The sequence below is a fragment of the Notamacropus eugenii genome, chromosome 6 (assembly GCF_028372415.1).
Source record: "Notamacropus eugenii isolate mMacEug1 chromosome 6, mMacEug1.pri_v2, whole genome shotgun sequence".
In the NCBI taxonomy this organism is placed as follows: Eukaryota; Metazoa; Chordata; class Mammalia; order Diprotodontia; family Macropodidae; genus Notamacropus; species Notamacropus eugenii.
In genome coordinates this window covers 131675543-131819721 of record NC_092877.1, presented here as the reverse complement: position 1 = coordinate 131819721, position 144179 = coordinate 131675543, and the positions used below count along the sequence as shown (strand labels likewise).

Below are 144179 nucleotides of genomic sequence, written 5' to 3'. Positions count from 1 at the left end.
ATAGAACAAAAATTTGTCAGTTTTTTATTACTGGCTAGCTGAGACAGTACTCTGGAATCTAATGACTGATACCAGTTCCTTAGATAGAAATATACTTAGACCTGAGAGTGACAATTTCTCAAGTTGCAATAAATGGAAGCTTCTACTCCTTAAGATTGCCCATTTTTTCATTTCATTTGTTATTTGTTTATCATGCAACATTTTGATCTAGAGTTTGATCTTCTGAAGCAATATCAATGCAAAATTGTGATATTTCTCACCAGTACTGATTTTCCTGCCAGACAGATCTCCATTTTTTAAATCAATGAATGAAAATGCTATATGTCCCTCTATTAATTTGAGTTTGGCTAATGAATTAGTATCCCTAAAATTGGTCAGGTTGAGCTGAATTGATACACAGAGGTCTTAAAAATTCAAAACTGTGGACCAAGTCCTGAACTGGTCTTAAGGTAAATCTTTCAATGCCCAATCTAAGCAGGGATCCAGATGGTTAGACAGTATATATACATACATACATACATACATATATATACATACATGTATATATATATGTATGTATGTATATTCCTTCTCTAGATATCATCTTTTGTGAACTAAATCTACAGTGATTGTTTAAAATGAATTGACAAAATGCAGTATTTTCAAAAGGTGACTTATTTTTGCTTCTTAAAACATTCTTTTCTCCTGTTCAGTTATCTCTTTAAAGAGAAGATTGTGAGTGTAAGTTATTAAGGTAAGTTAGGTAGTATAGTAGTGACAGCTTTCAGATTTTCATTTCAAATCATTCTCCATGATAAAAAAGTGTGTTGTTTTGTGTTTTTTTTTTCATTTTTATCCCCCTGGGATGGTCATGCTTGATGACTACTGTCCCATTCACTTTTTCCAGGTGCCTAATTGACAGTCTTCTAACTTAGATATCTCATGTCAGGGAATTTCCTGTTCATTACTGCAGGGTTTTCTTGCTACAATGACTCCCCTTATATAAAGCTGTGTCACATTTGGTATTAGACATTCCCATGACAAGGTTCAGAGAGGCTTTTTTATTAAGCAAAATACAAAGTCAAAATTCCCCTAAAGATTAGAGAATGCCTCCCTCAGTAAGACATAAGAAAAATGTCCTTTCTTCCCTTAATTTTTTTTTTTTACTCTCCACTCCCTCTTAAGCACTGACAGAGTATGGTTTTCCTCAGCAGAATATATATGAAATAGTAAGATGCACGCACACAGAGATAGTTCTATTTGTTCCATTCACTGAATGCATTCAAAAGATAGATTTTAAGTGAATCATTCAGTGTCACACATATGGAGGTGGAAAAAAAAATACTTTTGTAAGTTTTACTTCTATTTTATTGATTTTGCTTCTCTTTAGTCCTTAAAATGCTTCTGTTCTCAAATGCACACCCTCCCTACCTAATTTGCTAACATTGAGATTTATTATAGTTTTAATATAAAACATTTAGGATGTACTGTGCTTGAAAGGATAGAGCACAGCTTCAATGAACATCTTTTAACAAATTCCTCCATTTGCCAATGTAGTTCTTTGCTCTCTTGATTTTCTCCATGCTTCCACAAATGATGTTTTACATTTTAAACATGACTCTTTTCTTTGTTTCCATATCCCAGTCTTATCTGTGTTTACTGCACATTTCCTGGTGTTTGTATATGAGGGTATTCTCTGGATCGACTCCTCTCTCTTTCCCTCCTCTCACTTCCTTTCCTCTTTGTCTTCTTCTTCTGCATCTCTTAGTAGACATTTAAAACTATTTTTGTTCATTTAAAAAATTAAAGATTGACTTAAATCACAGCTGGTGGCATCTAGAATAATGTAATTTTTTCCCCTGAGAAATTTAATTCACTGAACATTTAAATGCCAGCTATTTCAAAGTCATTGTTCTAAGTACTTAAATATGTTTATGAAGTTTCAACAAACAAAAAACGGTCCTTGCCACCCAGAAGTTTAAATTCCACCTGGTAGAGGTAGGGACAAATGTGGCCTCTATGTTAAGCTGAAAGAGCCTAGGACTAGCTCCTTGTCAATGCTTCAAATGCCTTTGTGACATTATCAAACTGTTCACACTCTTTTTAACCAGAGATACTGCTGTTGGATTATATACTCCAAAAAAGAAATCAGGGGAAGTTTTTCTATACGTTTAAAAAAATCTTAATTTAACTGGTAACAAAGAACTGGAAGGAAAATCAGTGCCCATTAAGAACAGAACGGCTAAATTTTATATATACATATATATATATAATAGTATTATATTGTGATATAAGAAACACCAAACATTATTAATTAAGACAAAAATGAGAAGGCATTTCCAAATTGATGCATAGTGAAGTTAACAGATCCAAGGCCATAATAAGACATATGAAAAGAACACTAAAAGATTTTCTGTCATAATGACCAATCTTGACTCTGGAAATAAGAAGGGAAAATATGCCCTCTCCCATTCTGTCCTTGGAGAAGTGAAGGAGGCAATGAAGATGAAGAATACTACATATCCTGTCATGAGTGGTTACCCTGTTTTTTTAACTATTCTTTATTGAAAAGAAAGATTCACTTGGTGTTTCAGGGAGGAGAGTGTTGTTGTTTTTTCTCTTTTGTTTTGTTTTTTTGTAAATGCTTGTGATATACCAAAAAAAAGATATTAATAAAATTTGAATTAAAAGGTCTTCTTGTAAAAGTTTATAAAAATTATTTTTGATTACCTGTTTCTTCATTTTAAACTTTTTTCATTATTTTATCCTCTCTGAAAACTTTGCAATGTTTCAATTCAATATTTCAATTAGTACTTTGATTTTCATATACTATCTGATTCACTAAAGCATAATAAGTCAATATTTTAATTAGGTATTAGTATAAATGCTGGCATCTACCTTCAGTAATCATTCTATCCATATAATCCAATTTTCTTGTTTGAGGGAATATATAAATAATAAAAATAGATGATTTCATATTTTGTGTCTTTACAGCCACCACAGAAACTTTGTTCGTAATTAGTTACCATCTGTATGATGCTCAATAACTTTTTTGACTGCTTTGTCTGAGTATCCTCAGCGTTTCAGTTTATAGAAGTAAAGTTAGTGTTCTTCAATGAACTAAGCACAAAGAGATTTCATCCTCCCTTCACCAAGGGACCACATTCTCTTTGATCAAAAAAGAACAAGCTTGAAGAACAATGAGGTGATTTACTCTTTCTGCATAAAATATGAATCCTTTTAATTCTTTGAAGCTCTGCTGAGTTATTCCCACAATTTACAGTTTATCTATAGTAAAATATTGTTAGGACTGCAATATTAAAATCAATTCTATTCCATTAATATTTTCCACCATAAAAACAAATTTCCTATCCAAATAAATTCTAAGGCCAAAATAAAGCACAGGATTCACTTGTCAGAAAGACATTCATTCCTAAGGGGGGAGGAGGAGGGAAGTGGGGGAAACTGCTGAATTTTCAATGTGCCTGATTGTTCTATTTTCAGATCACACATTGTCAGGCTTTTTGCCCTGAAGATGGTGTGGTCATGCCTGTTTAAAATTCATTGTTGCTTACCTCCTCACCAAGATAAAGAGTTCAGCACTAAACAGTTTATGGAGGATTTTTTTGGATGTTGTTACTGTTGTTATTGTTTTTAAAACTTAAATGATCCTGACATTCTTCTCAGCATGCAACTTCTGAAATGTTGACGATGAGATTTCTGCCTGGTGGCATTACTTTGCCATGGACCAAGGCACATCATTTAATATGGGATTTCAGCACCACGCTCTGCTTTCAAATGTAAGCATTCTCTTTCCCCTGAAGTCATTTGTCAATATATACATTTGACCTGAAGAGAGTCCTTTAGTTAAAACAGTCCCAAAAGATTTGGGAAACTAGTATGATTTAGAGTTGTGTAAATAGGAGAAAAATAATTGCTTGAGTTTCTCTTAGAGCATATTGCTGTGGAAATATTTGGAATTAGATGACCTGGGTTTGAATCTAACCTTTGCCACTTACTTCTTCTGTGACCTTGACCATATCTCTTGGTCTCAGTTTTCTTATCTGTTCAATAAAAGATTTGTACTACATTGTCTCTAAAGTTCATTCTAAAAAAGCATGAGTTTTCCTAGGCCTTGGTTTTCTCAAGCATAAAGATGGGGGTTTGAAAGAGTTAACCTTTATGGATCTTTCTAGCTTTAGATCTACAGCAATATGTAGAGACATTTATGATTTATAAAGCACTTTTCTCACATCAATCTTGTGAGTTAAGTAGTAAAGTAGTACTATCCTCATCTTATAAATGAGGGAAACTGTATGTCTTCAGGACATTAATGACATGGCTTTGGTTACAGTTAGTTGAATGTAAAATTTGAACCAAGGACCCTTTACTTCAAATTTAGGTTCCTTTCCACTCTGCAATCCAGCAGCTGCTATATTGATGTTGTTGACTGCCTACAACATTGATTACTTACATGTCAAAGGAGTGGAAAATAGGCTAAATGTAGTCATGGAAGGCGTCTTGTGGAATCTCTTCAAGCACCAACCTGTTATTGACTAAGCCTTCCTTTACTATCTGCATTGACCAAGAAATGTTCTCACATTGAACAATTCCCATCACATTTGAGATGACCAGGATGACAAATCCCTTGTGTTCCCATAGGTTTTAATTACTTCAAATTTATCTTTTGATAACTTTTCAATCCACGTATTTTAGGAAAAGTATGTAGCTGGAGATGATAAGTACACAGAATAGAAAAATAAAACCAACATGAAAAAATCCACAAAAATGCTAAAAATGTTGCTTTATAACACAGAGATGGACAATTCAGTTTAAGGAATTTTTTACCCCACAGCCATTCCATGTAGAACACTGTTGATTGCATTGCATAAACATAAAATTTAGATTACTCTCCTTTTCTTGAATCTTTCAATTCAGAATGAGCTATAAGAAATGCACTATTAACTAATAATATCACATCAGACATGGTAAGAGTAGAAAATCTGTAACTGTCACAGACAAAACACCTGGAGGTTACCATGGCTTTTCAAGGCCTATGCAGTTGGAATGAAAGCTCTAGCAGACTCTATCAAGGGTGTTAAGTGAAAAAATAAATAGATACTTCAGATTAGGACTAGCCTAGTTAAGGACAGAAGTGCTTATAACCACATTGTTTGTGTGTATGTTACCAGAAGGACCCATGGAAGAGACATAACTATAAATCATCTCACAAGCAGGTATGTCTTCCTTCCATTTTAAAAATATTGGTTGGAGAGTTACATAAACAGGGGCAGAGGACACCTGTATTTATTTTTTTGATGCATATTGTTTTAAATGAGGCACTTTAAGGTGTTGTCTTTGTCCAATGACCAATGCATTTACATATTTCTTGTGTAACTGAACCACATCTACATTGATTTTCTCAAAATAAATTAAACCAGAAAACATAAAGCAAATCCACTTACATGGAATGATGGTTTACAGCTTCTCGTTCAAGTAATGAATAAACATTTTGCTGGAGTTGTGCTCAAAGGCACTAACATCATTTCATGAGGAACTCAAATTCAATCAACAAAACTACTCAGATTATAAGACCTTGGTGCAGTGCTAAACTGTAGATACTGAGACAAAACAAAATAACCTCTTTCCTCAAGGCAGTTTCATGCTACCGGGATGATGCATGTATAGAGATCAAACATTATATAGATTGGTAGATAGATAGACTGATAAACATATACTTCTATCTCTAAATGTATACATGTATGTATACATATGTATGCATATCCTTGTATACACATGTATGTATATTTATATAAATTGCATGGAGAAAGGAGCTCTGAAAATTGTGGGGATGATAGAAAACTTCATGGAGGAGGAAGCAGTTAATACTTTGAAAGAAAGTGAGGATTCAAAGCATAGACTTGAAGAAGAAACCTATTTCAAGGAGAGAAAATTGATTAAGTGAATAGATGGCAGTAGGTGGGAAATTGAATCTGAAGAATAATTAGTAGTGCAATTTGGCTGAAACATAAGGTACATAGAAAGGAGTAATAGGAAAAAAACCCTAGAAAGTTAGATTGGATTCAGATTGTAGAGGACTCTCTATGCCAGGCTGAAGAGTATGCATTTTATTATAGAAGAAATAGTTATTGAGAAATAGAGCTTGGTCAGAATCACTTTTAATGTCATATACCATCAATAGAAAAATGTTAGTGTGAAAAAATATGAGAAATTTGTCAAATGGGGTAGGTTGCAATCCCTTAAATTCATATCAAAATCAATTCCAGAGGTAGATGACATTAGCACTACAAAGATTCTACAGAAGTTTCTCTAGATTAAATCAACAACAATCTTATCACTTATTGATAGTACAAAGGTTTCCATAATAAAGAATTAGACAAAATATGGCATAGAATTTTGAAACCACAGTGCCCAAACATGAATAGAATGAGAATTGGCTTTGTAGTCAGATGATAACTAGGTTCTAAGCTCAAATATAATCATAGCTTTGGAACCACTTTCAAATTCCTCATCCTCTGAAACTCAGTTTCTTTATTATGACGCTAGAGATAAGAATGTCTATAACTCATAGAATTGTTGTGAACATCAAATGAAATAATTATGAAATGTTTTGAAATCTGTAAAGTGTTTTTTTTTAATGTCAGCTGCTGCTTTCATAGTTATCTTTTTTGTTGATCAGATAAAAACATATGTAGAGGTTATATCCTATTATTTTTCTACATTTAATGTTCACTATACTATTGTATTCATTCATTTTTGTCACAACTACTTTGTGTAATTTGATCAGATAATTGAGATATGTAGTATTTCTTTTAATATCACAGATATAGCCTTTTAGATAACTCCAGTAGAAGAAATGAGAACAAGGATTATGTGTTCCGTGTATTCTGTTGTCATGTGGCTTTAATTTCTTTTGCTAGGTCTTTGTATTCTGAAATGATGTTAGCTGATAATATTTGGAGACATTCAGTGTGGCAACATGCACTATGAGGTTGTTTATGAATCAGTGGAACCTATAGGCGCTTTTGTTTAACAACTCTGTGTAGTGATCCTCTGGTTTCAATACAGTTCTTTATATTATCAAGGAAATTTGGCTTTTGTATTCATGGGATGAGACTTGGTTAGTTTATAAAAGATAGTGAGCTTCTGCACTGACATTTTACTGTCTTTTTGGAGTAGCTGGTAGCTGCTAAATTTTTGTCACTTGCCTGATAAGCTTCCTGCTGTTTTGTACCACACCTTTGCACAATCCACATAAAACAAGTCTGGGCTCCTTAAAGATTAATTCCCTGTAATTTCTGAGGATGTTGGCCTTATCCAGAATTTCTCTTCTCCTAAAAGCAAACATGCATGGCTCAGTCATTTGTTCAGTGTTCTTTTATCCATGTATTGTTTGCTGAGTTCATGTAGAAGTTGCACATGGAGTTGATTTCTTCTAGATGTTAGCAGTATCAGGAGCTCTGTCTAGGCCAAGTGGTTTCACCTAAGCTGCTTTTAACTACATTTAATAAATCTAGTAACACATACTCATTATTCCCTTTACAGTAGCTTGAGCTCCCAAATCAGAGGATAGGAAGATTGGTTATTCCTCTCTGCATCATGGTAGCTAATTGTAGGGTGTGGCTCTAACACAACCAGCATTCTCCCTACTGCCATTGTGCAAGATACCAACATTTCTCTTTCTGTACTGGGTATTGGCACCAAGAAAAACGTTATACCTTAATTTCTACTTGGGCATCCACAATAGTAGCAAAAGATGGCCTATTGGGGAAATCACTATATCCCTCGCACAGTTAGGTCTTCTACCTACTGATTATACCTATTACTGCTTAGAAGGCAGGTGATATGCTCTAGGGAACTGATTTGTGAGAGTGTTTCTCTACTCTTTGTATTTTGGGTAAGACAGAGAGGTCATACAGGATGAGTAGACATGGATATCATCTACATTATCTTTCTCTTTGAATTCAGCATTCTCCATAAATTCCCTATTTCTCTTCAGGTCACATTAGTCTTTCCAGGCATCAATGTTCCCATTCCCACAGTTATCCTCTGTTTCTCATTTAACTTACCCCAAATGTCCAGGAAATTGCCAGATCTTGTTATTTCGATCACCTTAATATCTTTTACATTATATCCCCTTTTCTTCATTCACGTAAGCATCACCCTAGTTCAGGACTACACCGTAGGGCCTGGCAAGAAGTAAGTGTTTAATATATGCCTATTAACTGAGTCTCATCTGAACTATCACAGTGTACCCTGTTTTATTTCCTTGCCTAGAGTCTCTCACCAATCTGTTTTCTATATCCCTGCCAAAGTGATTTTCCTAAAAGAGAACTATGGCCATGGTATCCCCTTATTCAAGGAATTTCCTTACTCTAGTATCCCCTTATTATCTTGAGAATCAAACATAAACCTTTATAACATATAATTGTATACATTAGCATATATACACATATGTATGTATATATAAATATGGCATATATATGTATGGACATATACATACATATGCATATATACATACATGTAAAAAATCAACTCTGGCAAACATTTCAATATTGCCCCCAGCCTCCATCTCTAGACCTAATCTGCGTGCTGAAATCTAACCGAACATGTCTCCTTGATGTTCTCCATACTCGTTCAAAAGGGGCACAATGTTTCTACTGTGCAGCACCCTGGCTGGTATTCTCCTATTTGTCTCTTGCCTTTCTCTCACATTATCTGCATCCTCATCCTCATCCTTATCATCACTCAAAACTTATTTTTCCATATACATTTGAAATACTTTGCTTAAAAAAGAGTCAGAAGATACTGGATTTTTGTTACAGAAAATGTGTTTTTTTCTTCCTCTGCTAAAATAATGATATCAATATCTGATCATAGGAGCAATCATTTTATACTCTGTCACTAAAATGTTTTCCTTTGAAGGTGCATAATACCTTGCTATTTCCTGTCACATTTAATTTTGCATTTTCCCACATATATCTGTAAAGCATTTTTCTTTTCTGCTGATTTTCGATAAAGATTCTGTTTAGGAGAACTCATCGTATCACTATGATCTGAATAAAATATTTGCCAGGAGAATTTCTGTTTCAGTTTGTGGTTATTAACGTGAAAGAACTGCTTAAACTGTTATGATTTAGGAAGGATCTTAAGCACAGTTGTGAATTATGGAGTTTTTTTCACTTCCCCTTTCTGTGCCCCCATTATCTTATTTGCTGTCTTTCTATATGCTCTCATTTCCTGAGACTGCTTCTAAAAATACCCCATTTTGGACAGGTCTTGGGTAGTGGCCAGACCCTACACTTCTTTCTGCCTCCTACCTTCAGTCCCTTCAAAACTCACTGGCCCTCTTCAATCTTGGTATTGCTGGCTATCTGATTAGCTAATATAGCAAATTAATTCAACCTGATGGTTTTCAAGTCAACCTCTTTTAATACATTTCTTTTAATTCAGTCCGTTGTAGTTAGTAAAGTGGAATTGTCAGGAACATCAGTCAGACCAGTGTGGAAGACATTTCAGAAAAGTTCTATATTTTCTGGCATAACTAAAAAAAAAATCTCATCTTATATACGGGTCTTTTGTCTAGATATAAAGCAAGCTTTTTTTTTCTCTCTTTCTTCTAAGCACACTCATTATCATTAAAGGAGGAAGGGAATCATTTGAATGTTAGCCCAGAAATTTAATTTAAATTGTTATCTATTAAGCAGATCTGGTATCTAATTACATGCCTAATGCTGTGCTAAAGAGAATTCCTCATGTTTCAAATATCAGTACACTTAACTGTCCTTAGACAGAAGGCTGAGTAAAGTTGTTTTGTTCTTCCTTCTCCCTAACTCATTTTTCTCCACTGGATACTGAATTCCAAGTATTTTAGTTGATACTTATGCACGCCACTTAACTGAAAGTTAAAGTACTTCATACTTCTTTTATTTTATATATTTCTCTTTATATATACACATATATACAATATGTATATATATATACATATACAATATACAGTTGATACAATATACAGTCTATAAAAATACTAAGTCTAGTTTAATCTTCATATCTGCTCAATTACTTAGCATAATTCTCTCACACAATGGGAGAAATTTAAAGGTGAAATTGAGGTTCTGAGATTGATATAATGTCCTTCATAGACTACTTAGTTATCTTTTATCTTTAATGTAGACAGTCTGAGACTCTGAGATTCTCAGTACTCAAGGTGCTTCCATTGCTTGGTATCTCTTTGAGATAGTTATATGATCAACTGTGAGTAATGAATTGAAGTGATATCTAATACTGCCATATATGGCTCTGACAGATGTTACAGGTAGACAATGAAGGATTGCCTAAAAGGTAATAAGAATTTGGGTATGTTGTATAGGATGATAGATGCACGGAAGGTTGTAATGGTCATTTAAATGGGAAGATCTTTCACATTCATTAATAGGCCCACATGATCTGCTTAAGTCACATGGAAGCCTGAGTCCCATGAGTTTAAGTCACATGAAACAGGAAGGGGTGGAGCAGGAAGGGTGGAAGAGGAAGAGGCAGAGCTAGAATAGAGCTGAGAGGAAGTTAGAGAGCAATCACAGTTGGGAAAGGCAGCTGGCTAGCATGAGTGATAGAGCTTGTTTGTGATTTGTTTTAAGGGAGCTGGTTTGTGGGAAATGTAACAGAGGGAAGGCTTGGGGATGCATTGTTATTGTGTACAGATTTCTGTGTTACTACGATGGATGTGGCTTTCTGGTATCTGAATAAGTGTTTGGGTCTGTCTTCCATATGGAGAGTCTGTTGTATTTCGAGAATGAGAATTGCACTGGCACATTCATGGCTGTCAGGCACTGTGAATGGCGTGTTAGTGCTACAAATATACACAGAGAATTTCTGCCTGCTTTTTATTAATCAAATATTCCTGATACAGTGCACAGATTCCCTGGTTCTTTGAGATGATTAGGCCAGTTACTTATTAGCTGATTACTATTATAGGAAGTTTTCATGACTCATGTGATTTAAAAGGGAATGCTCAATGCTCTGTCTCCTTCTGGCTGTGGATCATGTCATAGTAATTCTGAGTTACTTTCTAGGAAGGGTGAATGGGTGGTAGCTTGATTTATCTTCTATCAAGAGTGCCATATTGTCTTGAGAACATGTCACATAAAGTACATGACTTGCCTAGACAAACTGAAAACTGGGTTTGGACTGCCTCTCTTTTGTATGTTTCCTGCCCACCCCCAAAAAATCTTAGTTGATGAACATCCAACCCAAGATGAACATGTCTAAGTTTGGTGGTGATCTGATGAGCTTGAAGGATTTAGAGGTCTTGTGTATTTTCAGTCTAATTTGGGAGTTAAGGCAAAGGAATGCTGTCACCTGCTCCATCAGTCTTAGAACACATGATTACTTAAAAAGATGAAACCACTTCTTTCCTTGGCTTGTCAAAAGATAAGGACTTTTAGGAAGAAAGTACAATGTCTTTGAGAATTTAAAAGTAGCTATGAAATATAATTACTTAATCCTTGAGTTTTAATAGAAGAAATTTGGATTTCTCAGGCTTTCCTTTCAGCATAGGAAATAAATACCTGCCCCATACTTGATTCATGTTGTATTCCAAACACATTTTCACTCTCTAATTTCAGGAGACATTAGGCATTATTCACAAGGGTAATGCATTAATATGATGTATCTATCAGTTGTTAGGTCATTATGGAGGTGAGTGACTGAGCGATACAGTGTAAGGAAAAAGAACTTACTCATTCTCTATAAAGGTCAGACTATACCAAGGTAGAACTCCCTTTCTGTGATGTGCATGGGTCTAGAGCAGAGACACTAGGCAGAGGCAATGAGTGCCTCAGATCCTTGGTTCCAGTCCTATTCTTTAATGTTGAATACACAATTTCCAAAAGTTTTTAATATAGTCAGGTTGGGGAAGCATTAGAGAATGCCTTAACGAAATACTATTAATTTAGTCTACTTTTAAAAACCTCACTTTCTAGTGGCTCTAATATGAAAAGTGTTTCACATTTTAAAATGTAACCGAAGCTCTAGCTCCTTCAGATGCTTAACTCAATGTTTTAATGATTTGAAAACTAGGGATTAGGGATGGTTCCCTGAAGGCAATGCCTGGGGACAGTCAGCTGTCAAATTTTATCTAGAGACTTCAGATGAAAATGTGAAATATAAGCAGTGATAATGAATAAAAAAGAAATGTACTGAATGCTATATTGTTAGTTAGAAGCAACCTTGGAATCTTTGTAAATACAATATTGTAGTCTCAGTAAATATCTTATTCAATGTAAGAAATTTCTGGACATCCCCAAGAGCTAGAGTGATGTTATAGGTCATTCATTCATTTCCAACAGTCACTTTCCTTTTTTCCTAAATAGTTGTAGAATGAAGTTTCATCTTATGTTCCAATACTCCAATGATCATTCTGAGAATCTCATTGATGTAGATTTTCCTTCAAAAAATGCAAAACTCATGTCATTCATGCCTACTTATTCTATGTGACTTTTATCTGTATGTTCCTACAAATTCTTCACAGACTTTTCTCCTACTACATAAAGCCATTTCTCATTCTCTTTCTGAGAAGACATGGGGTTTTAAAAAAATATTCTTAAAAAAGGGGTGATTTAAAAAAAAAGTCGTTATGTACTTCCTCCAAAATGATAGACCCAAACCATACATCTTTGAAAATGTAGAGTTATACAAAGGCAGATTTTAGTCCAAGGTTATTTTTGACTATAATGTCAAATAATTTTCTGGAATTCTATTTTCAGTTAAAGCCTCATCATCGTTAAGATACTTTTAATGTGTTTTCAGCTACAAGTAATAGAATCTAATTTAAACCTGGTTGAAAATGATCAGTGCTTAATAAAATGAAAAGGATGACTAATAATTCAGAAATTTAAATAAAAATGAGAAAACAACAGAAGGAAAAATATTAATTTGTGGAGGTCAACCTGATATTTAACAATCAGAAACAGAGTAGCTCATTTTGATTAAGGTGACATCTTTTAAAAAGAGGCTACCTGGTAGAGACATAGAGAAATATAAAACTGGAAAGAATGTGATTAAGACAGGATGGACTAAGGCTGTGCAAAGAATTTTAGGCCATACATTAAATTCTGAAGGAAACACTAGTGTATATGGATAGGAAGACAAGACTAATCTTTAGAAATATTGAACCATGTCTCTCATTAATATAAACATGATAGCAATAGCAAATATTACAATAGTGTCTCTGTACACTGGTTGATCAGATGATATCTAGAATATTGTTTCTAATTCTTGGTGACTATATTAAAAGATATATTGAAAAAAAGTAATATACTGAAAGAAATAGAATGCAAGTCCTACCAATTGAAAGACCCTCCATCCTGCTCTTTTTATCTTGGCATTTAGTAGGCAGTAGCAATTAATTAATTGATTAATTGACTTACTACATATACTTCATACATACAAAAGAGGCTGGTTTAATGTTGACTGAAAATTGAGTTAAAAGGAGTGTCCAAAATGGTGAAGGTTCTATAAACAGTTTTAAAAGAGGACTGTTTGAAGGAACTGGACTGCTTTACTTGAAAAAAAGACAAGATATAAGTGACTAGTTATAGATTCTTTCAAATGAGTAGAAGGATAACTTGAGGAACATTGCTTTAGTTTATTATATATAGTCCCAAATTGTGGAACTGTCATTGACTTTCAAGTGCAGGCTTCTTTATTCATCAGAGACAGAAGCAATCTATTTCTAATAGTGCCTTAAATTAATAGCATGCTCTATTATGAAAATTTTTCATGTGTTTCCAAAGCCAGTTATTTTGTGAAGAAAGACACATGGAATGTGAATAACTAAGAAATTACATTAAACGTTTTGATGGGTCAAAAAGTTATGCACAGTCAAAATATTAAAAATGTCACTTTTTGAGGGTTAGCAAAGAAATTCAAACAAAGTAGATGCTTTTTTTTAAACTGAGGGATGATTAGACAAGTTGTGGTATGTGAATGCAACAGAATATTATTGCTCCCCAATAATCATGAATATAAATAACATAGAGAAAACTGGGAAGTTTGATTATCTGATTCAGAATAAAGTAAGCTGAACCAAAGAAGCAATATAATCAATTAACTCCTTAGCTGCCACCAGCTGTTATTTAGCACCTTTTAGGTGCCAAGCAGTGTGCCAGACAAAGGGAGAAAGACTGAAACAGTTCTTTCTCTCAAGGAGTTTGTTTTCCTTATATTCAGTGACTGCAGCAATATAAATGAGAACAGCAGTACCAGGAATGACAACCATGCCAAAACCAACAGAAATGAAAGGAGATGCTCTATAGCTATTTTTATTAATATACTGGCCAAAGTCAAAAGTGGAAAAATAAACCTTTCATCTTTATTTATAGACTACTGATGTGGCACAGTCTATATGCCTACAGACTCAGTTCATGTGTTGGTCAGTTTTGCAAAGTTTATTTTTTTTTCTATTTTCTTAAATAATCAGTCAATTATTTACTTGTTTGCTTGGTCACCTATTTTTCATTCGTGTTACAAAGAATGGCTTACCAGTTATGGGAAAGGAATATATATATATTTATATATATATATTTAAATATATATATATTTAAAAAGGAAATGAAGTAAAAACCAAAGATATAAATAATTTTTCAAATAGTGGTATACATACATACATACATATATATATACATATATATATATGGTAGCATGACTCAGATTGCAAATCACTGATACATTACTAGTGTCATTAATTGGTACAAATTTCAAGAAAATAATTTGGAATTATGTGACAAAAATAACCAAACTCTTAACTTTTAGTGTAAGAGCCCCACTGTGGGCAAATACCTCAATAATACCAAGAAGAAGAAATAAGGAAAGAAACAGAAAGAAGCAAAAAAAAAAAAAAAAGGAGAAAGGAAAGAAAGAAGGAAATAAGGAAGGAAGGAGGGAATAAAAAGGAGGGAAGGAAGGAGGCAAAGGAGGATAGGAAAGAAGGATGGAAAGAAGGAAGGAAAAGAAATAGATATAGATGCAAGACAGCTAGACTTTACAATGGACAGAGTCCTGGGACTGGTCTCAGAAAAGCCTGTGTTAAAATCCATCCTCATACAAGTACTGTCTGTGACTTTGGGTCACACAGACTCAGAAGTCACTTATCTTCCATTTAGCTTTGTTTCCTCAGTTCTAAAATGGGCCAGTAATAGCATCTGCCTTTGAGGGTTGTTGTAAAGAGCAAATGAAATTTGGTAATTGCGATGCATTTAGCATAATGCCTGGAATATAGTAAGTACTATATAAATGTTAGCTAATATTCACTATTATTATAGATATAGAGGCAAAGACACACACATACACATACACACTTCATAATAGGTTATATATTACTGATAGATTAATAGTTCAATATTTTGTGGTAGGAAAATATTTAGAAAAAATTGGTGATACAGAATGGTTAAAGAAACTAATTTATAACTATAATTAACTTATATGAAAGAAAAAATAATATTAGCAACACAAACAAGGATGGAAAGACTTGTGTGAATGAATGTAAAATGAGTTAGGTACAACTGATGTGTGAAACAATCTGCACAATGACCATAGTAATATAGATCCAAACTTCCTAAAAGGCTGCTAACCTCTGATGACTCATGTTTACCTACCTTCATCTCAGAGCAAAGACTGCAAAAACAAATGCCATTTACTCCTCTATGGAGAAAAAGGCTGGGTTGGAGACAGATATTTATAATACTGAATATGTTGACAGATAATAGACACCGCTGGTTATCCTTAATTATTTTTTTTCCAATACTGCAAATGTAATTGTTAGGTGGCACCATTTGACAGGGAATCAAAGTTTAAGTTGGGAGGAAAAATCGAAAGTAAGGGATGTTTCTTCTTTCCTCTGTTTCCCACCTTTGTAACGTGGGCATGGCTACTCATTCCTTAACATAGTCTGGTCCTCCCACAAGGTGAATTTATCTTCCCTTTAGACGCTACTCTCATTCTACCATGTACCATCTAAGAAGAAATAATAGAGATGCTAATATGACTTACCTTCTCCCATCCTCTTTCATCAGACCACTAAAATGTCATTTTGCACTTAGGTTCAAAGACAGTAAAATCCGTATCCTTGGTAGAAAGATTTTAAACAAATCAAAAAATCAAAACCACAAGCTTTTCTCAGAATTTTAGCTCATAAACCACCACTCAAGATGAAAAAATAGATTTATTTCTTCCTTAACAGCTACGCAGAGAATGTCTATATATTGTCTTTACCTCTATGTACCATAAGGTATCTGTTTCTTTTCTTTCCTACAGTCTTCTGCCTGAGCTTCACAGTGTAGCAAGACTACTGCACGTTGAACTCAGACACCATAGGTCTCCTGCCCCCTGCCTAAAGGCTCTCTTCTGGACCCTTCTGGCTTAAGAGTGATTGTCAATAGTAACTGTTGCTGTTTCCTTACAAGCCTGGTGTCTTTCTTTTTCTTTGTCACATTAAAGAGGCCAAGCCCTGGCTACTTCTTAAACAGGTCTATTCAATAAATGGACATTGCTTCACCCTAAGTGAGTCCCTGCAAAGACCTTGGACTACAGGGCCCAAGGTTTCCCATTGCACCCTGTCTCATTTCTACTCATCCTGAGGAATATCAGGTCTCTGGATTCAGATGTCTCTGGAGGAGAAGTGAGGCTGGTGACCTGCACAGCCCTCCCTCACTCAAAACAAAGTCAAGTGCAAGTCATGGCATCATTTCTCTGATGGCATGGTCTTCTTCAGGAAGGAAGGACAAACGAAGCGACAACAACAACACTCTCTTTATTATCAATGAAGAAACCCAAGCATGATAAAGGTGTTATGGCAGCTTATAATTTTGATATCAAAACTCAGATACTTTATGTTACTACAAAATACCAGGAATTGTTATTTATCTTAAAGAATAAAAAAAAATATTGAATTGCCTGCCATTTTCAGGTAATGGAAGTGGACTTAATATCCTTGACTTGTTTTCCATAGCTTTCAACCATCATCTACTCTTGCAAAATTGACTCTTAGGGACTGGATTAGGGGAAGAAAGAGAATAAAAATGTTTCAAGCCTGCTTAAAACCTCAGTCTTAATTCCTATAAAAAATACCCGCTTCAAAGTCTCTTTCCTATGGTCAATCAGACTGCCATATCTAAAGCAAAAAAAAAAACAAAGAAAGAAAGAAACTCATATCTTGTCATTGGTCATCTCTAATGTCAGGGAACTTGTCAATAGTTTTCTATGTAAGATTCAATTCACTATGAATTAAAATGCTTTAAGAAAATATGGAAGAGAGAGTGATTTCAGGAAGGGAAGTTTTCATGGACAGCGTAGCATCAAGTTGAGTCATGAAGAAAAAAAATCAATAAGAAAATATCAGGAAGGTCTGAATTCCAGATATGGACATGACCATAAGAATGTTGACTAGGACATATAAAACATAAAGAGGAGTACCATGCACTAACATGGGCAGAGTAGATGGAAAGAAGAATGCATATAACCTCATTGTTAGTCAGGAGAGTTTTATATTTTATTCCAGAACTAAAATCCTAGGGATACAATAAAAATATAGAAGCTGGTGATACAGTTATCCACAGCAAGAAAAGAAAATGTATAAATAAGAACACTTAGGCCTTTATAAAATAGCACAGTTATGAAGATTTGAATATGAAAAATTTATCCCCTGAGGCCTTTAGCTGCCTCCATGTTGTACATACTTGGCATACATTATCCCTAAGAAAAATTATTATTAAAATACATAAAATGCAAATTGGTCAAAATAAGAAAGATTTCAATAAATAAAAACTTCAACACATAATCAAGTATGTAAAAGGTGAAATCATTAAACATTCTCATTATTTTAATTTAAAAATTTATTATTCTATTTTACACATTTAAAATTATAATTCTACATTATAAGAACACTTATGAACGTTATGGAAACAAATTATGCACATAAGTATTTTATCATATACAAATAATTTAAAATGACATTTTAATTTAACATTAATTTATAATTTGAATTTTATTTTAAATATCAGTCAAATAACTAATTTACAAATGTAACTAAATTAGCATTTTCATACTGAAATATGCAAGTTTACTTATGCATGGATTCTTAATGGTCATGTCAGCATTTCATGGCCTATTTCAGTAGTATGAGAACTCTTTCCACTTCAGGCAGATTGAAATTCTTCTATAATTATTGTGTCACAAAGTTATATATTATTCAGAGATATGAGGTGCCTTGGTCATAGTGTCACAACTCATTAAGTATAAGAGTCAGAAGTTGACCCGTGACTGCCTGCCCAAAAGTTTGACTTTCCATTCATTAGGTTATTCTATCTCTCACTCATGACAACTTTCACCAAATCTAAAAGGAATATCTTTGTGAAGTAGACAGAATAATGCTACATAAAATATAAAATAGACAAAATGAACACCTATCATATTCCAAAGAGTAATAGAAAGCACCTTTTCCTTGCATTTGATTATCATTAACACAAAAGTTAGCACTTTTAAATTTTTTAAATTAAACTATTTTAATTGTTTTCAGTGTTCTACAATCACTTCCATATATCTTAGATTTTTCCCCCTCCTTCCCCCTCCTTCTCCACTCTCTCCCTGAGACAGCATACAATATCATATAGGTTCTACACATATATTCCTATTAAATACATTTTCATGTATTTAACATTAGTCATGTTGCATAGAAGAATTAAAATGAATGGGAAAAATCATAAAACAAAACAAAACATAATACAAAATAAAATGGTCTGCTTCATTCTGTGATCAAATTCCATATTTCTTTCTCAGCATGTGGAAGGCATTTTGCCTCAAAAGCCCATTGGGAATTTTTTAAGTCCTTACATTACAAAGAAGTACTAAATCTACCAGAAAAGTTCCTCACACACTGTGGTTGTTGCTGTGCACAAAATTCTCCTGGTTCTATTCCTTTCGCTCAGCAACAGTTCATATCTGAAGTCTTCCTGTTCATTTCTTATAGCACAATAGTATTTCATTGCATTCATATACAGCAATTTATTCAGCAATTGATGGGCATCCTCTTGATTTTCATTTTTTGGCCACCACAAAGAGAGCTGCTATAAATATTTTTGTACATGGGGGAATCTTTTCCATTTTTATGATGTCTTGGGGATACAGTCCTGGAAGAAGTATTGCTGGGTCAAAGGGTATATACATTTTTGTAGCTCTTTGGGCATAGTTCCAAATTGCTCTCCAGAATGGTTGGATCAGCTCACAGCTCCACCAACAATGAATTAGTGTACCAACTCTCCCGTATCTTCTCCAACATTTATCATCTTCTTGTTTTGGCATGTTAGGTGTGATGTGATAACTCAGAGTTGTTTTGATTTGCATCTCTCTAATCAACAGTGATTTAGAGCATGTTTTAATATGGCTATAGATAGCGTTAATTTCTTTCTCTGAAAACTCCCCATTCATATCCTTCGACTGTTTATCAATTGGGAATGACTTGTATTCTTGTATATTTGACTCAGTTCTCTAAAAATTTAGAAATGAGGCCTTTATCACAGATACTAGTTACAAAAATTCTTTCCCAGTTTTCTTCTTCCTTCTTAATATTGGTTGCATTAGGTTTGTTTGTTCAAAAACTTTTCAATTTAATGTAAGCAAAATTATCCATTTTGCACTTCTTAATGTTTTCTTTCTCTTGTTTAGTCAAGAATTTCTCCATTCTCCATAAATCTGATAAATACACTATGACTTGCTCCACTAATTTGTTTGTAATATCAGTCTTTATACCTAGATCATGTACCCACTTGGACTTTATTCTTGTGTACAGTGTCAGGCATTAGTCTACGCCCAGCTTCCACCACACTGTTATCCAGTTTTCCCAGCAAAAAGTTAACACCCTTGAAGTGTTGCATTGTGTTGGGATGTGACAGAAAAGGGAACTGTTTTGCAGAAGACATGGGATAAATCTGAATGTGACATCTTATAAACATTACAATTTTTATATCTGAATTCTCCAACTAAAGTTTGTTTTCATTTTTTGAGTAATCCTGATACAAAAGCAATCAACTCAAAATTAAAGTAATTTTTCATAAGCGATAAAAACAAAATACTTCTTAATTTTTAAATTTAGTATTCATTTTAACATTCTTTTGAAAATTTTTAAATTCCAAATTCTTTCCCTATCTCCATTGTCTCCCTTACTTTTTGATGAGGCAGGCAATATAATATCAATCATGCATGTGAAATTATGCTAAACCTATTTCTTTATTAACCATCATGTTAAAAATAAATTTAAAAAAACCTTCAATTTTTACTCAGTTCATTAGTTCTCTCTGTGGGTGGATAGCATGTTTAATCATGAGTCCTTTGGAACGGTCTTTGATCATTGCATTGATCAGAGTAGCTTGGTCTTTCAAAACTGATGGTCCTTACAACACTGTTGTACCACATGCAATGACCTCTTTCTGCTCACTTCAGTCTGTATCAGTTCATATAGTTCTTTCCAGGCTTTTCTGAAACCATCCCTTTGTCATTTATTATAACACAATTGTATTCCATCACAATTATATATTACAACTTGTCCAGCCAAATAATTAGCATCCCCCTTTTCCAAATTTTTGCCACCAAAAAAATAGTTGCAATACATACATACATACATACATACATACATACATACATACACACACACACACACATATATATATACATATATATATATATATATATGCATAGTGTACAAATAGGTCCTTTTCCCATTTCCTTAATATATTTGGGATAGAGACCTAATAGTGGTATCAGTAGTCAAAGGTTACACAGAGTTTTATAGTCCTTTTGAAGTAGATAAAAATCATTCTCCATAATGGCTGGACAATTTCACAAGTCCACCAAGAGTACATTAGTGTCTCTATTTTTCCACAATCCCTACAGCATTTGTCATTTTCCTTTTTTGTCATATTAGCCAATCTAATAGTCATGAGTTGATGTCTATGAGACTTCTCTAATTAATAGTTACATGGAGCATTTTTTTTTATTATGATGAGAGGTGGTTTTGATTTTTTTTCTGAAAAATGCTCATTTATACCCTATGACTAGTTATGAATTGGAAAATGGTTATTAAAAATAAATTTCACTTAGTTTCCTATATACTTCTGAAATGACGTCTTTAACAGAGAAATTGGCTATGATTTTTAATACTACTTCATTTTCTGTGTGTCTCTCTTTCTTGCCCATTCGCTTTTTGAAATGATCGCAATGTAATTGACTCACACCTGTCCTCTCTGTCATACTAATTATCATAATAAGGAGATTCTTAGAAGATATCAGCTTACTTTATAGGAATACAAACAGATGAACCTTATTGAGTGCATTGTGATTTCTCTTTAATGTGTATCATTTTAAGTTTCTCTGAAGCCTTCTGTTTGTATGTCGAATTTTCTATTCAACTTTGGTCTTTTCATCAAGAATGCTTGAAAGTCTTCTATTTCATTAATTGTTCATTTTTCCCCCTAGAGGATTATACTTGGTTTTGCTGTGGAGGTTATTTTTGACAGTTATCCTAGCTCCTTTGCTTTCTGGAATATCATATTCCATGCTCTCCACTTCTTTAATGTGAGTGCTGCTAAATATTTTGTGATCCTTACTGTGGATCTGATATATTGATTTTTTTTTGACTTTTCTACTTGATCTAGCAGCTCTGGAATTTGGCTATAACTGTTTTTGGAATGTTCATTTTGGGATCGCTTTCATTAGATAATGGGTAGGTGCACTCAATTTTTATTTTACCTCTGAATCATAGATGCTTACATATATTTAGAGACAGAAATTTTGATAAGTATATAAGTAGATTTGGAGAAAAAAAGATTAACCTTGTGTCTATTAGCAGAAGAAAAAAAAATAAACTGGCCAACCTGCCACTTAGGGGTTCAGAATGTTGTAGATAATTATAGAAATTTAATTAAAGTTGTTTGTGTACATTTATGTATACACAAAAATATAATTTTAATCATTTTAATTCAATTTATATATACATATATTTATGTAAACACTTAATTTTAATTTTTTGCAAGTATTATAGACATGCTGTCACATCTATAAATATACCACAATCCAACTCAATTCTAAAACAAAGGTTTACCAGGTAAGAATAATTCATAAATGAGAGAGAAAAATAGAAGATAATCTTGAAGAAAAGCCTTGAATTTTTATTTCTGATTCAGATAATATTGCAATAAGGGAACAAAAAGATCTCAGAAATTGATTAAAGTGAAATAGATAGGTATCAAAGACTATTTGGTGGTAAGAGACAGTCTTAGAGTGTGGATCTAGCCTCATTTTCAAAATAACAGGCAATTTTCACTTCATTCATCTTTGGCCCCTGGTTCTCATATTGCCTCTTATATTTAACTCTCCTTAATTCTCCCAGTTCAAAGTTAAATGCTTCCCTCTCTAAACTTTCATAACACTTACATGCTTCCTAATGACAACAAACACATTCTACCATATGCTGTTCAGTTGTGAAGGAATCTCTTTTCCCGTATTAGACAGCAAACATATTTTAAGACCAGTTGATGTATTCTATTCTATCTGTTATCATTGCCAATGTTTGAAATAGTATGTACTCATTTACCTATATTGATTTAAAGTACTAATGAATCAATCCTTGGCAATTTGTTCAAATACAATTAATATGACTTTGAATTCCTTGTATAGATAGCATGCCTAAGGAATAACTTATGACTCAGAGAATAACAAAGTGTAAGCTTTCCAAAGAAATCCATACATATTTTAATGCTAGTCCAAAACTCAATGAAAATTCAGGGCAACACAAAAATTTAATTAATTCAAATTGATGATGTGTTGAGATGGAGTGGAAATTAGATGTTATCCAGTCCAACTAACTAATTTTACAGACAAAGAAAATATGTTCCAGAAAGATCAAATGATTTTCTCAATGCAAAGTGAGGAAATAAATCAATCAATCATGCAAATAAAAGTATTATGAGTATGTGGTAGGTACCTTGCTAGGTCTTAGAGTTACAAAAATTATTATGAAGTAGTCCTTGTCCTCAACAAACTTAGTATCTAATAAGAGTAATGATGTGTTCCTCTATAGGGTATTTTTAAGATATTCCTATAATCTATATTTATTCTTGTCAGAATTTTGCCAAGGTGTAAATAAAGAAAAAACTAAAAAAATACATATAGGATAGATAGCAACTATCTGAATCCCAAACAAATTTGTTTTTCCCACTTCTTTGCATCCAGTTATTTTATCTTAATGCACTGAAAGCAAACTTACCTCAAATGAATCTCTTCCTTGCACACACAATCCCTGCTTGTACCTCCTCGTTTGCTAACATTTCCCCTAGTTGCGGAGTTTTGCTGAATTAATTAGTTCTTTCTTTTTCCCCTTTATTTTTATCTAGTTATCTAATTCTTTCCCTTTTTCTTCCATCTCAATTTATTCCTTCTTTAGTCTCTGCATTTTTTCTTTGTTAAACGTTCTAAGTGAGAAATTTTGGATTTCCTTTTCTAAACATTTCCCAAGTTATTGCCACATAGATCTTATTATTCTTCTCTATGTTTCTTTTGTGCCACATTCTTAGAAACTCAAATACCTACATGTGATACAGATGATAAAAATTTTGACTCCTGGTAGAAATGTTTGTGTTTATCCCTGTTTCTGCAGTTCATTACTACCCTTTACCTCCCACAGTTTAATCCCTCTCGTATTCCCCATCATATCCCCTCTTTAGGTCCAGGTTCTTGTAATATCAGTCATGGTCACACACCTGAGAATTGCTGCTGTGAATAATTTTAAGTGTTTAATCGCATAATATAATGAACTCTCTATTTCATAATAAACTAAACATTGTTCAATAAAATAAAGCATAACATTCATAGCAACATCCATAAGCAAAACATATCATCTAAAACACATATGTGTCTCATAGCACTCAGTATGCCATATGAGGCATAGCATAAAATCATTGCATCTCCAACGTCAGGGAATCCCAGGCTAAGGTCTTCCCTAGCACAATGCATCCTTAAAGGTAACAGAAAATACAACACTATCCACCTCTAGGTCACTGAAAGAATAATCTCCTTAATCAATATACAGTGTCCAAGTAACGCCTTCTCTCATCTTGACCCAAGGCTGACTTCCAAACCCCACTGCTCCTCCTCCATGGGCAGATCATTCCCAGCTCTTGCCTGGGCTCACACAAGGGCAGCTGTCTGCTCCTACTCCTTGTCTCAACTCACAGGGACTGTTCCATTCCAAACTATTCCTGAAGGCAGCCTTTGTTTCTAGGAAAGCAAACTTAACAAGACTATAACAATATTTTTGCATATTACTAGCAGCAGCATCTTAATTCACTCAATTCACAGATAGCACTTCTGACTAGGAAATTAACACAGACTAACAGACAGGGCTTCTATCTGAGAAATTAACACAAAACAGAGGGAGTGCTAACATCACTAACATTTTTTTCTGTCAGGCCTCCCCACAAGCAAGTTCCCCTAGCCCCCTCACCCTCTTTTCTCTCTCTCAGCTCTGCTTCTCTCTCTACCCTTTCTTCTCCCTTCAAGCAATATGATATATAGATATTGATACTGATGTAGATAGATAGTAGGTAGGTATAGATATAAATATATAGAGAGATATAGATATGCACACATACATACATATATACATATACACATATATACACTCATACACTCACATACATGTATACACGTAAATATATGTGTATCTTTATCTTCTGTTTCCAATCAAAGACTCTTGATTCAATCAAAGACAAGACTCAGTCAAAGGCACTTGATTTACTAAAACTCAGTCTAGAAAAAACAACAACAAAAATTCTCCTTTGTTTGCCATTACAGACCTCCCACTTTCGGGGTAACATTGTCCCTGAGATTTCTGATGTCACTTCTTTTGAGGTAGGATGAATTGTTTTTCTAAGCACCAAATCCCTGAAAATTATACTCATTATGTGATCCTTTACTCCTGAAAGAATTCCCTTCCATCAAGGAAATAAGTTTTTTGCCTTTCATTACTTGTTTCCATCTCATTTTTTTCCATCTCATCCATTCTTCTCCTATAGGCCCATGTCTTCTTTAGATAACACAGACTTTATTTTCCCTTCCTTCTTAACCTTTGACTTGATATGGCTATATCATATATTTCTCTCAGTTGTTTTTCTTCAGTCCGGTTCTTTTAATGTGCTCTTCCACTCTGCAATTTAGCCCCTCTCTCTAAAAGAATACTAACAGAAGATCATGAACAAAAACAACAAATACACCTATTCACCTTTATGCACTTTGGTTTTTCAGTTGTTTTAATCATGTCCATCTATTGCCTACCCTATTTGGGATATAGGAGTGTTTTAACATTTCCTTCTCCAGCTCATTTTACAGATGAGGAAATTGAGGGGAACAAAATTAAGTGACTTGCCCAGCTTCACATAGCTAGTAAGTGTCTGAATCAAGATTTGAACTCCTGAAGATGATTTTTGCTGACTAGGCCCAGCAATATATTCACTGTACTGCTGCCTTTTGAAGTTCAGTCCATGAAATTTTGAACCCATTTCTCTGCCATCACTTTAATTGACTTCTGCTTTCAGTCTTGTCACCTTGGGTACTTTTAAGAAGACATCTTTTGAAGGTGTCTCTGTTGAACTTTTGCTGTTGTCCTTTGTTGATGTATTTATTTTATGCATATTTATTTTGTCTAGGGCTTTGAAAAGCAAATAGCTTGTTCATATGTGTAATTTCTTTTAGGAATTATTTCAGTGAATCTTCATCTTTTTTTCATGAATGGTTAGGATCAAATATACAGTATCACCATGGGTTCATCTTAAGCTGTCCTCTTCAGAACACATTATCTCAGAATGCATATTTCAGGTTCACCTCCTGAAGTTTCTAGTAGGTTCTGAAATTTTGGGGCAATTTGAAATTATTTTTTCCTAATATTTGAAGGACTTTTCTTTGGCCACTTGCATAATTTGTTTTTTGCAATTGTAATTTATCAATTTAACCATTTTGCATCTAGGTGTTTGAAGCCGAAGTGTCCATTATGTTCTTATCCAGGTTCACACAGCTACTAATATCTGAGACCATATTTGAACTCAAATATTCCTGACTTCAAGGCTGGTGCTCTACCCACTGGGCCACCTAGCTTCCCTTCATTTATTTTGAACGTTATTGTTTTTGTCTTCTATTCAGCCAGAGTGACCTCCACTTCCATGTTGTTTTTTTTCACTCAATCAGTTCTTTTTCTTATCTATTTTGCCAATTATTTTTGTTGTGCACAACATACATTTCATCTTCAAAATTCTTATTGTTCTTTTAATTAATTCAATGGCATTTTATTTACTCTTGAGAATCCACAGGGACCTCTGCCTCATCAAGTATTGATTCTTTTCCCTTTGCTTTGAAGTATTTATTTATAAGAATCTGGGCACTTTTAGCTCATTAGGAGGCAATATTCCCTTTCATTATTACCTTCTCTGTTAATTTACCTGTTTTAAGGTCTCTAGCTGAGTTTTCATTCTTACAAAATATTTGTGAGTTTCAGGCTTATCCTCCCTTACAATCCCTGATCACTCCCTTTTAAAACAATTCTTTCTCCTTTGATCCCAGTTTTTCTGAGAGGGTACACTTCAAATCTCTTTCAGCTTCTTCCCTAGGTGGGGATTTAATTTTTCACCGGCCTTCTACTGCCCCAGGTGACTTCTAGGAAGACAGGACTCTCCATAGCTAGATGACAGTCTCCTTTCCCTCAGGTCTTGTGGACACACACACACACACACACATACACACACACTCACACACATGCACTTTCTTCCTGCCCTGGTTGCTTCTGTTTCTTAGTTCTCTGGCTATTGCAATAGATACTATTCCCAAATAATCAGTTAAAGCCAAAAGAAATTCCTGTCTTTAAGTTTGAGCCCTGAAGGATGGAAAGGAAAAAAATATAAGCTGAATTTTATCACAGACCAGTGAGTTAGCTTTTGCAATCCTACAAGTGTGTGGTGATTGGTTGGAGAAGGGATGCTGAGTAAGTATTTAAGGGGTTTGGGATTAGTCTCCTCTAATCTTAGTTCATCAATTTGATATGTTCCTATTGCTCCTAGGGTTTCAGACTTTGGAAGCACCTGACTTGGTTTTACTTCTTCTGCATAAGTCAGTTTCAGAGAGTTTGGAGAGGTCATGATCATCAGAGAAAGTGTCCTGTCCTCCATTTTGTTGGTAATATGACTCCAATGGTTTGAGAAACATTAACTATCCGACAAATAATATTCTTTTTTTCCCCTAAATGTATTAGGGGATGACATGAGTTTGTTCTTTTTTTGCATGTATGGAGGAAATATGAACAGAAGTATTCATTAAGAGAATGAAAATGAAAAACTTTGGCAGCTATGTAGGAGATTGATTGTTGTGGCAAGATTAAAGGAAGGGACACCAGTTAGGCAATTAAGAGGATATTTTAAAAATTCCAAAACCAGAGTTTGAATATAGATCCTATGACCTCAGATTAATCGCTTTTCCCACTGTCCCATGAAGCATTGCAAGCTTTATGTCTTTCTTATGCTTTCAACTACCATTGTCAATTACGTAAAAATCAACATGTGAATTTAATGAATAAACCCACTACAAATATAATAAATAGCCTACTTTTCCATCTACTCACTGTCTCTTAAAATATTTAACTCCATGTAAAGCTGAAATCAAACGCCACCCAAAGCTCATGGTCTTTCCTGATCCTCCTACTTATTGCAGTGACCCAACTTCCATCCAAAAATTACTCTTGATTTACTTTGTACTCATTTTATATTCATTTATCTGTGTATATGCTATTTTTTCTTAAGTAGCATATAGTCAAACTGGCAGACACTGTTGCATATTTACACTTGAAGATCTTTGTTTAACAAAATGCCTGGTACATGATAAGGGGACAATAAATGCTTAAATTAAATTGAACACTTTAAACAAAATATGTGAAACATTTTCCATCATACATTCAATTATTCTGTATGTAATCCGAAAGATTACATTTTGCAAAGATTACTTTATAGACTTTAAAATTTTCCAATCGAGTCAAGTCAAGAAACATTTGTTAAGTGCCTACTATATGTCAGATGGGCAACTAGATGGCACGGAGAGAATATTGGGACTAAAGTAAAGACAATTCCTCTTCCTGAGGTCAAAGCTGGCCTCAGACACTTATTAGCTATGTGACCTTGGACAAGTCACTTCACCTTGTTTGCCTCAGTTTCCTCAACCGGGGAAGGAAATGTCAAACCACTCCAGTGTCTTTGCCAAGAAAATCCCAAAAGGGGTCATAAAAATCTGAGTGTGACTGAAAAAGAATTCAGCAAAAGGTTTTACTGTGTTAAAGTCTAGTAGTTTTTTATGCTAACATTAAATTAACATCAAAGTATTCAATGCAACAATAGTACAAACAACAACAGCAAAAACCTTACAATGACAATGATAGTTAATGTTTATGAAGAGTTTTATACATGTGTATATTGTGTATGTGTGTATACATGAACATATATGCACATACATGTGTATGTGCATCCATATGTACACATGCAATATTTTGTCCTCACAATAACCCTATCTGGTAAGTTCTCTTGTTTTTTTCTCCTTTTAGAAACGTGGAAACTGAAGATGAGAAGTATTAAATGACTCTTCCAGAGCTACATTGCTAGTTAATATCTGAGGCAAGATTGGAACTCAAGTCTGGCTGATTCCAAGTCTGGCACTCTATCTTCTAACTCTATATGGAAAAAGTGTCATTGGAAAACTACCTGGCCTGATAAGAGTGTACAAGACCCTTTGCAAACATCAAGTTCCTAAATGTTTGTGGCAAAATGAGATATTTCTACCTCTAGATAGTAGATACACTTTGAACATATCGTAAATCAAACATCCAAAACTTTCTGCCAGTGAACACTGCCATCGCTGAAGCTGTTGGAATAGCGATATTGCTGCCAAAGATCTTTCCAATAATGCATTCTTAATTTTCATAAAGCCTGCTTGTTTACATGCTTATTAAATTATTTGTTATTTCAACATTTTCCTGGCAATCGACACTGGCAGGAAATAAATGTCAACAACTCACTATCATCTTAAAAAGCTGGAAATAGGCTGCATTTATTGTTATTTAATTTGGCAATATATCATAGTGTTTATATTAGCATTAATAATGCCAAGTTGCTTCCCTGAGACAGATACATTAGCATACAGTTGACGATGATCTTTTAACAGCATAGTTTATATTAATGGCTGTAATGTATAGTCCAAACAGGAAGGAAGGACATTTAATTAAATCCAAGATACCAGGTGTATGACATTGTACAGAAATGTTTATAAATTTCTTGTAGTTGTTTTTAAATCTCATTAAAAACAACCCTCCACACATCAGTGTTTAATTTAAAAATAGTAATCTGAAAAGGATTTCATGCTGTCAGATTGGACAACTCATTGAGGTATGGGAATTCCCTCTATCTGGACAAGTCATCCTGTAAGGTAAGATCTCACCAGCCTTACTACTCTGCCTCCTCACTATCCTCTGCCATTCCAAGTTGTGACTGGGTCATAATCTCCAGACCTTCATTTAAGGAAAGACCTCAGCTCAGAAGTGTCATTTCTCACACAGCTACATTATGTTGGAACATATCTGATTGACTTTTCCACCATGATCCCTGTCACATACCTTCTCCTCCACGCTACAATCCTCCTCTGTTCAGCTCCTTTTTGTGGTTTGAATATCCTTATTAGACTATAAGCTTCTTGAAGGAACTTAGTTCTTCAGCCTTCAGATCTCCATTGTTTACTTAGCACAGTGCCTGGTGCATAGTAGAAACGTAATTAAAGTTTATTGACTTTATTATTGACTATCACAAGCAGCACATAACTTAATAAGCAAATATTTGAGGTGCAGTGAGTACTGTAGAGTACTTTGAGTTACTTGCTAGGATTTTATAGCTAATAAGTGGCTGAAGCTAAGGTGGCTCTCTATTGACTGCAGTATTGAATTAAAAATCCCGTTTAACTTTTTAAAGCCCTTGGCAAGCTTAATCACTTAAAATTTTTCTAGTTTTCTTTCATTTTATCCCCCTCTACATATTCCACGATGTGGTGTGACCACTAGCCTTGTTGTTTTATGCTTTTTCATTGATTCTTCCCCATGTCTGGAATTCTTTCCTTCATCACCTATAGCTCTTGAATCCTCTGGCTTTCCTCAAAATTCAGCTCAAATATCACTTGAGCAAGAGGAATTCCTCATCCCTCACTCATCCTACCACTGTCTTGCTCCTTGGGCAATTTTTTTTTGTTGGCAGTTATATGTGTTGGCAATTTTATGCATATGGAGTGTGTTGGGATTGAAATCAAGAAGATCCGAATTCAGATTCTCCCTTGGATATTTACTAGCTATTTGACCTTGGGTAAGTATAAGATGGTCAATAATTGTAGCACCTATTTTGCAAAACTGTTCTGAGAATTAAAAAGCAAACAAACACAGTATATAATTGTTTTTGTTTAGTTGTCTCAATTGTGTCCAACTCTGCATGACCCCATTTGAGTTTTCCTTGGCAAAGATACTGGAGTGGTCTTCTATTTCCTTTACCCGTTCATTCTAAAGATGCAGTGGTTAAAGGGAGCAGGGTGAAGTGACTTTCCCACAGTCACAAAGCTTGTTAGTATCTGAAGCCAGAACTGAACTCAAGAAGTTGGAGTCTTTCTAACTCCAGGTCAGGCGCAGTATCCACTGTGCCACCAAGTTGTTCTGAAAAGCATATGAAGTGCTTTGTAAAGCTAAACGTGCTATATGAATAGTGGGTTTGACTATTATTGCTACATCCCATTTGTACTGTATGTATCTTGTATGTATAAAGTTGTTGAAATGTGGCATACCCTCCTTAGAAGTTTCTTAAAAACAGAGGCCTCAGTTTTCTTGTTGTTGTTTTTTCCTTTCTTGGTATCTGCAAGGACTTAGGACAGGTCCTGGAACACAGTAAATGCTAAATAGATGTTTACAGACTGCCTGGCTGGTCACAGATTACTCCTCTTCATGTACTCTAACTGCCAAGCAAATTGGCTTGTTTGCAACCCTTCAGACCCAACATTTCATTCCTTGCATACTGCCGTTTCACTTGTTAACTCCTCTCGTAGGAGTGTTTCCCCCTTTTTTACCTTTTAAGGCTCACCTTAAATGCTGGCTCCTTCAAGTGACATGCAATGTTTTCCAGGATTAATAGTGACCCCCCCCCTTATAGTATATATAAATATGTATGTATAAGTATATACATGTGTGCATATATATATATGTGTAGTATGTGTGTATATATATGTGGATATGTATGTATGTATATCTATATACATACACACATATAAACATACACATTATAGATACATACATATCTATCTATCTACCTATCTGTCTGTCTGCCTGCCTGCCTGTCCATCCGTCCAACCATCCGTCCGTCCGTCCATCTACCTATCTATCTATCTGTCTGTCTATCTATCTATCTATCTATCTATCTATCTATCTATCTATCTATCTATCTATCTATCTATCTGTCTGTCTGTCTGTCTGTCTGTCTGTCTGTCTGTCTGTCTGTCTGTCTGTCTATCTATCTATCTATCTATCTATCTATCTATCAGATATACAGAATTCTCTAGTAAAATAAAAGCTCTTGGATGGTAGAGACTATATCACATTTATGTTTATATCCATAACACCTACTTCATAGTAGGTACTTAGTGACTCTTTTTGATTGATTAATACACTGAAGACAGCTAGGAGGAGGAAAAGGAGGAGGACAGCAATTAATTGATTCTTATTGATGAATAGATTGAAGACAACTAGGAGAAGGAGGAAGAAAGCACTTAAACTGAAATACTTAGAAAAAGAAATTCTATTAAATCTCAAACTTTTTTTTTAATTAAAAAGAATAGTTTCTCCTTGTTATAGATTAATCCGCCTAATGAGTTACTATTCTCTTGCTTCAAGATAAAAATTTGAAAGTGCAGATAGAGTGACATCAATTCCAAATTCTATTTAGTGGCTTGAGGTTCTTTTTGTCTTGCTATTCTGTCTCCCACTTCCACGCAATTATATGTCATTCCTTAGTGGACTCTTTTCTATTTTTGATACTTCAAGACTTTTGCAAAGCTGTCATAATTTTTTCTTCCAAGGACATTTCTCTCATTTATCTAAGGGTTAGGAATCTTTTCCCTCCGCACTTCTGATTTTTCTAAGTGTATTTGTGTCCCTTTACAGTAGAATAATTCTTTTAGGGCAGGGAGTTTTTCCTTGTTATAGCAGAAATCTCTTTCTCTTTGTCCTCTCATCTCTCCTTCTCTCTCTGTCTGTTCATATATGTATATGTGGATATCTGTCTATCTCTCTATTTATCTATCCATCTGTAGGATAAACATTATTCTAAACTATTGACAAAGGAAATTTGGAATCTAATGCTCAGGAGTATTTGAACAGTAAAATAAATTGATAGATTAATAATGAACCATACAGCATCCAAGTTGGAAGAGATTTGATAATGTCATTTCGCTTTGGAAAATGTGTATCAACCTACTGAATTATAATTTATAGAGAATCGTCATCTATTCTGGGACACTTTTAGGATTCCATAATATAGTACAGCTCTAAAAACATGCTTCAGGATCATAAAGCTAGAAAGGGCAGGAGGTGTGGCCCCAATTATTTATATGATAATTAGCAGAACTTCAGTGATAATATTGTGGGGATTGCAAAATCATTAATGAAAAACATCAACAGTTTAGAGTATCTAAATAGGTTGTTCAGTGGTCAGTGTTGTCAACATTTATTTTATAGGTAGGAAGTGAATACTTACTTTTCTTTAGACCATAATACATTTCCATTTCTGGTTATTCACCCATAAAAACAAGTTTGAAATAGCATTAAAAGAAAAGCAAACACAACCAAAAACACATTCTCATTTCCCATTGCCTGCCTGAAACAGATGCTATTTATTTCAGAGGATTTTATTTAATATTCTCAGAGGAACAAAAACGGGATCTAAAACAATTTTGTAAAAATGTGATCTTACTAACTTGAAATAACAGAATGCTTTAATAAAATTCATCCACACATACTACTTGATATATATTTGTTTTCTAGTTAATTCTGAATATTTTCAAAATAGAATGAACTGTCAGAATTCTAATTTTTCAATTATTTTTCTAATCACATTTGATGTTTCTCAAGAATTTTTGCAAGTCATACAGTAACTAGATTTTTTTTTAAACAATGTATTGAGACTCAGAGAAATTAAATGACTTGGCAAGGGTCACCCTGCTATTAATTGCAGAGCTATGACCTGAATACATCTCTTAACCCTAGGGTCTTTCTTCCATAGTGTATTTTCTATACTGTTTTTAATAAACATTGATATATTCTATTTTTTATAATAATCATGCCTGAATATATTGCTCTTTCTCTGCCCATGAAGTCATCCCTTGTAAGAAATATTTTTTAAAGTAATTTAGATAATCTACTATTTGATCTGCTATATGCCATATTTTACACTCATATCCTTCCAATAGCATGACCCCTCTTCAAAACAAAAAGGGTAAAGTTTCATATTCTCATCTCTTTTAGGAACTAGATGGATTATTATAATGATACAGCATTCAACTTCATTTTTCAAATATTCTTTCAATTGTGATAGAGACTGCTGTGTTTTCTTCTTAAAGCTGTGAATATCCATAAACAAAGACATAATACTCATTTTTATTGGAATAATTATTCCTATAATATTTCATCCACTAATTTGTATCGCTCTACTTCTTTTGGATTGCTTTTCTATATTTTCACTAATGTTTATGACTCAGGGAAAGATTTTTCAAAAACAGAACACAAGCAAAAAAACCCATCAAAATGTATTTATGTATTATAAATGTATTTAGAACCACTATCTGGACATCTAAACTCAACCTTTGTCCAATAGATATCTATGAGTTTAATATTTTAAAAATTAAGGTTTATATTGTTGTAATTCCCTCTAAAAATGCTCCCTTAGAAGTTAGCAATGAATATTAACCACTCCTTTCTCAGTGAGAAAGCTCAGGTTTTGACATTCCTCCTTTTTCCCACTGCTAACCTTATAAGTATTTTCTTTGCTGTTTTGTAAATAATACTCAATTCACACCAAGGGGCCAATGAATTATGAATTAATTCTGTATGATTTAAAATGCTGCCAGCATCTTTGTACTTCCAAATTCTACCTTTAAATAACTTCTATCCATTTATATGTCTGCTATGGTCGAGAGAATTTCCCATGGATCATAAAATGCCTTTCAACTGTAGAGGCATCTCCTGATGAAAGTATAATGTTGAAAATAATGCAGAAGAATGGAAGGACTTGAGAGAAGTTTGGGTTCCCCTCCCTCTCCATATTAGAACTGCTACTGAATTTTAAACCTATGCTTCTATAACCCACAAAGTTACTTTTCTCTTCTATAATGGATGAAAGTTTCAAAATAACTTGGTCAGAGAAATTCATTAAAATATCTTGCCACAAAAATGTAAATAGTAGAATATTAACTGTTAGGGGCAAAAATAGATGCAACTTTAAAAATCTCTCAGATTTTGTGATAAAAATCTCTTTTTCTTTTAGTTCTTATGATATTGATCTATTAAAAAAAGATTTTTAAATATTCCTAAACCTAATGAATTAGAAGCACATTTATCACTACCTAAAATCTCCCTTGTCCTCGAGAAGTAAGAGGAGGAGGAAGAGCATCTATTTCCTTTTTGTCACTACTTTCATCAGGACAAATATTTAAAGAATAATTTTTGGCATTATCCAACACTTTTCCTTTTGATAGAAGAACTGAGAGTTTGGAAATATATAACATATTTGTTTCTGTTTTGCTTGTATATCTTTTCTACACGAGATATAATATTTTCCAGATTGAAGAAAAGTAAAACATGCAGACTGCTAGTCATCCCCTATGAGAGATATAAAAATAATCATGTTATTTTCCTGAATATGTCCCAAATTAAGTAATATGTTATCTTTAAGAGGCAGGATAGCACAGTACACAAAGAACTTGCTTCAAGGTAGTAAGGTTTGAGGTCAAGTCTCACCTCTGACACATACTACGTTCTATCTTGGGAAAGTCACTTATTCCTTTGCTGTTCTAAGATATTTTTAAGAAGTTTCAAAGAAGATACTTACCTGCTTTGATGCAAGTTTTCTTATTTGAGAATTCCCTATAATAATAATAGATCCTGCCCTATCCCAGTTGGTATTCAGCAATGTTGTGTGCATACATAAATAATCACTAAAATTACTTTCAACTTCTTTCTTAATGACCTCTGAGGTCTCTTCCAGTTCTCATTCTCCGTTCTCATTTCTAAAACTCCTTGGCAGAAAGACGGTAACACTTCACTCTAACACAACTCAGGAGGATGCAGAAATAAGTCAAGTACTCTTGAATAGCCATATATGGGACTTCAGTTACTGAAATGTAAAAAACAACTTGCTATAACTGTCCCATTTATTTCACAGTAATGCTGCATGAATTCTAAAGATGGCATAATAATGACATCTATTATCTTTACTCTATAAGGCCACTCCTCCTCCAAATGTCTCTCCTTCTATCAAGGCCTTCATTATCCTTTTAGTCGTTCATTTTAACAAACTCGGAATCAAACTTAACCCTTCTGTCTTCATCACTATGTCCTTCTGCCCCATCTAGGCAGATGCCAACTCTTGTGAATTTTTCCTCCACTATATGTCTCATAACTATTCTTTTCTATTTTTATGTTGATCATCCGTGAGCAGTATTCTATTAACTCTTGGCTGTACTATTTTAATCATCTTCTGATTGGATTCAGAAATTCCAGGTTACCTTCTTGCCAATTAATCCTTGTAACAGCAAGCACCTCAACATACAGAGGGGTATCACAGGTTCTTAGATCTGCATTCATGAAAGGAAAGGTAACTTTTGAGGGGTTAACAATCATTTTAATCAAGCACATGTATCATTCACCTAATTCAGAGGAGTCCACACACTGAACTTCAAAGAAAATACAGAGAAATTAAAGATCAACAGACATGGCTTCCTATGGCTGAATTCAGCAGACAGTTGGACCCCAATGTCTGACCGTAGTTACCAGAGAGGGAAATACTGACATATGAGTTTTCAAAACTGAGGGGCTCCTTAAAGCAGCTTCCCAGAGCCTTCCTCTGGTACTCAAACCTTCTTACAAAAACTAAGCCCCAAAGTAAAACTTCACTCTCAGAGTATTTATACACATTTTAGAGCCAGAGGGCATAACCCTCTGACTCAGTGCCTCAGTGGAAAAAACAAAAGGTATTTTTAACCCTCCTACAAAACAGCTGCCTTATTCAAGTTTCCCACAATAAGCAGGCCCATCAGTGGGTGGAAAGATCTTCTTTAATCACGTTATTCAATCAGAGGCACTTTTAGTAAAACAAAAACAGCAAAAGATCTTAATTTGATTGCCATCACAATCCTCTACGCAGTTACCAACATATTCTTTTTAAAAAAAAAAAAAAAACATATGTTATGTATTTTATTAGGTTTAACACATAATGGTCTTATACCTGTCCAGTTTTGCGCTTGAATGTTAGATTTTGTATTCAATTAAGATCTTTTCTTTAGGAAAGCCTGGAAGTCTTATGTTTCATTCAATGTCCATTCTTTCTCATATTATAATATTCAGTTTTTCTTGGTAGGTTATCTTGGATGAAATCCTTTGCCTTCTAGAATACCATGTATCAAACCTTCTGTTCTTATATTCTAGCAGTTCCTAAACCCTGTGTGATTCTGACTGTGATCTCACAGTATTTGAATGTTTTGTTTTGTTTCTTTCTTGGCTGTTCACAATATTTTGTCCTTGATTTGGAAGTTCTGAAATTTGGTTATAATATTTCTTTGCATTTTTATTTTGGGATCTCTTTTATCGGGTGATCAGTACATTCTTTCAATTTCTATTTCACTCTCTGGATCTAAGATATCTAGGGAGTTTTTGTTGTTAATTTCCTGAAATATGATGTCTAGGTTCTTTCTTTAATCATGGCTTTGTTCAATAATTCTTAAGATATCTCTCTTCAAACTATTTTCAGTATGTTTTTTTTTTCCCTATGAGAGAGCTAACATTTTCTTCTACTTTTTGTTCTTTTGACTTTACTTTATTATTTCTTGCAGTCTTTATGGAATCATTAGCTTCCATTTAATCAATTCTGCCTTTTAAGTAATTATTTTCTTCAATTTTTTGTGCCTCTTTTATTAAGCTGTTAATTATCTTTATATATCTCACGATCCTCTCATTTCACCAATTTTTTTCCTCAACTACTGTTCTGTAATTTTTAAAATCATTTTACCTTATTTTCTCACTTTGTTTGGTTCTTCTAGGAATTATTGTTGGGCTACGTATTTCTTTGTTGCTTTGCTTGTTGATTTTTCACATCATTCTCTTCTCCTGAGTTTGTGTCACTCTAGTAGCTTTTTATTATCAGATTCTTTTGTTTTCTCATTTAAGCTTATTTCTTAAATTTATCCTTTGCCTTAAAGTTGTGCTCTGCTCACTTGGGTGGAAGGGGTCACTGTCCATAACTGCAGGATTTTTTGTTTGTTTTTGTTTTTGTTTTGTTTTGCTTTGCTAGTTCTGGGAGTCTGTAAATTTTCTATGCTTCCAAGGTAGTATGATCTACTGAGAGTTGTGGTCACTGTTTTCCTGGTCTGCGTTCTGGTTCTTACCCAGGAAGGAACCCTGCTCCTTTCTGATTGCCAGTGCTACCATTTATATTTGGAATTGCAACCAGGAACTAGAATTCCTGTAGTCTTTCTCCTCTCTGACCAGGAACTGAAGCCCACTATTGAGAAATGCGCAATTGATTTTCCAATTGGAGCTGGACCCTACACCCAGAACCCTTAAAATGGCCCTCAGTAATTTCTTTCTGACCAGGTATCTAACTCTTTTACCATATCCGTCTTTGATTTTGTTGTTAATTCTGTTGCTGATGCACTTTTAAGGTCCACAACTGGTGTTATCTTTCATTACATTGGGCAGGCCCCTATCCTAGTCCCAGTGACCTCTCCTTCTGTTCTATTTGCCAGTCTATCCTACTAATCATTTCCTATATACTGTATTCCATACAGTATTATTCAAACATGGGGTACACTCCATTCTCATCTCTACCTCATAGAAGTGTTAACTTCTTTCAAGGCCTCTTTCAAGATTATGTCCTAACTTTAATGGTAATGATGTCCTGAGGTCCTTCACTGTTAATGCTCTCACTCATTAGATTGCTTTGTATGTGTTTTCAAGGAATGTTAGTTCCTTGATGACAGAGAATTTTTCCATTTTGATATTGTCATTACAGAACATGGACTCTTATACTTAGCAGCCCCTCAATATATACTTGTGAATTGATGATGCTTTATTCTTAAATATACTTCATATCATAGTAACCTTATTTATCCAGTATCATTGATGAATCCAGTATTCTGAAAGAGTGAATTTTCCAGATGCCTGAGACATGTCCACTAAAGCCCTAAAAATGAGATTCTATAAAAATGCCTATTTTCTAAGTACATAAAACAGACCAAAATTAATTAAAATTTTTTGACACTCAGATTTAGTATGAAGATGCTACCTCAGAAGATTGGTATGAGAAATGAAATGATTAATAAAGCCTTCCATTTTGAAGACAAAGTACCTGAAGGAACAAGGCGGATGAGTCCACAAGTTTTCCTTTCTTCACAACCCCTTATGTTACCATATTTTCCTCCCTTCAAAATATAATTGCTGCACCTCTCTTCCAGAAGATCCAACTTTTCTAACTCATGTATGCAAAATTAATCTTTATTAACAATGTAATTATAAAAACATCGTTTGTGGAGTTATATTTACATTTTCACAGTTTTTTTTTTCAGTTTACATACATACATACATACATATATATATATATATATTTACATCATCTGATATGAGGCTCATAGCTACTTAGTGAGATATGCATTTTCCTTCTAAGGAGACTGAAGCTCAGATAAGTAAAGTGATTTTCTCAGAGTCACACAGGTACTGTTTGAGATAGAACTGAGCAAAGACTTCCTGACTCCTGGTGCAGTTCTCTATTCACAGTGCCATGTTATCTTAGCTTTGAAAGGAGCACACTTTCTCTATCTGGAAGATAAGTGGTTGGGTAGATCATCTCTAGGGATCTTGCCCAATTTTAAAATCCATGATGTGGAAAATTCTAACATCTTACATTTCAAGCCTAGGACCAGACTTAGTGACTAATTCATGTATACCGACATTCAAGATTTAAAGTCTTACTTAAACTAACCATGCTTATCCTTTGTAATAAACAGACGTCTGATTACTTCATTTTCTAATTATTTTTTCTTACTGAATAGCCTATGAGAAGGAAAAATAGAGCCTACACCTTCTACTTTTGAATTATCTACATAAATGACCAAGGAAATTTCATCATTCCTTCTGAGCTTGGCACTGAGACTGGCAAAAATAAATCTATATTCATAATACTACATGCATTAATTTATTTGCAAATTAAAATTGCCTCAGTAAAATAAAACAAAAAATATGTTTATACTTAAGATCATTGGCCTATTCAGAAATCTACATATAGATAGTTTAATACTTTCAAGTAGTGTTTTGCATAAAAATATTTGAAAAATAGCAGAACATGGCTGCAGTTGAATAACTCAGGCCTGTGGGTCTCAGTTTTTACTTCTGAAAAGTGAAAACATATTTAATGTTAATTCATATATTGCTATAGGCAGCTATTATGTGTTTATTGGTTCTCTTTCTCTTCATTTTGTCCCAGAGTATCCATTAGATAATAATTTCAAAGATAGAGTTACAAACAGAAAAAAAAAGACAATAAGAACAATGGAAAGGTTTTGTTTATATTTTCATCAAATGCAATGACTGTTTTTCACTGCTTTCAGGTTTAATTAACTTTGATCTCCTATGAAACTAAATTAGGATTATTATTCTACATGGTATTGAAGAAAGTTGTTTTTTGCATATATTTTACATATTGAATATGAATATTAAGGAATATGTTATAGTTAAATCATTCTCAAACATTTTCAGTGTTATAGCTGGGAATTTTACCAGTGAAAGGGGCATTCAGGTTAATGAAAAAATCTTTCACTTGGTCAAATGTCACATTCGAGCACAGACAGGAGCAAAAATTATGAAAATGGTTTACTAAGAGAGTTTAGCTGGGGATGCTATCAGACTGATGAAGGATGATCAGAATAAACCTTCAGGCATAAACACTAAATTACCTGAGAAGCTTTTGTCCACCATTATTTTCGATTCAAGGCAGAATCTTGTCAGTGATGACTCATAACCCTATCATCCAATCTTCTCTTGGTTCATAATAACCTCAGGGGGAAAATGAAATTACTGTAGCAAAGTCAGAGCAGAGACAAATATATTCTCTATGCATTCTATGTAAACCAGGTACAGTTTCCAACTATACTATTTCTAGCTTTGATTCTCAGAGTCACTGGAACAAATTTCCTACTAACAAAGGTCTGATGCAATTTTCTCACTCATGATTACATTTCATATTCTCTCAGATTAAAACTTTCTTTTATTCTTGTAGGTAGTAAAAGCTACATTTAAGTCATTATGCCCTTCTCTTTAAAACTAGCATGATTTTGTATAAGATGTCGTCTCCAATATTATTGTATCATATTAATAAATTTAAAGGATAGGAACATCAGAAAAATGGTTTTCAAGTAAAGATTATCTTTATAAAATCATTATAGCATGGTTGAAAATATCAGTTACAGGGATTTTTGGAAATTTATTCAAAATTTTGAGAAGAATCAATCACATTTCTAAGTTTCCTATTTAACAAGCAAAATAATGATTACACATTATGTCATCATCTAGCCTTTCTAAGTCTGCTCATGAGAATTGATTTATGATGAGCTGTATTTTGTACTGGTAGATTGAGGCTGTCTTCCAGAATCTTATTATTCCTAATCCTGATTTGCAATAATTAATAGAATTCATCATTAGTACTGACAAGAATTCTACAGGTTTTGAGCATAGTTTAATGTGCAAGGATCACATACATGTGACTAAACAACATCGCTTCTTCATATATTTTTATTTTATTTCAACTTGATTCTTTGTTGTTGTTGTTGAGTGGTTTTTCAGTCATGTCCAACACTTCGTGGCCCCTTTTGGGGTTTTTTTGTCAAAGATACTGAAGTGGTTTCCTATTTTCTTCTCTAGTTCATTTTTCAGATGAGGAAACTGAAGCAAACAGCGTCAAGCAACTTGCCCAGGGTCACAAAGCTAGTGAGTGTCTGAGGCCAGATTTAAACTCAAGGAGATACCTCTTCTTGACTTCTGGCCCAGCACTCTATCCACTGTACCACCCAGCTGCCCCTACCTTTTATCTACCATCCTGCCAAAAGTGAATTCATTGATTGTACCAGAAAAACAAAACAGAACAAAACCCCAAACAAGCCATTTTATCTTTTCATCAGTCATCTCAAAATATATCTCTGTATATGAAGATAATGATGAGGATTGTATGCGACGTGTATTAAGCGCTTTAGGTTTGCCAAGCACTTTCCATAAACATACTTTATTCTAATTAGAACACACCGAGACACTGTCATGTTGAGTTTGGGATATCATATCACAGGAAAATAAAATATTGAGTAATCAATCAATTACTATGCATCTACTATGTGTCTAGCCCTGTGCTAACCAATGGGTATACAAAAAGAAGCAAAAGACAGTTTCTGACCTAAAGGAATTTACAATCTAATGTTGGAATCAATATGAAAACAAATACACATATATGTATATACATATATGTATATATATTTATATGCATAATCAATATAAAATACTTAGCAGAGGGAAGGCACTAGTACTAAGAAGGGTCAGAGAAGACTTTCTGTAGGAGATTAAATTTTAGTGTACTTAAAGGGAAGTCAGTCATTAGAGCAGAGGAAACAGGGCATTCTAGACACGGGGGACAACCAGAGAAAATGCCCAGATTCGCTGATTAGCTGAATGGTTACCTCATGAAAGCAACCAAAATGATGAAAGGTCTCAAGATCATTCCTCAAGAGAGGGAGATGAAGGAACTTTGAATTTTGAGCTTGCATTAGTGGAGATTGGGGAACATAGAACATGACAAGCACTTTTTAGGTTTTTGACAGTTTGCAAACTGGACAAGAAATTTAGATTGTTTCAGAATGGTCCAATTCAGATACAAGTAAGATGAGTGTATAGAAATACCAAAAAGTAAATTCAGCCCTCTGTTAAGAAATAACTGCCTAACAATTTGAGCCATCTAAAAGTAGAAGAGGCTACCTTGAATGGTAGTGGGTTCTCCTGCTTTAAGGCTTTCAAGCAGAGGCCTAATGACTAAGTGTCATGTCTGATTTAGAAGGGGTGATTAATCATGTAGGAAAAATTACTTCATGGCCTCTTTCAACTCTGAATTCCACTTCCTATAATTTTATTTTGAAAAAGTAGATTAATATTTATATCACATGTTTTTACATGCCCTATATTTCCTTATGATTTTGACTATTCTCTTTTTACCAGGGAATCATTGTTTTTAACAAAAAAAAAAAAATCAGCAAAACCAACCACCATATAAAAATGTCTAAAATTCCATATTTCATCCCCATAGTTCACTACCTGTACAATTAAGCAAGCTGTGGTGACTTCTAATATTTCTTTTTTGATCCAAAACTTACATGTCCTCAGTTGTTTTAATGTTCTTCATCTTCTTGTCATCATTCAGAATATTGTTTTCTATGACTGCTCCTAGCACTTTGCATTAACTTCAGGGGAGTATACAGGACTCAGCTCCAGTAAAATTTATTGTTAAGTTTTCAGTGCAAACCTTTACATCTCAGAAATCAGCCAGCATCATAAGTCATGACTGATTGATTAAAAAAGTGATGGAGAAAATACTAAAAATGTAGATAAAACCAAATTTTTTCGTTTGTATTTTTGGAAGAGCTTGTTAAATATTTATCAGATCACCATCAAGAAATTCATATAAGTCTTCTCATGATTCTCTGTCTTCATCATAATTGTCTAATTAAAAATTTGGACAAAATATTACATTATATTTTTGAACTACGGTTTTTTAGCCATTGTTAATTGATGAAATTTTACTGTTTCCTGTTCTCTACTGTTAAAATGTTTTGATGCATGTGGAACCCTTTTTTGTCATTGATGTAGTGATCATTTTGCTTTAACTAGTTTTGATTAGGATATGTAAATACCACAGTCATCAATGATAATATGAATGAAAATTCATGAATAATTTTTAAAGAAAAAGTAATATTTAAAATATTTTTAAAAAATTAAAGAGAAAAATATTTAAAAATAGTATTCAAAAAAGAAAAAAATAATAAATGGAGCAGTCTCTTTAAAAGCTCATTACAGTCCTCATAAATTTATTCTGTTGCTTATCTTTTAATGATACCTATAATTTTTGGTTTTTCCTCAGCTGAGGCCCTCTGAATAACTCTAAATTTCAACCCAGAAAGTGCCCTCAATGTAGAGATGCCTTGAGGCAAATGGTAAAAACCTAAATCACATAGCACAATGACCACTGGAGTCAGTTTCATTATGTATCAGTACTTTTGTGGAAGTGCAGTGGAAAGTGACAAGGTTGCTGAGGATCCACAGAAAAGTGAAGAATCAGCCAAATTTTCATGGTGTGTAAATAATATTCTAGGATTTAGGAAAGTACTTTAATTAATGCAGCCAATTTAGGAGATAAGATGTCCTTGTGCCCTAAGGCTTTTCTGGCATTTTCTAGCTCCTTGTTAAAGCTTGTGCCTTTTCTCAGCTCCACATTAACAAGAAAACCTTTTGACCCTCTCAATATATCCCCTCTTCAACATCTACTTTCCATGTAGCCCCATCTTAGGTCTTTGTTCATAGTGATAACTTGGACAGTCTAAAAATCTTCCAGTATCTTATTGCATAACTTTAAAAATTGAAAAACCTGTTGCTTTCAATATGATAAAAAGGAAAGTTCAATTGACCTCTTGACCTTGAGCTAAATGTGAATCTATATATAATCCATAATTAATAATTTTGCTTTCTCTAATCTGAAATAAAGCCAAATCAAATTTAATAGAAGAAAGCTATTATTAGTCATCATTAGCAACATTTTTTGAAAAAATTTTCCAAATCACTAATAATAAGAGCAACTCAGACTCCAACTTGGATCCAGTGAATTGCCAAAGTTGGTCAAAAAGGATAATTAAAAACCTGAGGAGGGAGGGAGGGTCAGGGAGTACTTTAATGTGCTTTTGGTAGTTCTGTGAATCAGTCTGTCCTTTGCAGAAGACAGTTTGAAATTACAAATTAAAAAGTTGCTAAGATATACATACCTTTTTACCCAGTGCTACTTCTCTTCATCCAGATACTCAATAGAGATCAAAGAAGAAAATGATCCATATATGCAAAATATTTATAGTAACTCTTTTTGTAGTAGCAAAGAAAAGGAAACTAAGGAGGTGCCCCAAATTCAGGAAATGGCTTAACAAATTATAACATATGAGTATAATGACATAATATTTTGACATAAGAAAAGATGAAAAGAATAGTTTCTGTGAGATATGTAAAACCTTACATGAACTATTGCAAAGTGAAGAGGACAGTACAATTTATATGTCAATACAACTTTGAAAGACTTCAGAGCTCTGTTCAGCACAATGACCAACTCTGATTCTAGAGAACCAAAGCTGAAAAATGGTAAAAAAACAACAACAAAAAAAACTCTTGACATAGAGATTATGAACTTAAGATGCATAATTATACATTCAGCAAGAAATATATATATATGTATATATACACATATGCGTGTATATATGTCTATATACATATATATGTGTGTATGCATGTGTGTGTGCCTGTGTGTGCATGTATGTGTGTGCATGCATGTGTGTGTATATATACATATATATGAAGAGAAAGAGAGTGAGAGTCCACTAGAGCTACAGAAACATTCACTGATCATATTTCATAGAAAAATGTACTTGCCAAGGTTTTCATTGGCATTTAGCCAAAATAATTTTTAGGCTTCTGAAATGTAGCAAATTCTACACATGTATCCCCCCTGCCCTCCCCTCCCCGTGATTCTCCTCTACCTTATGGAGATAGTGACTCCATCTTTCTTATTTTTTTCCCCCTTTAGTACACTTACCAAACCACTGAAGAGTTTCTTTCTCTTGTCTTATGCCTCACATGGAAAACTCCTTGTTCTTTGTTAACTATTGTTGATAAGATTTCTCAATCAATCTATCCTTGCCAGATAGACATTTTGTCTTTGCTCCTAGACTATCACTGAGTTATTGGCAGCTTTGGTTATTAACACTCTGGTTTCCATGCCTAAGTCTACCACCCCTCAATGATTCTGAAGTTAGGAGACTGGAAGAGTGACAACACAGAAAATAAAAGGAAGAGAGCAGATATACCTACCTGCTAATGAAGGTAAGAAACTAGCTTTCTTCCTAGTCAGCCAGGAGAATTTTTCAGCATTTTTAAAATTTTAATTTGTCAAACAGATGACCCATAAGCAAAAACATGTATGTTTATGTGTGTACATATTTGGATAAAACCAACGAAGAAATTTGTTTTGCTTACATATTCATAACAAACAATTTTTATTCTCTTTTTTATAGAGCTAAAATTATTTAGTATTTTATTTTCCCTAGTTACCTGGAAAAACATTTGTTTTTAAAATTTTGTGTGCCAAATTTTCTACCTTCCTCCTCTCTCATCATTGAGAAGGGAAGTAATTCTATATACGTGTGTTGTCATGCAAAACATATCCCTAATAGTAATGTTGTGAAAGAAAACAAAGACAAAAATACACAAGAAAAATAAAGCAAAAAATAAGGATGATTCAATCTATATTAAGACATCATCAGTTGTTTGTTTTGTTTTTTTTTTCTCAGAGGATGGATAACATTTTTTATCATGAGTCCTTCAGAGTTGTCTTGGATCACATTGTATTGCTGAGAGCAGCTAAGTCCTTCACAACTGATAAACTTAGACTATTGTGGTTACTTTGTACACAGTACATTTCACTTTGTATCAGCTCATGCGAATCTTTCCAAGTTTTTTTCTGAGAGCATCCGGCTCCTCATTTCTTATGGTACAATAATACTCCATCATAATCACATATCACAACTTGTTGAGCCATTCCCTAATTAATGGGTATCCACTCAATTTCTCATTCTTTGACCATAGAAAAGAGTTGCTATATTTTTGTACATATAGGTCCTTTTCCTTTTTTCTCTTGTATTTTCTCTTTTTCTCCTTTTTTTTGTTTTGGGATGCAGATTTAATGTTGGTATTGCTAGATCAAAGGGTATGCATAGTTTTATAGTCCTTTGGTTATATTTCCAAATTCCTCTACAGAATGGTTGGATGGATCTGTTCACAATTCTAATAATGGCGCATTAAAAATTTCATTTTTTCCCACATTCCCTCCACCCTTGTTGATCATTTATCAACTGGGGAATGAATCTTATTTTTTTTTTACAATTTTTTTTCTCAGTTTTCTACATGTTTGAGTAATGAGGGCTTTATTAGAGAAACTTGCATTGATTTTTTCATTTACAGTCTTTCCTTCCAGCCTATTTATTCTATTATCTCTCTCCTTTTACCCTGCACCTCCTCAAAAGTGTTTTTCTTCTGACTACCCTCTCCCACCACTTTGCCCTCCTTTCTGTCACCCCATTACCCTTATCCCCTTTCTCTTCTACTTTCCTATAGGGTAAATAAGATAGATTTCTATATCCAATTGAGTGTGTATGATATTCTTTCTTTGAGCCAATACTGATGAGTTTTACTCACCCCTCCTTACCTTCCACCACCTTCATGTTTACTGTAAAAGCTTTTTCTTGCCTCCTCAGTGTGAAATAATTTGCCCATTCTACCTCTCCCTTTCTCTTCCTCCAAGTATATTCTTTTCCCACCCCTTAATTTTATTTTTTAATATCATCCCTTCACAGTCAACTCACATCTGTGACCTCTGTCTATACATAATCTTTCTAACTACCCGAATGGTGAGAAAGATCTTTTGAGTTACAAATATAATCTTCACATGTAGGAATGTAAACAGTTTAACCTTATTAAGTCCCTTATGATTTTCCTTTCCTGTTAACCTTGTTTCTTTTGAGTCTTGTACTTGAAAAACAAAATTTGTATTCAGCTCTGGTCCTTTCACCAGGAATGTTTGTCAACCCTCTATCTCACTAGATTTTGATATTTCCTCCTGATGGATTATGCTCAGTTTTGCTGGTTAGGTGATGCTTGATTTTAATCTTAGCTCCTTTGACCTCTCTAATATCAAGTCATGTGATCCTTTAATTTAGAAACTGCTAAATCTTGTGCTATCCTGACTGTGGCTCCATGAAATGTGAACTGTTTCTTTCTGGCTGCTTGCAGTATTTTCTCCTTGACTTGGGAACTCTGAAATTTGCTTATAATATTCCTGGGGATTTTCATTTTGGAATCTCAGGAGGTGAATGGTAGATTCTTTCAATTTCTATTTTACCCTCTGGTTATAAAATATCAGGGCAGTTTTCCTTGATAATTTCCTGAAAGATGTTGTCTAGGGTCCATTTTTGATCATGCCTTTCAAATAGTTCCATAATTTTTAAATCTTCTCTCCTGAATCTATTTTTCAGGTCAGTTCTTTCCCCCAGCAAAATATCTCACATAGGCTTCTATTTTTTTTTTTATCCTTTTGTTTTTTGTCAGTTGTTTCTCCAATGAGATATTCTACATTTTCTTCTACTTTTTCATTCTTTTGATTTTGTTTTATTGTTTCTTGATTTGTCATTAGTTTTGTTTGTCAATGGTTTTGTTTTATTGTTTCTTGATTTGTCATTAGCTTCCATTTGTTCCATTCTAATTTTTAAGAAATTCTTTTCTTCAGTGAACTTTTGGAGTCCCTTCTCCACTTGGCCAATTTTGCTTTTAAAATGTTCATCTCGTTGACTTTCTGGAACTTTTACCATTTGGTCTAGTATGTTTGTAAGTATTATTTTCTTTAGTGTTGTGTGTATGTCTCCTTTCTCAAGTTGTTGATCCATTTTTCATTTTTTCCTTGCATCATTATAATTTCTATTCCCAATTTTTCCTTTCCCTCTCTTACCTGATTTTCAAAATCCTTTGTGAATTCTTCCATTGCCTGAGATCAATTCATATTTTACTTGGAGGCTTTGAATGTAAGAGCTTTGATTGTGTTGTTTTCTTTTGAGTGTATGTTTTGATCTTCTCTGTCACCACAGTAACTTTCTTTAATTAGAAGGTCTTTCCCCCATTTTTTTCTCATTTTCCCAGCCTGTTACTTGACTTTTAACTCATTGTTAGAGAAAAGATCTCCTTCCAGGGTGGAGGCTGAACTATACCAAGGTTCAGGGGTTTTATGCAGCTGTTTTTAGAGATACTTCTAGGGACCGGTAAGTTTTCAGTTCTTTTAAGGTGTATAATCTAAGGAGAGCACTTCTGGTCTGTGTTTTTGTCTGTGAGTCAGCACAAGCACTCTTTTCTGCCCTAGAACTGTGAGGATGTTCCTCCCTCCACAGTGACTTTAAGTTCAACTATGATAGTGCTCCTCCTTGTCCTGGAACTATCACCCAGGACTGCAATCTGGATCTGAGCAAAACAACAGAGTCCTTCCTCAGTAGTTGCAAAAAGATCCCTGTAATCTCTTTCTGGTCCATTGGTTGGCCTCCTTTCTCTCTTTGGGCTAAGAGCTCTGAATTCAGTCCCTGCCACTGCTGCTGCTGATTCAATCACTCCCAAGACCTGTTTCTTGTTTGCTGTGGCTGGGGTTGCATTGTGGCAACCTGTGCTGGATTGTAGCTCTCCTCCTGCTGCAACAGACCTTTCATACCTACCTTCCAAGTTGTCTTGGATTGGAAATTTGTTTCACTCTGTCTTTTTATGGGTTCTCCTGCTTTAGAATTGGTTTAGAATCATTTCTAAAGGCATTGGGAGGGGTGATGGGGAGAGCTCAGCTAGTGTCTGCCTTTACTCTGCCATCTTGGCTCTGTTTGTTTTATATTTTTTCCAAGTGATGAAATGGGAGAGCACGTGCATATACATACAATTTAACAAACATTTAAGGCTTGATAGGACTGGCAAAGATAGTAATTAACATGGAAGATATCTACCAGAGCTAAGAGATGCCCATCTTGAAGTACACATCACATTTTACTTATTCTTGCTAACCAGAGCCTAAGCTCAGTTGTTGTTTCTATGGTGCTGGACTGTGTTCTATCAGCACGGCATAAATTCCAATGCCCTGGTGCAAAACCCCATTGCCTCACTGTAATTTCAACTCTAATCTATATCGCATATGAATGTTAATGAATCGAATTTGCAGTATAATGTATGCAGTACATTTGAACATAGTTCAATTTTCTCATCAAAATAAAGATAGTAGTGATGTAAATCTACGTGTCAGTGAGAGATGAGTGAATGTCTGCCAAATGCTGTACAAACTCTGAACTTAAAGTAATAAATATTACTTTTTACTCTCCATGTGCACACATATGTATGTGGTATCATTTTAAAACATGATGGCCCATGGGGCCTTGCACTATGGGAGCTCTTGAGTCCCACAGTAGCATTTACTGCTCCTGTTTTGCATTTATTTTTCTCTGAAGGGAGTGTGTGTGTGACAGCTGAGAAGCTTCATAGCCAGTAAATCAATTCTAAGATGTTGGCATAGCAATGACATGGAAAGCAACAACAGATTCAGAGTGGTTTGGTCATGAGACAATGGGATCCTGGAATGTAAAGAGTACTAAAATGTTGCTGGCAGTGAAAGGAGGAGTAAAAGAAAGAAACATATAGACAGTCATAGCTAGGGTGATCTAAAGAAATCAGAGTGTAACAGACATGAAAACAGAAAAAAAGGTTGCAGAAATAAAAATCATTTGTCTTCCAGAGTTATGTAACAACAGGTCCAAAATTACTCTCCAATGAATAATTAATTTAAAATACAAATTTTCCCATGTTCTACAGTGTTTAATAAAACAGATTTAGAATGTATTTCTGAAAACTGATTAGGGAAAGATTATAAATATGTCGACCATGTGAAATTTTTTAAAGACAAAATCTTATGTTTCAATATGATTTACAATACAGAATAAATTTGGCTTTACAGTAAGTAGGAAATTAAGGCAGCTTCCAATAGTTTAGGATTCTGTCGGAATATGGCACCTGCTAGAACAGGAATTCTTCACCTTTTTCTTTTACCGTAGACCCCATCGACAATCTGGTGAAACTTATGAAGCCCTTATTAGAATAATATTTTAAATGCATTAAATAAATATGTAGAACTACAAAGGAAATCTATAATGTTGAAATATGGTCATTGTATAACTTTTAAAAAATGCTCACAGTCCTCAGGTTAGCAACCCTTGTGCTGGACTAAAATTTGCTATTGAATTTTTGAAGTGTGTGTGTGTGTGTGTGTGTGTGTGTGTTTGTGCATGTGTGTATGCATGTGTGTGTGTGTGTGTGTGTGTGTGTGTGTTTGCTAGCTCAGGAGGGAGGATGAGAAAGTATGGTGAATTTCTCTGACTTTCCTAATTTCTCTGAAACTCAACTAAGATTGGTTCTTCTTTGGTAAAGAAAATTCTAATATAAGTGAAATTATATATTCTTTAAAAAATTTTTTTTTGATAATATATGGATGAGAATTTTCTTTCATAGTTATCCAGAAAATTATCTAGGTGATCTCTATTTTAACATGGTACTGTTAAATTTTCTTTTGTCAACTAGTTTGTTAAGGACATAAAGTAAAAGATTGGAGGCAGGGAGAAATGCATTCAAATTCTGTCTCAGATACCTTAGTTATCTAGCTTTCTTAATCTCATCTATAAAATGAAGATAATGAAACCTATGTCATAGAATTATTTGTGAGTTCAAATGAAATAATATATCTAAACTATTTTGGAAACCTTAAAGTGCTCTACAAATGCTATCATCATCATCGTCATCATCATCATCTTGTTTCACAAAAATTCCCAGTATATTTTTAAGATGTTTACTTTTGTCACTTCCCTAGAATCATGATCTCCTCCATCCATAAGGATTGCAACATTTTGATTGCTTATCCTCCATGATTCTTGTCAACATATACCCATAAATCACATAGTTAGAATGTGTTGATGGCTTTGCTTTAGTTACTTTCATAAGTAATGAACCATTTTAGTGCTGGTCAGTTGTCTTGAAATGTTGTTGCATGACTGGCACAGATGCTTCCGAAATGAATACTCAACCATGATGATGGGTTTTGTGCCACTAAAGACACAGAGATATGTTTGCACTGTATTATGCTACAGATAACTGAAACTATGCATATTTACATTTCTAATGGAGTTTAAGTCACTTGAAATTCTGATTCTGTGAGATAATGGTGCTTTATGATCCAAAATCCTAGGGCATCCCTGAGAGAATAAAGGTGTGAAAGGTATGACGATGATTTGCACCAAGTTCCTTGAGGTTATAGACATCATCTCAAAATCTGCCCTCCCTCATTGCCCTGTTAAGTATCCATCTGCCATTTCTGTCTGAGATAGGTGCCATCTTTGAGTAACTCAATAGGATGTTAATTTAGCTATGTACCACAGCATGGACCATTGGAACTCTTCATCCACTCCCCCATCATTCATGGGGATAGGGAGACCTATTAGAAATAGTGTATCAAATTAATGAAGTACAATAGTATTTGGGGCCCTAATATCATCAACAGTATAGGAATCTGTCTTCTATGTCAACAATATAACCTTTATAACACTAGTGAAGGTCATTGGTATGTCAGTGTTATATTAATCTTGATAACTTTTGGACAACTCAAACTAGATGTTCTAGAAAACATCTTAAACTCAAAACATCAAACATATTATTTTCCTTCCCTTTACTCCCATTTTCATAACTTAATCATTTCTACTAGACTCTTCACTCTCCTATATATTCATGAGCAATTTCTTGCCAAATCTTGACATTTCTAACTTTTTAATGTATAACATTCAACCTTTTTTTTTTTTCTGCACTCTCTGTATACTCTAGTCCAACCAGTTGTTAACCCCCCCTCCCATATATCTGATCGTTTGATGTCCACTATGCAATCAAATTATTGGCTATTGTCACTGGGATAAAATCTAAATTCCTGTTTAAATTTCAAATCCCTATACAATTTGGCTCCAAAGTCTTTCCAGCTTCTTTGGATAGTTTTGCCTTTCTGGCATGCTAAAATTCAGAAAATCTGCCTTTTTCACTGTTCCTCATATATGACACAGCCTCCATCTTTGTGCCTTTGCATTGGCCATTCCACATGGCGAGAATGACCTTACTTTTTGTTTCTGCCCTATAAAGTTACTCTCTTCCTTTAATAAGTAGCTTAAAGACCATCTTCTGCATAAAACTGTATCATGATCACCTGAAATTGTATTTCCCTTTGTATTTGAATTTATCAATACAAAGTGTTCCTATTTACTACAAGATGCCTCTATTTAGTACACATTTGCTCCATTAGAAGTTAAGCTCCTTGAGACTGAGAACTGTTTCTTTCTTCCTACTTGAATATCAAGATATCCTCTTATTTATAATAGAAACTTCCAGGTCATTGTGATCTTGTCTCTGCCTCCTTGATACTTGAATTGCTTCTTTGTGGACCTTTGTAGCATTTTTTTCCCCTTTGAAATGAAATGTTTGGATTTGGACTGTGGAGTTCCTTGGATGTATCTTTTTGAAATTTCTTTCAGGAGATAGGTAGAATCATTTCATTTTCCCTTTGCCTTATGCTTGTAATGAATTTAGTAGTTTTAATTCATACATTCTTGAAATATAGATTCTAGGCTTTTTTATGATTTTCAGGGAATCCAATGATTCTTAAATAATCTTAACCTATTTTATTGATCATTAATTTCTGATATGGGAGATATCACATTTTTCCTATTTTTTCAGACATTTGCTTTTGATTTAATTTTTATTTCTGTCTCATGCAGTCATTGATTTCTGTTTGATCTCTCATAGTTTTCATGGAGTTCATTACTTCAGTAACATTTCCCACTTTCTGCTTAAGTGATTTATTATCCTTCCAGTTATTTTCTTTCAGAATTTTTAGTTCCTTTTTAATGCTTGCTTTATTTCATCTAAATATTCATGTAGTAGTCATGCAAAGGGTAGGAAACATTTTTTTTTTCCTCTCAAGTCTCTGCTTGCATTTGTTATAGTATTATTCTCCCCTGACTCTAGACTCTTAAATTTGCATCATACATATTTCTTCAGTCTGACTGGGAAACTGAAGATTTCTTTGTATATTGTGGCATTGGCATTATTTGCACCCAGATTTCTTTCTCTGATATCTTTTATTTCATTTCTTGAATGGAAGAAAATATATGATTTCTCTATTTTTTTGATTAATTCGGTCTGGTGACATGATTTGTAGGTAAGTATCCCATCTGCCTTTGCTATAGCAACCATCTTAGTTATAAATTCCCCTTTCTTTTCAATGAAAGGAAGGTGATATTTTTCATCATCTCTTACCCTGGAGACAAAAGTGAATAGGATAACTGATGAATTCCTCAATTAATAACTCTATTGAAGGCTAATTATGTGCCAAGAGCACTGCTAGTTGCGAATGCAAAAACAATCAAACAAACAAGGAAAACCTATTCACTCTCAAGGACCTTTTATTCCAAAAATTTCTGGGAAAAATACAGAGCAAATTGGCAGAAACTAAGTATAGACAAACATCACACTGCATACCAAAAAAGTCAAAATGGGTACATGATTTACACAGAAAGAGTGATATCATAAGCAAATTAGGGAAGCAATAAAAAATTTTGCCTGTCAGATCTATGAATAAGGGAAGAATTTTGACCAAGCATGAGATAGAGTGGACTGTGGGAAATAAAATGGATAATTTTGATGCATTAAGTTAAAAACTTGTTGCACAAGCAAAACCAATGCAGCCAAGATAAGAAAGAAAACTGAGAATTGGGGAAAAAGTATAGCAAGTTTGTCTAATAAAAGCCTCATTTCACATATATTTGAACTTAGTCAAATTTATAAAGGTACAATTCTTTCCCTAATTAATAAATGGTCAAAAGGTATGAATAGGCAATTTTCAGAAGAAGAAATCCTAATCATGTAAAAATGCTCTAAAACTCTGCTGTTAGGACACAACTCTACTGTTAAGACATAACTCTGCTACACCCCCTCACAACTGCCAGAATGACTAACATGACAGAAAAGGAAAACAACAAATAATGAAGAAGAGATAGAAAAATTGGTGCATTTATGCACTGTTGGTGGAGTTATGAAGTGGTCCCAATCGTTGTGAAAAAGAGTTTGGAACTATGACTAAAGGCCTATGAATCTAAATGCTTTTTCACTCAGCAATTCCACTAGTAGGTCTGTACCCTAGAGAGATCAAAGTAAGTAGGGGAAAAGGACTTCTATACACAGAAGTATTTGCATAAATAAAACTAAGGAAGCAAAAATTAGAAGCAAACTAGGAAAATGAGAAAAAAAATAAATTGTTTCTCATTTCTCAAATATATAAGGAACTGAGACAAATTTGTAAAAAATAATAACTATTTGACCAAGATATGGCTTATGATTGTTATGGGATAATATTATACTATAAGAAATGAAGATTAGTATGGTTTTAGAGAAAAAAAAACCTAGGAAGACATGAACTTATGTCAAGTGAAATGAGGAGAACCAGGAGAACATTGCACATGGTAACAACAATATTGTAAGGATGATCCGTGGTGAAAGACTTTACTACTCTTATCAATACAATGATGCCAGACAATTCCAAATGACTTTTGAGAAATGCTCTCTACCTCTACAACACTGATGAATTATGATCTCAGATTTAAGCATGATATTTCAACCTGCTTTGTTCCTTTTCCTTTTTGTTCATCATTACTGATATGGAAATATTTGTGAGCTTTCACCATGGCATTACCTGTCTTCTCAGTGTATGAGGGAAGGACAGAAGCAAAGGAGAGAATTTGGAAATATTTTAAAAGATTATTATTAAAAAGTAATTAACTAATTCTACCTTTAGGTAGAATGTTATATTCTATTGGGAGAGGGACACGGCATATATATATATATATATATATATATATATATATATATATATATATATATATATATATATATATATACATGCCTATATGTACATGCCAGTACATATATACTACAAAATAAAAACAAAGCAATAAAATACGAAGTAATTACAGAGGGAGAGAGGACATTAGCAGTTGGAGCTATTTAGAAAAATATTATTTTTTAAAATGTTGCAGGAAGCATGATATTCTGTGAGTCAGAGTTGAGAAAAAAAAGAATGTATTCCGGGAATGGGGAGCAGTGAATTCAATCATGAGCGATAAAATGTTGCTTGTAAGGAAAAGAAAAAAAAAAAAGAGTCAATTAGTCTAGACTTTAGAGTACACAAATATAATTACACTATATTTTCCCTTCTATTTTCTTTCTTATTTACATTATTGTTACCACTGCTTGTAAAATTTTACTAGCTCTACTTATTTCATCCTTTAATTCAAATACATATCTCTGTGTTTCTTTGAATTTCTTATATTTATAGCTAAAGTCATTTCTGAATATCTAAAATTTGAAAAGTACCACCTACCATGTCAGTTTTGTTTTTTTAATCTACAGAAAATTTATTATTTTAAACCATATGTCATTTAGAAGAGTCATATAAATAAATTGATTAAAATTTGGATCCAAGTCAGTAATACATACAACTTGGTAGTTTTTATCATTTTTGTCATTATGCCCTCCCCTTACAGTTAAGATATGTTTGTTACATGTTGAAGAAAGGCTTTCCTGACAAAGACTTCAATCATGCAGAAAGCTGTTTCCAAATTTCCATAAAACAAAACAGATACCATTTACATGACAAATTACTACCAGACACAAATCATAGCTGACTCCCCAAATGCTTGATTCTGTTATCACTGATTTGTCCTTCAGTTTTCAGCAGAATGAAAATGAATTACTTACAACTAATTGTGCCAGGAAAACAAAGCTAATTTACTTCTACTGCCAATGAAAAGAAAGAAAAGGGGAAAAAATGGGAGCTTATAAGCCAACAGATGTGAGTGTGAATCATAAAAATGAGAAAATATCATTAATGGTACTATTCCAAATAATTTGGTTTTTTATTCTTAAATAAATTTGCTTTTGATTATTCATTTAAATTAAATACTTAAATACTCATTATGTAGAAGGTTTCATAATTGGCCTAGATATGGGGCATATAAAAATAAAAACTGAAACCACTCTCAAGGAACGTAAGTTCTTTTGGATATTCTATTGAATATTCTATTGGATACTCTATTGGATAGATTCAATATTTACCCAGTTTTGAAATATTATGTGTACATACATGTATAATGTACACATATATATATAATATCTATCTATTATCTTTTTACCTGTCTATATATCACCTCTTTATCTACAAAACACTGAAAAGAGTTTCAAGAGTAAAGATAGCAAATGAGGGAGGAAATGAAGGAAAGAAACAGACCAGGCACTGTGCAAAGTGCTTTACAAATATGAACTCATTTGAGACAGAAGAAGACTGGGAACAGACTAGTTGAATAATACTTAAATTGAGATCTGGATAAAGCTAGAAATTCTCTGAGGTGCAGGTGAGGAGGACATACTTTCTATATATGAGGGGTCGATTATGCAAAAGAAAGAAAAAGTCCTAAAGATTTTTCCAAAACGAGAAAAATGAAAAAAAAATCAATTGGGATACGTCATATCAACAAGTAAATTGTAAATACTAGATTCTGTTGGCAATGTCTAAATATAACTTTGAGGTATCATTGTAAATGCAAAAATGTATTCAGGACACAATAAATCACTACACAGATGATAAAGTGTGAAAAATCCAGATGCCTTTCACTGAGAAAATATATGTGAATTTTTCTGCTGAGAATCTCTGTTAGCTCTAGCAAAGGCCTCTTTATCAACTCTGTTAAGCAGGAAAATGGTGTTCTCTTATCTCAGAAGAATAGTTCTGAGGATCTCCAAAGTGTTATAGATACAGTCTGGGCTACTTGAAATGGGACGATTCTTAATTGGCCACCTGGAAGCTAACTCTTTCCAGCAGCACACCTGCTCAGAAGTGTGAGTCACACAGAGCACATTAAGCCTACGTTTCAAAATCTGCATAGAAAAGGTGATGATTTGCATCTATAAAACCCTATGTGTCTTTGGTACTGATTGCATCTGAAATCATTTTAAAACCTATACAAGCTAATGCACTCCCAATGCTCTGAGTGTGAATGGAAGCTCTAAAATTTGAACCTCAAATGGCCCTGAATAAGACATTTCCCTCTGAAGAATGCTTGTGAATGCTTCGTAGCTTACTTCTCCTTCTCTGTCTTTATGATAATGTATGCTTCTCCCATGCTTCTGCTTTTTTTGGTTTGGTTTTGTTTTTTCCTTGTAGTCAACAGTCATCGGGGCTGTCAGTTTTATGCAGGGAAGGAAAGAAGGGAGAGAGGAAAGGGAAAGAACCATATAATTTTAGAGTTAGATGTTCTCATTTTTTATATATTCATAATCTGCATCAAAATATGCCTATATTATCTATCCCTTCTCTCTTTCTCTTCCTCTTCAGGTGTCATATATTAAAGAACAGGAAAAAAAAAAACTCCCTCCTTTCTCCTTTCCTGTGCTTATAGGTCTGTTTTATTATATTATGGGGATTTTCTAGTCTTGTGAACAGCACTGAAACAAAACAGATTGATAATATCTGCTCTAATAAATTTAATTCAGAATTACACACAGATACACAAGCATAAAAATACATATTTAAGTACATACATTCAGTGTAGCACATAAAAGTTGTACATAAAAATTGTGAACATTATTTTCTAATTGTAACAGAAGAATCATTGGGTTATGCCACTCAAATGCATGATTATTCCAACTCATTCTAAAGACTACATTCATATTCATTTTTCTTTAGCAGAGATCTGACTGTATAACTCCCTTACTCAGTACTAGCTTTTTATTGTCATGGTCTCTAGGACAAAATACAAATTTCTCTATTTAACTTTTAAACTGCTTTACAGTCTGGTCACATTCTATTTTTACTTCACTGGACACCACTCCCCTTCTCACACATTGAGATACAGACAAAATGACCTCCTCTTTGATTCTTACTGAAGACTCTTGCATTTGGGGATCAGCTGTAAGATCAGCATGGCTCATCTGTTCTTTCTGTCTTAAGAAAGCTAAGGAGGAGATGATATCTCTCCACATTAGGGATGCTTGGGGAGGTTTACCAAATAATTGCCATGATATTTAAAAGTGATTTGGAGAGGGAAAATTATGTACTGCATGTAGACATTCTGTGACTGGTTCTGGCCATCTGATTGGTTGGTTGGTTGTTGTCCTTTGTTCTCAAAGAGGACCAAAACAGCATCACTATGTTAGAGTAATAATGTGTCTGATCAGACCAACATGAGTTCAGAATGCTCTATCACAGCTCAGGCAGAAATCGTCCATGAGAACAATTAGGGTGGATTCTCTAAATTTGCACATCTTGAGTTCCTCACTTGTTGAAGAGTAGTCTTTGTTTATAGGGAGATTCACAAAGATTCCATAACTTTGACTCTAGTCTCTTGGTTTCATTTGATTCTAGGGTATTTGAGAGACTACTTAGGATTCCACTGAAGGAAGTGGTGCTTCTGACTTTTGGAGAAAGAGTCATAGAAATCCATAGGAGTCAGGATCCCCATAAGGTTTTACAGATAGTGCAACAGTCTTTTTTTAAATTAAATTATTTTATTTATTTTCTGTGTTCAATCATCACTGTCATATATCTTAGATGCTTTCCTTTCCCTCCTCCTCAATTCCCCCTCTCTCCCTACTCCCTCCCTGAGACAGCATACAATCTTTTATAGGTTCTACAAGTACTTTCCTATGAAATACATGTTGCATAGAACTAAAATGAATGAGAGAAACCATAAAATAAAACAAAACATAGTACAAAAGAAAATGGTCTCTTTCTATCTGTGGTCCAATTTCATAATTCTTTCTCTGGATGTGGAAGGCATTTTGCCTCGAGCCCATTGGAAATTTTTTAAATCCATGCATTTCAATGAAGTAATAAGTCTACCAGAAAAATTCCTCCCACACTGTAGTTGTTGCTGTGTACAAAGTTCTCCTGGTTCTGCTCCTTTCATTCAACATCAGTTCATGTAAGTCTTTCCAGGCCTCTCTGAAGTTTTCCTGTTTCTCATAGTACAATAGTATTCTATTGCTTTCACATACCACAACTTGTTCAGCCATTCCCCAACTGATGGGCACCTTCTTGATTTCCAGCTTTTGACCACCACAAAAAGAACTGCTATAAATATTTTTGTACATGTGGGAACTTTTCTCATTTCTATGATTTCTTTGGGATAGAGTCCCAGAAGAGATATTGCTGGGTCAAAGGGTATGCACATTTTTGTAGCTCTTTGGGCATAGTTCCAAATTGCTCTCCAGAATGGTTGGATCAGCTCACAGCTCCACCAACAACGAATTAGCGTTCCAACTCTCCCACATCTTCCCCAACATTTATCATCTTCCTGTTCTGTCATGTTAGCCAATCTGATAGATGTGATGTGGTACCTCAGAGTTGTTTTGATTTGAAACTCTCTAATCAATAGTGATTTAGAACATTTTTTTAATATGGCTATAGATAGCTTTAATTTCTTCCTCTGAAAATTCCCTCTTCATATCCTTTGACTATTTATCAATTGGGGAATGACTTGTATTCTTGTACACTTGACTCAGTTCTCCATATATTTTAGAAATGAGGCCTTTATCACAGATACCAGTTGCAAAAATTCTTTCCTAGTTTTCTGCTTACCTCCTAATCTTGGTTGTATTGGGTTTGTTTGTGGAAGAACTTTTCAATTTAATGTAATCAAAATTATCCATTTTGCACTTCATAAAGTTCTCTATCTCTTGTTGGGTCATAAATTTCTCCATTCTCCATAAATATGACAAATATATTCTTCCTTGCTCCCCTAATTTGTTCATGGTATCAATGTTTATACCTAAATCATGTATCCATTTGGACTTTATTCTTGTGTACAGTGTCATGCATTGGTCTATGCCCAGTTTCCACCACACTGTTATCCAGTTTTCCCAGCAATTTTTGTCAGACAGTGAGTTCTTATCCAACAGTGCAACATTCTTGACCCGAGGAACAAGTGGCAATCATCTGGAATAACACTGGTAACACAGTTCAGCAGAAACTGGCAGCAAAATCACTTTTGGACCTTCACTCCTTCCCACACGAGGGTGAGGTGTGTATATAAGTGTGTGTGTGTGTGTGTGTGTGTGTGTGTGTGTGTTGTGTGGTGGGAGCATTTCCTGAGATTTTGAGGAAAAAAACAAAACAAACATCAAAAAACCACTCTTATGATTGTTCTTGATTTATCTTTGAAATAACCACCCCTTTGTAAAACCTAATCTAGTATTAAATAATTAAATAAAACTAGAGTGCTAGTCATTGTGCCCCTAAAATTTGGAGAACATAGCTGGTGGAGGCTCAAAGCTATGACAGCAGAAAAAGAAGCTATGGCAATACCATTACCACAGAGTAGTCTAGAACACTTAGGGGGACATAAAACAACCCTGACCCTAAGAAACTGGAATCAGAGCAGACATCTTATATATTTCATTTCCCACCTCAGTGTGTTTTCACTGAGGCTGATCTCCATCCTTGAAACACAATCTTCTCTTTCCTTCAACATCTTAGAGTCCTTTACTTCTTTTAATATACAGTTTAGGCAACATCTTCTGCAGGATGCCTTTTCTGATTCCTTTAGCATCCAGGATTTATCATTCTTCAGTATTTTGTATTCAAATGTTGTTTTTCCATTTTTCAGTCATGTGTGACTCTTAGTTACCCCATGTGGATTTTTCTTGGCAAAGATACTGGAGTGGTTTGCACTTTCCTTTTCCAGCTCATTTTACAGATGAGGAAATGAGGCAAACAGTATTAAGTGACTTGTCCAGGGTCACATAGCTAATAAATTTCAGAGGCAGAATTTGACTTCAGAAAAATGAGTCTTTCTGACTACGCTCAGCACTCAATCCACCGTACTACTTAGCTGCCCCTTGTGTTGAAATGCTTTGTATTTATTGGTAATTCATTCCTTTTTTAAATTATTCATTCATTAAGTATGCCTATCAACCCAAATCTCTCAAGACTCTCAGTGAAAGCCCAATAAAAGGTTCCAGCCTAAGCCTCACTTGGTCGTTGTTTTTCTGGACAGATACAAATCTTGAGTATCTTTCCCTACCAGTTTGATTTTCTTTTCTTTGTCTCTTCCTTCTTTCCTTTGTTTTTGTTTTTTGCCTTTGTCTTGAAATCACTGAACACGTGCTTCCTCAAACCCACTGAGACCTAAGACAAACTTAAAAAGCCAAGGTGTCCCACTGCATTTGGGGTCATCTCCAGTAGACTTGACCTATGTCTTGCCAGTGGACTAGAATAACCCCAGAAGAGAGAGTGAGGCTGATGACTTTGCACAGTCCTGCCTCCCTTAAATTCAATTTACTTCCAAGTCAAGACATCACCCTCCTGATGCCAGTGGTCCTCTTTGATAATGAAGGACAAGTGAGAAGTAAGCGTATAAACTTGTCTCTCCTGTTAAAATATAAGCCTCTTACAAGTTGGCATGGTCCAACAATTTTTGCTTGCATGCATATTGATGAGCACATAAGAGACTCTTAATGCATGATTGTTGATATCTTGTACTCTTAAATGACCTTACCAAACAAACAAAAATGAAGAGTAGCATATTTGTCTAATTTAAATTGGGATCTACAGACATTCAACTGTTGAAAATTACTAATACTTTCTCCTTTACTATTTTATTTCTTTTTATTTTGGTCATGATATTTTTGAATGTATAAGGAAAACAAATATTCAAAAAAGGAAAAAATCATGACTACCTTGCCAACAACAGCAGGAGTAAAAGAAAGCTTGTACTTGCTTTTCTATTTCCAAGAAAGTTAAAAAAAAAAGGAAATGTTTTCATGCTCCCACTTATATTTTCCTGCAATTTGAATTTGTCCATGGAACAGCTTGTCCCCAAATTATTTTAAGGCTTCCTCCAAAAACACTTGATTAGGTTATGATTGATGTCTGTCCAATGAATGAGTGCATATACTGGCAGCCTCTAGAAATGTACTCTACCTTCCTATGCCTAGGGACCACTGTATTTGCAGCTTTCTGTGAACACTAAAGGATAACCAAATGATTGTACTCTGGAGATTTCAATGAATTAAATGAAAATTTTAAGGGATTGCTTACAAAGTTCATTTTAATTCTTTTCAAACATTTGAAAATTTCCCTTCCTTACCAAAAGGAAGTTTTTGTTATTGTTTTGTTATGTTACAAGTTGGTATTCAAAACTGAAATAATTATAATCATTAAAAAGTAATAAAAAAAACTGTATTTCTAATCTGAGAACCTTCAGAAATTTGTCTTGAAACTCAATGTTGTGATTTATGAATTCACTTTAAAAAAAACATTATAATCTATCTGTTTTCACCTTTAAGAAAAAAAAATTAAAGAAAAAAATTTGATTTACACATATAGCAGGTTAAACCAGGGATGAGGAAACTGTGGTCTCAAGGCCACGTGTGACCCCCTAGGACCTCAAGTGTAACCCTTTGAATTCAGTTTCTTAGAACCAACCCTCAATATATGGATATGTTCTGTAAAACTTGGACTCAGTGAAGAGGCTGCACTCAAGAACCTAGAAGGCCAAATATGGTCTTGAGGCCACAGATTCCCCATCCCTGGTATAAATGATCTTCATAGGTTTTATATTTTATAGAACTCTAAATAAGGTTTGTAAGGTGCCTTATGTATGGTGTATCATTTGGTCTCACAACAGCCATGAGAAATAGTTACTGGTATTATTTTCATTCTACAGATGGATAAACTAAGTTTGAAACTTCTCTAGGGCCTAGTTATTTAAATAGTTAAGATAGATTTTTTTAAAACAATTTTAACATTCTTTATTTATACAAACCGTTATATTTCCTCCCTCCAAATGAGATTCTTCCTTCATTTGTCAACAAACTTATAATTCATTCATGAATCAATGGTGGCAGACTACATTTTTTTACCTGTCATACTCCACAGACTAAAAAAAAAATTTAGGTTGATTAGGGGGAGAAGTTGGCAAGAACTGTTTCTTCCAGTTCTCAAGGTAACTCTTAAGAGAGGGACTAAATGTCGTCAATGTGCTTCCAACCTTCAGAAATAACCACTTAACTTGAAGACAAAAGCACTTGGGAGTGAATGGAAGAGGAGCCTAACAAAAGATGAAGGCCCCATCAAAAACACTTTAGAAAAGTGATTTGCTAGAATTACTATTTCCATGAAGAATTATTCCATCAAGCTATCTTTAAAAGACAACAGTTAATACTCTGAGATTGGAAGAAAACCTTACATTTTAAAAATTAATTTATATTGAAGAGCATGAGTTGGTAAAGCAAAGAACAATCTAGAGAGAGTAACTGTGTAGTACCTGGAAGAAATGAATTTTGGAGTTTGTCATTTGTTAAATTAAAAAGCTAAGTGCTGAAAGGATGAGACACCTGTGAGGTTCATTACAAAACCAAAAATAAAGGGACTATATACAAAAAAAGGTTTGTTTTCAAACTTTTGTTTGGTAGGCAGGGGAAGGGGAAGAGAATGTTGAGGTGAAATACTTACTTTACATTAGACCCAACTCTATAGTGACATAGTCAAGTGTAAACTTCAGAACTTATACAAAGTGCTAATTAGGGTGTTTCAAATAAGGACCAAGCTCCAAGCTCAACAAGAGTCTAGGTGAAGGAAACCTCAGGAAAAGAAGAGTGCAAACCAAAGAAAGCAGAACCTTGCTGAAAGTTACTTTGAAATTGATGAGAGTTGCATTCTTTGCCCCAGACGTTTTTGGATAGTCCCCTAAATCCAGAGTGTGTGGACTACTCTTTCAATGGGCTATAGTGAATTTACCACATTTCAGAGTTCAGCCCTCTCCAGTTTTCAGTTGCCCCTACAACCCCTAAATAATAGTTAGTATGAAATTTGGGTCATAAAACAGGAAGTGAAATATATGAATCTTCTACATTTTTTCCCATAAAAATTGATTAAATGGTAGTTCATAACTTACCTTTTCTAAAGGTCACAATTTATGGATTATATGACATTGGAAAGGTCTCATTCGGAAAATCTCTGGTTTTACTTTTACTTTTCAAGAAGTATTTATTTTTTTCTTTTACTTTTACTTTTCAAGAAGTATTCTCAGGTCCTCATATATAAACACCCTAAGCAGTGAGAGAAAAGGCCACCGAAAAATTCAATGTCAAACAGTGCAATGGAGTAAAAGTTTCTTATCATCTGACTTCACATTCTCTCCATGAAGCTCAACTGTCATCCTCTTCATCATTCTGCTCCTCCTCATCCATTCTTTCATCATGTCCATCATTTTCATCTTCCCTGCTCTTGTCTTGCTCCTCAGAATCCATTCTTTCAACCTTATCTTTTTTTTTTTTTTTTTACTCTGAAGCTTCCTTCTTACCTTTCTATTCATGCCTATATGTATCTATCTAGAGCTTCTTTCAAAGGGGAAATGAATCACTGAAATCCCATCTCTTCCATTGGTGATAGTGTATCACCAGCATTTGAAGTCTCCCATTTTCCTTCCATCGGCAGTTGTTTGCACAGGACATGACCCACAACACAAACACGTACCACCCTGACAGATGGTACTCTGGGCCTTTTTGGACCTGTTGAGGGGGTCAGAGAGAGCTTCCTTGATGAACCTGGTGGTAACTGCTTTGGGAAAGTTCAGCCCCTCGGGCCTTTCCTCCACGGCCTCCTCGGAGAGCAGCAGGCTACTACCGCCAGCCTCCGAGACAAGGGTGTAGTTGGACTGCAGACCTAAGTCAGCTGTATTTTCAGCCAGAAAGCCTCCTGGGTCTGTACTTCCCACCCCTGACCATGCGCTCTGCCTGTGCTTCTGTTCATACACCACCCCCTCCCCTCATCAACATGTTCCACCTAAAAGAATTTTAACTCCATCTTTCTTGACTCTTAAGTTTAGCACATTACTCATTCACCATAAACTTGCCTAGCCAACATTTTCTCTTTACTTTAAAAAAGAATCAATAGCATTCATCTTATATGAATTCTAATTTGAATGACAATTTTACAAGAAGTGCAATTATTGATCATGACAAGTATTACAATTTCTAAATGCAAAGGAAGGAGCTCAGTGGGATAATAAACTAAAAAATAAAGCAACCTCTGGATAGGTGTCCAAGACTTGTTCATACTAAGTGTCTCTTCCATGTTTCTCATAGAAAAAAGCAGGTAGAAATGACCTCTTTTACAACCCTCATCCTTAAAAACAGACAAAAGCACTGATTACAAAGTGAAAACTCCACACAGTTTAGGATTTCATTGTGTTTCATTTTGATTTTCATTTTCTTGTGTGTTTTTAAATATAAATTATGCTTTATAAATATGGAAAGGGAGATTCTTCCATGTGTGAAAGTAAGCCCAATACTTTTGAATCTGTTGTTGTTAGGTTAATTCAAAGAGCACCATATTTACTGTGCAGTGATAATAATAACGACAAGTACATACACATACACACTATACATTTATTTATTGAGGCATAATATAATTCTAAGGTTTGGGAATCAGTTTACAGATATTATATCATTTTATTTTCACAACAATCCAATGATTTAGGTGATATTATTATCCCCTTTCACAGATGAAGCTGAGGCAGAAAGAATTTAAGTAATTTGTCCAGAGTCATACAACTTGTAAGTAATTATTAAAGTAAATCAGAATATTTTGTACTTTATTTTGGAGAAAATTATTTGAAGATTCATAGAAAGATAATTAATTAATACCCTACTTCAAGACTCTTTTGGGAGCTATGAAGATTCTTGTAGACCTAGATCCAGAAAGGGCCTCAGCTGTTATGTTATCCAACCTCCTTCCCCTATTTTATAGATCTGGTAAGTTGGGTAAAGAGACACTAAGTGACATGTATTATATAATGATAATGATAGTCATCAGAGTCAGAATTTAAACCCAGATACTCTGGATCTGGACTAAATCTACTATATCTTAAAGCCTCCTACAGGGCACTATTTTCTTCTTGACTTGGGAGCTCTGGAATCTGACTATAATATTTCTGGGAGTTTTCATTTTGATCTCTTGCAAAAGGTAATTGGATTTTTTCAATTTCTATTTCATCCACTGGTTCTAGAATATCAGGGCAGTTTTCCTTCACAATTTCTTGAGAGATGATGTCTAGACTCCCTTTGTATTATTATTTAATTATGGCTTTCAGGAACTTCAATAATTTTTAAATTATCTCCCCTGGATCAATTTTCCAGGTCACTTGTTTTTTCAATGGGGCATTTCACAGTTTTTAATTTTTGATCTTTTTTGTTTTTTTCTTGGTTTTTCATAAAACCATTAAGCTTCTATTTTCTCCATTCTAATTTTTAAGGAATAATTTTCATCAGTGAACTTTTGTACCTCTTTTACCATTTGGCCTATCCTGTTTTCTTAAGGTGTTATTGTCTTCAGTATTTTTTGTGTCTCTTTTACCAAGTTGTTGACTCATTTTCATGATTTTCTTCCATCAATTTCATTTCTCTTCCCAATTTTTCCTCTATGCCCCTTACTTGATTTTCAAAATCCTTTTTGAACTTTTCCATGCCCTGAGATCAATTCATATTTTTCTTCGAGGCTTTGGATATAGGAACTTTGACTTTGTTATCTTCTTTTGAATGTGTGTTTTGATCTTTCTTATCACCTTACTAACATATTCCTAGCTTATTATATGACTTTTAACTCATTGTTAAAATAGGGCTCTGCTTCCACGGTGGATGGTGCACTATCCCAAGCTTCAGGGGTTTTATGTAGCTGTCTTCAGAGACAATTCTAGGGACCTTTAAGTTTTCAGCTCTTCCAAGGTGGTATGATCTAAGAAGAGGTATTTACTCCTTTTCTGCCCTGTGTTCTGGTCTGTGAGTGACCACAAGCACTCTTTTTTGCCTTGGAACTGTGAGACTAGTCTTCACATAATTGTGGAATCAAACTCTGGTGTGCTAGTGGTTTTCCTTATCCTGCAACTGCCATACAGGGCTGCAACCAAGATCTGAATATAGGCAAAGCAACAAAATCCTGCCTCACTGCTAGCAAAGAGAACCCTGCAATCTCCTTCTGATCAGTTCTTTGACCCTTTATTTCCTCTGGACTCAGAGCTCCTGAAGTATTCGTGGCTGCTGCTACTCATTCAGTGACTTCCAAAACGTGCTGCTGGTTTGCTTGGGACCAGGATTGTCCTGATGTGGCCAGCTTTTTGTGGCTTGTGCTTTTCGTGGGTCCTGCTGCTTTAGAATTTGTTAAGTATCATTATTTAAGGGTATTAGGAGGGGTTAGGAAAAGATCTCAGGCAAGTCCCTGCCTTTACTCTGCCATCTTGGCTTTACCTCTCATGATAACTTCATGAAAAAGCAAGTTATACATAATATATTTGAAGTTTCATGTAAAATCATCATTTTCATCATATTCTGCTATTATGTAATGCTTATCTTCTTTCTTAAGTTCATAATAAAAAAATTTAAAAACAACAAACAAAAAGAGAATACTAATAAAACCTGTATTTTTTTGTCTGTGTGTTCCTCCTTCATTGCCAAAGAAGACCAGGCCATCAGAGAAGTGATGACATGACTTGCACTTGACTTTGTTTTGAGTGAGAGAGGGCTGTGCAAGTTACCAATCTCACTTCTTTTCCAGAGGTATCTGAATCCAGTGACCAGATATTCATCAGGATGACTGGAGATGATGCAGAATGAGGCAACTGGGGTTAAGTGACTTGCCCAATGTCACACAGCTAGTGAGTGTCAAGTGTCGGAGGTGAGATTGGAACTCAGGTCCTCCTGACTCCTGCAGTGGTGCCCTATCCACTGTACCACCTAGCTGCCCAGAGCTTTAAATAACATATTCTGCGTGCACAAAGTGGGGTCTCTGTTCTGGCTAGGATGAAGCACAGGGATACATTAGTCTAGGAATGTGAGACAAGTGTTTCATTAAGCTTAGACCTGAGTATTACAAAAGGATGAAACAGTATTCTGGAATTACTTTCTGAATTACAGCAGAGTAGAATCCAACAATGATGTCTGCTTTGCACTTGAAATCAATTGGCAGGACCAAAGCTATGTAGAAACTGAGTAAAGTTTTGACCCTGTTCTCTTCCCACTCAGAAACTTTTGTAGTATAATGGTGGCTACATTCCTGAGCTTTTGATTAAAAATTTATATCTTTGTTATCGCTATTATATTGAACTAATCGATGGAGATGATAATTTAAAACAGCCATCTTTTCCAGACAAAATATATGGTGTTATCCATTAGTAAAAGCAAATATGATGTTAAATAAAACTAGGGTGCTAATCACTGACCCCCTAAAGTGAGGAAAACATGTTCAGTAGAGTCTTGAGCTGATTTCAGAGAAGAGAGAGTCATCAGTCCTTTCAGAGCATATTAGAACCCTGAGTATGGTGAAATGTGACAGATCTGGCCTTAAAAAAGTCTAGTCAGAGTCATCTGTGTCACATATTGGGTCTCCTCTTGGATAAAATCAAGTCTTTCACATATTTGAAGACCTCTGTAAACATGCTTCAGTAAAGATGAAATTTTGGGTATCATAGTTTGGGAAATCTTAGAGAAAATAGAAAAAAAACAAGATTATAATTGTATAGTCATTTTTCCAAGTGTATATTTTTACAAAACTTAGTTCCATTATGTAAATTTGCAAACTTTGCATCTGCTGATTGCATGAGTGTTTAGATACTCAAACTATTTTTTTTTACTGAATACAAAGTATTAATATTGAGTCTAATCTGAGTGATGACACTTACATCACTTGAATGAGGCTGCCAAGTTGAGAAATGTTCACAATTTTCTCTTACATTTGAATAGATCAAGATTGCTTGTTTTATTGTGAGAGCCATGTGGCCTAAAATTTCATAGTGCAAAGTTTGCCTGAATTTCCAGGAATTCCAAGTATTTTGTTTTCCTTGTTAGTTTTCCATCTGAAACGTTCATTCTGTTGGGTGAGTTTGTAATGTCATTTTGATTATAATGATTAATGGATGGAATTGCATGTGTCCTTTGGCCCGAAGAGCTAAGGATCCCCTATAGTTGCCTGAAGTATAGGCAGCTCTAGAGAAATATTGTTGTTTCCTGGTTAAAAGTGATACTTAGAAAAGTTTGTCCGTTCCTCAGATGGATAAGCTTAAGCATCAAAGAAGTCATGGAAGAGTATTCACCCAGGAAAGTTTTCTCATCTAAGAATGGGGGCTAGGGTGGGGTGATAAATGACATGGATATTTTCATTGATATTTTTTAGTATGTATAGGCATCACCAGTTTGTTAAGATGGCAAATTTCATATAGAAGACACTCGACAGCTACTTCCAGAAGACCAGAGGGCTGATGTATGTAGGTATATTGATCTAATTCATGGTTTGCAACAGTCTTTTCCCCTTTGCTATGAAGTCAGAATTATTGGTGTCTTTAAATTACAACAACATCTGTATATTTTGCAGGATTAGAGTATGACAGAAGAGGTGACCACTGCTACCATGAAGTAAGTAAGGAGGATTTGAGGACCTCCTCCTTCCTTGCTGAGGCTATGTGGTGTAGCACTAATGTGATATTCACAGTGCCTACAGCAGCTATGAATATGCTGACATAGTTCTGAATCTCAGAATTTAATAGACCCTCCACATGAAAGAGAGAACCAAAACATTTATTCAAACACCAGAAAGCCAAATCCATCATAACAACAAAGAAATTTATACACAATAACAATGCAAGGGGCACTAGCATCCCCAAGCCTTCCTTCTGTTAGGCTTCCCACAAACCAGCTCTCTTAAACAAAATCACAAACAAGCTCTGCCACTCACACCAGTTGCTGCTCTAGCTGCATGCCTTCTCTGTCTTTCCCAGCTCTGACTAGTGTGACCAACTTCCCCTCTGTTCTGCTCCAGTTCCAATTCTTTTTGCTCCACACCTTCAGCAAGCTCCTCCCCACATAGACTTCATGTGACTCAAACTCATGTAACATACACTTCCACGTAACTTAAGTAGGTCACATAGGCTTATTAATGGGTGGGAAAGACTTTCCCATTCCATTAAAAATCCTTTAACAATATATATGCCCTTAAATATATGAGCCTAAGTCCTTGGCTTTTTTTTCCCTTCATTCTTTCCCTTCCTATGTTAAGGAGGCAAAGTCTCTTAACGGTCCTAGGAGTGAGGGTTCCAGGGGGATCTGGGAAAACAGGAGTTCAGGTTAGGTGGTTCAGTCTATCTAGCACTGAGAAGCTGAGGAGCAAGGGACCTAGGACCTTAACCAAGTCAAATCCAGCAGTCATGTCCATTTTAGACATGAATTTGGTAGGGAAAATCCTATTAAGGAACTGATTTATATTGTGAGCTTAATTCACCTTCATCCCACATCCAAGAAAATATAGAGGGAATTCTGTCCCCAAGGTGTCATTCAAAATATATATTCATTGTTTGTGCTATATCTTGGAGGTAAATATTCCTTTATAAAAGCTATCAGATGTTAAGTGGTTAAATGGAACTAGGATTTTATTTGCTAGGTCTCTATAGTGCAGGGACACAGACAATGAGGGCTCAAGTTAATGGCAGAGGAAAGATACAGACATAAACATTTCAATGCCTGTGAACCCTAGGGGATACAATGGGCAAAGAATAAAATACTTTACAATTAAATGTCAGATGGCATACTACTGTAGTACAAATGAAACCACCAAAAATAGCCATATATAATACAGGTATATGTATATATGTATATATATGTGTGTGTGTTTATATATATGTGTGTGTGTGTGTGTGTGTGTGTGTGTGTGTGTGTGTGTGTGTGTGTGTAACAATGGAAAGAGTATCATTACAGAAACACCTGCTTATAAATTTCTGGATGTAGCCCTGTTGGATAAATATTTAGGAGAAGCATTTTTAATACTTGTCACCATAACAATATTCACTTCTAAACCACATTGAAAGAAAAGTAAAATCTTTCTACCAGAAGAAAGTAAGCTATCCAGGAACAGAATATGTATCAATCATCCTTGTCACCTTAAACAATGAGTCATACTGATCATAAATTCAAAGAGCCCAACAAATATGACTGTAACTCCCAATAGTCTTATCCTATTGCAAAAAGCAGTCATTTTATCCACTTATTGTATAAATCTAGAGGATTAACATAAAAACAATGATAACAGGGTAGCAAGTTTGCCATAGACCATTTCTTTGTGAACTCCTTTAAAATGAGAATGATTATGCAGAAACCAAATTATCCTTAAGAATTCTCAATAAACTGCACTATAATTGGGATATTATCATAAATATAGCTGTTGTCCATAATCACATTGCCAAAATGTTAATAAAAAGAAATTTAAGAGCAGCATTACTTTTTTAAAACATTTTTCCTTACTGCATTTAAAACAATTTTTAACATTCATTTTTAAAAGTTTTGAGTTCCACCTTCTCTCCCTTCATCCCTTCCTCTTCCCCTCCTGAGGCTGTAAGCAATTTGATACATATTATAATTGTGCCATCATAAAAAAACATATTTCCATATTAGTCATGTTCTGAAAGAAAACAGACAAAACCCCTATAAAACAGAATGAAAAACAGTATGTTTTGATATGCAGTCCGACTCTGTAAGTTCTTTCTCTGGATGTAGATGGTATTTTTCATCACGAGCCTTTTGGTCTTGGGATAGTTGTCATTCACAGTTGATCATCATGCAGTATTGCTATTGATATGTACAACATTCTTCTGTTTCTGCTCACTTCATTTTGCATCAATTCATGTAGGTCTTTCCAGTTCTTTTTTTTCTGAAATCATCCTGCTCAAACAGCCTTCTTAATGGACATATCCAAAACAAATGCTGCTGCACCCTCACAATCCTCATTCCCCCCACTACTACTGCTACTACTACTCTCACCACCACCACAAATGACCAAATAGGACTCTTTGTATATTTCCTTAACTTTTATGGAGCTCTTATATACTATACTATCTTTCATATTACAGCTGTTCCAGCATTTAAAGACAACCCTCACTCCTTTACCCCTCCAAACCATTCACGTATCCAGAAAAATAAATCTCTAACTGCTTTAAATCAGGCCAAAAGCACTTAATAAGCACTATGTGCCAGGCACTGAGCTAAGAAATGGGAATACAAGTACAAGCAGAAAGAAAGAAAGAAAAAGAAAGAAAGGAAGGAAGGAAGGAAGGAAGGAAGGAAGGAAGGAAGGAAGGAAGGAAGGAAGGAAGGAAGGAAGGAAGAAAGGAAGGAAGGAAGGAAGGAAAGAAGGAAGGAAGGAAGGAAGGAAGGAAGGAAGGAAGGAAGGAAGGAAGGAAGGAAGGAAGGAAGGAAGGAAGAAAAACAGCACTGTACACTGTCTTTCAGTAGCTTATTTTCTAATAGAAGAACATAGAACAAAAAACTGAAAAGGAGATAGACTAGCTATTTGGGCAGTGAATTGGTAGGAATAGGAATTGTTGAAGAATGGGAACTGAAACCAGAAAAGAATAAAGTCATGGCTGGCCTGGGCATTTCCCTTTAAATGTAGGTTCTTGGAGGAACCAATCAGAAGAAAGGATAGAGATTAAAAGAATGCTTCCAATTTTGAAAATTCAATGGTGAGATTGAACTTTTAGGGTGATAAAACTTGTGTAGAATTTTGGAATGGTAGAGCAATTCCCAAGGGTCAAAAAAGGTGCAAACCTTTTTTTTTTATTTTTTTCCCTAAAGAGGTTAAAAAATTTGATTTCCTTCATGACAGAGCTTATTTTTTATTTTATTTTTGTGATTAAGGCAGATTGCTTAATGCTTCCCATGTAATAGCCATTAAATAAATGCCAGTTGGATTAGATTATTGGATTCCCTTTCACATAAAGAATAATTTCATGATCTTTCTTAGTATATGATTGTATCTGTTCAAATTAAAATTATCCTTTCATTCTCTCACCTTGCAAAAGCCAAGGAACAAATTCTATAGAAAGTGACATTGCATGTAACACTTTAGATAAGTGTGTAGCTGATAACCTTTCTTCTGGAAAATTATAATTTTATAGTTGAAGTTGGATAGTATTTATAATAACAAGGAGGCTGAGTAATTATCCAGAGGTTCAAAAAACTTGGTAAATAAACATGAGATTAATCTAGATATCTTCTTTATGAAATTACTTCATTTTCTTTATTAATCAGATTGTAGTTTTAATAACTTATGACATCCCTTGATTGCACGCTAGGAAATATACTGTGACATTTTAAAAAAACGAATATTTTTAAAAAGTGAAATGTAATTTTAGTTCTCAAGTTTTGGGTGAAATGTGATAGCTACACATTTATAAAAATTAAAAAGGTTAGAAATGACAGAGGGGAGAAAGCCTTATTTTCATTTTATCAATGAACTCCAAGTAGAAATTAAATAGAATTAAGATAAAAATAAACAAAGTTGCTCAAGGTTGAATTTTGTTATTCATGTTCAGTTACCTGGATAAAAAATCAATTTATATTTGTCCTGATATCCAAATATTTGATATTATGTAAAGAAAATATTTGGATATTTGACTGCATTCTAAACATTTTATTATTAGTTTGTTATAGGTAAATTGTAAAAGTGTCAAGAAATATCAAATATGATCCTGATGTTGTGATGGAAAAAAATTCGAATAAGAATCAGAAGATTTGGGTATGAAACTCAAAACTTATTATCTTAGACATATAAACTGAGAATAAATCACAACTTCATTGGGTGTTTGTTTTTTCATCTACAAAATTAGAGGATTAGCATTCTAATTTCAAGTTTTTTATCTAAAATATTTTAAGATTACAGAATATTTTATATTTTGAAGTTATAAGCACCTTTCTCCCACCTTTTGTGAATGCATGAAAAGTGAAATTTCTTCTGTTTTCTCCTAGTATATTTCTCTCTCTTTTTCCTGGTACAGAAGAATGCTTCTCTTAGGTCTTATACTATTTTCTAGGAACAATAAAGAGAATACCCTCCTGAGCCTAACACATGCCTTGATTAGTAGCTATCTCCATCTATCTTTCATCAAATTTCACAAGTCCAAGATCTTCAGAACTACTGTAAAAAATTGTATTCTCAATTTATAGACATAATTTAAATGAGACTGTGGTTTCATTAATAAACTAGTTATGTTCCTGATAATGCATATGGTTTAAAATTCTGAAATCTAATTCAGCATAGTGAAGCACAATCTTCATGATGTAAATTATCTTAAAAAAGGGTTTCTTGATGGTGATGGGGCAATTGTAAGTTGTTATTCATAGGAAAACATCTCTTAAATCTACCTTTATTTTTGTCTGTAATTCTATCTCTCATCTCTATTTCTTCTCTATCACTATTTATCTTATCTGTCTCTACCTTCAAATAGGTATTTCTATATAACTGGTTTCCTTTGTAATGGTCTGTGTTATTTTCTGTAGTTAAAAAGATTATTCTGAAAAGGAATTCTTAGGTTTTCCCAGACCACCAGAGGTCTCCACGTCATACACTCTTCTAGGGTGATGAAGCTTGATAAACCCCTTTCCTAATTTTGCAACAGGGAAAAAAGAGGTTTAAGAGCTAAAGAAATCAAAGTTTCAATTCTCATATCTTTAAGGAATAATATCCCTAACGTATCTGCTAGTTAGTCTAATGGTAGAGAAGAGAAAAACAAAAAACAATTGCTATGGAGATTTGAAAATTAGAAATTTCACAACTATAATTTAATTATTCACATTTTTCTAACAATTTTCCCACTTTAAAAAAAAAAAAGTAAAACAACAACAGAAACACAACATTGACTTTCAAATTTGTGGGACTACACTGTCATACAAAGTGCCTAAATAATACCCAAAATATAAATATACACAATTTGTACCATGCTACTGGTAGTAAATTGCCATAAATGAAGGAACATTGTCAAGATGATCTAATTTGTTACAATGATTTGAAAATATGCCATAGGCTAATTACTATACCCACTTCCTTCTCCCATGACATTACTGGAGATATGATAAAAGTAGACAGTGTCATTGTTTTCCTGTAAATGAAATCTTAACAAATTCTCATAACATGCAATTTTTAATTGTCTCTTGTTTTTATAAGCCTACAGTATGAAAAATTGGCAGCAAATTTGTTTTTATTTACCCTGCATAAAAAGCAATGTCAATATGGTACATAGACTTTTCAAATAACTTCTAAATAGGTATTTGGGGCATGAGAACATGTGATTTTTCTTCAGAACTCTAACATAGAAGCTCATCAGGGAAATACTTTCCTCTCCAGCTGAGTTTATGTTTATATTCTGTTTATATCAAATAGGTAAACGCAATCCTTATCAGCCAGACAATTGTCTACCAACGTACTCAAACTTATAAATGACAGCGATTCAGCTCAATTCTATTTTAAGACATTTATAAATGATAGGATGAAATAAGCAAAGTAGAAGGGAGAAAGAAGATACAAAATAAAATTCAACTATTTGCTTGGGACAATTACAAAACACATGAAAGTTTTACCCATTTATTTAGAGAATATTAGTGAATCAGCTAATAATTATAAACAATATTATTTAAGACACAGCTAAAAACATTTTCACCCTTTGTATATTCTGAACGTCTTCTTTTTATAATATTGAATTTGAGATACCAGGCAGGTCCGCTCATCAGTAAAACTTGCCTCCAAATGGAGTAACAAGGTAACTTTCCAAAAGTTATTCAATGTACTGTATTTCTTTCCGTAAGTACAGGTGATTGAGAAGATAATATTATAATAAAGTAGTAACAATTAGATGTCTAAAATCATGGAGTAACCTCATGAATTGAAGAGATCAAGAGCTCCTACATTCAGATGCTAGTTGTGTAGCAGGAGGTAATTTCTACAACAATCTTTCAAAGAAGCTGAATACTGCCAGAAAGATGAGGTGAAGCCAATTTCTGGTTTTCTAGAAGACGTAGGCCTTGGATGAATTAGTCATAAAGTCCCGAGCCAGAGAAAGGTAAGGAAAGGACCACAAAATATTTCTTGTTTTACTTATTTTTAAAAGTATTACCCTTCCAGAAGAGCATAATAGGAAATATGAGTTATTGCTTCATATTTTAATTATTGAGGGGAACTTGTATTTTGTCTTTCTTTTTAATAACTAAAAGTTTTATTTATATTTGTGGGAAAAAAAAAAAACATTTCCACAACATACTATAAGAAAAAAGATGATTGCACACAAAACAGCAAATCTATTATGTACAACTTGCTCTTTCTTTTAAATGTATGATAAAGTCATGATGCAAATTTACCGAATTATTAAACTACCTATAAATTTTGACCCAGCAATACTACTAATATCCCTGTTTCCAAATATGACTGTGAAAAATATTTCAAATATTTATAAAAATATTTTGCAAAATATATCTTTTGACCTAAAGGAAATAAATGGTTTTCCTTTAAAATGATCAATATAATGCATTGAGTATGTTTCAGGAGGATACCTTGCTATTCTGTTTTGGTGAGACTTTTGCCTCTGACCTGGCCTACCTTATACCTCATATTCGATATTGCAATAAATGAAGCACTTGTAGAAGATATGGCCTCCTATTTAGGGATATTTTTAGAACAAGGAAGCTATGTTCATCTGGAATATAGCCTTCATCCAATTGATGGCAGCTTTCCTATACTGGTGTAGTTTTTTTCTGCTAGCCTATAGTTAGAAATTTTAGGAAATAGCTCCAAAGATGGTGGGGTAAAAGCAGGAAAACTTGCTTGAGCTGTCCTCTAAACCTCCCCCTCTCCAAATACCTGTTCAAATGACTCTAAATAAATTCTAGAATAGCAGAACCCACAAGATGACAGAGTGAAACAGATTGCCAACCCAACACAACAGGGAAAGTCAACAGGAAAGGTCTATTGCACCATTTTGAGAGATGAGTACAGTCTAGTACAAACCACACCAGCACAGATCAGCCCCAGCAAACCTGAAATGAGTCTCAGCGGACTGAGTCATTGGCAGCTGTGTTTGTTTGTAGATTTCTCAACCCACGAATGCCAAAGACTACTTAGGAAGTCAGTAAGAAAGGTCTATTGGACCTTTAGTGAGAGATAGACAGAGGACACAGTGTGAGTAGAATATGAAGGGATGATATATAAAAAGTAACATTAAGGGATAAGAGTGGAATGTACTGGGAAAAGGAGAAAAGGAGAAGTAGAATGGGATAAATTATCGCACATAAAGTAGTATATTGTATTTTTGCTTAATTTGAAAACCTTTCCCACCCATTAATAGGCCCATGTGACCTGTGTAAATCACATGGAACACTAAGTGACATGTGGTGGGTTGTTGGTATTTGCATTCGTCCTTTGTTGCCAAAGAAGACCACGCCATCAGAGAAATGATGACATGACTTGAAGTTGACTTTGCTTTGAGTGAGGGAGGACTGTGCAGGTCACCAGCCTCACTTGTCCTCCAGAGCAATCTGAATCCAGTGACCTGATGTTCCTCAGGGTGCACTGGGAGACTGTGACTTCTTTAGGCCAAGGTCGATGCTTAGGTTGAAGTGACAGCCATTCATTGAATAGGCCTGTATAGGAAGTAGTCAGGGCAGGGCCCCTTTAACAAGGCAAAGAAAAAGAAAGACCTCAGGCTAGGAGGGAAACAGCAACAGTTGCTATTAATAATCACTCTTAATAATATCAAAATTCATCTGGAAGAACAAAAGGTCCAGAATATCAAGGGAATTAATGAAAATAAATGTTAGGGAAGGTGGCTTAGTTATGCCACATCTTAAATTGTATTATAAAGCAGCAATCATCAAAACTACTTCTTTCTGGCTAAGAAATGGAGGGGTAAATCAGTGGAATAGGTTAGATACACAAGACACAGTATTCAATGATTATAACAGTCTACTTTTTGACAAACCCTAGGACCCCAGCTTCTGGGATAAGAACTCACTGTTTGACAAAAACTTTTGGGAAAACTGGACAATTATGTGACAGAAACTGGGTACTGATCAATGGTTCACACTGTATACCAGAATAAAGTCCAAATGGGTACATGATCTACATATAAAGGTTGAGAGTATAAACAAAATAGGGGATCGAGGAATGGTATGGTCATCAGATTTATGGAGAATGAAGGAATTTGTTATCAAAGAAGAGATAGAGAGCATCATGATATGCAAAATGAATAATTTTTGTTATATTAAATTGAAAATATTTTGCAATTGCAAAAGCCAGTGCAACCAAGATTAGAAGGGAAGCAGAAAATTGGGAATCTTTACATTTAGTATTTGTGATTAAGGCCTCATTTCTAAAATTTATAGAGAACTGAGTCAATTTTACAAGACTACAAGTCATTCCCCAAATGATAAATGCTCAAATCATATGAACAGGCAGTTTTTCAGAGGAAGAAATTGAAACTATCTATAGTCTTATGAAAAAATGGTCTAAATCACTGTTGATTAGACAGATGCAAATCAAAACAACTCTGAGATACCCCATCATACCTATCAGACTGGCTAACATGACACAACAGGAAAATGATACATTTTGAAGATGTGGAAGAGTTGGAATATTATTCGTTGTTGGCGGAGCTGTGAGCCAATTCAACCATTCTGGAGAGAAATTTGGAACTATAACCAAAGGGCTATAAAAATGTGCAAAACCTTTGACCCAGCAATATTGATTCTAGGGCCATATCCCAAGGAGACCATAAAAAGAGGGAAAGGATCCACATATACAAAAATATTTATAACAGCTCTTTTTGTGGTGGCCAAAACCTGAAAATTGTGGTGGATATCCATCAATTGAGGAATGACTGAACAAGTTGTAGTATATGAATGTAATGGAATACTATTGTGCTATAAGAGATGATCAATAAAAGGACTTCAGAAAAACCTTGAAAGATTTATATGAACTGATTCTGAGTGACATGAGTTGAAACACAAAAACATTATACAAAGTAAGAGCCACAGTGTGCGAGGATTGTATCTGATAAACTTAGCCCTTCACAGCAACACAGGGATCTAAAATATTTCCAAAGAACTCATAATGCAAAATTTTATCTACACCCAGAGAAAGAAGTATAGAGGCAGAATGCAAAATTAAGCAGATTATTTTCTCTTTTGTTATGTTTTATTTTGCTTTGGTTTTTCTCAGGGTTTCTTCCATTCATTTTAATTCTTCTGTGCAACCTGACTAATGCGAAGATGTTTTAAATAAAAAATGTATGTGTAGAACCTATAAAATAGTGTATACCCTTTTGTGGAGGGAGTGGGAGAAAAATTAAAATTTGTGGAAGTGATTAATGAAAACTGAAAACAAATAAATTAATTATTAAAAACTGAAAGGATTGTAGATTAACATTTGGATGAATTGGAGCTACCTGGTATAGAGTTCACTCACTACATAGATGATATGATATAGGGAAAAGAAACGTAAAAGAAGTGGAGTAGATAGAGTGTTATGCTTTTAAATGAGCATATGACAAGCAAAAGATGGGAAGTTAGCTCTGTAAAGATTAAAGGGCCATCTCAAACCATAAAATTTAGGGGTATATAGTGGAATAAAGGAGTGTGAGAGATTCTCCCACAAGCTTGACAAAAGTTTCAGGATTTTCCTATCTGCACCTATAAAAAAGAGGTCCAAAAGATTATAGGATTATTTGCAACATCACATACATATCTAGGACAAATTATGAAATTGTTATTTAAAATTACTAGGAAAAATATGAATTTGATTAGGGACTTGAGCAGAAAGAAACCTTTTGAAGAAGCAACAGCTGCTATACACTTGGCGCTAGATTTATGGCCTATGCAAAGTAGCCCAGTGGAATTACAAGTGACTGTACAAGATGAATATGCAAACTGGAGTTTATAGCAAAGACGACAAAGCCTAAATGTACCCTCAGGATTTTGGTCTAGGAAACTCTCTTCATTTGGACTTCAATGTACCCCTTTCAAAATGCAGTTATTAGTTACATATTGGTCTTTGACAGAGGCTGAACTTTGGGCCATGAGGTATTGCTAAGGCCTGGAATCCCAATTATGAACTGGGTAAAGAGTAACCCAGCTTCTCCCAGAACTGGACATGCACAAGAGGCTGGCATAATTAAATAGAAATTGTATATTCAAAATAGATCTAGAGCAGGCAAAATTGGAGTTTCTGCTTTACGTGACTTTATAGCAAACATAGGTACTGAGGGAAATGATACACCCCCTGAAACAAAGTAACAGTTGATACATTCCTTGGTGAAATGGAATGAGGGATCTGATGATTAAATGAAAAAGAAAAGAGACATTCATGGCTTACTGATGGGAGAGCAAAATATTTGGACCACAGAAGAAACTGGAAAGTGGTAGCCCATAACTCACTCACTAGGCAGACTTTGGAAAGTACTCCTCATACATATGATGGGTAGAATACTCCTTGGTTTTCTAATTTGTTAATAATATACATGTATATCTATATCTATATCTATATCTGTCTATATCTATCTATCTATCATCTATCTATCATCTATCTATCTATCTATCATCTATCTATCTATCTATCTATCTATCTATCTATCTATCTATCTATCTATCTATCTATTTATCTATCTATCATCCATCTATCTTTCTCTTCCTATTCAGTTTTCTCCAGTGGTTTGTCATATCTAACTTTTCTAATACTCTATTTACCTCTTCAGTTTCTTTCTTGTTTATTTTTGGTGGGATTTGTCAAGTTCTGTGAGGGAACAGTTTATGTCCCCCACTAGCAATTTTACTATCTATTTCTTCCTGTAACTTAATTTCTCCTTTAAGAATTTGTATGGTATACCACTTGGTGCCTATTTGTTTACTATAGATAATGCTTCATTGCCTAAGGTACCTTTGAGTAAGATGCAGTCTCTTTCCTTATCTCTTAATAAAATCTGTTTTTACTTTTGTCTGAGATCAGGATTACCATACCTACTTTTTTTTTTTAACTTCAGCTAATGCATAATGGATTCTACTCTAGCTCCGTACTTTTACACTGTATGTGTTTCCCTGATCTAAGTGTGTTTCTTGTAAACAACATATTGCAGGATTCTGATATTTTTATCCATACTGCTATCCACTTCTGTTTTATGGGAGAGTTCACTCCATTCACATTCACTGTTATAATTGCTACCTAAGTATTTCCCTCCCTCCTAGTCTTTCTCATGTTTGTCCTCTCTCTCCTTTCATCCTTTTCCTCCTCAAAAGTATTTTGCTTCTGCCTACCACCTCCCTTGATCTGGCCTCCCATCTATCACTCCCCATCCCACCTTTGCTTGGTCTCTTCCCCTCCTACTTCCCTACTGGGTAAGATAGATTTCCATATTCAACTGATTTTGCATATTACTTCTTCTTTTGGCCGATACCAATGAGAGTAAGGTTCAAGTAATGCACATCACCCACCCCACCCCCATATTCCTCTCCACTATAATAGCTCTTCTGCACCTCTTTATGTTTGATAATTTGCCCTATTCTACCTCTCCCATCCTTTTACATCCATTGGGTTCCTCTTTCTCATCCCCCTCCCCATTTTTATGTCACATTTTCAGAGTCACCTTATACCCATATCCTCTGTCTAGGCATGTCACTTCTAACTGTATTATTAGTGATACAATTTTTTAAGAATTACGGGTATCATCTTCCCATGTAGGGAATCTAAATTTCTTAATTCTATATAATCCTTTATGTTTTTCTTTCCCTTTTTACCTGCTTATTCTTCTCTTGTGCCTTGATAGTGGAGGTCAAATTTTTGGTTTAGTTCTGATCTTCTCCTTAGGAAAGCCTGATATTCCTCTATTTCATTTAATTCTTTCATTTAATATCCTTTTCCCCTGTGTATTATGTTTAATTTCGCTGATTAGGTGACTCTTGTCTTAACTCCTTTGCTTTTCAAAGTATCATGTTCCATGACCTCTGATTCTTTAACCTTTCAGATACCAAGTCCTGTGTAATCCTGATTGTGACTCCCTGATATTTGAATTGTTTCTTTCTGGCCACTTGCAGTATTTTTTCCTTCAGCTGATAGTTCTTAAATTTGGATATAATGGTCATCAGTGGATTCTTTCAATACATATTTTGCCCTCTGGTTCTAGGATATTAGGGCAGTTTTCCTTGATAATTTCTTGAAAGACCCTGGAGAATTCCTCCTTTTGATTATGACTTTCAATTAGTCCAATGATTCTGATATTGTCTCTTGTCAATCTATTTTCCAAATCAGTTATTTTTTTTTCCCATGAGGTATCTTATATTTTCTTCTATTGTTTTTATTCTTTTGAATTTGTTTAATTGGGTTCTACTTGCCCAGTTCTAACTTTTAAGGTGTTGTTTTCTTCAATTAGCTTTTGCACTCTTTTCCATTTGACCAATGGTACTCTTTAAGGAATTGTTTTCTTCAGCAGATTTTTATATCTCCCTTTCCATTTGGCCAATTCTACTGACATTGGAGAATTGACATCCTCTCAAGAAAAGGTAGTCCCAGTTTTATTAATGTTTTTATTTATTTTATTAATTTTTATTTTAATTAATTAGAAACTAATTATATTTATTTTCTCAATGTTTCAATTAATTTATTACCCTAGAGATACATGTGGATAACTGTGGATCATAGAAAAAGGAAGAATGTAAATATGTCCATATAGAAGAAAAGAGTAGGAGACGTCAATTGTGTATCAAATTCTGGGCTAGAAAAAGGAGATTGCTCACCAATCAGGACCATAGGGTTTTCAGGCAGGCTTTAATGCCAGGTCAGAGGTAGAGGATAGAGTATTCTATATCAAGAAAGGGATTTAATAGCTACCCATACCTCCTCACTCCATCCTCTGTCAACAATTGCACTGTGGCTCACTTAAAAGCAAAGTCAAGTACAAGTCATGTCGTTATTGCTCTGATGGCATAGTCTTCTTTGGTAACAAAGGATGAACACACATGCACTGTGGCTCAGTTAACCATTTCTGTAACTTCTTAGACCAAAATAACATCTCCATGACCATCAATCCCCTATTTGTGTTTTATTTCACCCTAGAATGTCAGCTCCTTGAAGACAAGGACTTCTTTATTTTTTGTATGTATATCTTGATTATTTTTCAGAGTGTCTGGAACATGAGCATTTAATAAATGTCTTTTAATTTGTGAATAATATATATTTGCTGTTTTGATATTGTTGCAAATATTAATGTCATATTTATTTAATCAAGCATAATAATATTAATTTGTTCCCATTAGAGTTATCTTTGGGGTGTTATAATGGTGTGATATGGATGTTGAGTTCTGAAAACCTGCCCCTTTATAGTATAAACACACACATTTTCAGTTTCTACTCAGAAAGAAAGACTTTGCCTGGGCTCTGCTATATGCTTGTCATTCAATAATCAGCCTAGTAAATATAGAGAGACACATTACCATTTTGACATCAGGGTAATTCATTTTTTTGACCCAAGAACTCTGAAAAAAAACAACTTTTAATTCATACAGAGGTTTAGATTCACGTCACTGGAGGGACAAATCTTTTGACTAATGACATAATAAAACATTTAAATATATATATAAAAAAATACTGACTTAGTAAAGTAGCTGAATTTGGTTTCAGGAGAAACCATGGAATCAATAATCTATATTCATCTTAGAGGTCATCTTCTCCAAATCCTCATTTTATTAATTAGGCCCAAGGATGTTAAGTTATTTGATCTAAGTCATGTATATAGTACCAGAAGAGGATTTAAACCAAAGTCCTTTAGCACTAAATTCAGAGCTGTTTCTGGAGTATGACACTGCCTGCTGTTAGCATGAGGCAAACCTTAGTTAATTTTTCATTAGAAACAACAGTTTCTTAATTTTGAATGAAGCCTGGACTATAGAGCATGTGGAGAAGGGTGGGAATAGAAGTATAAATCTTTTCTACAGAAAAATGCTACCCCAAACGATAAAGATTGTTAATTTTCTTCATATAGACACTTCTCACTCCAGTTTTTGAATGTTGAAATAGGACTTAAAAGGATAAATTACTTGTTAAATGTCACCCTGGTAAAGGCAAGAGATTAATCTAGAATAAAGCACTTCAATTAGATCTGGTCAGCCATCACAATATGAATCACAACTCTTAGCTTTTGTTTCCATACCTAGAAACTAATTATACTTCTTTCTTCATATAGAAACATCCTAATATATCTAATTCCCTTTACTTTTCAACTTATTTTTATTTTATTTTGTCTTCTACAAGCAAAGGAAAATATCTGTTTTTCAGCATCTCCCTCTCTATCTGAAATATGAATTTGTTTCTTTTTGCTTAATCATCAAGACTAAACTTCCATGCTCCCTTCCTCAAGAAACCTATTTCATATACTCCAGATCATTCTAATAGGGTATAGTCCAGTCCCTTTAATGAATGTCAAATTAAATAACCCCTTCACTTAATCACAAATAACATTCCAATAAATGCATGTCTCTATTATTTCCCTACAGGGAGTACGTTCCTTAAATGGAAAAAGGGAGCATATCTTAAAAGTGTTGTGTATTGGACCTCAGTTAAATACAAGACTATTGACACAGAACAGGTTGAATGGAAAAAAAAGATGAATTGTTTTGAAAGATTCAAATGACCCTATGAATCTACTTGATAAATTATTATTTAAGTCCTTGTGAAATAAAAACTCCTGCCTCCAAACTAATTTCAAATGATGTAGCTTTTGTCATTTTTTTCTTTTTCTTCTTTTTCATTCTACCTTACCTTCTTTCCTTGCTTCTTTTTCCCTCTTAACATATTACTAAAACTAGGTTACCAATATAATCATGATTATCTAAGAAACATGATTTATTTTGAATAACAATAATACATTTTCATGTTAATACAGCATTTTAGATTTTTTACATAGCTTTTGTAATGATAACCCTGTGAGATTTGTGCTATAACTTAATATTTCCATTTCCATTTGAGGTAACTGAGAATCAGTTTAATGATAATGATAATAATAACACTGTTATTGCAACTACAAAAGCAACTGCTACTCACAATTAATTAGAACATTATGCTTACAAATGATTCCTCATCTATGGAGTATAGGCATTATTTTACAAATTGGAAATGGAATGCCTGGTTAATTCTCATTTATTTATTAGCACAAAGTACAAGCTTATCAGGTCATCAAGTTAGTGAAACCATCCTTAATAAAATGGCAGAAAATTTGAATTCATTCTGCACAAAACTGTCCCTATATATATTTAATGCAAACTAAAAGCAGTGTATGAGGGAAAGCGCTGTTTTGTGATCACAAAAAAAAATGAACAAATAATGATATTTTATACAAATCCTTTTAGTGACATAGACAAAAGCATTGACTTGTATTTTCCCCAAAGGCATATATTACATGCATGCATTTTATCTTCCTGTAACTGCTTTCCCCTCATTGGATTACCACAGCAGCCCTGGGGGAACTTGAAAACATCTTACCTGGAATATGCTTTAAAAAAATCAAGGCTTTAACACTTTTTTACTATATACAGAGTTTTATATATTTGTCTCCCTCATTTTCTCTTTGACCTTTTTCTTTCCTGATACTGAAATATAAGCTCAAACAACTCACGTCCAAATGAAGAAAGAACTCATACTGAATGAGCAAGCTTAGCTGTCACCATATGGTTTCTGCAACATTGATGGCAGAAACATGATTTGGCTCCGTTTTCAAATTGGTCTTCAAAGTGATGCAAATATCTAGACAGTTGGGAGCTCTTTCTTGGAATCTTGGCGAAATACGGTCATCAGAGATCCTTATCTTTGGCAAATTCTGCCATGTCTGTCAGTGGTCTTTCTCTTCTGGACTACATAGAAGTAAACATGAATCTCCAGTTTTCTGTTATCACATCATAAGATAACTTACCTTAACTTGTATTTGCTAATCCTAAATAAACAGGGGAAATATTTAATTTCATTCATTACTTTCTAATGATGTAAATATTATTGCTACCATTACTAATCTTATTAATTACTGCTATTATTATTATTCTAAATATACATATATTCTCAGATCAGATGATAAAATAGGTTTAAATGTATAGAAAACTTTCAGATGAAGCAGATCTTATTTCACAAAACAATAATGAAGGCTTACAGAATGCATAGGCCATTGTATTTGTTGAAAGTAACCAAAAGTGGTTTATCTCTATAAAGTACTATGATATATCAAGGATGCAAGAGTAAAATAAAAAAAAAAAACGTGAATTAAATTCATGTGAGCTCTGCTTCGCCTGGAAGAAGGAAGACCTGAATTTAAATCTGACCTCAGACACTAATAACTGTGTGACTCTAGGCAAGCTATTTAACCCTATTGGCCTCAGTTTCCTCATCTATAAAATGAATCGGAGGAAAAAAAAATGGAATATCACTTAAAATTTAAGAACATTGTGCTGAATAGATGTCTTTAGCCTGAACATATGTTCTCCAGATTGTTTGAAATGAAAAACTTCCAAACTATAAAAACCTAGCAAAAAAAAAAAAAACACAAGCAAAATTGGAAGAGTTATAAAGCATCCCTGTTGACCTATCTGTCCCTGGTGTTATATCAATGATACTTTCAGTGGGAGTATGGAAAATAAGCTGGCAACCTAATAAAATTATCCCCTTATAGCACAAGAAGTAGTCATATCTACTGGCATCGGTCAAAAGAACATTAGATACGAAAAAGCAGCATAATTTCATAGCAACTTGCTCAAAGACCATATCAATCTGAATCACATAAAATTGAGGAAAAACGATCATCATGCTAATAATCTCCATCACATCAGTTACAAAAGTAGTCGTTTTAATCTACCCATGTAATGTCATATAATACAATAATGATAATGATAATAATGCCGTGTAGGTGGCATAGTCTATAGAACATGGAGCTTGGAATCATGTAGACCTGAGTTCAAATCCAACTTCAGCCACTAGCTCTGCAACCCTGCATAAGTCACAACCTCCCACAGCTTCAGGTTCCTCATTGGGAAAATGGGAATAATATTAACACTTGCTTCCCAAGGTTCTTGTTATGCTCAAATAATGAAACTGTAAAATTTGTAAATTTCTAAAACACTTTGTTTGATTAAAGTACTATATAAAACTAGTTAGTAATGACAGTTATCATTATTAACACGATAATGATAGTGACCGGGAAGATAAAGATGATGATAACGATGATGTTCATTGTGATGATAGGTGTGATAACTGAAGCTCAGTGGGTTGAAATGGCTGGTTGATGGTCACGTTGTTGACATCCATGAAAGGCAAAATTCATTCGAGGTCTTTGGCTCTATTGTCGTTCAGTTACCTCGTCTTTCTTAACACTAATTTCATTACAAATGAAATGAGGTTGCGGGCTTGAACATCTTCTATGGATTTCTCATAAACATGATCCTATGACATTGCCACGCTTAAACAGGTATAATGTTCTTGCACACAATTATTATTTCTTTACTAATAACAAAAATTATATCCTTTTGTGGGCTAGATGAGAAAACACAGTTGTAAAACTGTTCAGGTGTTCAGCGTAATGGTAATTTTAGAGAAGATGTGCAAATTCCCTATGACATCATTTGACAAGGACAGAAAGGCAAATTCTGCCATTAAATCTATTTCTAATTTTCTTTTTGTTTTTCCTTCTTTAGACAATGTTAATTGCTAAATATGATGAAAAGAATGACTTATTACGTGAATTTTTCCTCCTATGTATTGTGGATCAGTCATACTTAACTTTTCATGATCCAGTTTGATTTTTCTTTTGTTTTGTCTTGTTTTGTTTTTTGGCAAAGATACTGGAGTGGTTCGCATTTTCTTTTCCAGATCTTTTGGCAGGTGATTAAAATGGAGGCAGATAAGGTTAAGGGACTTGACCAGGGTAATAATCTAGTAAGTGTTTCAGGCCAGATTTGAACTCAGAAAGATGGGTCTTCCTGAATCCAGATCTGGCACTCTATCCACTGTACAACCTAGCCACCTTAAAATGATAAATTTAGATGTTAGATTTTTAGCAGGCATTTTTGTTCTTGTTCAGATGTATTTAACTCTATCAATCCATTTTGGATTTTCTTGGCAAAGATACTGGATACAGATGAGGAAATTGAGGCAAACAGGATTAAATGGCTTGTTAAGGGTCACATAGTAAATGTCTGAGGCTGGATTTGAACTCAGAACTTTCTGACTCCAGACCTGGTACTCTATCCAACTGCGCCACCAAGCAGTTCTGTTTGTTTTGTAGAATTTATATTTTTTTAGATAAGTAGATTTACTTCAGTAACTTTGCTAAGAAAATCCCCAATGCAGTCACAGAGTCAGATATAACTGGAATAGCTGAAGAACAGAAAGAAAATATGATTTTATCATAGTTGGTATTCTTTCCACTCCATTTGCATGTTTTTCTATTATTTTCTACTATAAAAGTATCACAGATTTAAAACAACTGTAGAGTTCATCTAGTGCCACATCCTCATTCATCTGGGGAAACTGAAAGGTTCAGTACCTTTCCAAGGTTAAATAAGTAATCTTTAATAGAGTCAGGATTTGAATTAATACTCCTTGAATTGAAATCCATTCTTCTTTCTACTTCAACCTGACAACCTCCTTCTATAGTCCTACCATTTCATATATTCCTATGTTGTATGATTCTTATCCAAAGTTTTCAGTGAATCCCTTAGATAATACCATATTTTGATTTTTGAGAGATGATATTGCTTCAAGATTACCAGTCATTTAATAGAATTGGAAAATTATTTCTTTTTGTGTATTTTAACAGTTTTGGTTAAACTAAAATTATTTTTCTGCTCCTTTTAGGTATAAAACTTTTCATTTATGAGAGAAATGATAACTAATGCCATGCTTTTTGATATTAATCCAAAGTATAATATCTTAATATAATTATTTTTATATTAGTCACATTACAAAAGAAAACACACATTCAAAAATAAGTTTAAAAAAAAGATGTTTAAATCTACACTCCGAAATCATCTATTTTCTCTCTGGAAGCAGATAAATTATTTCATCATGGGTCCTGTGGAATTTTCTTGGATCATTTTCTTGTAGCTGAATCACAATTATCATTAAAATGTTGTTACTGTACATAATGATCTCCTGTTTCTGCTCATTTCACATTACACTAGGTCATATAAGTTTTCCCATGATTTTCTGAAACCATCATTTTACTGATCATTTGTATCATTTACTGTGATAAAGATCATTAAGTGACCTTCTCTATCACTTGTTTGATAACTGAATTTTTCCCTTATTAAATGATATGACAGGTGTATTTCCTCTTTCCTAATTACTTATGATATCAGCCTTTATGTCCAAAACATATGTTCATTTTGAACTTATCTTAGCATATGCTGTGAGAGGGTGATCTATGCCTAACTTCTTCCAAATACTTATCAGTTTAACCAACAAATTTTGTTAGATTGTGACTTCTCCATACCCCTGACTCATAAAAACAAATCTTAAAACTATGTGTTTATCAAATGCTAGATCATCATGGTCACTTACAAGTATGCATCAGGTACTGAATTTATTTCACAGACCCCCTACTCTATTTATTAGATGGTACCAAATTGTTGACATGATTATCACTTTGCAAAGTAATCTGAAATCTTTTACTGCTAGACTGCTTTCTTTCATTTAAAAAAATGATTCTCTTGATATCTTTACCCATTTTTCTTATAAAGTAATTATATTATTTTTTCTAGCTCTGTGAAATGATTCTTTGGTTGTTTGGTATGACACTAAATATGTGAATTGACTTTGGTAAAGTTCTCACTTTTATCTTATTGGATTTGTATGCCCACAAGAAATTACTTTTCCATTTATTTTAATCAGTATTTACCGGTGAGGAGTATTTTTTAATTGTGCTCACATAGTCCGTGGGTTTGTCTTGGCTGGTAGATTCCCAAGTATTTTATATTGTCTGCAGTTATTTTAAGTGTAATATCTCTTTCTACCTTTTTCTGCTTGGTTCTGTTCTAGTATACAGAAATACTAATAATTCATGATGATTTTATATCCTGCAATTTTGCTAATGTTGTTAATTGTTTTACCAGCTTTTTAGCCGATTCTCCAAAGTTTTCTTAGTATATAATTATATCATCTGCAAAGTGATCAATTTTTCCCTTATTGCATATTTGTGTTCCTTAAATTTCTGTTTCTTATCTTATTTCTATACTTAGAATTTCTAATACAATATTAGATATTAGAGGTGATAATGAAATCTTTGCTTCACCCCTGATCTTATGAGGAAGGCTTCAAGTTTATCTACACTAAAAATAAAGTTGCTCTTGGTTTTAGAGAGATACTACTTATCACACTGAAAAATACATTATTCATTACTATACTTTTTATTCTTTTTAGTAAGATGGAGTATTGCATTTTATCAACAGCTTTTTTTGTTATTTCTTCATATAATCACATGACATTTGTTATTGACATGGTCAATTATGCTGATAATTTTCTAATGTTTAATCAATCCTGGTAAAAATTCCATCTGGTCATACTGTATGAAATTTATGTTATATTTCTGTAACAAATTTGCAAATGTTTAGCTAAAAATTTTGTAACAATACTATGTAAGAAAATTCACTTATTGTTCTTTTTTCTTGTTTTTGTTTTCTCTGGTTTAGGTATAAAAATAACCCTTATGTCATAAAATAAATTTTGAAGGACACATTGTTGATATAGTTCCTTTGCTGGATGTGGATGGCATTTTCCATCATGAGTTTTTTTGGAGCTATTTTAGATTCTTGTATTGCTAAGAAGAAGTAAGGTTATCAAAACTGGTCATCACAAAATGTTACTGCTACTGTGTACAGTGTTCTTGTGATTCTGCTTAATTCACTCAGCATGACTTCAGGTAAGTCTTTCCAGATTTTTCTGAAGTCCTCTTGCTCATCATTTTTATAGTACAATAGTATTCCATTTTATTCACATTCCATAACTTCTTAAACCAGTTCCTCATTGATGGGCATGTACTTAAATTCAAATTCTTGGCCACCACAAGAAGATACAAACCTAAAAGTGGTACTGCTGAATCAAAAGGTATGCACAGTTTTATAGCCCTTTGGGGATACTTTCAAATTGCTCTCCAGAATGGCTGGATCAATTTACAACTCCACCAGCAATGCATTCGTGTTCCAGTTTTCCCACATCTCTAACATTTATCATTTTCCTATTTTGTCATTAGTCAATCTGAAAGTTGTTTTGTGTTATCTCACAGTTGTTTTGATTTGCATTTATCTAATCAATAATGATTTAGAGCATTTTTTCTTATGAATATAGATAGTTTGAATTTTTTTGTCGCCTGAAAACTGCCTATTCATATCCCTTGGCCATTTATCAATTGGAAAATGACTTGTATTTTCATAAATTTGACTCAGTTGTCTACATATTTGAGAAATGAACTCTTTATCAGGGACACGGACTGTAAAAATGTCCCTGTTTAGTTGCATTGACTTTGTTTTGTGCAAAAACTTTTCACTTTAATGTAATCAAAATTATGTATTTTGAATTTCATAATATTCTCTATCTCTTATTTGGTCATAAATTCTTCCATTATCCCCAGATCTGATAGATAAACTCTTCCTTGCTCTCTTAGTTTGCTTATAGTATCAGCCTTTACATTCAAATTGTATATCCATTTTGACTTTATCTTGGTATACAGTGTAAGAAGTTGGTTTATGCCAAGCTTCTGCCATACTATTTTCCAATTTTCTCAGAAGCTTTTGTTAAATGATGAGTTCTTATCCCAGGGACTGGGGTCTTTGGGTTTACCAAACAGTAGATAACTATCGTCATTGACTATCATGTCTTTTGTACCTGGCTTATTTCACTGATTCATCACTTCATTTCTTAGTCAGTGCCAAGTAGTTTTGATGATTACTGCTTTATAATACAATTTAAAGTCTGGCATGACTAGGCCACCTTCCCTTGCATTTCTTTTCATTATTTCCCTTGATACTCTGGACCTTTTTTTCCACTGATGTTTCATTAGTATGGAACTGAACAAGTAAGTAAAGTAGGGAAAATGTAATTTTTTATTATATTAGCTGGCCTACCCACAAACAACTTCTGTTTTTCCAATTAATTAGATCTGACTTTATTTGTATGAAAAGTATTATGCAGTTTTCTTCATATAGTTCCTAGGTTTGTCTGAATAGCACTACCAAATATCTTTAATGTTTGTAGAAACTTTAAACAGATCGTTGACATATCTATATTTTACTAAAAGAGCCCAACAGAAATAGAAAGAAAGATAAATTTCATTTATAGTTATTTTAGGAATTATAAAATATTTGGACATCTGCTTTCCACTAATTCTTAAATTATCTCTCCTTGATATATTTTCCAGGTCAGTTGCTTTTCCAATGAAGTATTTACATTTTCTTCTTTTTACTCCTTTCTTTTTAATTTTTTTGACTGATTCTTGATGTCTCATAGAGTTATTGGGTTCCATTCTACCAGAATTATTTTATTCATTAGCTCTTCTACATCCTTGTCCCTTTAGTCAATTCTACTTTTTTAGGAGTTGTTTTCTTCCATGGATTTTTGCTCCATTTGGTCAATTTTTTTAAGGAATTGTTTTCTTCAGTCAATTTTTTGTCCTTCCCTTTCCAAGCTGTTGACTTTCTTTTGCATATCTCTCATTTACTTTCCCAATTTTTCATCTGCCTTTCTTATTTCACTTTTAAAATCATTTTTGAGCTCCTCCAAGAAGGCTTTTTGAGCTTGAGACAAATTCACATTCCCCTTTGGGTTTTCAGATGTAGTGGAACTGACAATGTTGTCATCTTCTGAGTTTTTTGTCTTGATTTTCCCTTTCATTATAGTCAAAGTTCATTTTTTTTTCTTTTTATCTTTTTGGGGTCCTATTTTATGGCTTTAAATGTTGAACTATCCTCCAAGAGCACAGGAAGTACTTTTCTAAGCTTCTTGTGCTGGAGTCCAAGGACCTGGTCACTGGTTTTGTGTGCTGATGATAGGGTGGGTGGCCTGGTGTTGATGTTTGCCTGCTCTATCTCCTGGGGCTCAGGATCTCCCCCTGGCTTACTGAGGTGGGGTTTGCTGCTGGATTGCTTGGTGCTTCCTTTTCTGGAATGTGTTCCCCTTTTACCTGAGTGAGATGGACCTTTCTTGCTGATCCTCCAAGGCTCCTGTCCTAAAAGACCTCTTTACCCCATCTTTCTACTAACACTACTGTTCCAGGATTGTTCTGGGGCACACTTTTATGGTTATTTGGAGGTAAGTAGGGGAGAGCTTCAGCAATTTACTGTTTACTGTGCCATCTTGGCTCCCAGAAGTCCCTGAAAATATTCTATTTATTCTTCTCTTAACCTGGGAAATTTATATTATATTTTAGAGATGAATAAAGGGAGATCCTGGAAGGGTAACTGACTTGCCCATGATCTCATAGGTTTTGTTAGAGATAAGATATGTCCAAAGATCATCTGAATTCATAGTCAATGCTTTTTCTACTGAAAGACTCTATCATATGTGAAAGATTGAACCTAATATCCTTGAACACTTTTGGATTCAGTGTGTAGGTATGGTTTACATTTTTCTGGTGTCTGAGAACTTGCTTCAGGTTCTTTATTTAAAATAAAAATAAGAATTTGTTTAGTCATTAATTGGTATGTCTTAAGTAATTGCAATTTTTATTGACTTTCTGCCCCTGCTATGTGCTTTTTGTTTGTTTGTTTAGAAATACATCAAATTCTTGATATTTTGTATTACTCAAGGTGCTCTTTTAGAATTTAACTTGGTTGGGGTAGATAAATGCTTTAAAGAAAGTTAATCCAATAATGGAGAGATATCACTTTACTTTTAATGTAAGCAAATATGAATATAACTTCATATTCACTCATCCGTATTGATTTCCCACTTTACACTCAGGACTAGGTTCAAAGTGCTTGACCTGACATAGTGAAAATAATAGAGAGCTTTTCTTCTACTTTTACTTGTTTGTTTGTAATTGCAGCAATAAGAAGAGACTGATGATGAGAACATTCTAATAATTCTATTCTAGATACAGTAAGCCATAAGCGCCCTCTTGGCTACTCCTAAATAATGTAGCTCTCTACCCAAAACTATGTGGCCTCAAGTTTCTCCTTACTATATGAAGAACCAAGTGAGGCTAAGCACTGAGGCTATGTAGTTTACCTCATGCAGGATGGAAGGGGAGTCATGGCAGCATGTATTCAGAATAGTCAATTTGTGGAGTCAGAGAGATAGGAATATTTCCTTCAAGCTTGCCTTTAGGAAAGTGAGGAAAAAGGGGGTATGAAAGACCTGCTACTTCATCCTACTGTTATCTTTAAAAACAGAATGAATAAATTAGGACAAAACTCTTCAAGTCAATAATAATGTAAATGAATAAATTAACTTTTAAAAATTGAATGTTTTAAATTTACTTGCTATTAAAATAGATACTCAAGCTTACCTGTCTGTAAAAGTTAACTATTTATAAAAATTCCTTGAGTGTTACTTTTTCCTGTTAATTCTCTCTATTTATTATTTTTGACACTTACTAATTCACCCAATATATCTTTAAAACAATATTTTATCTCTTTATGTTGAAGATTTTAATTAATTAAAGACTTAAATAAAAGAAAACCTCTAAGTGATACGAAGTACAAAGATATAGAACATTTGCTGAAAGGTATATTAATAAGAAAAATTTTTCAGTCTAGGTGTTGCTGTGCATATAATGCTGAACTTAGAGATAAAAAGACTTGAGTTCATATCTTACCTCAGACAGTTACTGATTGTGTGACTCTGGGCATATCCCAGTCTCTATCTATGTCAATTTCTTCATCTATAAAATTGGCATAGTTATGCCATCTGTTTGATGGAACAAATAATATAAAGTGTTTAGCACAGTGTTTGGCACGAAGTAGGCTCACTCTCTCTGTATATATATATATATATACATACACACACACACATATATATATATGTATTTGTGTACATATGCATACATTTGTATGTATTTATATGTGTATGTATATATTCTGTTAGTTTTATTATTACGAATTCATTTAGGATTTAAAAAGCTAGTATCTTTCTGACAAGTACAAATGTTCTTGTAAACCATATATCTGTCTGAAAAAATGAAGGATTCAGTAAGTTGGATGTTTTCTAACTAAATATCTAATTTATGATATAATTTGTTTTCATTGAGATCTTCAAAATATTTGTTGTACCTTTAGTGGAATATGGAAAGGAAAGCATTTCCAACCTGAATGAAATTATTTGCTGCAAAATTTAACCCTCCTTTTTCCTCTTATTTATCTGGACTTAGATCAGACTTTATTTGCTATTTCTATTAGACTACTTATCACAAACCATTGGCATGTATATTCTCTCAAACTACTAACAATTTTTACTGATCTTCAAAATCTTCAACCACCAGTCTGTCATCCTTCTTGCTCTTTCATACTAGACTTCACATAGTCTGCTTCTCAAAAAAAACTAGCTTATTCACTATCCCCCATTTATTAGCTTGAATTTTTCTACTTCCATGACTCTTCTAAATCCTATAAAATCACTAATTAGTGATGCTTATTAGTGTAGCATATCTATAACAGCAGAATAGATTTGGTTGTTTAACTAAGAAAACCCTGGGGAAATTTATAGTATGTTGTTGTAATGTTTATCTCACTTATTTATAACACAATATGCACTAAATAATCTCATTCTGTTTATCATAAATAAAGGCAAGAGAAAGAAAGCAATGTAAAAAAAAAAGTGTAGCTTCCTGTTATTTGATTTTTATCCCACTAAGTCCTTCTCACACAACCTACTTAAAGATGTTTTTAATAAGTAAAATTTCATTTTTCATTATTTCAAAATTTTTTCATCTAAGCAGCTCAGTAACAAATTGGATATAGCACTGGGCATGCCATCAGGAAGATATGAGTTCAAATGTGCCCTAGACACTTATAACTATGTGTTCCTGAATAAGTTACTTAACTTTCAATCTGCTTCAGTTTTCTTAACTGTAAAATGAGGATGACAGAATCTGTCTATTATGGTTATGAAAATTAAGCAAAGATTTGTAAAGCGTGCAGTGTCTAATTAAGAAATACTTATTTCCTTCCTTCTTTCATTGATGTAGGCATTTCTACCAATGATGCAGGTGACTACCTATCTGCAACTTTTCACTCCTATGAATATTGTCCATATGCTATAAATCCTCAAAAGAATTCCAACTGGGGTACTGGGAGTTTGCCCCTACATATCAAACATGGGCTATTTCTCCTAGTCTCCACATGGGCAATCCACCCCCTCCTCTGCCTTTTTTTTGTAACTTTCTCTCTCTATAGGAATAGCATACCTTGTTTATCAGTCACACACTTCTCTGATGATAAGCTTCTCTGGGGGTAGGAAAATCACCATCAATATTTTGCTTCATCTCATTTATGTCCATATCCTCTGTTGTCCTATTGTTGACAACTGTATTAAAAACCATTGTCTTTTTGTCCCTAATTAGTGTCTTCTTTGAGTTTTAGTCAAATTAACCTTTTCCTGATATATTCCAAAGCATTTTTTTCTTTTGGATAACAGTCTCCCTTCCGTTTTTGTTTGTTTTTGTTGTTTGTGTTTAGAATCAGTATTTTTTCCCTTTTTGGAAGACTTATTTCTTGTATTGAGCTTGAGTAAATTTCCACTGAGCTACTTAAATAAAATAAAATAATAGAAGCCTACAATATCATTCTTTTGAATAAGTTGATGTCAATTAACTTCTTAAATACTGAAAGTAGTTGGGAAACTTTCTTTAAGGACAGACTTCTTTGTAAAGAATTTATATTTTTTTCAAAGGTAACCATTTCATAATTAAAAGCAAACCTATTCATTCGCATGTTTTGCTTCTAAAAGGAAGATAGACAAATGAAAGTACTGAATTCATTTTTCCCCTAATTTTTTCAAAGGCAGAAGTAACACAGTAAATTATTTCTTGCAGACCCAAGGAAAATAGAATTCCTTCCCTTAAAGTTCAACTGACATATAAGGGACTAGCCTGGGGGAAGATCTTTCTTATTAAACTTAATAGTGTACATTGCTTTATATAGCATTTTCTATGCAAATACTACCAATGTGGCAAATTGAAAGGAACTCAAACTCTAGAGAAAGAGATTTTGGTTTCAAATTCTACCTCCAAACCCTAATACACATATGACTTTGGGTGAGTTATTTTGGGGATGGGTGCATCCCTCAGCATCAGTTTTCACTGTAAAATGAGAGTCTAGCTAAATGGCATTTGCGATCCCTTCCCAATCTAAATCTATGATCCTTTGATTCTGCAGTCACTCTAACATATTTCATGTCACCTTTGTGAAGGTAGAATAGTTCTTGTCCTGACAGCATTTGAATGTTATCCTAAATGAACTTTATTACAGAGCTAAGAACTAACCATAAGCTTGCTTATTTCCTGTGCTCCCCCTGTAAAGTGTCTTCACACAAGAAATGTGGGTACTACTGAGTAAACAAGCCTCCTGAATAATTTGTTTGTGCTGAAATGTCACGTCAGCTGACTCCAAAGCAGTGGGAAGTCATTATTTGTTTAAGGGCTAGGATGAGGCTGGCACCATGCAAACACTTCCTGATGTATCAACAAACTGTATGGCTTTTTCCTGCAATCAAGTTGACAAATGCTGGAGGTCTGACTCCACATGAGTACAAACTGTTTGTAAATGCCTTAGTTTTTTTTGGTATGGTAGCAGATTTCAGCTATTTCACAAATGATTCTGGGAGATACCCTGACTCCATGTGTTTTCGGAATAAAAGACAGGGAATATTGTGCTTAAAGTGAAAATAAATTATTATTTCTATACTGTTTATGTTTAGTAGAAACCCTGAAATTTTAATCATTATAGTAACATACTCACATTTAGCATATATTAGTAGAAAATTGTTTTGAGTTGTGACCCTATCTTTTGATAACTATATCAAATCCATAGGCAATGGATGTGTTGGAAAAAGGACTCCTGCCTGGTGGATTAGGTGAAATAATATTTGATGGCTCTCAGAGAATACTGGAAAAAAGAAGACAGAAGAAGATGAAGGAAGAGGGGATATTTTTCACTGTATGGGGACATTCTCTACCTTAAAAATATGAGTTGACACTATACACATACATAAATATGTACCTTTATGTGAATACACAAATAATATATTTCAGAATGGGTTTCTATAAAAATTATGCTCTTAATTATCTACTCTCTCATAACTTACATATTGGTCTTCTCCTATAATTCCATAAAGGAATGAAAGGATTATTTGAACTGAAAAATGTTAATTTGGAGAAAGGGATCTTTTGGGGAGAGTGACAATGCAATTTTCTTCAAGTATTTGAAGGGCTGTCAGTTGAAAAAATGTTTAGATTTGTTTTACTTGGAAATCAAAGACACAATAAGACTAGTGTTTGGAAGTGGGAAAAAATGAGATTTTAGCTAGATATAGGGATGACTTTCCTAATCATACAAGCTGTCCCAAAGTAGATTGAGATGTCTAGAGAGATAATATTTCTATTGACTGGAAGACTTCAAATAGAGATGGCACAACCAATTATCATGGGGAAATAAAAATGATTTCTGTTAATATTCAGATTAGACTATGTTATGTTTAGTGTGTGTGACTTACAAGATGGAGATTCCTTGACCCTGAAGAGCATAGGTGTCTTGAGCAAGTTAAACCTCTAAATATTGGTGCCAGCATTCCTGGCATGAGTCTATTCAGGATAACACCAAAATGCTGACTGTGTGAATTATGTGAATGATCTAGCACTCAGTATATCAGGTTTTCTAACTACAACTACAATGAATGATTTTTGTGTTTTGAGGCATTTAAAAGTTAGGAGGAGGAATACTTTTTTCAATTTTTCCTACCCAGTTCATTTTTTCCTACAGTGACAAAATTTCCTCCAATGCTTGAGTGCTAAACACTTCATATTAGGAAGGTGTAAAGTAAACTCACTCACAAAACTTATTTTTTCCAAAGGACATTTAGGGAAGAACTTTTATATGGTCAGACCATTGGTGGCACAGTAGATAGATACTGAGACTAGAATCAGTCAATCAATAAATTAATGTTTAGTAAGTGCCTACTTTGGGCCAACCACTGTACTAAGTACTGGAGAGTAAATAAATCAAGAAGATACTAGTTTAAATCCAGCATCAGACCTTTACTAGCTATGTGATGCTGAAAGAGTCACTGAAATTCTTCAGCCTCAGTTTACTTAGCAGTAAAATGATTATTATAGTAACTACACTGTTGTCAGGATCAAATGAACTAATTTTTGTAAAATCGTTTAGCACAGTATAAGCACATAGTAGGCATAGTGGGCCTGGAGTCAGGAAGATCTAAGTTGAAATCTGTACTCAGACACTTACTAGCTGTATAACCCTGGGTAAGTCACTTGATCACTATGTCCCTCAGTTTCTTCTACTCTAACAAATGGCAATAACACTTACCTAATATGATTGTTGTGAAGATCATTTGATCAAACAATACAATATTTGTAAAGTGCTTAGAACAGTTACTGGTTTATAGTAAGTGGTTAATAAATGCTTGTCTCCCTTCCTCTGTGTCTGTACAAAGTTGTGGCTACTATTAGGATGACAGTGGTATGGCAAGTCAAAAGATGAAGTGCTTTTGAGATTTCCCTTTTTTGAATTAGAAAACTCCAGTTTCTGACAAAGATTAGAGATGTTCCCCTTTGGGAGGCAAGTGGACGGAGTGTCCTAAGATGATGATTCCTAGTGAAAAAATATATTTTCTATTATCTCTGCTTCCAAAGCTGTAAATTAGGATACTGAATGAAGTAATTGATGAAGATGATATTGTAGGTCTGCAGTATTCCTGATTTACTGAAGGCTGGCTTAAAAGGAAGAGATGGAGGGTCTTATTTATGTTGCCAGGTGCATTGGCCTGCCTGAGCTCCAATGGATATTTTATCTGTAAGGGGGAGAATTCTTTGGTTGGTTAGGGATGAAAGTAAAAAAAAGACAATAAACCACGGTAGGATCAATGTCAATTACCTAACAATTGCCAGAAAAATGACTTTGGGATACTCTCTAAAACTGGGGGAAAAAAGGCTGTAAAATATGTTCTTTCGTGTCTATGAGAATTCTACACATTAAATTTTAGTTCAAATTCCATAGAGCAAAAATAAACTTCCAGTATACACGATTAAATGCTTTGCTTATTAATACATAGACAAGGATTAGAAATGTAAAATCATTGCTTTAGAAAACCCCTACATGGAGAAACTTCTGCTACAGTTTGGAACCTCTTATAAAATGCTAGTCTTAATAGTGCTTTCCAGAATGACTCACCCAAGGATCATGGAACCAATATAGGTCAATCACAAAATTTGATCTTAGATTCTCTTGGATTCAAGTCTGCCTTTTTATCCATTATAATACCTCTTAAAAAATAATACTTAAACTACTATTACTGATGATAAGAAACAACAATAATAATGATAATGGGTAGCTTTTATATGGTGTTTACAAATTTGCAAGCATTTCACAAATATTACTTCATATTATCCTCACAACGATCCTGAGAGTTATATGTTATTATAATCCACCATTTACAGATGAGAAAACTGAGTCACAGAAAGGTTAAGTGATCTACCTAAGGTCACATAGGTTTAAGTGTCTGATTTAGATTTTAACTTAGGCTTTCTTTCTGGAATTCCAAGTCCAGTGTTTTATCTGTTGTGCCACGTTGGTACCTCTATTAATCAATATGGCTATCTGTGCATATTTCAATTCATGTCTGTATATTTTACATCAAGTAATGTACATTCATTTGTATTTCCTTTTTTATTATTTTGTTTTCAGTGTTCTAAAATCACTACCATTTTTCTTAGATTTTTCCCTACCTCACCTTCCCCCCTACCCTCAGTCCATACCTGAGATGACATACAGTTTTATGTAGGTTCTACACATACATTCCTATTAAATATATTTTCACTTTAGTCATGTTGCATAGAAGAATTAAAATGCATGGGAGAAATCATAAAAGAAACCAAAACATAATACAAAAGAAAATGATCTGATTCATTCTGGGATCAAATTCCATAGTTCTTTCCTTGGATGTTGGAGGCATATTGCCTTGAGACCCCTGGAAATAATTTAAGTCCTTGCACTGCAATGAAGTACTAAGTCCACCAGAAAAAAAATCCTCCCACACTGTGGTTGTTGCTGTGTACAAAGATCTCCTTGTTCCATTCCTTTCGCTCAGCATCAGTTGATATGTCTTCTCAGGCCTTTTTGAAGTCTTCCTGTTCATCATTTCTTATAGCAAAATAATATTCCATTACATTCATATACCACAATATATTCAGCCATTCCCCAACTGATGGGCATCTCCTTAATTTCCAGTTTTTGGCCACCACAAAGAGAACTGCTATAAATATTTTTGTACATGTGCAACACGTTCCCATTTTTGTGATCTCTTGGAGATACAGTCCCAGAAGAGGGAATTGCTGAGTCAAAGTATATGCACATTTTTGTAGCCCTTTGGGAATAGTTCAAAATTGCTGGCCACAACTGTTGGATTAGCTCACAGCTCCTTCAACAAATAATTAGTTTTTCAACTCTCTCACACCTTCTCCAATATTTATCATCTAACTGTTTTGTCATGTTAGCCAACCTAATAGGTGTGATGTGACATCTCAGAGTCGTTTTGATTTGCATCTCTCTAATCAATAATGATTTAGAGCATTTTTTCATATGAGTATAGATAGCGTTAATTTCTTTCTTTGAAAACCACCTGGGGCGGAGCCAAGATGGCGTAGTAGAAAGACGCACATACACATAGCTCTGAACCCACAACCCATAGAACAACTACAAAGAAGTAACTCACAGCGAATTCTGCACCCAGAGGCCACAGAACATTGGAGCGAGGGAGATTTCTGTTCCGGAGAGACCTGCAAACCTCTCGTAAAAGGTCCTTCGTGCTGCGGACTGGGCGCCAGGACTGGGAGCTGAGTACAGCCCAGCCGTGGCCGCGGCACCGAGAGGAACAGATCCGAGCGGGCTTCAGGGACGGGATCTCCAGCGGCCGCACAAGTACCTCCACCCACAGGTGACGGGGGTCGGTGAGAGAGTCCCTTTGGCGGGTCGAGGGGGGAGTGGGGTGCCCCCATGGCTCGGGCCCCCTCGGGAGACAGAAGCTGAGGGGCAGCGGCAGACCAGGGCTCTCCAAGCAGGCAGGAGCCTGGATCCATTGTTGAAGGTCTGTGCATAAACTCCCTGAGGGAACTGAGCCTGAGAGGCAGCCCTGCCCTCACCTGAGCATCTGAATTTAATCTCACACTGAATAGCAGCCCTGCCCCCGCCCAAAGCCCTGAGGCTGGAAGCAGCATTTGAATCTCAGACCCCAAACACTGGCTGGGAGGATCAGGAGGTGAGGTGGGTGTGAGGAAAATATTCAGAGGTCAAGTCACTGGCTGGGAAAATGCCCAGAAAAGGGAAAAGAAATAAGACTATGGAAGGTTACTTTCTTGGTGAACAGGCATTTCCTCCCTTCCTTTCTGATGAGGAAGAACAATGCTTACCATCAGGCAAAGACACAGAAATCAAGGCTTCTGTGTCCCAGCCCACTCAATGGGCTCAGGCCATGGAAGAGCTCAAAAAGAATTTTGAAAATCAAGTTAGAGAGGTGGAGGAAAAGCTGGGAAGAGAAATGAGAGACATGAAGTCAAAGCATGAACAGCAAATCAGCTCCCTGCTAAAGGAGACCCAAAAAAATGTTGAAGAAAATAACACCTTGAAAACTAGCCTAACTCAATTGGCAAAAGAGATTCAAAAAGCCAATGAGGAGAAGAATGCTTTCAAAAGCAGAATTAGCTAAATGGAAAAGGAGACTCAAAAGCTCACTGAAGAAAATAGTTCTTTCAAAATTAGAATGGCACAGATGGAGGCTAAGGTCTTTATGAGAAAGCAAGAAATCACAGAACAAAGCCAGAAAAATGGAAAAATGGAAGATAATGTGAAATATCTCATTGGAAAAACAACTGACCTGGAAAATAGATCCAGGAGAGACAATTTAAAAATTATGGGACTACCTGAAAACCATGATCAAAAGAAGAGCCTAGACATTATCTTTCATGAAATTATCAAGGAAAACTGCCTTGACATACTAGAACCAGAGGGCAAAATAAATATTCAAGGAATCCACAGAACACCGCATGAAAGAGATCCAAAAAGAGAAACTCCTAGGAACATTGTGGCCAAATTCCAGAACTCCCAGGTGAAAGAGAAAATATTGCAAGCAGCTAGAAAGAAACAATTCAAGTATTGTGGAAATACAATCAGGATAACACAAGATCTAGCAGCTTCTACATTAAGGGATCGAAGGGCATGGAATAGGATATTCCAGAAGTCAAAGGAACTAGGACTAAAACCAAGAATCACCTACCCAGCAAAACTGAGTATAATACTTCAGGGGAAAAATTGGTCTTTCAATGAAATAGAGGACTTTCAAGCATTCTTGATGAAAAGACCAGAGCTGAAAAGAAAATTTGACTTCCAAACACAAGAATGAAGAGAACCATGAAAAGGTGAACAGCAAAGAGAAGTCATAAGGGACTTACTAAAGTTGAACTGTTTACATTCCTACATGGAAAGACAATATTTGTAACTCTTGAAACATTTCAGTATCTGGGTACTGGGTGGGATTACACACACACACATGCACACATGCACACACACATAGAGACAGAGTGCACAGAGTGAATTGAAGAGGATGGGATCATATCTTTAAAAAACATGAAATCAAGCAGTGAGAGAGAAAGATATTGGGAGGAGAAAGGGAGAATTGAATGGGACAAATTATCTCTCATAAAAGAGGCAAGCAAAAGACTCATTAGCAGAGGGATAAAGAGGGGAGGTGAGAGAAAAACATGAAGTCTACTCTCATCACATTCCACTAAAGGAAAGAATAAAATGCCTACTCATATTGGTATGAAAACCTATCTTACAATACAGGAAAGTGGAGGATAAGGGGATAAGCAGAGTGGGGGGGATGATAGAAGGGAGGGCATGGGGAGGAGAGTGCAATTTGAGGTCAACACTCATGGGGAGGGATAGGATCAAAAGAGAATAGAAGTAATGGGGGACAGGATAGGATGGAGGGAAATATAGTTAGTCCTATACAACACAACTATTATGGAAGTCATTTGCAAAACTACACAGATTTGGCCTATATTGAATTGCTTGCTTTCCAAAGGGAAGGGGTGGAGAGGGAGGGAGCTAAAGAAGTTGGAACTCAAAATGTTAGGATCAACTGTAATGTTCTTACCACTAGGAAATAAGAAATACAGGTAAAGGGGTATAGAAAGCTATCTGGCCCTACAGGACAAAAGAGAAGACAGAGACAAGGGCAGAGAGGGATGATAGAAGAGAGAGCAGATTGGTCATAGGGGCAATTAGAATGCTTGGCGTTTGGGGGGGGAGGGGAGAAAAGGGGAGAAAATTTGTAACCCAAAATTTTGTGAAAATGAATGTTAAAAGCTAAATAAAAAAAAATGGAAAAAAAAAAAAAAGAAAACCACCTGTCATATCCTTTGACCATTTATCAGTTGGAGAGTGACTTTTATTCTTGTACATTTGACTCAGTTCTCTATATATTTTAGAAATGAGACCTTTATCACAGACAGTAATTGCAAAAATTCTTTCCCAGATTTCTACTTCCTCCCTAATCTTGACTGCATTGTGTTTGTCTGTGCAAAAACTTTGTTAGTAATATAAGAAATGCAGACATTTTGTGTGGGTTTATTTTGTAACCAGCAAATTTGCCAAGATTGTTTATTGTTTCAAGCAGTTTTTTACTTGAATCTCTGGGATTCTTTAAGTATATCATCACATTATCTGTAAAGAGTGATGACTTAGTTTCTTCTTTGCCTATTCTAATTCCTTTCATTTCTTTTTCTTCTCTTATTGCTACAGCTAACATTTCTAGTACCATATTGAAGAATAGTAGTGATAACGGACAGCCTTGTTTCTTTGATCTTATTGGAAATACATCTAGCTTATCTACATTGAATAATCTTGCTGAAGGTTTTATGCAAACACTTCTTATTGTTTTATGGAAAGTTGCATTTATTCCTATGCTCTCCAGTGTTTTCAATAGGAATGGGTGTTGTATTTTGTCAAAAGCTTTTTCTTCATCTATTAAGAAAATCATGTGGTTTCTGTTAGTTTTGTTGTTGATATGATCACTAATGATAATAGTTTTCTTAATACTGAACCAGCCCTGCATTCTTGATACAAATTTTATCTGATCATAATGTATTATTCTCATGATAAGTTGCTGTATCCTTTTTGCTAAAACCTTATTTAAATATTTTGCATCTATATTCATTAGAGAAATTGGTCTATAATTTTCTTTCTCTGTTTTGGCTCTTCCTGATTTAGGTATCAAAACAATATTTGCATCATAAAAAGAATTTGGGACTCCTTCCTCAATTTTCTCAAAGAGTCTATTTTTATTGGAATTAACTGTTCTTTAGATATTTGATAGAATTCACTTGTAAACCCATCCATCCCTGCAGATGTTTCTTTAGGGAGTCTATTGATGGCTTATTCAATGTCTTTTTCTGAGATGGGGTTATTTAAGTAATCAACTTCCCCTTCTTTTCATCTGGGCATTTTTTTTTTTTTTTTGATAATCATCCATCTCATTTAGATTGCCAAGTTTATGGACATACATGGGAGCAAAGTAATTTCTAATTATTGTTTAATTTCCTCCTCATTGGAGGTGAGTTCACCCTTTTCATTTTTGATATTCATAATTTGGTTTTCTTCTTTCTTTTTTTAAATCAAATTGACCAAAGTTTTACCAATTTTCTTGATTTTTTCATGAAAAAACAACACTTAGTCTTATTAATTAGTTCAGTAATTTTCTTAATTTCAATTTTATTATTCTCTCCTTTGTTTTTCAGTATTTCTAATTTGGTATTACTTGGAGATTTTCAATTTGTTCTGCTTCTAGTTTTTTCAGCTGTGTGCCCAATTCACTGATATCTTCTTTCTCTATTTTACTCATATAAGCATTCAAAGATATAATCTTCCTTTAAGAACTGCTTTTGCAGTATCCCATAAGATTTGGTGGGTTATCTTGTTATTGTCATTCTCTTGAATGAAGTTGTTGATTGTTTCTATGATTTGTTGTTTAACTCAGTCATTCTTTAAAATTAGATTATTTAGTTTCCAAATAAATTTTGGTCTGTCTTTCCATGGCCTTTTATTACATATAATTTTTATTTCATTATTATCTGAGAAGGATGCATTGACTGTCTCTGCCTTTCTCCAGTGAATTCTGAGGTATTTATGTCCTAGTACAAGGTCAGGTTTTGCATATGTGCCATGTCCTGCTGAGAAAAAAGTATATTCCTTTCTATCCCCATTCAGTTTTCTCCAAAGATCTATCATATCTAACTTATTCAGAGTTTTATTCACCCCTTTAACTTTTCTTGTTTATTTTGATTTATCAGATTTGATTTATTAGATTTATAAAGTTTAGAGAGGTGGACGTTGAGGTCCCCCACTGATATAGTTTTGCTGTCTATTTCTTCCTATAACTCCCTTAACTTCTCTAAGAATTTGGATGCTATACCACTTGGAGGATTTATGTTTAGTAATGATATTGCTTCATTGTATATGCTGCCTTTTAGCAGGATAGAGTTTCCCTCCTTATCTCTTTTGATTAGACCTATTTCTGCTTTTACTTTGTCTGAGATTAGGATTGCTACTCCTCCTTTTTTTGAATCAGCCAAAGCACAATAGATTCTACTCCAACCTATAACCTTTACACTGTGTGTATCCCCCTTTTCAAATGTGTTTCTTGTAAACAACATATTGTTGGATTATGGTTTTTAATCCATTCTGCTATTCATCCCCGTTTTATGGGAGAGTTTATCCCATTCCCATTGACAGTCATTATTACTATTTGTGTCTTTCCCTCCAACCTCTTTCCCACCTTCTGTGCTTTTAGTTCTCCATTCTCCTTTCCCCTCCACAAGAGTTTTAGTTTTTGACCATTGCCTCCCTCAGTCTTCCCTTCCTTCTTTCATATTCTTTCCCTTTTACCCCCCTTTACCCTTGCTACTTCTTCCCACACTTTTAGCCTCCCCTCACCTTTTCCCCCTTTACCTCCTACTACTTATAGCATTAGATTTATATACTTAATTAAGTTTGTTTTTCCCTCCTTGATTCAAATCAGATGAGAGTACCTCTAAAACAATGCTCATCTCCTCCTTCTTTCCCTCTACTGTAATATAATTTTGTGCCTTTTTCTGTGCTGTGATTTATCATTTTTTGCCTCTTCCTTTTCACATCTTCTGTTGCAATCCTTTTGTACTCTTAAATCACATTTCATCATCACATCATTTATTTTATACCCATTCCCTCTATCTATATATATACCTTTTATATTTCATAATATATATGCAATTCTCAAGAGTAACAAGTATCATCTTCACTTATAATGATGTAAACAGTTTGCTCATATTGAGTAACAAGTCTTTTTTTCCCCTTTTTTACCTTTTTATGCCTCTCTTGAGGCCTGTGTTTGAAGATCAAATTTTCTATTGATTTCTGGCTTTTTCACCAGGAATGTCTGAAATAACTTTTATCATTGAATGTCCATCTCTTTGCCTGAAATACTATGCTCAACTTTGCTGGGTAATTGATCCTTGATTGTAGTCGCTGCTTCTTTGCCTTACAGATTATCATATTCCAGTTCCTTTGATCTTTTAAATTAGAAGCTGCAAGGTCCTTCGTGATCCTGACTAGCTCCTCGATCTTTAAATTGTTTCTCTTTGACTACCTGTAGTATTTTCTCCTTCACTTGATAGTTCTGAATTTGGCAGTGATATTCCTTGGTGCTTTTAGTTTGGGATCCCTTTCAGGAGGTGAACTATGGATTCTTTCTTTAACTATTTTGTCCTTTGAATATAGGACTTCTGGGAAGTTTTTCTTCATGCCCAGGCTCTTTTTTTATCATGATTTTCTGGTAGGCCAATAATTTTTAGATTTTCTCTCCTGTATCAATTTTTCAGGTCATTTGTTTTTCCAATTAGATATTTTACATTTTTTTCTATCTTTTCATTCTTTAGATTTTATTTGACTGATTCTTGGTGACTGAGCCTTGATGTCTTGAAGTTTCTACTTGCCCACATCCAATTTTTATCAAATTGTTTTCTTCATTTAACATTTGCATCCCCTTTTCCATCTGTCCAATTGTTCCTTTTAAGGAATTATTTTCTCCAGGTAGTTTTTGTACGTCCTTTTCCATTTGTCCAGTTTTCTTTTTAAGGAGCTGTTCTCTTTAGTGAATTCTTTTTTTCATATTTTTAAAATCATTGGCCAATTTTTCTTCTGTTTCTGTAATTTGGCTTTTAAAATCCTTCTTCTGCTCTTCCAAAAGTGCTCTTTGTGCTTGCAACCAGTTCATAATCCTTTCTGAAGTTTGAGATGGGAGGACAGTCTCACTGCTTACATCTGTGGTATTTGTGATTTGGTCCTTGTCCCCATAGAAAGATTCTGTGGTCTTTTCTTTCCTCCTTTGCTTCTTTCTCATGATGATGAGGGTTTGTATGTTGTGGTCTCTGGTTCTTTCAGCTAGAAGCTAAAGAACCTTGTGCTGAGCTTGCTCATGTGAGAAAGCAAAGCCTAGGTGAAGTCTTTTTGTGTTTCCCTGGAATTACCCTGGAACTAGCTTGTTAAGTGTAGGAGAGGTGTGATCTGGCCAGAGGAGGTCTCCTCAGTTGAGCTAGAGCAAAGGCAAGGCCAGAAGTTGGCTGCCCTACTGTCTTCCCATTACCCCTGGGGTGCTGAGGCATGCCTGGGGTCCTGGTGTTGGTGGCTGCAAGGCTCCACCCTCCTGGGGCTCCATATCTGTTCCTGGTTTGCTAAGGTGGGGCAGTCTAGGACAGCTTCGGTGCTGCACTGCTGCACTTCTGTCACAGAAGAGGGGAATACTCCTTAGTGACTTTTCCAGCCTCACATGCTATGAGACTGTCCCTTCTGCTGATCCCATTGATCCAGGATTTTTCTGAGGAATTACTTTATGGTTCTTTCTAGGTCAACAAGGGGAGGTGGAGAGAGCAGTTACTGATAACTCCACCATTTTGGCTCCCAGAAGTTCATATAGGAGACTTACAGACATTTCATCTGCCAGCTGATAGTCTCAGGAGCAGCCTCTACAGATATCTGGGGCTCTACAGCTCTCGCTCACACAGTTCTGCTGGACTCCCATCCTGGGCTTCAAATTTTCTCTAATTTCAACCAAAATATCCAGAGCAAGTCAATGGATTAGAGATCTATTTTTAAAAAAGTATCACATTTACTTTGTGCCTCAAGCTTGATTAACTCCCAAGTGAGGCCTTAAAAAGAATTAAAAATAATAAAACAAATAAAATATGTTTCAACATCAATAATACGAATTTATGGTTTTCTAACTCAATATTTGTTGATGGTCATCCATATCTATTTGAGTTTGACACCACTGATCTATATAAATCTTGATGGATTGTATTTCTCTTTATATTCTTACCTAACATATGGAACCCAGAGACTCACACAGTGGTTGAGATGCATTCATTTCAATACCTCTAGGTCACCAGAACACATTACTATTTAGTATAAATTTGATAAATCCCCTGACTTTTCCCCCTCAATTTATTGGTATCTTGCCATGGCTTGATCATTTTATATTTGTGTAATTCATTTTTAGCTCAAATAAAAGCACACACTCCCTTGGTTTTTTTTTTTTTCCTACCCATTTAGGTTGTGTATGTTAAGGTCATTAATATATCAATTAGTTTGTTGTCAAGAATGTTATACAGAAAAAATGCAATTCACCACTGAATCAAAATTGAAATTTAAACATGAATGACTATTTCTCTACTCCAAATAATTTTCATCTTTCCTTTTTAGCTTTCATGTATCTACTTGAAATCTACTTGCATCAAGTAGATTTATCAAAAATATTCTTCACTAACAAGACAACAGGATTTTGTTGAATTTAGTTCAGTGATTTACTAGCTATTTACAAAACACCTACCATATGCAAGATATTGTATGGGGCACTGGGATTACAAGACAAAATCGTTTCTAGATTCAAGAAGTATAGATGAGGTATGCAAATGAAATGTAATATGAGAAGGGGAAATGCATGGAAGTGATCAAGAAAGGCTTCACTGGGGAGAAGACCTTTGGATTGAGGTTCAAAGAATGGATAAATAGTAAAATATTTCAAGCAGATAGTTCTTAAGCAATTAAATCCACATTATTTATGGATATATTTTTTAAATTTCAAAGTCAATGATCACTGGAGAAATTAAAATTAATATAACTCTAAAATTTCCCTCATATTCAACAGAAAAAGTCACAAAAAAGGAAGAAGGGAACTGTTTGACTGAATGTAAAAATAACAACTGTACATAATGTAGTCTTGGTAGAGATGTGGATTAATTTAGTTACACTACAATCCAATTTCAGATAGTATAGGAAGAGAAATTTGACCTGTGACATCATTCATATAGGGAATTCTGAGATGAGGAAAGTCCTATAAATTCAGGATTGCACCTTCTGAAACATATTCTTAGGAAGCTGCCCAAAGTATCAAGAGGTTAAATAATTTTCCTCAGGGTCATGAGTCAATATGTAAAGTTATATCCCCAAATTATTAAGTTGTGTGTTCTCTTTGTCCCAGAGAACAACTAATTGGCCCATACACCTTTAATATCAAAGAAAAAGGAACAAAAACTCTATATGTACAAAAATATTTATAGCAACACTTTGTGGTAGCAAAGAACTGAAAATTAGCTTGATGCCCATCAATTAAATAACGACTAAAGAAATGATGACTTGCTAACATAATGGAATATAATTTTACCACAAGAAATTGCACAAGTGATAGTTTCAGAGAAACTTGGAGAGCCTTATATAAACTGATAGAAGGAAGCAAGTAGAATCAGAAATAATAAAAAAAAAACATTATGAAAGGAAAAATGATGAATAACATAAGAAACTCTGATCAATGTTACAAGCAATGTTGATTCTGGAGTATTAATGATGAAAAATCAACTTGCTCAGAAAGGAGCTCATTTAATCACTCAAGTATTATCATATTTTTTTAGTTTCTTTCATTTTTTATCTATAAGTGCTTAGATACTAAAGTGCCGTCCATCTTCTCTATATGTATCCTTTATGTACTTAGTTATTTACAAATTGTCATCTCCATTGGAATATGATCTCTGTAATAGTAGACCTGGTTTTTTGCTTTCCTAGTATGAAATCACAGCACAGTGTCTGACATATATTAAGTATTTAATAAATATTGTTATTTATTTGATTTTATATAATTTGATGCATATATTATGGGCAAATATTTACGATACTTTAAAATATTTAATATACTTGGTTATCACTTTGAACTGTTTCTATTTTTCATTGTTTTTACTTTGTCTAAAATTCTTATTTTCACATTTGATTAACACATTTCCCTGACAATAAAATATGCCTAAATTTCTCATTTAAACCCTTTGTCAACTTTTTTTTTCTTTCACCTGTATTGGATTCTATTTTCTAATAAATTTTATTACCCTCCTCTGTTTTATGGGAAAGTTAATACCATTAACATTCAGGGTTATTCTTAATAATTCTGTTTTCCCATACATCTGCATTTCTGGCTTTTTCCCCTTCTTCGCTCTACCTAAACCTTTGTAGTAATAAAGATGGTAGGCAAGGTGAACGTGCTCAGCACCATTAAATTATAATTGAAGACTTTGTAACCTACTTCCCTGTCCCTCCTCTCCATTTTCTTTATGGAATCACACATATTTCTTTTCTCTGTCGAAATGATTTCTTGACCTCTGGTTTATGACAGGTCTTTCCCCTTTTATTGGATTGTTATTTTTCTCAATCTCCACAATTTTAAGAAAATATGTTTTCCTCTTTCTTGCTCAGCTCTTCCCTAATGTATACCCTTTTCTGATCATTTTATTTCTTTGCTTAAAACCAACAATAAACCAGACCATATTTGTGTCCTTCTTTATTTCCTCTGTGACTATAGAAGCCAGTGAAAGACTGAAGGAATTATTGACTTTATCCTACTAGGATATAGTAATAACCACCATTTAACCTCTACTTTTTGCTCCTATGTTTTTGGTTTTCTAGGTTTTTCTTATATTGTCATTTCAAAGATTCAGCTCTGGTCTTTTCATTGAGAATATTTGAAATTCATTAGTTCTTTAAAGGGTCCCTTTTTGACTTGTAGGATTATATACTGTTTTCAAATAAGTTTTTCTTGGATGTAAGACTATCTTTTGCCCTTTGGAATATTATATTCCAAGTTGTTCTCTGTTTTTCACTAACTGAAGCATAGTCTCCTTGGTTCTGGCTGTGACTCATTTATTGAATTCTTTATTTGCTACTGCTAGCATTTTTTTTTCTTTGACTTAGAAGCTCTAGATTTTGTTTATGGTATTTTTCAACATTTTCAACTTGTATTTTCTTTTAAAATCTAATTGATGGGTTTATCCTCTGTTCAAATTGCCTTATGGTTCTATTAGATCTGAGCAATTTTATTTTATTATTTCTTGAAATACATAATCTTTTGTTGTTGTTTTGTAGTGGATCTCAGGAAGTTTTGATTCTTAAATTATCTTTCTTGGATCTGTTTTTCAGATCATATATTTTTCTTAGTTTTTAACTTTTCATTTTATTCTTATTTTAACTTTTTCTGAATTCTTATAGTTCATTTTGTACATTGAATTAGTGAATTTAGTGGGTTCTATCCTTTTCTCAGGGAGACTACTCCTTGGATAGGATTTTCTGTCTTCTAAGGATTTTCTACTTGCTAAGCCACATATTCTCTATTCTAGTATTTCTTCCAGAGTTGTTATTTCATTTTTTATTGTATTAGAAAAAAGTCTCATTTCCTTTCTTTCAGCCAGTCTAGTTGTAATTGTGGTTATATATTCCTTTTTTTCTTTGATTCTATTTGAATCTTTTATGGAATAACCCTATTTCTCTGACTTTACCTCTTGTTCCTCTCTCAACTCATTATTTTTATTGCACTTAATATTTTCTTCTATTTTCCCCATATAATGAATCAATTCTTTGATTGGAGTTTTATGTTTACTCCCACATTTACTCTTGAGTGGGGTTGTAAGGTCTTGTTTTATACTTACTCCTTTGTAGACTCGTTTAACTTTCTTTGTTATTCTGGATTAGGTGCCTAGGTCTGGGCTTGAGCCTTTGCATTAATCCCAGCACTGGTTTCTTCACTGTTCATCTAGGGTTTTGTGTGTCACCTACTCTCTCCATTCTTATTTCATAGTCCTCAACTTGGAAGAGAGTTCATTCTTTACCATGGTCCTGTCATGCTAAAAGTAGTTACAGTCATTGGTGCAGACATCCTTGAAGAACCATGGATGTCTCATTACCAGAAGTTGTAATTGCTCTGTCTGCTTCCATGGCCCTGTAGTGGGGTGCTTAGGCTCTCTGGATGTTTTATCATCTAATTTGCCTATTCATTGTTTCTGCAAGGTTTTATAAGTCTTGTATCGGAATCTTAGACTTGATGGGGGAGTTTTAGACATTTTTATTTGATTTTCTTCATCATTATATGTGGATAATTTTTTTTGATTTGAAATTTTAAGAACTATATTGTGAGAGTTAGTACCTCTAGGACCTTTAATATCAGCACCTTTATTAAATATCCTGTGAGAATGTGTCTGGGTGTCTTTAATTGGGAGACACCAGAAATGAATGTTGTTCTCACCCTCATTTTGAAATAAGATAGTTTAGGTATTTTCAGTAAATTATATTTACAAGATAGTAATAGAATGAGAATAATCATAGATGTGTACAAGTAATTAGAAGTCCATAATATAATCAATTTAGAGATGGAAGGCACCTTAGAGGGCACCTGGCCCAACCTACTTTTTAAATAATTAATGGTACTGAGGTCCAAAGATGTGAAACCACTTTCTCATGAATAAGCAGGTCAAAGAAGTAAGAAAGCAGAATTTGAACCCAGATTTTAAAATTCAAAATATAGTATAATTTATATTCAACATTGCCTTGTAGTAAAAATAATTTGAAGGTACTTTTCCAGAGAGACTGTCAAACTACAAGTGATGTTATATACAAATCTATACCATCTTCACTCTGAATCCATCAATAATGTGGGAAAGATGTAGAACCAGTAAACAGAAATTATTGTACCCTAGAATCATCTTGATACATTTGTTCTGTTTTCTAATTCATAAGTGTTTTAGTTTAACTAGAAAAAAATGATCACTTTTCCCCCAAACTATCTGCTTCTGAATGTAACCACCTGTGTTGGAGGGACAGAAGAAACCAATAATGATTTGTTAAAACAAGTCATTTAGTTTTAAGGTGAACTATTAAAGCATGTCACTAATTCTTCAAAATGCTTGGTGTAGTATATGCTCATGAGGAATATGTTATGCCACCCAAACAATTTCTTTTTAGCAAAGAAATACAGATCTTCTGAGATTTTTAACACTGATAAAAGATGTCTCTTGGATATAATTTCCCAAGAGATCTAATTGATGCATGAGGATATGAATACTCAGAATATGTGAATACATGTATGTGTGTATATACAGTCAATCATCAACACTGCTGGGGCAATGTTACTAAGAAATTGCATGAAAGTGAAAAAAATACAAATGTCAACGCATTAAACCTATAAAGAATAGGGAATTAGGTTTTGATGACAATCAAAAACTGTGATCTTTTGCTAAAAGAGTGTGGAAAATATACTTTCCTACATTCAATTTTTTATTTCAAAAAACCCTAATTTCTGATAGCTTGCACTTTTCCTAACATAGTAACAATTAAATAACCCATAAAATGAAGTATAAAGTCGGGGCAATGCTGAACGAGATAGGGAGGGGCAGAGGCAGAGATATCAGAAGAACCCAGAGATTTAAAAAAAGGAGGGAGGGAGAGCAATACCTGCTATCTTTCATTTCCCTTTAGCTCTGTGGTTTAACTCTTCCCTAGTAAAAAGCACATTCCTTGGGGTGAGTACCTGGTCCCTCAGTCTGCTCTCAGAACTTACACCACCTAGTCTCCACTGGCTAAACAGGGCAGGAATATTCCAGGTCTGTTTTGGTCCTGAGGAGCCTGGCCATATGCATAAATGGAGAGGCAGGATGCTTGGTGAACTACTCAAATTCTGGCAAGAGGACTGGGGTGATCACCATCTCATTTATCCACAAGTGGTTTTCCATTTTTTCAACTCCTTCAATGAGTACTTGAGAGGTTACTTTCAAACTTTATGGGATGGATTCATGAATACTTATATGAATAATTCCCTCCTTATTGCAGACATAAATTGGCACATCGTGCTTCTCTTCCCCACCCCCCTAATACACAAAGCCCCATGGAAATGGAAATAAGGTTTCTAAAAATATCACAGAAACACTTGAAATTGCAAAAGTAAACATGAATGTTTAGGATTGACTATCCATCTGTCTGTCTATTTGTATATGTACATACACATATACACAAAATTTTTGTTTACTCTTGGTTTTCTACTGTGTATGTCTCTTCTACTCTATTTATATTGAATACATTTCTCTCAAATGGAATCCCTTACCAATTCAGCATTACTGTATAGACAGTGGTGGATAGCAAAACAAATTGAGAAGGACTGCTTATTTCTAAGAGTATAACAGGATAATGGCAGTGTAGTATAAGCCATATTGCTTCAGAAAACATTAAAGTTCAGGTGGTGGGCAAATAACCATGAAGAGTATTTGATGCAAGAAACAATTAATTCATTTGTTGAGACCATTTTTAAAGGAATAACAAATGGATGCAAAAAATAACAGTTCTCCCAGAATTTCTATAGTGATGAATCCACACTAACAGTGCTCAGGATAACATGACATTTGACTCTACTTCCTCAGTACCTCCTAGTCAATGTGAAGAAATGGCAATAATGTTTAACATAGCTAAATTTAATCAAATATTCAGATGCGGAAGGGATAGGTGAATGGCAGATAAGCTGAAAACATCTGGGATTGTAGTGAACTAAAAACTGATTATTTCAAAAGATTTTTCTGGCAACTCAGAACAGTAACATAGTCTTTGGTTTCATTATGTAAGGCAAAGGAATAAGAAATAAAGAGATGGTTATCCATTGTATTCTTACTTGGTTAGGTTACATATGAACTATTGTGCTTGTTCTCAGTACCCCTTTTTTTATTAGAAAAAATCATTTTATTTTCAACTTCTTCCAAAAATGTAAAAATGTCTAGAAATTCTTGGATTTCTGCATAAAATCATTGCACCGCATCTCTGCCTAGCTTGGGAGTAAGGGCTAAGGAAGGGAAAATCTTTGTTCTTTCACTCCCTTGATCTCTCCCCACCCCCCAGTCTCACACCTTTCTCCCTCTGTGAGGGAGAAAAGCCTAGACTAAAGAGGTCTGAGGGGAGAAGAAGTAGGGCCTGTGCTGGAACAATATCCTACTCTTGATACTGGGACTTCAGGATGGGATTCTACTGGGGGGTAAGAAAGGGCACAAGGGCTCCTTCTCTTTTTTCCCAAGACCTGTTCTGGCAGATGAGAAATTAAAAAAAAAAAAAAAAACATAAAAAGACATTGTTGAAACACACAGGAGAAACAAGACCATGTGAATAGGAAGAAGAGACAACTGCGGATCCTTGCCAGTTTTAGCTTCCTTGCTGCTTCTTGACAATAAAAATGGATAGTAGTTCTGGGTTTTTGTCTTCACTCTCATTCTCTTCTGAGAACTCACAGCCTTCCATAGACATAATCTAGTACCTCCAGGTGACAAGCACAGAGCCAGAGCCAGACTTCGGGTGGAAGGTCACTGGAGGCTGGAGTGGGAAATCACCAGGCTGAGCATGGGCTGGTAGGAAAGTTTCAGATTGGCCAGTGGCATAGAAATTTCCTCATTGTTGTGGTTTTGGGCCAATACCTCCACAACATTGCACTCCTCCTTAGCATCTTCTTTGGGGCAGAGCATGGTCAATGCAAGAACGTGCTCCGTGTAGTCCTAGCTTGAAAGTGTAGAACCTAGCCTGCCTGGACAGATCACAACAGAAGAAGAAGCTGTCCATGGCGATGGGGGCTAGGTTCCACAGCCTCAGGGCTCCCATGTCACCCCTACCACCACCACCACCCCTCACACCCAGTCAACCCCCTTTACTGTGCTTGGAATGCCAAGGAGGCTGAGACAGCCATGGAGGCCATGATGCTAGAACCATCTTCAGTACCACATTTTATTTTTATTTTTATTTTTATTTTATTATTATTTTTTATTTAAATTTTAACATTCATTTTCACAAAATTTTGGGTTACAAATTTTCTCCCCTTTTATCCCCTCTGCCCCAAACACCAAGCATTCTAATTGCCCCTATGACCAATCTGCTCTCTCTTCTATCATTCCTCTCTGCCCTTGTCTCCGTCTTGTCTTTTGTCCTGTAGGGCCAGATAGCTTTCTATACCCCTTTACCTGTATTTCTTATTTCCTAGTGGCAAGAAGATTACTCGACGGTTGATCCTAACACTTTGAGTTCCAACTTCTCTTCATCCCTCCCTCTCCACCCCTTCCCTTTGGAAGGCATGCAATTCAATATAGGCCAAATCTGTGTAGTTTTGCAAATGACTTCCATAATAGTTGTGTTGTATAGGACTAACTAGATTTCCCTCCATCCTATCCTGTCCCCCATTACTTCTATTCTCTTTTGATCCTATCCCTCCCCATGAGTGTCGATCTCAAATTGCACTCTCCTCCCCATGCCCTCCCTTCTATCATCCCCCCACCCTGCTTATCCCCTTATCCCCCACTTTCCTGTATTGTAAGATAGGTTTTCATACCAAAATGAGTGTGCATTTTATTCTTTCCTTTAGTGGAATGTGATGAGAGTAGATTTCATGTTTTTCTCTCACCTCTCCTCTTTATCCCTCCACTAATGAGTCTTTTGCTTGCCTCTTTTATGAGAGATAATTTGCCCCATTCAATTTCTCCCTTTCTCCTCCCGATATTTCTCTCTCACTGCTTGATTTCATTTTTTTTCAAGATATGATCCCATCCTCTTCAACTCACTCTGTGCACTCTGTCTCTATGTATGTGTGCGTGTGTGCATGTGTGTGTGTGTAATCCCACCCAGTACCCAGATACTGAAATGTTTCAAGAGTTACAAATATTGTCTTTCCATGTAGGAATGTAAACAGTTCAACTTTAGTAAGTCCCTTATGACTTCTCCTTGCTGTTCACCTTTTCATGGTTCTCTTCATTCTTGTGTTTGGGAGTCAAATTTTCTTTTCAGCTCTGGTCTTTTCATCAAGAATGCTTGAAAATCCTCTATTTCATTGAAAGACCATATTTTCTCCTGAAGTATTATACTCAGTTTTGCTGGGTAGGTGATTCTTGGTTTTAGTCCTAGTTCCTTTGACTTCTGGAATATCCTATTCCATGCTCTTCAATCCCTTAATGTAGAGGCTTCTAGATCTTGTGTTATCCTGATTGTATTTCCACAATACTTGAATTGTTTCTTTCTAGCTGCTTGCAATATTTTCTCCTTCACCTGGGAACTCTGGAATTTGGCCACAATGTTCCTAGGAGTTTCTCTTTTTGGATCTCTTTCATGCGGTGTTCTGTGGATTCCTTGAATATTTATTTTGCCCTCTGGTTCTAGTATGTCAGGGCAGTTTTCCTTGATAATTTCATGAAAGATAATGTCTAGGCTCTTCTTTTGATCATGGCTTTCAGGTAGTCCCATAATTTTTAAATTGTCTCTCCTGGATCTATTTTCCAGGTCAGTTGTTTTTCCAATGAGATATTTCACATTATCTTCCATTTTTCCATTTTTCTGGCTTTGTTCTGTGATTTCTTGCTTTCTCATAAAGTCCTTAGCCTCCATCTGTGCCATTCTAATTTTGAAAGAACTATTTTCTTCAGTGAGCTTTTGAGTCTCCTTTTCCATTTGGCTAATTCTGCTTTTGAAAGCATTCTTCTCCTCATTGGCTTTTTGAACCTCTTTTGCCAATTGAGTTAGGCTAGTTTTCAAGGTGTTATTTTCTTCAACATTTTTTTGGGTCTCCTTTAGCAGGGAGCTGATTTGCTGTTCATGCTTTGACTTCATGTCTCTCATTTCTCTTTCCAGCTTTTCCTCCACCTCTCTAACTTGATTTTCAAAATTCATTTTGAGCTCTTCCATGGCCTGAGCCTATTGGGTGGGCTGGGACACAGAAGCCTTGATTTCTGTGTCTTTGCCTGATGGTAAGCATTGTTCTCCCTCATCAGAAAGGAAGGGAGGAAATGCTTGTTCACCAAGAATGTAACCTTCTATAGTCTTATTTCTTTTCCCTTTTCTGGGCATTTTCCCAGCCAGTGACTTGACCTCTGAATATTTTCCTCACACCCACCTTGCCTCCTGATCCTCCCAGCCATCGTTTGGGGTCTGAGATTCAAATGCTGCTTCCAGCCTCAGGGCTTTTGGCGGGAGCAGGGCTGCTATTCAGTGTGAGATTAAGTTCAGGTGGTCAGGTCAGGGCAGGGCCGCCTCTCAGGCTCAGTTCCCTCAGGGAGTTTATGCACAGACCTTCAACAATGGATCCAGGCTCCTGCCTGCTTGGGGAACCCCGATCTGCCGCCGCCCCTCAGCTTCTGTCTCCTGAGGGGGCCCGAGCCATGGGGGCACCCCACTCCCCTCTTGACCCACCAAAGAGACTCTCTCACCGACCCTGTCACCTGTGGGTGGAGGGACTTGTGCGGCCGCTGGAGATCCGGTCCCTGAAGCCCGCTTGGATCTGTTCCTCTCAGTGCCGCAGCCACAACAGGGCTGTACTCAGCTCCCAGTCCCGGCGCCCAGTCCACAGCATGAAGGACCTTTTGCAAGAGGTTTGCAGGTCTCTCGGGAACAGAAATCTCCCTCGCTCCAATGTTCTGTGGCCTCTGGGTGCGGAATTCGCCGTGAGTTACTTCTTTGTAGTTGCTCTATGGGTTGTGGGTTCGGAGCTATGTGTATGTGCGTCTTTCCACTCTGCCATCTTGGCTCTGCCCTAAAAGACTTTTCTCCAGTACCATATTTTAGAAAGAATTTTAATCAGCTGGAACACATCCAAAGAAAAGAAACCTGGATGGTAAAGGAGTACAAATCTATGCCATATTTGAATGATTTGATGACACTTGGATGCTTAGTTTGGCCAAAAGTGGACTTCTGGGGGATTAGCAAATTGTCTACAAATAGTTGAAGAGGTGTCACACTGAAGGGGTTAGGATAGGAATGGGGAACCTATGGTCTTGAGGCCAAATATGACCTTCTATGTCCTTGGGTGCAGCCTTTAGTCTGAGATAACAGAACATATCCTTTTATTAAAGGGATTTGTTCTGTGAGGTTTGGATTCAAAAGGCTGCACTTCAGGACCTAGATGATCACATGTGGCCTTAAGGCTTCCCCACTGCTGGATTAGGTTTATACTGCTTAATCTCAGAGAACAGAAATAAGATCTACAGGTGATAGTTCTACATTTTACATTGATGTAAGATAAAATTTCTTAACAATTAGAGCTATCAAAAATGTAAGTTACTTTGTTAAAAGGCATTCAAGCTTCCATTAACCAAAGTTTATCAATCCAAGACTGGTAGATGACCATTGGGGATGTTGGTTGTTACAAGGATTTTGTTTAAATATAATCTTGATTAAATGGGTTCTGAAGTCTCTTCAGCTCTGACCTTCTGTGATTCCCCACATTCTTTTTCCAAGGTTCAAGAGTTCAATTGTTTAGCAATTGCAAAGAATGTAAGACAATGAAAGAAAAAACAAGACACAAATGTTAGCTTTTCCTTTCTTCACCTAACCCCTTTAAAAAGGTGACAAATGCAGCAGTATGTGTTGATCCATACTGTACACTACCTCATCACTATAAATTTATACTTTGTGGAAACTTAGTGGGTAAATCTGGTAAAAACTTAAGAATAGAACAGGGAGGATTTCACAAACATATAACAAACTTAATCTTCACAGTCTCATATCTGAAGTAGAGATGCTAAGAATATGGGATTCTGCAGTGGCTGTTATTTGTTGTTCATAAAAAAGTTTGAACTGGTAGAGCAAAATATAGATTTAAAGGCTCTCTCCAAACAAATTATTTCCCAGGTATATGATCAAATAACACTTCAGAAATAGCTTTGTTCAGTAGCCTATTGAGTATCAACAGCAATTCAGATATAAGAGGGAAATACTGGCTTACCTAAGACACTAACAGGTGCTATGGATACTGTTCTACTGGGAGTTTAAATAAAAGGATTTCTGTGCAATGGCAAACTTTGCCAAATAACCCCACATAAAGATATTTATTCATGTGAAGTGATTTTGGGGAAAATGACTTCCTCTATGAAATCCATGTGCATTTGAATGTGATTGATGTAAATCACTAAAAATTAGAGAAAAATACAGATATTATCTTATGACTTACAAATGTACTAGTATGACATTGAGTTACTCCATTAGCATGAATATCATGGTTTAATGAATCTGTAGTTTTCATCAAAGTAGAATTACCTATACTGGTGCAGAGCAAAACCAATTGATGATTTCTCTTACTTTTGATTTTTACCCAAGGTCTATTATTGTAAGTCTTCTCTATACTATTTATCTGTTGATTTTGAGGCCTTCCTTTGGACTTATCAATATTTTATGGAATTCACATACTTCGGTTACATCTATTTTTCTATATTCATTTTAACTGAGTTATCTCCTTTTCTGTTTATAAATCAGTGTTGTTATATTTTCCAACAGTTTTTTGTGCATAAGTTCCTAATGTATCATGGTGTAGTTGTACATAACATGCCTGTCTCTGTAGTACTTTTGGATATCAGAATGATAATGGACTTTGAAATTTGAAGGGATAGAGATGCTTCAATCTGCACTAGTGGAGGCAGTAGCATCAAAGAAAGCGTTGTTCTCCTGTCTAAATTTCTAAGTACAGATGACGTATTTCAACATGACTGTGTTCTTCCTTTGTTGTTGCTAGACTGCTTCAGTTGTGTCTGATTCTTCCTGACCCATTTTTGAGTTTTCTTGGCAAAGATTCTGGAGGGTTTCTCCATTTTCTTCACCATATAATTTTACAGATGAGGAAGCAGGATTAAGTGACTTGTCCAGGGTCACACTGCTAGTAAGTGCCTGAGGCCAGATTTAAACTTATAAAGGTGACTCTTTCTGATTCCCAGTCCAGTGTCTATTGTGCCACCTTTTAGCTACCTGCCACCAGGTAATTGCCTTTTGTTTCTAAGAGGTTGTATGCCTAAACAGAAAAAGAGGAGGATATGTGTACCTATTTGCGTCCTCCGAAGAATGAAATCTCTTTAAGTTGGGTCTATTTTGCATTTCATCTTTGAAAACCAAGTCCTTTACAAAGTCCTTGGGGGTATAGTAGGTTTTCAAGGAATGTTTGTTTGTTGATTGGTTAATAATCTTTCACTATCCCTTCCCTCTATACTGTGAAGCCACAGGAACTTTTTTTTTTTTCACCATTCTGGCATGATTTCACCCAAATAAAAAGATTGCCCAGTGCCTTTTGGGAAGGCATACCTAAGACATGTGAAATTCATATCAGAACAGATGGAAACATAGTTGCAAAATCCTACAAAACCAGATTTGTGGCACAAATTCTACAGAAACATATTCTTTGGCTTTTAACACTCATAATTCACCTTCATTTCAGATCATTCCCTCTTTGGAAAATAATTTTCCCTGCTGTCTCTCTAGCACAAGTGTGTTCAAGTCTACAGTATCCATAGTTTGAGACATGAGAAATATCCTGAAAGAACAAGATACAGTAAGCTCCTTAAAAATAATAAAACATAAATATACTTCCAGAGAAAGAGATTAACAAAATTGTATAGACATATGGTGGATATGTCAAAACAATTGTCAGGGAAAAAAACGTTACAAAAGTAGAGTTAACCACAATTTAAAATCGAAACATGAAGTTGATGTTTCAAGGCCTCTAACACATGGAAATGCACCGATGTGTTGTCATGCCTGAAAACCCTTCTGTTGACACAGCTGTCACAGGTTCATCCAAATGAAACCTGTAAGGTCAATTCATTTAACACTTTTCTAGTGAATACAAAAATAACAACATCAAGACTTTCTGAAAGCAAACTATATCAAGATAAGTTTGTGAATGAATGGACAGATATTTGGGGGTTACTAAAATCTTCACAAAGATGTTGAAGAAATATTCACAAATCAAATTACAAAGAAGTCTCCATACACTTCCTTGCACAACTGAAAACTGTCATAAAGGAGTGAAAGTTTAGAAAGAAACTTAAAATAGTTTGCAAAAGGGGTATATTTATACCTATTGAAGAAATAATCTTGCTTCTGTAACATCTAAAGCCTTAATAAAATGTATCATCATTCGATAACTGTATCTTGATTACCCAAATTATGTATTCATATGTATCTCTGATGCTACCAAGGTGAGTATTCTCACCATGTGAGTTGAAATCACAACTCATTTACACATATTTTTTATGAACCTTCTCCATATTCACCCACAAAAATGCTCTGGGGGTTCTACCCAATAAACAGGGGAAAGAGTTCGCTCAAGTTGCGTTGCTATTATTATTATGTACTATATTTTAAAAGAATTGTTAAAGCCCATATCTGATCACATCACTCTTCCATTCAATAAACTTCTACTTCTCTTTATTACCTAAAGAATCAAATATGAACATCTCTCTTTATCACCAGGAGCTCTTTGTGATCTGTCCCCACATCCAACTTCTTTACCTGATTATATATCATTCTATTTCACAAACTCTGCAATTCCACCTACAATTTCTGTTTCTTAGACTTAGCTGTCCCTCTTATCTGAACTGGGTTTCCTTCTCTTCATTGCCTCTTATTATCACTACTTTCATTCAAGATTCAGTTTATGAGAAACCTTCTACAAGAAGTCTTTACTGATTTCCTCCACTTGGTTGTGTCTTTCCGTCTATCAAATTAATACATATTTGTTTTGTGTGTGTATATACATATATATGTGTGTGTGTTTAGGTATTTTATGTACAAGTATATATGTGTATAACCACATATAGACAAACACATATATATGTATAATATATACTTTTGTGTGTGTATGTATATATGTTCAGACAGGCAGTCAATAATGATTTATCAAGCTATCTACTATACCTCAGTAATTATGCTAAGCCCTGTTGATACAAAGAAAGGCAAAAGAGCATCTACATTCCAGCTACTCACAGTCAGATAAAGGAAGACAATACAAAAAAAGAAGTTGAAAAGCATGGGGAGGAAAATACTCTTCTTGTAATTTATAGATTTATCAGTATCTATATCTCTCTTTTTTTCTATATTTACATCTCCATACATTCATTTCTCCATATATATATATATGTGTGTGTGTGTGTGTGTGTATATATACATATATGTATATATATATGTGTATGTATATATATATATATGTATATATATATATATACATACACATATATATATATTCAACTGGTTAGACAGCATTACCCATAGGTACGGGTAATGCTGTCTAACTGGTTGAATGTAACTTACTTGAGGGCAGAGACTATTTAAATTTTATCCTTACATGCTTAGTGCCAAGTGCAATGTCTGACATGATGTTAATAAATTGTTTCATATTTAATGATGTAACAATATTTAGCTATTTATCTATGTCTGACTAAACCTTTCCCTTTGTCTTTTGCCATAGTGACTCACAGTGAGAATACAAAAGGGTTTTTTTGTTTGTTTGTTTCTTTGCTTTATTATATTTGATTTGGGGAGAAGGAATTAATTTTTTTTTTAGGAATAATATATCTTTGAAATGCATTGCGTTACTGTTTGTTCTAAGTGAATTTTGTTTCATGGGTATCTTATATAGTGAGATGCATACTGATAAATTTTATATAATCTTTTTATTTTATTTTTTATCACTGAATTACCATTATTGTAAAGACTTATTATAGAAGTAATTGCTTCCAAAAATCTATGTACTTCTTGTAGGTGTTGCCTAGGTATACTGAGAAGTTAGGCAACTTTCACAGAGGCAGGACATGAAGGCAAGCCTCCATGGCATTATACAAACCCCACCTTCACCTCCTTGCCATGGGCACAATCCATCTTCAAAATACTGTAAACGTAGTTAGAGCCATTCAATGATATAGCAAGTGCTCTTGGCATAAGTGCACTTTCTTCTGAGCTTGCTCCTGTATTTCTGCACCTTAGGGGATAGAATACCAAAGGTCAGGCCCTCTCATACTGTGATATCTCATTGGGCAATTGACAAAAGATAAATGTGTTCTAATTTTTCTTGACATACTTAGCATTTAAACTGTTACTACTGCTGTCAATATTTATACTAAAAAATCTAACCCCTCATCCAAACAACAACCATTTAAATATTTGAGTAATGCTCTTGTGTACATGTTGTCTTTTTTTTTTTAAAGGGAAAACATTTTAAATTTCTTCAACTGTTTTTCATTAAATATGATTTCTTACGTAGAGGATTTCAAACTATTTTTTCAAATTTTCTCAGCAAATGTAACATCTATAATGATATCCATATTCTCCCAGTTTTCCTATTAAAAAGCTGAGCAGAATGAGACTTCCCATAGATGCTTGGCTATTTAGAGTATCCCCATCACTTTCAAATCTGGTATAAGGAATTTGTGGTCCTAAGGAAAGGTATTACTGTTAAAAAGATAACAGTTGTTCTCTGTGTGCTATTATCAACTAGAGGCTTTATGCATCACTGTAATGTATGTGACTTGACATCAAAAAATAATCACATAAAATAATGAGAATAAAATTTTCTGGCATTCACATATATGTATTTGTAAAAGATAATGTTTGAATGTTTCATGGGTCACATTTATAGGTCACTTTCTTTTTAGAAAGACAAGAATAAGAATAGCCCAGAAACACAAGCAACAGAGATGCAGTGATCTGTGAGTACTGTGATGGGTGGGATCACAGATTCATAGAAGTTTGTAGATAATATGAACATTTCCATTTGTCCTACATATAAGAAAGATGTGATCTACATTATAAAAATATAGTCTAGTTCATCTGTCTGGTCATGTGTCTACTATGTGTGTGTGTACGTGTGTGTGTATATATATATATGTATACATACACATATGCACACATGCATATACATATATATTCAATAATATTAATTTTATCCTATAGATAATCCTAATATATTTTTCCTCTGTTTTCTTTCTTTAGACCAATTTCTTTTGAATGAGGAATATTTCCAATTGCTAAGTTTTACCCTATCAATATTTAGTGTTGTTATCATAGTTACTTTCCTATATTAAAATCAGAAATTTTTGTTATATATAATTCACATTATTTGCTTTGACTATGTAGACATATTTAAAGAGAGAGAGTTTCTTCCCAACTCCCTACTCCGTAATTTCTATCTGAAAAATACTAGATTTTTCCCTCTATTATGGTAATTTTTTTAATGTCATGGAAGCAGGCAGAGACATAAGGAGGTCACCGGATGAATCTCATATTTCCTGAAATCATTTCAAGAAGATTTTTTTTTCTCATTGAGAAAACAGTATTATAGAGTTATCTCAGTTCAATTCAATTCAGTTCGCTTCAGTTCAGTTTAAATTGCCTAAGACATACCTATATAAAACATATGGTTAATTTGTATATATATTCTATATATTATATCAAATAATATTATATATAACATATTTAATTTGCTCTTTATACATGCATGTGTATACATATGTGTATATATACATATACAGAGCAAGTGCTTGCATATATACAGACATACATGCTCACACATACATATATACATATTGAGTGCTAAGTGACTCAAAATATCATTTCCTTAGTATGATGTAGAAGCTGTAGAAATGGACTTGTAACCAGGCAGAGTTGATTTTCAATCCAGTCTCTGAACTTTAATAGATGATGGGACTATCATCAAGTTATTTAACTTTTCATAGCCTCAGTTTGCTCATCCTTAAGATGGGCATACATTACCTGTCTTGTAAGATTGTCTTGAGGCTGAGATAATGTAACATTTATGAAATACTCTAGGAATGCCCAGTTATTTTCATATGCTCCACACCTGTGATTTCATTCTAATATAATGATGAGATGACTTAGATAAAAAGAGAGAATGCATAGACTGATAGGATGTTATTAAAACAGGAAATATGACACCAATGGGCAGCACTGTTCCTCTTTCTTTCTGTTCCTTCCTCTCTTCTAGAAGTTCTAGAACTTAATATGACCTCTATCTTGTTCTTTCTTAAACTGGAGACTGGAAATTTAGCTTGCCCAAGCCTACTATAACAACTTTTATAAGAACTTTAACCTAGGGCAGTTTAATGACTCTCAGCTTCCTATCTCCCCTTTCCTTGACATTTTATGGAATTTTTATCAAATGAAATATATTTATACAATCACAGTAGTTTGGAACCCACAGCTAAGAAAATTCATCATATTTATGTAGAGGTTTGACTCTCTTTGCCTTCTTTATATTTGAAACAAAAATCTGTTTACAGGAAATGTCTAGGTTAAAGAAGTGAAAAGTGAAGACACACTGGCAAGTTAGGAGAAGGATAGTTGAGGAAAGAATGAATCTTTTGGAGAATTTTCCTTTGTTGCTGAAGCCTTCTTTATAACCAGTTACTTCAATCTTAGTTCTTTGTTCTTAAATCTAGGACTGAAGGACCCAATTCAGTCTCTCTCCTGCAGCAGCTCAGTTTTCCTTTCAGTTTTTCTTTATCATTTTCTCCTTTTGGTATTAACCCAAATTTGCCAATCTTTTCCCCAGCTCAGCATGGCTCATGAAGTACCAGGAAAGAGTTTAGGAGACAGTCTCCTTTGTGTTGTTGCTGATGCTGAAATTTAATGTTACTTCCTCTCCATTTTTCTTTTTCTTTGTTTCTGTTGGGCTACTTTGTGACTACTGACTCAAGTCTACCTTATGGCTCAAAATCAGTTAACAGGCATTTACTGAATTCTTATTATGTGCCAATGATTACATTAATTCAGAATCACTCCTACTTAAGAAAGCATTCCTTTTTAGTTCAAAACTTCAAATCTCCAGGTTCCAGTCAATTTTCAGCCCCCTATTACATTCATGATAATAAGGAAAAAAAGAATAAGTAATACTTAACGTTTTGGCATCTCAGTTTACTCCTGTTTAGCATGGGGATAGGAAAGCTTGTGATGTCTGCCATAGTACTGTCACCTTTCAGGCCAAAATTATAGCCAAAATTGAGATAAGAGGTTGTAGGACAAAAAAGAAAAAAAAGTATATTTGTGTATATACATAAACACATATGCATGTAAGCATACATAATACATGCATACACATAATCCTTTAAATTGTTTTTCTAATTGAAAATGGTCTAGTTGGTTTACGTTTCCATAGATGAAAAACTCATATCTATCTATCTATCTATCTATCTATCTATCTATCTATCTATCTATCTATATACATACATACATATATACACATGCATGTGCATACACATATACATATATGCATGCATATTCACACACATATACATGCATATACACACATATATACATACATATATAATACATACATATACGCACTTATATCCATATTTACAATCCTGCCTATATGTCAAGCTGGAATCCCTCAGGTCAGCTTTAGAATTCTGATTTCATTTTAAAAATACAAATAGAAATAACCTTAAACTATTACATCCCATCTTTTTTTTTGTTTTCAAATTTAAATCTCTTGTGAGATGTGAGGTCTAAAGAAAATGCAAAAACTCGGAATGAATTTGATTTTATCTATAAAGAAATATGAGTCATTATTTTGAGAATTCATACTTGTGAAGTTGAACTTGTCATTTTCTGAGAAGAGAGGACTTTGTTTTACATTTTCATCATAGCATCCAAATATGTGGCCACAGCCCAAGAGATCTAGGTTACCCCACAGGAGATCAACTCACATCTGTATGCAATGAATACATAGTCTGAGCATCTTTTGCATTCCTTTTACCAAGAAATTCAGCTCTTCACAATAAGACTGAACAAAATAGTGCTTTCAGTTTTTCATCACTAAAACTATCTTTCCCATATTTTAAATGACAAAACATTGGTTTCTTAGTAAATCCATGATAAATAAGTACCTGTTATAGAGGAAGACCTCTCTTCCACAAGACTTTCTCTGTACCATGTCTATCATGACTGAAAAGTGACCAAGTCATGTCATTTGAAGTTACTAGGAATTAATCAGATGGTTTCAGCCTTTACTGACAAATACCACTTTTCACTGTATTGACAAAATCAATACACTTTTTCACTCATGTCTGAAACAGTCAATTTGACTAAGACACCCAATCCTATTTGACTGTCTTTTCTCTCACTCAGGTTTCTACATGAACTGCCTAATTGGCTCTTGGCTTTTACTGATTGTCATGAAGTCCACATTCGTAATTTCTCATTCTTGATGTCTTCTTTTCTTTCCTTTTTGCATCTTTCTTTGCTGCAGTTTCTCTGTCAGACTTTAACTCTCAAGGACATATGGGATAAACTAGTTCCTTCCTATTTTTCTTCTAATATTGAATACAGCACAAAATTTAGTATAAGCACTGTATAAATGTGCCCTAGAGGTTAGAAATTAGAAGATTCCCCTTGAATGAAAGGTTAAAGTTATTATAATACTTAAAACTTGTAAATTACCTTAAAATATTATCTCATTTTATCCTCACACCATTTAGTCTTCCATTTATCCTGGTAGATAAGTACATACCCATTTTTATATGGGGACATTAAATCAAAAAGAGGTGAAGTGATTTTTCTAAGGAGCTATGTCCAAAGAGTGAATGAAGGCTGGATTTGATCTCAGTTCTTCATGACTCCATTATCTTATGTTCTATGAAATATTTCACCTGATTGCCTATGAAGACCTAGGTACAAGTTTTGTCTGTAAATTTTACAATTTGTGAGATGTGAAAAAGTAGCATAACCTCTCTATACAAATCAAGAAGACTTTAAGTAATAGGTAAGAGACCTCAGGGAACTGGGGGATACAGTTTCCTCAAAGGGAATTCCCCACCTGGGTGAGGAGGAAGTTCAGATCAAAATAAAATTATAAACAAATTGCAACAGTGACAACATACTGAGATATGAACAAAAGATCTGATGCACTAGCAAAAATTATAATTTGAAGTCCCGTAGTGCACTTTAGAAAAAGCCCTTTCATTAATAGTTTTTAAATAAAAAACAAAATTCAATGAATAGAATTGTTCTTTTGTTTGTGCTTTCTTTTACACTGGAGCAACTAGTTGGATAATTTTTATAACTCTAGATTTGTGATCTTTATGAAAATGTAAGCCAACTAGACTGAGATTTTCAATTAGAAAAATAGTTTAAGGAATGAAAAGATGTCTTTGTAGCACAAGAGAAAATTCTCCTTGGGATTCTCCAACAGTGCATACATTATATGGTCAAATTTGAACTCCAGACAAATGTGATTTATGACTCTCCCATGAACTGAGAAGATTCACTCTGTATATAGGATCAATAAAGCAACTCTTGATTTTTACTGTCATGAAATTTAGAAAAGATCACTCAGTTGAGAGAGAGATTGATGGTTTGTTTTCATTTGAAAATTAACGTAGAAGCAAAACTTGGTAAGTAATCCAGTTTTGCTGATTTCTGGGAGGAGCTGCATATCATTACAAGAATTTTACAATCACCCTTCTCCCCAAAAAATCAATATATTATCTTTGCTTTTAAAAATTTGTGTAACACTCATTATCCATTTAAAGCATCTGTTCAAGATATTTAAACTGGCATTTGAACTGTATGAGGTTGACAGTTGCATGTATTGGTTTTGGCAAAATAAAATCTTCATGCATTTGTCCCTCCTTCTGTCTCCCACATTTTTAGATATTTAGGACAAACTCTTTTGATTAGTTAGAAGGCTCTACAAGGTTCCAATGCTCAATTCAATGATTATATTGTCCACTAAGGAAAACATCTGGTAGATCCTGTTATCTATAAGCAATATCTCCTAGGGTGGTGAGGGGGAGGAGTGAAGATGGTGGAGTAGAAGGATAGACCTGTAGAAGCTCTCCCCCCACAGCCCATGAAACACCTGTAAAAAATGACCCTAGTAGGAGCCAAGATGGCAGAGTAGAAAGATTCACATACACTAGCTCTGAACCCACAGCCTATAAATTATCTGTAAAAAAGAATTCCCAACAAATTCTGTAGCACCAGAAGTGACACAACAATGGAGCAGAGGAGATTTATGTTTCAGAGAGCCCTGAAAAACCAACACAAAAGGTACGTTGCATCCCGGACCCAGAGCTGAGCCCAGCCCTGTCTTGGCCATGTGGAACCGAGAGGAGCAGATCCAAGCAGGCTTCAGGGATGGGATCTCCAGCAGCAGCGTGGGTCCCTCCACCCACAGGCCACAAAGGTTAGTGAGAGGGTCTTTTCAGCTTGCCAAGAGGGGAGTAGGGTGTCTCCATAACTCAGGCCACATTGGGAGGAAACAGCAGAGGCAGCAGCAGACTGGGGCTCCCAATGCAGGCAGGAGCCCAGACCCATTGTTGAAGGTCTCTACATAAAGCCCCTGAGGGAACTGAGCCTGGTGTGGCAGCCCTGCCCTGACCTGAGCACCTGAACTTAATCTCACACTGAATAGCAGCCCCTCCCCCATCAAAGCCCTAAGGCTGGGAAGTAGCATTTGAATCTCAGACCCCAAGCTCTGGCTGGGCAGATCTGGAGGTGAAGTGGGTGTGAAGAGAACGTTCAGAAGTCAAGTCACTGGCTGGGAAAATGCCCAGAAAAGGGAAAAAAAAATAAGACCAGAGAAGGTTACTTTCTTGGTGAACAGGTATTTCCTTCCTTCCATTCAGATGAAGAAGAACAAGGCTTACAATCAGGGAAAGACATAGAAATCAAGACTTCTGTATCCCAGACCACCCAATGGGCTCAGCCCATGGAAGAGCTCAAAAAGGATTTTGAAAATCAAGTTAGAGAGGTGGAGGAAAAACTGGGAAGAGAAATGAGAGAGATGCAAGAAAAGCATGAAAAGCAGGTCAACACCTTGGTAAGGAGACCCAAAAAAATGCTGAAGAAAATAATACCTTGAAAAATAGGCTAACTCAATTGGCAAAAGAGGTTCAAAAAGCCAATGAGGAGAAGAATGCTTTCAAAAGCAGAATTAGCCAAATGGAAAAGGAGATTCAAAAGCTCACTGAAGAAAATAGTTCTTTCAAAATTAGAATGACACAGATGGAGGCTAAGGACTTTATGAGAAAGCAAGAAATCACAGAACAAAACCAAAAGAATGAAAAAATGGAAGATAATGTGAAATATCTCATTGGAAAAACAACTGACCTGGAAAATAGATCCAGGAGAGACAATTTAAAAATTATGGGACTACCTGAAAGCCATGATCAAAAGAAGAGCCTAGACATCATCTTCCATGAAATTATCCAGGAAAACTGCCCTGAGATTCTAGAACCAGAGGGCAAAATAAGTATTCAAGGAATCCACAGATCACTGCCTGAAAGAGATCCAAAAAGAGAAACTCCTAGGAACATTGTGACCAAATTCCAGAGTTCCCTGGTCAAGGAGAAAATGTTGCAAGCATCTAGAAAGAAACAATTCAAGTACTGTGGAAATACAATCAGGATAACACAAGATCTAGCAGCTTCTACATTAAGGGATTGAAGGTCATGGAATATGATATTCCAAAAGTCAAAGGAAATAAGACTAAAACCAAGAATGACCTACCCAGCAAAACTGAGTATAATACTTCAGTGGAATAAATGATCTTTCAATGAAATTGGGGACTTTCCAGCATTCTTGATGAAAAGAACAGAGCTGAAAAGAAAATTTGACTTTCAAACACAAGACTGAAGAGAAGCATGAAAAGGTAAACAGTAAAGAGAAGTCATAAGGGACTTATTAGAGTTGAGCTGTTTACATTCCTGCATGGAAAGACAATATTGGTAACTCTTGAAACTTTTCAGTATCTGGGTAGTGGGTACGATTACACACACATGCACATACACACACGCACACAAAGACAGAGAGCACAGAGTGAATTGAATAGGATGGGATCATATCTTTAAAAAAATGAAATTAAGCAGTGAGAGAGAAATACATTGGGAGGAGAAAGGGAGAAATGCAATGGGGTAAATTATCTCTCATAAAAGAGGCAAGCAAAAGACTCTTTAGTGGAGGGAAAAAGAGGGAAGGGGAGAGAAAAACATGAAGTTTACTCTCATCACATTCCACTAAAGGAAGGAATAAAATGCACACTCATTTTGGTATGAAAACCTATCTTACAATACAGGAAGGTGGGGGAGAAGGGGAGAAGCAGAGTGGTGGGAATGATGGAAGAGAGGGCATTGGGAGGAGGGAGCAATTTGAGGTCAACACTCATGGGGAGGGACAGGATTAAAAGAGAGAACAGAAACAATGGGGGTCAGGATAGGATGGAGGGAAATATAGTTAGTCTGATACAACACGACTATTATGGAAGTCATTTGCAAAACTACACAGATTTGGCCTATATTGAATTGCTTGTCTTCCAAAGGGAAGGGGTGGGGAGGGAAGGATGAAGAGAAGTTGGAACTCAAAGTTTTAGGAACAACTGTTGAGTACTGTTCTTGCCACTAGGAAATAAGAAATACAGGTAAAGGGGTATAGAAAGTTATTTGGCCCTACAGGACCAAAGAGAAGATGGGGACAAGGGCAGAGAGGGATGATAGAAGAGAGGGCAGATTGGTGATAGGGGTGATTAGAATGCTTGGTGTTTTGGGGTGGGGGGAGGGGAGAAATGGGGAGAAAATTTGGAACCCAAAATTTTGTGAAAATGAATGTTAAAAGTTAAATAAATAAATTAAAATTAAAAAAAAAATAACCTTAGCAAATTCTAGAGCCAAAGAAGCCAGAAAATGACAGAGTGAAAGAGATTTCCAGGCCAAGACAGCCAGGAAGGCCAACACGAAAGGTCTATCACACAGGGCTTGGAGAGGAGCACAAAGTCACAGACAGCAGTTGCGGTTCTCAGATTACTCAACCCATAAATACCAAAGAGAGCTTCAAAGGTCAGTGAAAAAATTATTTCACACGAATGAGAAAGGAGCAGGTTCATGCCCTAGCCTGAGTCCCAGGTGGCCCTAGGCAGTAGCAGTGTCTGTATTTGAAGCCCTCCAACTAAAGACCCTGGGGGAATTGAGCTGCTGATCTGTATCTCAGCCCTGAGTGGTGGTCCTGTGGTGATGAGGAACACTGGTTGTTAGAGCTGGTGGTTACAATGGAGAGAGAATTCTACTGGCAGATCATGGGATGAAAAGCTTTTAGTAGCTTCCAGACCAGAGTGCAGGCCAGGAGAGGAATAAGCTCCTGTCCCTTGATTGTGCCACCTTGGAGAAACTGAGAACTGACAGGTGACTAGAGTATACCCTCCTCTTGACAAAGGACTCAAAAGTCAAGTAACTGGATGGGAAAATACCCAAAAAAGGGGGGAAAAATAATACTATAGAAGGTTACTTTTTGGTGAACAGATATTTTCTTCCATCCTTTCAGATGAGGAAGAACAGTGTACACCATCAGAGGAAAACATAAAAGTCAAGGCCTCTATACCCAAACCCTGCAAAATAAATATGCAAGGGTCTCAGGCCATGAAAGAGCTCAAAAAGTATTTTTTTTTTGTTTTATATTTTATTTTATTTATTTAACTTTTAACATTCATTTTCACAAAATTTAGGGTTCCAAATTTTCTCTCCATTTCTCCCCTCCCCCCACCACAAAACACCGAGCATTCTAATCACCTCTATCACCAATCTGCTCTCTCTTCTAATATCCCTCCCTTCCCTTGTCCCCATCTTCTCTTTTGACATGTAGGGCAAGATAACTTTCTACACCCCATTACCTGTATTTCTTATTTCCTTGTAGTAAGAACAATACTCAACAATTGTTCCTAAAACTTTGAGTTCCAACTTGTCTTTATTCCTCACTCCCCACCCATTCCCTTTGGGAAGCAAGCAATTCAATATAGGCCATATCTCTGTAGTTTTGCAAATGACTTCCATAGTAGTCGTGTTTTGTAAGACTAACTATATTTCCCTCCATCCTATCCTGACCCCCATTGATTCTGTTCTCTCTTTGGATCCTGTCCCTCTCCAAGAGTGCTGATTTCAGATTGCTCCCTCCTCCCAATGCCCTCTCTTCCATCATCCCCACCACCTTGCTTAACCCCTTCTCCCCCACCTTCCTGTATTGTAAGATAGGTTTTCATACCAAAATGAGTGTGCATTTTATTCCTTCCTTTAGTGGAATGTGATGAGAGTAAACTCCATGTTTTTCTCTCCCCTTCCCTCTTTTTCCCTCCACTAAAGAGTCTTTTGCTTGCCTCTTTTATGAGAGATAATTTGCCCCATTCCATTTCTCCCTTTCTCCTCCCGATATATTTCTCTCTCACCACTTAATTTCATTTTTTAAGATATGATCCCATCCTCTTCAATTCACTCTGTGCTCTGTGTATGTGTGTGTGTGTAATCCCACCAACTACCCAGATACTGAAAAGTTTCAAGAGTTACCAATATTGTCTTTCCATGTAGAAATGTCAACAGTTCAACTTTAGTAAATCCGTTATGACTTCTCTTTGCTGTTCACCTTTTCATGCTTCTCTTCAGTCTTGTGTTTCAAAGTCAAATTTTCTTTTCAGCTCTGTTCTTTTCATCAAGAATGCTTGAGAGTCCTCAATTTCATTGAAAGACCATTTTTTCCCCTGAAGTATTATACTCAGTTTTGCTGGGTAGGTGATTCTTGGTTTTAGTCCTAGTTCCTTTGACTTCTGGAATATCATATTCCATGCCCTTTGATCCCTTAATGTAGAAGCTGCTAGATCTTGTGTTATCCTGATTGTATTTCCACAATACTCAAATTGTTTCTTTCCAGCTGCTTGCAATATTTTCTCCTTGACCTGGGAACTCTGAAATTTGGCCACAATGTTCCTAGGAGTTTCTCTTTTTGGATCTCTTTCAGGAGGGGATCAGTGGATTCTTTCAATATTTATTTTGCCCTCTGGTTCTAGAATCTCAAGGCAGTTTTCTTTGATAATTTCATGAAATATGATGTCTAGGCTCTTCTTTTGATCATGGCTTTCAGGTAGTACCCTAATTTTTAAATTGTCTCTCCTGGATCTATTTTCCAGATCAGTTGTTTTTCCAATGAGATATTTCACATTATCTTCCATTTTTTCATTCTTTTGGTTTTGTTTTGTGATTTCTTGGTTTCTCCTAAAGTCATTAGCCTCCATCTGTTCCATTCTAATTTTTAAAGAACTGTTTTCTTCAGTGAGCTTTTGGATCTCCTTTTCCATTTGAATAATTCTGCTTTTGAAAGCATTCTTCTCCTCATTGGCTTTTTGACCCTCTTTTGCCAGTTGAGTTAGCCTATTTTTCAAGGTGTTACTTTCTTCAGCATTTTTTTGGGTCTCCTTTAGCAAGGTGTTGACATGCTTTTCATGCTTTTCTTGCATCTGTCTCATTTCTCTTCTCAGTTTTTCCTCCACCTCTCTAACTTGATTTTCAAAATCCTTTTTGAGCTCTTCCATGGCCTGAGCCCATTGAATATTTAATTTGGATGTTTGGGATACAGAAGCCTTTACTTCTGTGTCTTTCCCTGAGGGTAAGCATTGTTCTTCCTTGTCAGAAATGATGGGAGGAGATATCTGTTCAGCAAGAAAGTAACCTTTTATAATTTTATTTTTTTCCCAATTTAGGCATTTTCCCAACCAATTACTTGGCTTTTGTGTCCTTTGTCAAGAGTAGGGTATACTTTGGGAATCTTTAAGATCTTAGTTCCTCCAAGGTGGCATGATGAAGCGTGTACTGGTCTGGATGCAAGGAGGGATTTTTATGCGTAGAATCTTAGTAGATATCTCTCCACAGCCACTTGGCCTCCAGTTCTCAAGTCTGCACTGGGGGCTGATTTTCCGATAAGCTGGATGGGCAGGGCGGCCACTCAGTGTGAGACAAAGACCAGCTCTCCCAGGGCCTCCACCCAGGGTGGAGGCAAGATTCAGCTCTTCAGTGCCCCCAGGGGTTTTTACACTGCAGCAATGGAGCTTCTGTACAGGCTGCTGTGCTGGTTCTGTGGCCCCTGCCTGCTGCTGGAGCTATGGGAAAGCCCTTCTCCCTTCCTGGACTGCTGATCAAACCCCATCACTGGCCTTTGGTGCCTGTGGGCTGAGGGATCTGAGGCCCCACTACTTGGACTGGAGATTCCACCCCTGAGGTATCCTCCTCCCAGGGTCTCATTGCACCGTGCCACTTGGCAAAGGCTGGGTTGGGCTCTGTGCTCGGCTCGGCATCTGGCGCAACCAACGTTTCCGTGGGCCTTTAAAGTCACCGTGGGCTGGAAATCTCCTCCACTCTGTTGTTCTCCACTTCTGCTACTCCAGAATTTGTTGAGAGTCCCTCCCTACAGGTATTTTATGGGCTGTGGGGAGGCCCCTGTGTAAGTGTGCCTTTCTATTCTGCCATCTTGGCTCTGCCCCCTCAAAAAGTATTTGGAAAATAAGGTAAGAGAGGTGGAGGAAAAATTGGAAAGAGAAATGAGAGTGATGCAAGAAAATTATGGAAAGTGAGTCCACAGCTTGATAACACTTTTAGAAACAGACTAACGCAAATGGTCAAAAAAAGCCAGTGAGGAGAAGATTCCTTTAAAAAGCATAAGTAGCCAAGTAGAAAAAGGAGCTTCAAAAGTTCACTGAAGAAAATATTTATTTAAAAATTAGAATGGATTAGATGGAACTAATGACTTTATGAGAAACCAAGAAATTACAAAACAACACAAAAGGAATGAAAAAATAGAAGACATATATATGTATATAGCCTATATTGAATTGCTTGCCTTCTCAGTGAGGATGGGTGGGGAGGGAGGAAAAGAGAGATGCTGGAACTCAAAATTTTAGGGAAGAATGATGAGAATATTTTCTGCATACAATTGGGTAATAAGAAATAAAGGCAATGAGATTTAGACATCTATCTTGCCCTGCAAGAAAATAGAGGAGATGGGGATAAGGGAAAGGACAGGTGTGATAGAAGGGAGGGCAGACTGGGGAAAAGGGAAATCAGAATGCAGGATGTTTTGGGGTGGGGTGAGGGGAGAGATGGGGAGAAAATTTGGAACTTAAAATCTTGTGAAAATGAATGTTGAAAACTAAAAATAAATAAATCTTAAAAAGAAAAGAATTATCTCCTAGGTAGGACAGTGAACTAGACATTTTCCATGACAGTGAAGTGTATGAAAGGGTGAATTTTTATACAATAATATCTTACCACCCTTGTACAACTCTGAATCATAGAATTTTAATATTTCATACTCTAAAGAACGAAAATGATTATCTCAGGGAGAAGTGGACTGATTCGTAGTGAGTTTTCATAGCATGTTTAAAACAAGGAATCGTGTTGAGTATCTGTAGCAAATGAAACTATAAGTGCAATGTATGAGCAAAAGAGATATCCTGATTGTATAAACAGTATGAGAGATTATTAATGACATCATCAGGGATTCTACTGATGACCACATCATGTCAGGAGTAAATAAATGGGCTGTGAAGCATATTGAGGTGACCCTATGTGATAATCATTTGCTTAGATATGCTCAGAAACTGTACCAGATGATCCAGCATGATAAGGGCTCAATCTACAATGATGCTGTCAAATTCAAATACAAATGGATTCCTCTGGGCTGCATATTGACTTAGAAATTCACAAATTAACATTACATTGGTCAGTTTATGCTGTCTTTTTTATTTTTTTTAAACATATCCGAATTATATTTTAATCTGGTTAGGGTCACACATTGGAGTTTTGTGGGTGGCTTGTGGCCTGAAGGACCTGAATTTAAAATTTTTGATTGACATCACTAGATAGGAGAATTCTGAGTACCTACTTTTCACTTGTTTTACATTTCTGAAAATGCAAAAGCTGCATTTGATTTTGAAGCAGCACCCTTAACATGAAGTTTTATTGTTTTAGCTTCTTATTTCAAGAGGTGTCCTTTACACTCCCTCAAATCATCAGTACTATCCCATTTTCTAATATTAGAATGCTATTACAAAATCCATGGGGAGATGTTATATGCCTGTAATCACTGGAACAGAGCTTTTAGTCATCAACATTAAGTGCCTTTTATAGTTCTTTATAAAACTACTTTTGGTTTCTGGCATGTTTTCACTTTTTAATTTTTCTTTTGCTAATTTAATTATTGTCACAGTCATAGATCTGAGATTGCTTTGGGTCTTCTAGGAGTTTATATACATATATATATATATGTATATATATGTATATGTATATGTATATTTAAGGTGAAGATTCAATATCTTCAAATCTCCTTCAACAAATTAATAGATATTCTAGTTTGAAAGTTTTTCCCTTCGTGTTCAGGAAAACTGTCCTTGCAGGTATTGTCTTCTGTGTGAAGTCTCCTCCTTGATGAAACCTTTGTTTACATTATATGTGCTAGATAGTTTTGAAAAATTGTAGTGAAACTTTTGACAAAAATGGAAGTTAGTATAAATGTCAAAGAATGTTTACGCAAAGCAAAAAAAAAATGCCACAATAGCTCTTACAATAATATATTGCCATTCTTTAATTTTTTAATATTTTATTCAGTCAGTGAAAAACAACCTTCTCTATGTTCCTTCCCTAATACATCGAAATGAGAATGAAATAAAACAGAAGCCCTGATATAAACACATGTACTCAGAGAAAACAAACCCCTATTCATTATGTTTGGAGAACTCAGTTAGATGCATTTCAGGAACTGATATCAGAAGATTCATTGTTTGTGGTAACAAGCTTTTGTAAAATACTGCAAAAAAGTCTCTGGTAATTGACCACTTTCTTATTCTGTAGGAATTACTTTTCTCCCAACATCAGTTTTCAAGTTTTTCTTCAATTATGAACTGTGCAAGGCACTGTGACAAAATGAAAGCGCACAGAAACATTGTCTAACTTCAGTATGTCATCAATAAGTGGAAGAAGATAGGGAATTTTTGAGTAGACTAAGAGAAGAAATTGAAGATAAGGTTGGATGTGTTTCTGTATGTTGCCTCCCACAAGGGAGGCAATAGGTCTTTGAAACTGGGCTCACTTATGCCTAAGGGAAAGTTTCTTTGTGCCTCAGTATCCCTTTGCTACAACAAACCCTGTCCTGTTTCCTGTAAGAGCATGTAATGAATGTTTGAATTTAAGTATATTGAAACAAGATTAGCAATCATAAAATGATTTTTATCTTTATATAACACTATTGTGTAACATTCAATGTAATAGGCTGTAGCCATTGACTTGGAAGTTTCATAAATGTGTCTTCTTGCAGTTCATCTTGGTGCTTAGGTGAATAATAAGCTCTCATCACCGCTTATGGAATCTAATAAAATCAAGTGTCTACTCAGAAAGAAAAAAGTGTTTAGAATAAGTTTGAATACTGATGATGATGATGATGATGATGATGATGATGATGATGATGATGATAAAAATAATAAAAACAATGGTGATGTTTAAATAAATGTCTTAATCACACATAATGCTGTCTATAGTTTATATGTGGATTTTATCTATTCCCAATATATCTATTAGACATTTTCTCTTACTGCCAGGTATTTTTAGGGGATATTGAAACACATATAAGCCCAAGCATTTGAAGGCCAATATTCTTTGAAGGTAAAGATGATTATTTTCCCTCTTTAAGCAGAACTGCTTCATAATAAATCTTATTTTCTTAGATGGATTTGTGATCTTTTTGGATAAGGTAGTTCCTCCACAAATTTAAATAATGATATATTTATTAATATTAATAATAGTTTTATCCTATGTGATTCTTGATATTAGCCCTATGAGAACTCTTGACAATATGCCACTGAAGTAGCTAGGTGACATGATAGCTAGAATCCTAGATTTAGATTGAAAAATACTTGAATTTGGAGAGAGATATCGATATTCATTAAACATGTGACCCTAGGCAAGTTACTTAATTTGTCTGTTTCCTCATCTGTAAAATGGGGATAATAATAATACTTACTTCAAAGAGTATTTTAACGATCAAATGAGATTATATGAATATATATGTATATATATATATATATACACATATCACTCTAAAGTTTTCAAATTAATATGGTAAATATAATATGAAATTTAGATGTATAAGATTTTAATATGGTATGAATATTAAAGAAATTATATGCTTATAACACCTCACTCTGAAAACTGCAAAGAGATATACTGTAAAATCCTGCACAGAGAATATATGAAAGATAGGAAAAAACCTATCTACAGGTATTTTTAATATTTAGTGGATATTAGAACAATAATCAGTTTGTCCCTTGGTTCTTCCTTAATCACATTCTATAACTAACTCACTCTGTTTTCTGGTCTGATATTTTGTTGAATATCTCTTTCTTTTCCTTTTATTGAATATAAGTTCTCTTTGAAAATATGATGCAACCCACTTACACCTGACACTGTGACTTTCCAAGGCATTCTGAGTAAGAAGCAATTTTTACTCTTTGGTAATCACAGTGTTCCAAGACTCATATCTGTATCACATCACCATGCCATCACTGCTATTGAAAAATGGGGCTTTTGTGTCAGGGCCAAGTTGATGATCATTGAAAGGGGCTATGTAAAAATAAAACAAATACCTATCAGCTTAGCAATCCATGTGGAGGAAAAAAACAACAGTAAGAAGTAAATAAAAAACATCTCCATTATTCAGCGTAGGAAAAAAAAAAGTCTCTTGAGTGTAATGGTCATTTGAATTGGAAAATCTCTCCCAGTCATTAATAGACCCTTTAAGTCCCATAGAGCCTGAACAGGTAGAGCAGGAAGAGACAGAGCTAGAGCAGAGCTGAGAGGAAGTTAGTCTTGAAAGCAGTTAGAGCTAGGAAGGATGCAGGTTACTAGGTAGCCTGAGTGATTTTGTGATTTTTTTTAAATTTTGTTTTAAAAGCCTGCTTGTGATGAGTGTAATGGACCTGGTTTGTGGGAAGACTAATAGGGGGATGGCTTGGGGATGGTGTCCTCTGAATTGTTTTTGCGTATAGATTTTTTTTTCTTGGTCTGAATAAATGTTTTGTTTCTGCCTTACATGTGGAGAGTGTGGAATTTTCCGATTCTGAATTGCACGGTGATATTCATGGCAGCTGTGGGTACTATGAATATTGCATTGGCTCTATATGAGGAGCTAAGTCCTGCTTCAGATCTAATACACTGAAAATTAATGAAGATAAATGTAAAATCTTACATTTAGTTAAGAAAGAAAATCACCTTAATTTGGAAGGCAGAGCCAGACAATAGTTACAGTGGTTATTGTTTTTTCTTTGTTTTACTTTCCTCCTGAGTAAGATCTAGCAGTTGATTAGCTCTACCTGAATCTCCAGTGTGATATGGCAGCCAAGAAAGCTGATGTAATCTGCATTAAAAATAAGAGTGAATTGAAGAGAAGCAGAGTGTTCAGCAATGAGAAGACAGTTACTCAAGAAGGGCAGCTAGGTATTGCAGTGGATAGATTGTTGGCTCTGGAGTCCGGAAGACTCATCATTCTGAGTTCAAATCAGACTTCAAACACTTAATAGCTATGTGACTCTGGGCAAGTCATTTAACCCTGCTTGCCTCAGTTTCTTCATCTATAAAGTGATCTGGAGAAGAAAATGGCAAACCAATCCAGTATCTTTGCCAAGAAAACCCCAAATGGGGTCATGAAAAGTCAGACACAGCCAAATGACAACAACAGTAAGATTATTCAACAAAGTCCAATAAACATTTATTAAGTTTTTATTACATGCCAGCTATTCTGCTAGGTTCTGGAGCTATAAGACAAAATTAAAGTCCTAGTACTCAAGAAGCTTACATTTTCTTTCAAACAGGTAAACATATAGATCAATATAAAACATAGTTATAAGGTTTCTGTGTGTATTGGTGATTTGTGTGGTATCTGGTTAATGTATAGATATGATTGGCTTGCATATTACATACATCAATAGCTTATATGAGATTTGGCCCATCCTTTCTCCAGGGATACAGTAATTTCAACACTTTCTGAGAGCATGGGAACAATGCCAGACCTGTCAGCAGCTTAGGAGGAGTAAGGCAAGAGAGTCCAAAATCACCACGACTGAGAGATTTCTCTTTCACCCTATCTCCAAAGAGAGATGTAAGGATAGAATTTTATCTATTTTCTGTAGAAAATATCCGTAGTGTACAGGTATGGTAAGCGGTTCAGAATAAATCCACTTTCTCTAATCAATTTCAAAGATAGGACTAACGGCTTACTAGCTTGTTTCCCTCCAGCTAAATGATAATTACATAAATTATGGTGATGAACAGTGAGTGTACCTCTGTATCAAAATAACCAGTAAATAGAAATTGAGAAAGTTATATAGCTTAGAGCAGGCTAAAAAAATACAATAGTATATAAATTCTTTGAAAGCAAGATAAGATCTCAGCTTCCAAAGAGAGAGAACAATTTCAGAGGACAAGGTTTGGTAATTCTATTTCTAATTAACAAATCTATCAGGTTTCACTAGTTTAAAGTAAAGAAACACATCAGCTTTCCCATATTTTTGTTTGTTTTGTTTTGTTTTTATTTGTTTGTATTTAGCTCCAGGGAGATCTCTTGTCAACTAGTCAAAAGTCTATACTTGGCTTTATTTTACTCCTAGTCTCGAATTCCCCTTATAAGTTTTTCTACT

The 144179-nt window shown here is 34.8% G+C and overlaps 1 pseudogene; it reads right to left on the bottom strand.

Annotated features, from left to right (window-relative positions):
- Positions 1–64612: 64612 nt before the first annotated feature.
- LOC140512144 (uncharacterized) lies at positions 64613–109256 on the bottom strand (annotated as a pseudogene).
- Between the last annotated feature and the right edge of the window lie 34923 nt (positions 109257–144179).